Source organism: Gigantopelta aegis, chromosome 8 (genome assembly GCF_016097555.1).
Source record: "Gigantopelta aegis isolate Gae_Host chromosome 8, Gae_host_genome, whole genome shotgun sequence".
In the NCBI taxonomy this organism is placed as follows: domain Eukaryota; kingdom Metazoa; phylum Mollusca; class Gastropoda; order Neomphalida; family Peltospiridae; genus Gigantopelta; species Gigantopelta aegis.
This window is the reverse complement of record NC_054706.1, coordinates 32,367,224-32,511,402: the sequence shown is the minus strand read 5'-3', so window position 1 is coordinate 32,511,402 and position 144,179 is coordinate 32,367,224. Positions and strand designations below refer to the sequence as shown.

Here is a 144,179-nt window from a genome sequence, read left to right as displayed (position 1 = left end):
ACCACAACTGGTCAAAATCTGTGGTATGTGCTTTCCCGTATGTGGGGAAGTGCATATAAAAGATCCCTTGCTGCATTAGGAAAAATGTAGCGGGTTTCCTCTGATGACTACGAGACAGAATTACGGAATGCTTGACATCCAATAGCTCTAGTGGTTTCGTTAAACAAAACAAATGTTACTTTATTTTTGTTTATTTTTGGTTTGTTTGTTTTTGTTTTTGCTTTTTTCTGTTTTACTGTTGTTGTTTTTAGAAAACTATTCGATTTTTGTTTTGTCGCTGGGGGGTGGGGGGGGGGGGGGGGGGGGGGGGGGGGTGTCAATGCACTGCGACCCAGTGCACGTCACCCAGTGGTTTGCCATTAACCTACATCCCATTACGCGTATAACAATTTTGACAATCACGGTGATGTCTTAATAGAATTAGTCAATGCAGTTCAATTTCGTTGAAAGAAAACTCGGCTACCATATCCGAGTTCAGTGAAGATCAAACAAGCATGTCTGATATAGTGGCCGAAAGGTTATAGATTACGTATACATTAATGGAAATACATTATTTCTAAAGTTAAAGTCAGATTCGGTGTCGTGGATTTATTGGCAATGACTTAGAATGCCGCTGATGCGTCCCACCGACAACTTGATATCACACACATGCACACGCACGCACATGCACACACACACACACACACAGAGAGAGAGAGAGAGAGAGAGAGAGAGAGAGAGAGAGAGAGAGAGAGAGAGAGAGAGAGAGAGAGAGAGAGAGAGAGAGAGAGATACACACACACGCAGACACACACACACACAGACAGACACACACACACATACACGCACACAGACAGACAGACACACACACGCAGACACACAGACAGACACACACACACACACCTCCCCCAATGAATTAATAACATGATGCTTAGCTATGCACCACAAACCCTACTCCCACCCCGATTGCGGGCCACTGTGCTGGGTCGCAAACACACACAGGCATACACACACAGAGACACACATACACACACACACAGACACACACACACACACACACACACACACACACACCTCCCCCAATGAATTAATAACATGATGCTTAGCTATGCACCACAAACCCTACTCCCCACCCCGATTGCAGGCCACTGTGCTGGGTCGCAAAAACACACAGGCACACACACAGAGAGACACACATACACACACACAGACACACAGACACACACACACACACACAGACAGACACACACACGCATACACACAAACACACATACACAGAGACACACATACACGCACATACGCACACAGACACACACACACATACAGACAAACACACACACACACGCAAACACACAAACACACACACACAGCGCCACACACATACACATACATACAAACACACACACACACACACACACACATACACACACACCTCCCCCAATGAATTAATAACATGATGCTTAGCTATATGCACCACAAACCCTACTCCCCAACCCGATTGCGGGCCACTGTGCTGGGTCACACACACACACAGACACACACACAGACATACACACACAGACAGACACACACGCATACACACAAACACACATACACAGAGACACACATACACGCACATACGCACAGACACACACACATACAAACACACACACACAGACACAGACACACACGCAAACATACAAACACACATAGCGCCACACACATACACATACATACAAACACACACACACACACACACACACACACACACACACACACACACACACACACACACACACACACACAGACACACACACACACACCTCCCCCAATGAATTAATAACATGATGCTTAGCTATATGCACCACAAACCCTACTCCCCACCCCGATTGCGGGCCACTGTGCTGGGTCGTACGCAGTCTAAAATAATTAATTAGGGGCGCATTTAAAACAACATCAACAACACCAAGTACACAAAACCTATTATATCAGGCGATTTCAACTAAACTAGAACGAAACAACTTATTTCCAGGGTGGTGGAAACAATCGCCCCTTGCACCCCCTACTAGACTCGGCCCTAACTAAATCGTTAAAAATAGCCAGGCCCTACTCCACTGCAAAGCGCGAAAGCAGAAACTGTCGATAAAAACAGTATACAAAAAGAAACTCATCATTATCGTTGCCGTCATCCTTATCATCCTTATCATCATCATCATCATTATCACCATCATCATGCTCATCATCACAGTCGTCTCCGTATATTACTTGATGTCTGTTCTGTTAATGTATTACCAAACTATAGCAACGATACGACTAGAGTACGCTTTATAATAATAATATCCTTAATTTTAACAGAGGCGAATCAGGTCACAAAGTTTATAATACCTTGTTGCGGGTATCCAGCCATGACGGGGTAGACAGCACGCTACTATATTACAAAGAATGATGTATACACATTGAAATTAGTTAAGCACCATCCAACTTTCGCAAGTATTATTGTAAAAATTCGAGGATACAAAACACTGAACTTAATGTTCTGTGTTTGTTTGTTTGTTTGTTTGTTTGTTTGTTTGTTTTGTTTAACAACATCACTAGAGTACATTGATTTATTAATAATTAGCCATTGGATGTCAAACATTTGGTAATTTTGACATATAGTCTAAGAGAGGAAACCTGCTACATTTTTCCATTAGTAGATTTTTTTATATGCACCATCCCACAGAAAGGATAGCACGTGCCACAGCCACTGATAAATGTTCCGTGTATACAGAGGATTGACAGTAAATGGCACTATCGTTACATCAATATTTAATGTATTCAAAAAACAAAAACAAAGAGAGAAAAAAAAATAATATGCATGAAAATGTATGGCTATTAGTTATGGAGCTATGGAGCTAGAATTGTGCCATGCCGGTAAATATCCAGTAAATACAGAATATGTAAAAACTCGGGTTTTAACTCCGTCAGCGCTGATAACTACTTATAGGTGCCTTTTTGCCCGCAATACAATTCAGATGGCACTTAACTAATTTCCAGGTGTATATTTTAAAAGAAGTACAGCGCTTGTGTTATAAAATAGCTCTATGGATGTAGCTATGTAAATATGTATATATATATATATATATGTGGTTTATGAATGCTGGTTTAAGAACTTGAAAGTAAAGAAAAGACTATATATGTCAGTAACCACGCATATAGAGCAGGTGAGGATATTTTATAAAACGAATCATTCTGTTTCAGTTGGGTGACTTCTCTTGTTCGCGTAAACAGTTTAGTTTAGTTAATCTTATTCAGGGAAAAGTTCAAGGATGAAGTCCGACATTGTCTGGTAGAAAGGGATGCAAATTAAGGTAATACGGTGTACATGTGTGTGTGTGTGTGTGTGTGTGTGTGTGTGTGTGTGTGTGTGTGTGTGTGTATGTGTATGTGTGTGTGTGTGTGTGTGTGTGTGTGTGTGTGTGTGTGTGTGTATCTATTGATGTATGAATATATGTACGTTTTATGTATGTCGGGTTTTATATTAACGCACTGGCGCAGGAGATAGTTAAGTCCTTTCTAGCCTCACAAACTGTCTTATGCCGTTGTTGGGACTCCAACCTATCACAGTGTGACACCGAACCTCCCGTACTTTGCAGGCTTACCACGATACACTGCCGGCTACCCCCCCCCCCCCCCCCCCCCCCGTATATTACGTGTATGTGGATTACAACTAATACTGTGAGTAGTACAGGCTGATTGAAAGCTTTTCCGACCAGCTCGATGAATTTGAATGTATCCATCGTCTTTGTCCGTATGCTAAGATTAGCTCGAGTGTGGCGGGTGGGGTGAGGTGGGTGGGAAGTGGGGGAGTTGACCCCTGACCTTCTGTCTCGAAAAGTTATGTTTAACAAAACAAACAAAAACAAAGTTTTGTTTTGTTTAACGACACCACTAGAGCACATTGATTTATTAAGCATCGGCTTATTGGATGTCAAACATTTGGTAATTTTGACATATAGTCTTAGAGAGGAAACCCGCTAAAAAGTTTCCATTAGTAGCAAGGGATCTTTTACATGCAACATCCCACAAACAGGATAGCACATACCACGGCGTTTGATATACCAGTCGTGGTGCACTGGGTGGAACGAGAAATAGCCCAATGGGCCCACCGACGGGGATCGATCCCAAACCGACCGCGTACCAGGCGGACACTTTACCACTGGGCTACAACCCGCCACTCTAACAAAACACCCCATTTTAACAGTCTTTTTCCATGACAATCAGGACCGCGTTGTACAAGGTGATCTGCACTCTCGTTCATTTATACGTATTCTGGTGCTTAAATCTAATTAAGGTTCAAGCACGCTGTCCTGGGAACACATCTCAGCTATCTGGACCGGTGGCGGATCCAGCGTGAAATCGGGCAGGGGTCACAACGAGGCTGTGAAGCTGTCGACGGATACGGGGTTGTGAAGAGGGAGGGGGAGTAATTTTGAATTTGTAACTGGCAAGGACGGATGAACGATTTTTCAAGGTAGTGGGTGCAACGGTTAAAAGGGGCATCTACAGTAGTCAAACGTAAACTATCATGTATTATATGTATAGTAATCTCATTATTTTTCAATTTACCATAGTTTGACACCCAACAGCCGATATATTTTTCGTGCTGGGGTGTCGTTAAACATTAATTAATTAATTAATTCATTCATTCATTCATCCATTCATAACACGACTCATTGACGGTGTGGGTTTCTCTTCCCAATGTGGATGCTCCCAACCCCCAATATATACGCCCCCCCCCCCCCCCCCCCTCCAATCTCCTACGTTTGACACCCAATAGCCGATGTATTTTTTGTGTTGGGGTGCCCTTAAACATTCATTAATTCATTCCAACCTCCTTCATTATCGGTCCTGATAAAGAAACAAGTAAACAAATAATCAATCAATCACTTACCTCTATTGATGTATCCATTCAAACATGTGCAGGAAATACTGAAACAGAACAGCGCAGTAGTTAGATGTCATCATTTAGGTAGTATTAGATCCATGCGCAGATATTTTATATTTAAAATAAATATGATTATAAATGTCGAACAGCGATCTTTTGGCACTTTTCTGAAGTTAGGTCTCACTACACAGATGTCATCTGCCATTGAAACCCATGTTAAACTGCCCAACTTCAAGCGAAGATTGCCCATAGAACGGGTTCTCGTTGACACAAACAACATACACCATTGCGAACATACATTATATAAGCATTTATTTTCACTCCAAAATTGAGAACATTTCCGTCTCAGTTTGTTTGCTATATGACTGCATCTGGCTGTAGTACCGGTCCGAACAGGTGGTTCATTAACCGATTCACTCCGGCTGTCACTCGCGCTATATACCCATGTCCCAAAAGGTCGATGCACAATATTACAAAATAACATGGGCAAAATACAGCCAGAAGGCTTACCATTAAACATACATATTGTTTTAATTCTTCACCATTTCCTAGAAGTGAATATGTGAACCATAACATGTGTCACAATTAGGAACTGTAGTGGACCGTCATCAATGAACTCTCACCCGGAAGTGATCTGTGTAGTGAGACCTTAAAACTATATTCAGATGAATGTGCGTAGTATCGCGTTGACATCAATAAGCATATTAAAACGCCAAAGCATTGTTGACGTCACGTCAAAGGAATTCAATGTTGACGTGTTTATGGTAACGTCTTCGGCAATTTTCGGGAACATTGTCGAAATGCCGTTGAAATGCACACCTCCAGTACCCTCTCACAGGATTCGCGCCTGACAGGGGTTAAAAATAGCGCAGAAGTATTAGTAGAGTGGCACAATAGCAAAAAGTGGCTTAAAAATTAAGTTTAATGCCCCCAGAAGTCATATGGCTATATTATAGCTCATTTGAAATCTTAAATATGTCAAGTTTATCATTGTACGGAAGCCAGGTCGATTTATCTGTCGGAGAGGCATGAAGATATGTACATATGTGTCCATTTCAGATCTGCAACTCTTACTTCCTAAACCTGTACGTTAATTGGGAATTTGCATACTTTTAAAGGTACGTCAAGTCAATTTGTTTTCGATCTGCTGCTACCCAAAAACAACAGTCCACGGGACAGAAACCAAATTTCAGTTATAAGAGAGATTAAAATCTTTTAAATAAAAACATTTTGTGACGCTTAAAATCCAAACTTTCCATTTTGATTTGTTGGATTTTTGATGTGGTGACCAAATGTGGTCACGTGTTTGGAAAAATGACGTCACGTGACCCCAGCACATTTTAATTTTAAAAATCCGTATTTCCAAATAAATAGCTATATCTCTTAATTTTTTCCTTTTTATGATCAGCAAATTTTTTAAAGTGATGGTAAATAACCTTTTAATTCCATTAATCATGAAAATTATATAGGTTCCAACATAAAAGTTTTTTTTCATCTAATTAGCATATTCATGAGAAACTGATTTTTTTTACATAAATATTTTCCAAACTTTTCTAATTTTAATTTCTGAAATTTTTTCCCAAACACCATATCGCTAAATCGTAGTTCATTTGATAGCTTACTACATCTAGTTTATTATACGTCCTAGTGTGGGGGCCAAAACTCATAATTTTGGGTTTCGAATTTACGTCAATTCTAAAACTGTTCGGAGGAATACACCCCCAGAAATGTTTTTAAAATTATAAAGGCAATTTCATGCATTCTACAAGTAAAAATCACCAGTACAGAAAAGTGTTCAGGCGTACTCCTTCGGCTCAATTGACCCCCTGACCTCCTCTCTCGTATGCTTATGTTAAACAAATCAATTGCAACAGTCTTTTTTCCATGACAATTAGGCTAAGGCCGCTTTGTACAAGATGATCTGCACCCTCGTTCATTTATACTTATTTTCGTGCGTATATTCCAATAAAGGTTCAAGCACGCTGTCCTGGGAACGCACCTCAGTAAGTGGTTAGTAAGGTGAAAGTTGGCCAAATGGCCTTATACCTACCCTTTGAGTTGTTAAATTAGTTCTTAGTGGGAGCCGATACCGGGATGCGAACCCATTACCTAACAGCCAGCCTTAAGTGCTCTGCGGGCGGGACGTAGCCCAATCACTGAGTGGTAAAGCGCTCGTTTGATGCGCAATCGGTTTGTGATCGACCCCCGTCGGTGGGCCCATTGGGGTATTTCTCGTTCCAGTCAGTGCACCACGACTGGTGGTATATGAAAGGCCGTGGTATGTGCTATCCTGTCTATAGGATGATGCATATAAAGATCCCTTGGAGAAATGCAGCGGGTTTCCTCTCTACAAACGTCACTGCAGCTTGCTTGTATTGTTTGGCTTTACGAACTAATACACGTTTGTTATATCAAAGGCTGTGGTATGTGCTGTCCTGGATGTGGGTAATTTCATATAAAAGATCCCTTGTTGTTAATGGAAAAATGTAGCGGGTTTCACCCGCAAATCTAAAAACCCCATATGGTAATGTCCATTGTAAACTAAATCGTTTTCTACAGAATTAACTGTATATTTGGCATTTCTTGAAAACAATACCTGGCTACAATCTAACTGTAGACCCTTGAATTGTCACTTTCGCCCGTGCCAATTGCTAATGATGTCATTAGCTTTCCGGGTGTTATTGTCTATTTGATCCCGGAAAAAGAATGTAATTAACCAATCACAATACAGAACACATTCCAAATCAGTTTACAATGATTAATAAATCAATGTGCTTTAGCGGTGTCGTTAAACAAACATTAAGTACTCTGCAATAAGCGAACAATCCCTAAAAAGGCTTCGCTGTCAACGATTTTAATGCTTAGACCGTAGAAATGCGCTACTAAGCGCTGGTAGCGGATTTGTGTTAAAGCAACGCGGCCCAGCATTAGGCTGTGGTTGGATAGTTCGGCCTTTTTCGCCAACTTTTAACGGAATTATCCGAACAAAACGTAAATAAATAGCAGAATTTTATTATTTGTTTATACACTGATATAAATAAATACATGTAGTACATATTTAGTTTTCATGTGTTGTTATTATTATTTAAATTAGCGAAAACCATAGGTTTCCTCAATTATCAAAGTTATGTTGTTAAAAATAATAAATTTATAAAATATTACCAAGGGAGATAATCCACGTATTTTGAAATCATGCTCAAGTTAAATAATCTAAAATGTCAGTTTCTTATCGCCGGGAGTTGTGGCGTGCTCCTGTAATCCAGCTACTTGGAGGCAGGGAATGATGGACGTCTTGAGGGCGGGGTTTCTGCTCTCTGGTGCGCTATGTCGATCGGGTGTCCGCACTAAGCCCGGCATCAATATGGTCGTATCCGCGGAGGCGGGCGCTACCAGGTTGACTAAGGAGGGACGAATCGGCCCAGGGCGGAAACGCAGCAGGCAGAAGTTTCCGTGTCGTGCAGTAGTGGGTTCGCACCTGTGAGTAGGTGGCAGTTGGCAGCTCGTCCGATAAAGAGGGACTCATTCCTTTTTCTTTCTCTATCTTTTCAAATAAAGCATTTTTCTTTCTTTCCAAATAACGCATGCGGTATTTCATCTATTAATGGAAACCAATATTAGGAATCTTTTAAAATGATCTTTATTGACATTCTACAGTATTTTATAGACTGGGCAACAGGCCCTATATTAACAACGTTTCTTACATTTTTAAAGTGATATTTTACAAAACGTGGCTGATAATTATTACAATAATAATACACGTACCCCCCCCCCCCCCCCCACACACACATAAGCACCCACGCACACAGCTTTGGATAGAGGGCAACAAACATTCAAAGGAAACTGTTGAATGAATTCTTAGAATGTCATTTATCCGAAACTTTTAAATTTTGTACCATGTTACCGCTAAACATATCAATACGTTTGTTGATATGAATTTGGATTTCCATTAAAAATATTAATATATATGTGTTACAGCGCACGTCTGTCATGGGCGAACGTTCTGACTATACTGTCAGCTCTTTCGTCCAAGACAGGAAAGTTGGTTTATTAACCGCGTCTTGGCGGTCATGATCCCTCCACCATCTCATTCCTCCTCCACCTCCACTTTATCTTTTAGTTCGTCTTAAAACAGACAATCCCAACAGGTCTTAGTGCCCCCCCCCCCCCTCCCCCTCCAGCCGTATCAAAATGAAAAGGTTCCTAGAACTAGGTATTACAAGCTATGACAGACCGAACGTTTGTACTCCTTTGATCTCAGTGCATTTGGCCCATTTATCCTTAAAGCTATTGATATCAGCTAAGTACAAGTATTCTGGCTGGCCCATCAACCACTCTTCTGTTGTTGTTGTTGTAGTTGTAGTTGTTGTTAACAGACCTACACTATATAATCCCAACAATATCGTCAGATACATGCTATGGTATTTGGGAGTATCATGTAAGATAGAGGGTGTACACCGATGTTTGTCTAAATGCGTTTCAAACAGGATACAAAAAGAAAGAAATGTTTTATTTAACGACGCACTCAACACATTTTATTTACGGTTATATGGCGTCAGACAAATGGTTAAGGACCACACAGATATTGTGAGAGGAAACCCGATGTCGCCACTTCATGGCTACTCTTTTCGATTAGCAGCAAGGGATCTTTTATATGCACCATCCCACAGACAGGGTAGTACATACCACGGCCTTTGATATACCAGTCGTGATGCGATGGCTGGAGCAAGAAATAACGCAATGGGCCCACTGACGGGAATCAATCCCAAGCCATCCGCGCATCGAGCGAGCGCTGTACTACTGGGCTATGCCTCGCCCCAAACAGGATACGTTAAGACTCAAAAATGTACGTTCAAATTCATAAAAGCTGTCACATAAATTGTCTATTACTAATATGCGTTTGAATTATAACACATATGACTAAAAGAAAAAAAAAATCCAACTGTGACAAATTTTAATATTTGATTTTTTTTTCTTTTTCAAATCCACAAGTGACTGTGTAGTGGTTTCCTTAACATTTTAAATTAACATCAAATGTACCGACAGAAGCTGATGTGAATGCTCGGATTTTCTCATTTACGGAATTCACCGAAATGCACACGTGTTAGCAAGAGGAATGTTTTATACAATGACATAAATAAATAGTACATACTCGTATTTAATTCTTATATATTGTTAATGTTATTAAAATCAAACACGACCATAGATTTAATTAATTATCAAAATTAGATTATTATTATTATAAGAATAAATTTATAAAATATTACCAAGGGAGATAATCCACGTATTTTGAAATCATGCTCAAGTTAAATAATCTAAAATGTCAGTTTCTTATCGCCGGGAGTTGTGGCGTGCTCCTGTAATCCAGCTACTTGGAGGCAGGGAATGATGGACGTCTTGAGGGCGGGGTTTCTGCTCTCTGGTGCGCTATGTCGATCGGGTGTCCGCACTAAGCCCGGCATCAATATGGTCGTATCCGCGGAGGCGGGCGCTACCAGGTTGACTAAGGAGGGACGAATCGGCCCAGGGCGGAAACGCAGCAGGCAGAAGTTTCCGTGTCGTGCAGTAGTGGGTTCGCACCTGTGAGTAGGTGGCAGTTGGCAGCTCGTCCGATAAAGAGGGACTCATTCCTTTTTCTTTCTCTATCTTTTCAAATAAAGCATTTTTCTTTCTTTCCAAATAACGCATGCGGTATTTCATCTATTAATGGAAACCAATATTAGGAATCTTTTAAAATGATCTTTATTGACATTCTACAGTATTTTATAGACTGGGCAACAGGCCCTATATTAACAACGTTTCTTACATTTTTAAAGTGATATTTTACAAAACGTGGCTGATAATTATTACAATAATAATACACGTACACCCCCACCCCCCACCCCCCACACACACACACATAAGCACCCACGCACACAGCTTTGGATAGAGGGCAACAAACATTCAAAGGAAACTGTTGAATGAATTCTTAGAATGTCATTTATCCGAAACTTTTAAATTTTGTACCATGTTACCGCTAAACATATCAATACGTTTGTTGATATGAATTTGGATTTCCATTAAAAATATTAATATATATGTGTTACAGCGCACGTCTGTCATGGGCGAACGTTCTGACTATACTGTCAGCTCTTTCGTCCAAGACAGGAAAGTTGGTTTATTAACCGCGTCTTGGCGGTCATGATCCCTCCACCATCTCATTCCTCCTCCACCTCCACTTTATCTTTTAGTTCGTCTTAAAACAGACAATCCCAACAGGTCTTAGTGCCCCCCCCCCCCCTCCCCCTCCAGCCGTATCAAAATGAAAAGGTTCCTAGAACTAGGTATTACAAGCTATGACAGACCGAACGTTTGTACTCCTTTGATCTCAGTGCATTTGGCCCATTTATCCTTAAAGCTATTGATATCAGCTAAGTACAAGTATTCTGGCTGGCCCATCAACCACTCTTCTGTTGTTGTTGTTGTAGTTGTAGTTGTTGTTAACAGACCTACACTATATAATCCCAACAATATCGTCAGATACATGCTATGGTATTTGGGAGTATCATGTAAGATAGAGGGTGTACACCGATGTTTGTCTAAATGCGTTTCAAACAGGATACAAAAAGAAAGAAATGTTTTATTTAACGACGCACTCAACACATTTTATTTACGGTTATATGGCGTCAGACAAATGGTTAAGGACCACACAGATATTGTGAGAGGAAACCCGATGTCGCCACTTCATGGCTACTCTTTTCGATTAGCAGCAAGGGATCTTTTATATGCACCATCCCACAGACAGGGTAGTACATACCACGGCCTTTGATATACCAGTCGTGATGCGATGGCTGGAGCAAGAAATAACGCAATGGGCCCACTGACGGGAATCAATCCCAAGCCATCCGCGCATCGAGCGAGCGCTGTACTACTGGGCTATGCCTCGCCCCAAACAGGATACGTTAAGACTCAAAAATGTACGTTCAAATTCATAAAAGCTGTCACATAAATTGTCTATTACTAATATGCGTTTGAATTATAACACATATGACTAAAAGAAAAAAAAAATCCAACTGTGACAAATTTTAATATTTGATTTTTTTTTCTTTTTCAAATCCACAAGTGACTGTGTACTGGTTTCCTTAACATTTTAAATTAACATCAAATGTACCGACAGAAGCTGATGTGAATGCTCGGATTTTCTCATTTACGGAATTCACCGAAATGCACACGTGTTAGCAAGAGGAATGTTTTATACAATGACATAAATAAATAGTACATACTCGTATTTAATTCTTATATATTGTTAATGTTATTAAAATCAAACACGACCATAGATTTAATTAATTATCAAAATTAGATTATTATTATTATAAGAATAAATTTATAAAATATTACCAAGGGAGATAATCCACGTATTTTGAAATCATGCTCAAGTTAAATAATCTAAAATGTCAGTTTCTTATCGCCGGGAGTTGTGGCGTGCTCCTGTAATCCAGCTACTTGGAGGCAGGGAATGATGGACGTCTTGAGGGCGGGGTTTCTGCTCTCTGGTGCGCTATGTCGATCGGGTGTCCGCACTAAGCCCGGCATCAATATGGTCGTATCCGCGGAGGCGGGCGCTACCAGGTTGACTAAGGAGGGACGAATCGGCCCAGGGCGGAAACGCAGCAGGCAGAAGTTTCCGTGTCGTGCAGTAGTGGGTTCGCACCTGTGAGTAGGTGGCAGTTGGCAGCTCGTCCGATAAAGAGGGACTCATTCCTTTTTCTTTCTCTATCTTTTCAAATAAAGCATTTTTCTTTCTTTCCAAATAACGCATGCGGTATTTCATCTATTAATGGAAACCAATATTAGGAATCTTTTAAAATGATCTTTATTGACATTCTACAGTATTTTATAGACTGGGCAACAGGCCCTATATTAACAACTTTCCTTACATTTTTCAACTGATATTTTACAAAACCTGGCAGATAAATATTACAATAACAATACGCGTACCCCACACATATAAGCACGCACGCACGCACGCACGCACGCACGCACGCAAACATGGCTCGAGGGAGAGGGCGACAAACATTGAACGGGAACTGATGAATGAATTGTTAGAATGTCAATTATCTGAAACTATTAAATTTGTACCACGTTACTGTTAAACATATCAACATTTTCGTGAATTTGGATTTCCATTAAAAATATTAACATATATGTGTTGCAGTGCACGCCTGTCATGGGCGAACGTTCTGACTATACTATTAGCTATTTCGACCAGGTCACGAAAGTTGTTTTATTAACCAATTTAGACAATTGATAAAATGGACAATCGATGTATTGAACTGAAAACAATAACACTAACATATTCGATTAGTTTTGAATTTTTCGTCGGTCTTAAACATTGGCGTAGAAAGAACGGTTCTTGGCAGTCATGACCCCTCTGTCATCACATTCCTGAACCCCAACCCCACCCCCCCCCCCCACCCCACACACACACACTTTATTTTTTGGTTCGTCTTGAAAAGTCAAATCCCAACAGGACTTAGATGTCCCCCTTTCCATCTCATCAAAATCAAAAGGTTCTTAGAACTAGGTATTAAAAGCGATGACAGACCAAACGTTTGTACTCCTTTGACCACCGTGCATTTGGCCCATTTATCCTAAAAGCTATTGATATCAGCTTAGTAGAAGTATTCTGGTTGGTCCATGAACCACTGTTGTTGTTGTGTTGTTGTTGTTAACAAACCTACGCTATATAATCCCGACAGTATGGTCAAATACAAACCATGGTATTTGGGTTTACCATGTAAGGTAGAGCTGATACTCCGTGATGTTTGTCTCAATGCGCCTCAGGATACATCGAGACACAACTATGTAGGATCATGTGGCGTGCTCCTGTAATCCAGCTACTTGGAGGCAGGGAATGATGGACGTCTTGAGGGTGGGGTTTCTGCTCTCTGGTGCTCTATGTCGATCGGCTGTCCGCACTAAACTCGGCATCAATATGGTCGTATCCGCGGAGGCGGGCGCTACCAGGTTGACTAAGGAGGGACGAATCGGCCCAGGGCGGAAACGCAGCAGGCAGAAGTTCCCGTGTCGTGCAGTAGTGGGTTCGCACCTGTGAGTAGGTGGCAGTTAGCAGCCCGTCCGATATAGAGGGACTCATTCCTTTTTAGAATTTTTATTTTTTTATTATGAAGTAAAGCATTTTTTTTTTTTTTATCCAAATAAAAACATACTGTCATAGCATTTCATTGATTGATTGATTGATTGATTTATATTATTTATATTATTTAAAGAACTAATATATATTTTTGTAAATTAAACTAAAACAATAGGTGTCGGAAAGTAGTGATCTTCCAATGATCGATTATAACTGTAAATTGATAGGTATGACTCTACCAATCCATAACCGATTGTGTGTAGAAATTGTTCCTTCGGTTGTAGATGATTCAACTGATGTAAATATGAGTTTTTGTGGGTTTATTTTCATGTGTAAATTATATTAAATATTTATTAAAGGTCATTGTTTTTTAGATATACACGACAACAACTCGTTGTTGTTTTCATATAATTTTAAGATATTAAATATTTATTAAAGGGACATTCCCGAGTTTGCTGCAGTATATACTAGTATATAATAAACGAAACTCTAGTGTTTTCTCTGGTGGATTGACAATGTTTTAGACAATATGGTTCTTTCCCATTTGTTATCAAACTCCATCCTTGTCCATCCGTGTCACATTTAAAGGCATGACCAGTTTAAGGACTATCACGTGGTGAAAATCTGTACTTAAAAGACATGAAATCTATCCACAGGTGGATTCAAGAGCTAAAGCAATTATTTAAAAAAAAACCCATAGTATCTGTGATCGTTATAGACCTTAGATTACTCGCGCCTGAGGCTGTCTGCAACTAAAGACACAGTTGTACTGGGGTTAGATTCATGGGCCTGAGGAGTGTTCCATCGACGTATTCATTCCCGAGTTTGCTGCATTGTAAGATGTTTCCGACTATAAAAAAAACAAAGAAGTACTGTCGGAAATAGAACAAAAATGATTTTCGTCGATTATTTCTTACATATTAAACTGACAAGTAAATATTTTGTAAATATTTATTTAATGATAGTCTACCTAATTTAGCATTTACTTGTTTTGGCGCTCATTGATGTTCAAGGTGGTGTTTACTCTTGAAATTAAAAGAAAAATGTCAGTACATAGGTGGTTTGTGCACTTTATTGGAACAGACTATAACAAATTGTGGTCAACATGTGTCAATTTCATTGCTGTTACAATATATGAGGGACTGTTTCTGATGATGGTTTACCCCTATCCCTCACCAAAACAAAATATTTGTAGTCATTTATAAGTAACGTTTTAGCAAAACTGTCAAGAACCATTATGAGTGATCCATTATACCGGTATTAAAGGTGCTATCTCAATGTTGCACAATGACAGCTATTGCAAATCTTTCTCTTTTTTTTCTTCTTTTTTTTAATAAATTTGTTTTTATTTAACATTTAAAGAAGACACTTTTAACAATATGCCCATAAATGATTATAGGAAATAATTTTATCTACTGGTAGAAAATACATTTTTATTGGAGATCTTTATCACAGCTCGCATATAACTACGATATAGCACCTTTAAATTGTTGCAAGATTGTGTAAATTTCTAATGTACTTATATTGAATTTATATTCAATTAATATGCTTGTCATAATTAATAATTTATGCTGCAATTCAAAATAATCAGTTAACTTGCAGCTTTAAATTACAAGTTTGTTTAAGGGTAAATGAAATTGACACATATCGATCAAAATGTGTTATAATATGTTCCAATAAAGGTCACAAATCACCTGTTTACTGACATCTTTAGTTTAATTTCAAGAGTAAACACTACCTTGTACATCAAAGAGAGCCCAAACAAGTAAATGCTAAATTAGGTAGAGTATCATTGAATGGGTATTTACAAAATATTTACTTGTCAGTTTAATATGAAAGAAATAATCGACGAAAATCATTTTTATTCTATTTCCGACAGTACTTTTGATAAAATATTTCTACGATTAAACTTACATATTAAATATATTTTCTTGTTTAGAATACAAGTGTCTGTATATTCAATGTGTTTCTGGTCGTCTTAATATTTGTAAGAAGCCCAAACTGGATTTTGTTTTCAAATAATTTCGTACGTACAAAAAAAAAAAAAAACCTTTTTAGGAAATAAAATGAAATTTAACCTAGTACAAATATTAGAATGATCAGAAACACGTTTAATATACAGCCACTAATATTTATGCAGAAAAATATATTTGATATGTAATTACAATCGTTAAAAAGTCTCTGTTAGTCGATAACATCTTAAAAATTGCAGCAAACTCAGGAATGTCCTTTTAAAGGTAAAATTAGCCTTTTTTTTTTTTTTTTTTACTTATACACGACAACAACTCGTTATTGTTTTCATATACATGTAATTCTAACCGATTGTAAACTCGAAAATTAATCGGTTAGTATAAACCAGTTACAACTGATGATCGATGATGGAATTCCAACAGATTGCCAACACTATCGGATGGTACCTCTATATTTATATTATTCTGTATCAACACGCCTTTGAAAGTTTTGTCTTTATCTGATTTTAATAAGATATGTTTTTTACTGTCTGAACCAAAACTTGCTTTTATAACTGCCAAAACCTGCTTTTTAACTCTACAGAGACGTAGATACTTTAATTTTTTTATTTTTTATTAATTTGTATGTTTCGTTTATTGTCAAAAGCTTATTTTAATATTACGATGACGTATCCATATGTACATGTATTAGTATTAAAACCTTTGGTTTTTATATTTAGTATAAATGTGAATATTTGTTTTATTGTATATATAAAGTCTCTCATAATTCCCTATGGAATGGCTTATGTACTTTTATATGTTTATTTTAAATATAATTATATTGTACATGAGGTGAGACGTAAATAAAGATATCTGTCTATATAATATACTGTATTAATTTGATCTTCACATGGGGACAATATACATACCAACGGAGTTGGGAGGCAGTTGGCCCCACCCTCGCGCTTCCGACGCCTATGATTACCGTATATATTGTTTGATAATGCGTTGTGCATCTACTAACACACACCTAACATTTTACAACTTACATTTTACAAAACATAACAGAAAGTACAATAATTTCTTTCATTACAAGAAGTTTGCTCACTGAGCGCTGACCTAATTAAATTGAATGGTTACGTAACGTTTTGACATTGGCTTTTTCACTGTCAACACCATTTTTATTTGAATAAAATGGCGGTTGCGAGCCAGTTCGCGCAGTATATGGAACTTAAAAAAAATTTCTACCCAAAAATATTTTTGTTAAATGTTTCCGATTGATTTTTCCACCGTCATTTTCCATGTTTTTAAATCGTTTTGATTCCATTCCCAATGGAAAAGCTTGAGGATTCCCTGCTAAAATCGGAGACTCGAAGGGATTCCCGGTGTCAGGCATTTTGACAGGAGGCGGTTTCATCCCAGTTCGCTAGCCTATTAATGTCTGAGATACTTGCCGAGCTATCAGCGTAAATATTTTTTTGATTGGTGCAGATCATGATCCGTCATTTTTTAACTGAAAAAAGTTAAGTTTGCCGCCCATCTTACTCTCAGCGCATGCGCACTCCATATGCGTGTTCTTATCTTTATGGGCTCTTATGACTTTGGGATTGATTGTAGATTATGTTAAAAGTGTAATATTTGTATTTTTTGTCTTATAAACGACACGAAGGTGTTTTTGCGTGTCTCTTGCCCGGTAAAAATCTGACATGCGTGGACTGTACCATTGCTGCTGCTGCAATGGGTGGATGAGTGGTGTGTTCTGTGCATTTCGTGGGCCTATACCATAAACAGTTTTTGTTTTCCCTTTATAATTTTAGTTTGGATCGACGTAAGCGAATAAGACAAAAAGCTTTGAAAATAACAAAAAAAAAAAAAAACTTCTGTGAATTTAAATAAAATTGTTTTTAAAACATTTTAAAAATAGGAGTGAAATTTTTTTTTCGACAATTTTCGATTTTTTAGCAATTTTCCACGCCCATTTTCACAACCATAGCAACCACAAACTTCAATTAAAATTACTATGTTGTAAACATATCTTACAGGTATCTCATTCAAAATAACAATTTAAAAAGTGGTTGTGTTTTGAAGAGTTTTAATACGTTATATGAATTCTTTATTTAGGCCTATGTACAGATTAAAATGCCCTCCGAGTGTCAGTGTGCAGCAGTATTGCACTGCACAGCACAGGTAAATATTGTATGATTACACCCCTTCTCTGTAATGGTCTAGTCCGGCTCTGTCGCAGACAGCAGGATAACTAGTCTATATTTAGACAGATAGCGCGTCATAAATCTAAAAATAGACCGTCACGCCAGCAAACGTCTTGTAATGATTTAGATGCAACAGTCATCAAGTTTATTAAATAGCTCAGTTAGTTAATAAACAGAGAATACTACATGAGTGGGCGTTAGATACCGTTTATCTTACAACGAATTGTTTAAAAACGTATTATGATCACGTTGAAGATTTTAATTTAATTTTATTTTATTTATTGTTTTTGTTGGGGTTTTGTTGGAATTCAGTGTTTAGAAATATTATTTTGAATTCAAAGAGTCCTATACGTGTATATATGACACAACCTCTTTATTTTGAATTGTGTATGATGCTTTCCAGGGGCCCTATTTTCGAAACCATCTTAGCGCTACGAAATCGTAAAACCGTCTTAGGTTGTGACGTCACTACAGCGCACGCCATAGTGACGTCATAGCTTACGATAATTTCACGATTTCATAGGCTAAGATAGCTTCGAAAATATGGGCCCTGTTTTCAGTTTAAAGATAACTATCATATTTGACGCCCACTTTCACCTTTCCATTCTCTGATCTGGTATCTCCTATCTTTCAACTAATTTTTGCATGGCGCTAGGGACCGGGGATGGGGTGGGTGAGTGTGGGGTTCGTTGGATTCAGAGACCTATACTCCCACCTGAGGCCCAAAACATTTTACTTTGTTTTACGAAACATATAAATTTAACAAATGTGTTAATATGCATCACAATTTGTTTAATTCTTAATTTCTGTTTCTTTTTCTTTTTTTCAGTACAATGCAATCAAAGCAGAAAACTTTTATAACGGTGACATTTGTATCCTTAATAAGTATCTTCGTTGGCTTTTACGCACTCAGTGCTAGTAGCACACACAAAAATGGAATTAACAGGCCTACACTACGTTCTAATTCTGGAATACACGACCCAAACAAGGATGACACAACAGATGTTATTTTTAACCGGAAGGAACAAACGCGCATCAAAAACACGAACCGGAAATTACAAAGATATAAAAATCGGACAAGAGAAAGAAACAGTGACGAACAGCTGGCAAATAATGACAAAGTTGAGAAGAATTTTAACAAATCTGTGGATAGTTCAACTCATGGAAAAAAATATTTGATTTATTCATGCCTTTTCGACAAACCGTGTAGCGGTTGGGCTGACCGCCAGAGGGCGATTATTTCAGGGTTTCTATTGGCGCAAATTACAAACAGAACGTTTGGAATAATTCTGACCAGCCCATGTGATTTGAAAAAGTTTTTTGTTCCAAACGAATACAACTGGGTTGTAGACGAGAACGAATTGGTTGGTTTATCAACAGCGACACCATCCGGCAGCTCTCTAGGTAACATAGGCGTCTTGGATTTTGATAAAGCGTATACTGAAGATTTGGTTTATTTCCAAACAAAACGCGATATGTTATTGGCAATTAAAAAAAACCCGCTTCACGCTAAATCGATTCCTCAATGGGCAAAGTATAGCAAACCGGTCGCCTTTAAAAATGGTTGGAATATACTGATGAAACGGACTCCACAGTTTGATAAGAAGTTTCAAAAGCTCATGTCCGGTGTCCCCAGACATAGTCAGTTCGTCTGTGCTCACGTGCGACTGGCCAAGAACCCGACCATTCCTATGGAAACTAGAGTCATCAATACATATCCTAGCGTGAAATATCTCTGGGCTTTCTTGGACACAAGATATCCGAACGCCAGTCGAATTTTTGTGGCTACAGATTCATTTGACGTGAGGGAGTGGGCCAGACAACATTTCAAGGACAAGGAAATGGACACGGGACTGACTATTCTGCATATCGAGAAGCAGAAGCGAAAGAAAAATTCCTGCGATGGATTTGAAAGCGTTCTGCTGGATCAACAGGTGATGATCCACTGTGACGTCTTGGTGTGCTCGTACAGTAACATATGCAAACACGCGGCGTACATAAGCGGCATTCATGATCAATTGTTCATGTTTAGATATGGAAAGATAGGTCCAGCCAAGACATGGCCCGAGATATATAACCAACCTCGCATCTAAGCAAGGACTTCCGGATCATAGTTCAAAGCGCACTGGAATGTCTAAATCGCAGAAAAACGTATAACAGAATCAATAAGAATTGCATGTTCGACTTTCTGACTTTCGACACACACACACACACACACACACACACACACACACACACACACACACACACACACACACACACACACACACACACACACATACACACACACACACAAACAAAACAACAACAAAAACAACAACAACAAAACACACACACACACACACCTAACAAACAAACAAACCCACCTCAAAACCTCCCCAAAACAAATCCCCCAACAACAACAAACAATCAAAACACCCCACAAAAAACATATGGGTTGCAAGTAAAAACGCTCTTTACAGAGAACCATGCCTAGCAGGGGAAGGGACGGATACGGGGAGAAGATGCATCCCTAGAAATTTTTTTTAATGTTCTGTCTATGAGAAAGTGCATATAAAACCCATTGTATGCTTTGTATGTTTGTTTGTTTTGTTTAACGACACCACTTGAGCCCATTGATTAATTAATCATCGGCTATTGAATGTCAAACATTTGGTAATTCTGACTCGTAGTCAATAGAGGAAACCCGCTACATTTTCTTATATATCTATCTATATATATACTGTGTGTATACATATACATATACATATACATATATATATATATATATATATATATATATATATATATATATATATATATATATATATATATATATATATATAAACTGACCTTCTATATATAATTTTCTTTTCAGCCTAATTTTGTTGTCGGCGACAACGGCATTCTCCTTTCACTTCGTGTGCAAAGTTTTGCAATTGCAATAAGACATCTAATAATGGCTGTAATTCTTAATGCGCTAGGGTGACATTCCGTAACCTTTCATGTTATCAGTTTTACACATTTTCCTACATCAACGAATAATAATTCAAACATCAAAGAAGAAAACAAGTATAGTTTACATTAACATGTTTACTTCTGTAGGAAACATTGTCAATTTATGCGTGCATTTCTACAATAAATAACAGTGGAATGCATTAAATGTACAAACAGTAGCAAGACATTTCTCCAAGATCTGGGTGAGTGATGAAAACTATTCTTTTACCGAGTAGCTGTGAAACACAACACGTAACAGTACAGGTTAACAAATATATTTGAAATTTTATGAACTGACGTTTGTTCACCCCCGTCCCCAATCTTTGCATGTATGCATTTATATATGTACGTACGTACGTATGTATGTATGTATGTATGTATGTATGTATGTATCTATGTATGTGTACGTGTGTGTATTCTCTCTCTCTCTCTCTCTCTCTCTCTCTCTCTCTCTCTCTCTCTCTCTCTCTCTCTCTCTCTCTCTCTCTCTCTCTCTTTTACTCCAATTTTTTTTTTTTTTTCATATTTAATATTTATATTTTACTCTAATTAAAAGTAAAATCGTAAAATACCAAACACACATAATATAAAAATAACATTAAATGTGGTTTACAAACTACTCCTTGGTTTCGCTGTGGGTTTTTTCTGATGGATTACCCTCAAGGATGGATCAAAGGACATGTTCCCCCTTAAGAAAAACTTCCCTTTTTGGAACATTTTATGTACAATTTTAATTGAAGTGCCATTTTCAGGGATTTGGTCCATGTGCTCATTTGACCTTGGTCCCCTCCTTAAAATATCCTCTGGATTCGCCTCTACTACTTCAGTAAAAAACCCTTTAATTTGATATTTAATAACTGCTGAATACTAAGAACTCAACTGTACTATGATTACTTGGGCATTCAGTTTATGAATCCCCGTCGATGGGCCCATTGGGCTATTTCTCGTCCCAGCCAAAGCACCATGACTGGTATAGCAAAAGCCGTGGTATGTGCTATCCTGTCTGTGGATTGGTGCATATAAAAGATCCCTTGCTACTAATGGAAACAAATGTAGCGGATTTCCTCTCTAAGAATATATGTTAAAATTACCAAATGTTTGACATCCAATAGCCGATGATGAATAAATCAATGTGCTCTAGTGGTGTCGTTAAACAAAACAAACTTTAACGTTAAAGAGCCGGATGTTGAACAAAACTGTACGTTTACTACATGGTTAGTTGGCCAATCATGTTACAAATGCCGGTAGCCGTGAGGTTATTTTCGCGGATAGCGAGATGTCATGCATGCGATTTGGTAGTGTTTACCGGCCTCGGTGGCGTCGTGGTTAGGCCATCGGTCTACAGGCTGGTAGGTACTGGGTTCGGATCCCAGTCGAGGCATGGGATTTTAAATCCAGATACCGACTCCAAACCCTGAGTGAGTGCTCTGCAAGGCTCAATGGGTAGGTGTAAACCACTTGCATCGACCAGTGATCCATAACTGGTTCAACAAAGGCCATGGTTTGTGCTATCCTGCCTGTGGGAAGCGCAAATAAAAGATCCCTTGCTGCTAATCGGAAAGAGTAGCCCATGTAGTGGCGACAGCGGGTTTCCTCTCAAACTCTGTGTGGTCCTTAACCATATGTCTGACGCCATATAACCGTAACTGAAATGTGTTGAGTGCGTCGTTAAAATAAAACATTTCTTTCTTTCTTTCTGGTACAGTGTTAGGACGGAAGGAAATGTTTTATTTAACGACGCACTCAACACATTTTATTCACGGTTATATGGCGTCGGACATATGGTTAAGGACCACACAGATATTGAGAGAGGAAACCCGCTGTCGCCACTTCATGGGCTACTCTTTTTCGATTAGCAGCAAGGGATCTTTTATATGCACCATCCCACAGACAGGAGAGCACATACCACGGCCTTTGATGTACCAGTGGTGGTGCACTGGCTGGAGCGAAAAATAGCCCAATGGGTCCACCGACGGGGATCGATCCCAGACCGACCGCGCATCAAGAGGTTGTGGTGTTCAGGAGGACTTGCGCCCGCCATCAACTGAATCCTATTTTAAAGTCGCAGACCCTAGTTTTATCCTGTGAAATTAAGACGGTATGTTTGGTTAATCTACAAACGTGTTTCACATCTAAATAAAGTTACAGCAAAGTGAAATAAGAGTCTGTTACCTTGAAACGGGGTCGTAAATAAAAATAAACTAGAGCTTATCTCAATAACCGTTACGTCTCAGAGGTACGTGCTTTTTTTCTCTTTTTTTTTTTTGAGAATGATCATAAAAACATTTCGTGGCATTGTAAACACTAGGATGACCAGAAATACTTCGGGTGTACAGATATGGATAATCTAAATAATAAAATATAAGTAATCTCTTGATTTTAATTATCCAACCCTCCCCCTCCCCCCCCCCCCCCCCCCCCCCAAAAAAAAAAATGAATTAAAAACAAATCGGTTCAAGTAGTGAAAAACACGCCGTAGAGTTAAAAACAAGAGTATATCACTTTAATCCATTTAACTTTATGCGCGTAAACGAGTCTTAACGAGCCACCTCGAAAACACGGCCTTCTGTTCTAACCATGCTTACTTGCTTGTATTACGAAATGCAACCAAAGGACTTCACAAACTACACAACAGAAAAAACTACGAACATAGCTGACAATGTTGAAATAGTTCGTTGATTATGATGATTTATTACCCACCGTCGTCGTCGTCGTTGTTGCTGTTTATACTTATTTTCGTATTTATAAACATCCAATTAAAGTTTAAGCACGCTGTCCTGGTTACACATCTCAACTATCTTGGCTGTCTGTCCAGAACAATGAATTAGTGGTTAGTGAGAGAGAAGTCGGCGTAGTGGCCGTATACCTACCCACTGAGTCGTTAAACTCACTCTGGGTGGACGCCGGTATCTGGATGCGAACCCAGTACCTACCAGCGTTAAGTCCTACTATTTAAACACTACGCCATCGAGGCCGGTTATCATCGTCAGTTACGAACGTCGATTCAGTAACAAACAGCAAAACATATAATCCCAAATTCACAAATACCAAACTGTAAACATACTGAATGGTAAACAAGAGAAACTAATTTACTAATAGTAACATGGCTGTAGCATATTATAAATATGCTATGCTATATATAAATACTATAATGAATACCAGTTACATATATAAAACTCACAAGGCATAACATTAGCGGACTATTTCTTCATCAAGAAATCAGAAAGCTCGCCACTCCAAAAGCATGGATCTTATTTGACTAGCATCATAAGACTCTGACAAAAGGTAACGTCTACTTTACAACAGCGCCGACATCCACAGCACTGGTGTTGCCGAAACAATATACAGTGAAACCCCCTTAAACCGGACACCCACGAGACCAAGTAAAATGTCCGTTTAAGGGATATCCAGTTTAGACAGGTTCTCTTTTGTATTGATATTTAAAAAGGGACAGTGAAAAATATCCGGTTTTGAAATAATTCCGGTTTATAGAGGGTCCGGTTTTGAGAAGTTTCACTGTACTCGATGGTTTGTCCATGCTAATGTACTTTGTACACACGTCATCACAAGCAGAATGTTCATAAACGTTTTGTCATACTATGAAATAACTTTGTTTTCGTGGAGGTCTAATTTTCACGTAATTCGTGAACTAGTGCAATCAACGAATTTAAGGATACAACGAAAATATAATACATGAATACATGTAATACGAATTTATAATACTACCTTTTTGATTCACGAATCTACGTACCCAACGAAATATGTGTTTTAGCTAAACCCCGAAAATTTAAGCGCACGAAAATAAAGGATTTCACAGTATACAATTACTGGATGGAACTTTTCAATGGGAAATGGCTGCTGCCATCTTCCGTAATTATAAAGCGTTGGACATTTAAACTGTTAACCTGATACAGATTACATTGTAACAGTTTGAACTGACATTATTCGTTCGTTTTGTTTAGTTTTAGGAGTATATTCCTCCATATTCAAGATGGCTTGAAATGAGGCCTGGTTGTGTATTCCTTCTTACCGAACTCCAGCTACCATCAGGGCCGTTTACTATGTACGCGGTTTTTGACGCGACGAGGGCGTGGAAGGTGAAAAAAGGACGAATAAAATAAAATTGATTTTATAGCTACCAATAGCAGGGTTTTCATATGCGTGATTCGTTGTTTTGTTTTGGAATTGGAATTGGATTTTGTTTGTAATCTTCTGTTTTGATTTTGGGTTGGGGTTGATTTTGTTTTGCTGTGGGGTGTTTTGGTTTTGATTTTGGGCTTGGATGTGGATTTGGGTTGGGGTTGATTTGGATATTGTATTGTTTTCTTCTGTTTTGTTTGTTTTGGGTTTGGTTTTTGTTTTGTTTTGAGTTTGGGTTTGGTTTTGGGTTTAGTTTGGATTTGGTTTGATTTGGTTTGGTTTGGTTGTTTTTGCTTTTGTTCTTGGTTTGTTTTGGTTTTTGTAACCGCGCATGCACTGCTTCAAAAACCGCGAATATGAAAAACGGCGCTAGGTCGCTTGTAAAGTGTATAAAAACAAAACGCTGGCCAAATACTAACAAGCAGTTTGTTTCTGCTTCATGGCTACATACCTGTAATTCAATTATATTCCGAAATTACGATAACAATTCAGCTATGGCTATAGCAACTATGTACCACAAAGTTAAAAATAGTACTTTTCGGACTAAATATATTCTATTTTCAGGTAATACCTTTCTGGGCCATTTAGCAGGTCAGCTGCCAGTGCTACTGCGCCTTTAATAACAAGACAATATTTCTGAGATGTTAGAGCCTTCTTAATTAAGTGTGCGAGCCATAACATTTCCACGATTTTCCGTCACTTTCAAAATAACATGTTCAGGAGAGCGCTTGCGAATGATTCAGTATGTTGTATACTAAATTCAATCACGATATCTGCGAACGCTCTGTCTCCTGAACATACTCTATAACGGTAAAGAAAATTTGAGCAAATTCCTCAGCTGTCGCACAATAATGATGTTAATATTGATGATGATGATGATGATGATGATGATAAAATTAGTTTTTCGACAGCGTTTCGTCTCGGGTGCAAATCGCAAACACAGGAGCAACAAATTATGTTTCACATTCGTCCATTTTCCACGAACGTCTTCCATCTCTCTACCATCATATAATTATTAGGTAACCCTTACTCATATGGAAATGAAAATATTAACGTTAGGTTTGCTTCCACAGTTGTAAGTCAAGTCCATATTAACAAACTTCATTGTGGAGAGTGGTTACGACTTTGTCAAAGCATCCCTGTAACTGAAAACAGTTTTGCGGTTCAAATTGTTGTATACTAAATCGATCACGAGGTACCTCAATCGCTCTCTTCACTAAACACAGCGCAAGTTTTCTTACTCTGTGACAATAACTTGAGCAAAGACAGTTGTTGCACGGAATCCATCACAATGATGATGACGATGATCACACGTCACACGTATAGAAGCAATGGATGTTATACATTCGTTAATTATTCCCACGAGTGTATTTTTACAACTGCTTCATCATCAAGCTATCATCATTTATAAGTCATCCTAATTCATATGCAAATGGGAGTATTGACGTTAGGTTGGCTTTCATCGTTTTAGTCAGGTCCATATTAACAAACTTCATGGAAGTAGTCACAACTTTGTCAAAACATCCCTTGAACTCTGCCGTGTACAGATATACGCCTTTGAATGTGATATCTGTTTTGTACACAGATTCAGTGATGTTTGCTCCACTTCGGTTCTTATAAAACGTCTAGAGTCTGCACAAATGCTGAATCTCGGAATTTAGACTCCACAAGTCCTTCTGGCATGGGTGTTCGTCAAAATAAAATGGTTAACGGATCGTCCTTTCCTGGCAAGCTTCATACGGATCAGATCTTCCTAACAAACAAAAAAAACCCGCATCTCACACTCTTCAACTCCATGCTCTGAAAGAATGTGAAGAAAGATGCCATTAACAGGTTGTTTTCTTTGCTTTGTTTCTGCTCATTTTTGTTTTTTATTCGGCGACAGTGGACACCTGACAGGCTTTGAGCTTGTTAAATCAATGAGCTGCAGTAGTGTCATTGAAGAAACCAAACTTGAGTTTTGGTATAACGAACCGACGTCACCGATGTCTTCTTATTTCCCTCACTGTTTAAAATGTCAAACCTTAGTGACGTTGGTGCTGCTTTGAAAGGAATCAACCCTGGACACTCGGTTTTTCTTTTCAAACTTGGCAAACAAATTGAAGAAACCTGGAAAAAATCATACAAAGAAACATTAATAATTTATTATGTATGTTTCGAATATTATTGTAAAACAATATATATAAATAAGTCTCTGTTTAAATGTAAAACGTAAAATTCTTAACCTTTCGTCAAACAAATGTTGACATCGCGAGGACAAAACTAAACATAAAAACTGGAGTGCAGCATTTAAAACCTGGGTCCAGTTGTTTAAAGAATAGTTAAATTAACCTTGGGTTAGTCTAATATTTTCCTTTAAATTATATGATTGCACAAATACAAAATAAACTTTACATTTGATTATGCATGGATATCTTTAGTTGTTTTAAATCAAGTTAAAAGAATTATGTCTTCAGTTATTATTTGTGTTGAATGAAGGAAATATTTTATTTAACGACACATTCAACACATTTCAATAACGGTTATATAGCGTCGGACATATGGTTAAGGACCACACAGATATATAGAGAGGAAACCCGCTGTCGCCACCTCATGGGCTACTCTTTTCGATTAGCAGTACATCCCACAGACAGGATAACACATACCACGGCCTTTGATATACCAGTCGTGGTGCACTGGCTGGAGCGAGAAATAGCCCAATGGGCCCACTGACGGGGATCGATCCCAAACCGACCGCACATCAATCGAACGCGTTATCACTGGGCTATGTCTCGCCCTTATATGTATTGATTCAGTTCTTGGTTATTTTTGTTGACCACTGGTTAAGCTAACTAACGTTTGAACAACCGACCTCTAGAGTATAAATACAGTTCAGAAGTTTGTTTTGTTTAACGACACCACTGGAGCACATTGATTGATTAATCATCGGCTATTGGATGTCTTGAACATTTGGTAATTCTGACAAGTAGTCATCAGAGGAAACCCGCTACATTTTTCCTAATGCAGCAAGGGATCTTTTATATGCACCATCCCACAGACAGGATAGCACACACCACGGCCTTTGATACACCAGTTGTGGCGCACTGGCTGGAAAGAGAAATAGCATAATGGGCACATATCACGGCCTTTGATATACCAGTTGTGGCGCACTGGCTGGAACGAGAAATAGCCCAGTGGGCCCACCGACGGGGATCGATCCCAAACCGACCGCGCATCAGTTGGTGGGTGAATGTGTATAGAAAGACTCGAGCGGTTGGTGGGTGAACGTGTATAGAAAGACTCGAGCGGTTGGTGGGTGAACGTGTATAGAAAGACTCGAGCGGTTGGTGGGTGAACGTGTATAGAAAGGCTCGAGCGGTTGGTGGGTGAACGTGTATAGAAAGACTCGAGCGGTTGGTGGGTGAACGTGTATAGAAAGGCTCGAGTGGTTGGTGGGTGAACGTGTATAGAAAGGCTCGAGCGGTTGGTGGGTGAACGTGTATAGAAAGGCTCGAGCGGTTGGTGGGTGAACGTGTATAGAAAGGCTCGAGTGGTTGGTGGGTGAACGTGTATAGAAAGGCTCGAGCGGTTGGTGGGTGAACGTGTATAGAAAGGCTCGAGTGGTTGGTGGGTGAACGTGTATAGAAAGGCTCGAGTGGTTGGTGGGTGAACGTGTATAGAAAGGCTCGAGTGGTTGGTGGGTGAACGTGTATAGAAAGGCTCGAGCGGTTGGTGGGTGAACGTGTATAGAAAGGCTCGAGTGGTTGGTGGGTGAACGTGTATAGAAAGGCTCGAGCGATTGGTGGGTGAACGTGTATAGAAAGGCTCGAGCGATTGGTGGGTGAATGTGTATAGAAAGACTCGAGCGATTGGTGGGTGAATGTGTATAGAAAGGCTCGAGCGATTGGTAGGTGAACGTGTATAGAAAGGCTCGAGCGGTTGGTGGGTGAATGTGTATAGAAAGGCTCGAGCGGTTGGTGGGTGAACGTGTATAGAAAGGCTCGAGCGGTTGGTGGGTGAATGTGTATAGAAAGGCTCGAGTGGTTGGTGGGTAGACTATAATAGGGCTAAAATTTAATGGTGGCCTCGAGGCAAGTTGCCGCTGTGCCCTAGTCATACGCCCCAATGCCCTGAAAATTAAATAGTATCGCAGCCAAACTGACTATGCCCTATATTGCATTCTACTAGCTGGTCATCATGTTCGAACATGACTCCTGAAAGTTGTTTTATTACCCCAAAAAATGAAAACCCTGACACATCTTTATTTTGAATGGGTGCTGTTGTGTTATACTAACACGTGTTGACGTTTTCCTTGTCGCCCTGCCTTCTGGCCGTAACGCCCTAACAAAATCTCCATCGATTTAAGGCATATGGCCTTGCCTTCCAATTTGACAAATTCGAGGCATCCTATAAGACAACGTAATGTACCATGCCATAAAACACAGCACAGCACAGCACTGCACTACCCTGCACTACCCTACACTGCAAGCACCGCACCGCACCGCACAGCACAGCACAACACAGCACTGCACTACCCTGCACAGCACAGCACTGCACTGCACTGCACTGCACTGCACTGCACTGCACTGCACTGCACTGCACAGCACAGCACAGCACAGCACAGCACAGCACAGCACTGCACTGCACTGCACTGCACAGCACAGCACAGCACAGCACAGCACAGCACAGCACAGCACCGCACCGCACCGCACCGCACCGCACCGCACCGCACCGCACAGCATATTCCAGCACTGGACATCACATCACTGCACTGCACTGCGCATCAAATCACATCACAGCACAGCACTGCGCAGCGCAGCGCAGCACAGCACTGCACAGAACAGCACTGCACAGCACAGCTGCTTCACAACAACCCAACACAACATAACATAACATAAAATATTTTGTGACAAGTTTCACAGTATGTGGGATTTTCAAGCACACATTAACACAATCCCCAACTGTAACGAGTGCAAAAGTACCCAGGGCGCAAGTACAAAACGAATTAAGCTGGAGAGAATTATCGCTTTCTTCAAACAGGTTCTGGCTCCTGGCTTTTAAATTATTAGCTTGCCATATTCCCAAGACATTTGAAGATGTTAATATTGATTTGCATTGATGGTCAAACATCACATCAGTAAATGCCTACACTCTACAATTCCATTGACGAACCTGCTGCATATAATGTAATATAAATAACTGTGCTGTCTTTAATACTGGTAAACTGGACGTTATTTCCGTCAAATTTGGAAATTGTTACAAGCTTTATTTCTAAATACTGACGTCTGACTATAGGCAAGCGAAAATTAAAAATATATTCTGAAAGAAAATCTGTTAAAAGTGTCTAACGCAAATATGGTGAAATCGTTAAAAAAAAAACCCCACAACGCCAGCAATCTAAGTGCATGGGAAAAAAACATACAACATTTTGTTTTGTCTCAAAATAAAATACAGATCGACAGAAAACAAAAAATAAACAGAATATGCTAACAACTTCCTAATAGAAAAAAACCCGTGAAAAACATGGACGTCATTTGCTTCAGAAAAGTGGGAGGGACCGTTTATGACAAAACAGATGTCTGTGGTGCATTCTGGACACATGTATGGAATACAGTACATTACTGCGTGATAATGTGTTATTTATACTAAAATACATTGGAAATTACAGGGCCCAGTTTCACAAAACATCGTAAACCTAGTTTTGCACGTAAACGTAAATCAACGACTAAACTACAATTTGTAATACTATCATAGTTCAACAAATATAGTTTCATATTTCATCAGGTCAGGTCAGGTCAGAGGGTTTAACGTGCACATTCAGAGCAAGCTGTTGTAGCGCACGCCTGTCCTGGGCACAGGTGCCGGTCTTGGCCGGCTCCTCCGTCCAGGACAGAAAAGGTGGGGGTGGTGGAAGGAAGGACCACCTGCACTAGAAGGTGCAAGGGAGCACCAGCAGTCCGGCCGGGCCCGGTAGCAGGTGGGGTGGGTGTATGGGTGCTATGGGTTTTTGAATTTGGAAGGAGCGGTCGGAATTTAGCCAAAGAGAATGGGTACGCGTTTTGAATGAAGGAAATTTGGCGAATTTTTGAACGGTCGATCGAAAGATACAGTCAAAACCTACGTATAGGTTTTGATATTATTGCGTCGAGATACTTAGACCTATTGATGCTGGAATGTCTCCCTAGGTTGGCCGTAGGGCCCTTAGAAAGGCATGACAACCCAGGGGAGACATATTTCATTTTCTTTTGTCCTTAAAATACTCCAGCTTCCGTAATGATGTAATTGTCTGCGTGAAATAGACGCCAAACACGTGTAAACGCACGACCGGTATAACTGCTAGTAGCAGACGCAAACTTACGATGTTTAGCGAAATGGCCCCCTGAAAATTAATTATGACGCAAACGATCTTTCATTTGTAACGAATAACAGTGTTAAAAACCTACGGCTGACGAAAGCCATATAAATAAACAACATAATTATAACAATATTACGATTTAAAATGAAAAAGGACAGCTACAATTATTTATTAATACCCAACCACAACGACACTGGATATACAGACAATGGTATTATCGTAGTGGAAGATTTATAAACTATATTCAAATGCACTATATATATATATATATATATATATATATATATATATATATATATATATATATATATATATATATATATATATATATATATATATAGCGTGAATATACGATTCTATTAATTGAGCCGGATCCTACAAAAATAGACCCAAGGACAAACCCATGTGGGCGTGCGCTACAACAGCTTGCTCTGAATGTGCACGTAAAGCCCTATAACCTGACCTCAAACCCATATAGAAAGAAGGAAAGAAAGAAATGTTTTATTTAACGACGTACTCAACACATTTTATTTACGGCTATATGGCGTCAGACCACACAGATTTTGAGAGGAAACCCGCTGTCGCCACTACATGGGCTACTCTTTCCGATTAGCAGCAAGGGATCTTTTATTTGCACTTCCCAAAGGCAGGATAGCACAAACCCTGGCCTTTGTTGAACCAGTTACGGATCACTTGTCGGTGCAAGTGGTTTACACCTACCCATTGAGCCTTGCGGAGCACTCACTCAGGGTTTGGAGTCGGTATCTGGATTAAAAATCCCATGCCTCGACTGGGATCCGAACCCAGTACCTACCAGCCTGTAAACCGATGGCCTAACCACGACGCCACCGAGGCCGGTCTCAAACCCATATAGAGACCCAGAGATAGACCAAGAAGGTGAGACACAAGGGGAGAGACCCGTGGGGTTCTCAGTCACAGTGTCAACTCTCGTTCACCTAAGAGCTTAGACATATATGTGTTATCTGTATCACCATGTTGTTAACTTATTAATCATGTTTTATGTTGGAAAGTAAAATACAAGAACCTACATCGCCAACCTGAGACTTCTGTTACTTCATTTACATTCAAAGAACAAAAACTACACTGTGTTAATTGGTAGAGATGCACGGCAAGATTCGACACTATCACAATGAAGCGAATCCGAAAAAGAAACATTCGGCCAAGCAGAGAGAATACAACAAAATCTATCTTATTCCGCAGCCAAGCGAGTACACCAAGGTAGATGGCAGAGTTGAGATTGTTGATGGCCACGACATATTTCCATTCTATATTACCCAGGGCTTCTAGATTATGGTAGCCCCACTCCTATGGCTAGTGATATTCAATATTGGGCTAGTAAATAACTACTAACGCCATGCCCGATGGCTAGTGAAAAAAAAGTTGTCAAATGCTGTATTAAAGTTTATTTAGTAAATATGAATATCCTTTCCCCAAATCTACGTGTTTTTAAGCTCTATCTTCCTCTTTAGGTGACATATCTGATTATTACTATGAGTAAAATTGTATTTACTTAAAAGTAGGGCTAGTGAATTTTTAAGCATGGCTAGTAATTTTTTTAAATCACTGATCCCATGGCTAGTGATTTTTATAAAAATTCTAGAAGTCCTGTATTACCTAATGTATGCGTACAACAGCAGGATCTACATCGACCGTCAGTTAAGCGTGTACAATGAACATCTACCTGACTACAGCGAAGCGACCACAACACAATCTACATGATTCTACAGCCACGTACAGCCAAGTATAACTGGACCAAGTATAATTGATACGAGCACAATCTTACAAAACAAAAACCTTTTCTAATCACGATTTGACTCTTTTTTTTTACTTCATTTAGATTCAAAGAAAAAGCTACTCTGTGTTAGTATTCTAAACAAGCAAATGTATTTAATGTTTTATTCGTTGTATTCGCCCAAACCACTATGTTGGTCCGAAATATCTCACAAAGGCTGCAAATTAAAATCAGTCTCTTTATGAAAGAAAGAAAGAAATGTTTTATTTAACAACGCACTCAACACATTTTATTTACGGTTATATGGCGTCAGACATATGGTTAAGAAGCACACAGATTTTGAGAGGAAACCCGCTGTCGCCACTACATGGGCTACTCTTTCCGATTAGCAGCAAGGGATCTTTTATTTGCACGTCCCACAGGCAGGATAGCACAAACCATGGCCTTTGTTGAACAGTTATGGATCACTGGTCGGTGCAAGTGGTTTACACCTACTCATTCTACCCATTGAACCTACCCATTGAGGGTTTGGAGTCGGTATCTGGATTAAAAATTCCATGCCTCGACTGGGATCCGAACCCAGTACCTACCAACCTGTAGACCGATGACCTAACCACGACGCCACCGAGGCCGGTCAGTCTCTTTATGAATGCAGGGACAAGTATCAAACAGACTGAAGATGCCAATATCATTGTTTAAAGGTAATAAACTGTTTCCAAGATGAAAAGTTCATCAGAGCCATATAAGTATTTCGATGATATAATAATATATTAAATAATTGAAAACCATTAAAATCTACCGAAAATGCAATTTACAATCACGACACTTAACGAATATTGTACAAATAATATTAATATTTCCCCCAAAGTCTTTCTTTAACTATTTCATATTATTGGTATCTTACAAGACATTGTAAATTCTATTTATTAAAAAAACAAAATTAAATTGGAAAATTATTATAAGTTACTGTAAAAAAAATACTATTAATATTTTGTTAAATTTAGAAAATATTACACACTACAAAATATTACACACTACATTTTAAAATATAGACGTCTAGCTACTGGCACGGTAATATTAAGAATATAACGTGAACAATCTGTTAAAAACGTTTGACGCAAATATGATGGAATCGTAAAGGAATAGCTATCTATGTCAATGACAAGACATAAAATATTGATTGGCTGGGGCAAAAAAAAGGAAGATTATCACAAAAAGTCAACAACCCAGACTTACACCACGTTCTGATAAACAGTTAAATCATATTACTTATCAAACAGGATATGTTCGCAACTCCATAATAGAAAGAAAAAAAATAGCCTGGCTGATAATGTGATTTTTAGACGAATACGAGACACGACAAAAGTTGTAACATATAGTATAAAAACTGATGAAAGAACACTTAACGGTCGATAAATAACTGCACTTAAAGTAATCCACCGACAAAGCAGAAACATATACAGACGAACCAACAAAATAATATCCATTTGTTACTGGCTGAACTAGGCACATTTCTTATTAAAGAAACGCAATCAAGATGAAAGTCCCGAGTTAGAAAAGTATTTCGCTGACAATGATATAGTTATCTATTAATCTAGAAATCATCGACATTCTTAAGCGGGGATCGAACTTAACGACGGCACTGACGTCAACTGCCGTAGCTGTGATGTGAATCGCCGCAGGTTAGGAGCTTTATAGATGACAGGAGCGGGACATAGCCCAGTGATAAAGCGGTCGGTCTGGGATCGATCCCCGTCGGTAGGCCCATTGGGCTATTTCTCGCTCCATCCAGTGCACCACGACTGGTATGTCAAAGGCCGTGGTATGTGCTATCCTGTGCATATAAAAGATCCCTTGCTACTAATGGAAAAAATGTAGCGAGTTTCTTCTCTAAAACTATATGTCGAAATTACCAAATATTTGACATACAATATCCGATGATTAATAATTCAATGTGATCTAGTGGTGTCGTTAAACAAAACAAACTTGCTCATAGATGGCAGTTTTATTTTGTTCTTTTTTGTTGTTGTTGTTTGTTTGGGTTTGTTTTTGTGGATTTTTATATATATATATATATATATATATATATATATATATATATATATATATATATATATATATATATATATATATATATATATATATATATATATATATATATATATATATGTCGACCTTCGATAACTCAAACTTCGATCTTTCGTAAACGTCGATCTCTCGAAGTGAAACGGCGGACCCGGCCGAACTGCTATACAAACTAGTAATAACAGACTTCGAACACTCAAACTTCGAACATTCGAAAAACTCTATCTCTCAAAGTAATTTTGTGGTCCCACCATAAAAAAAATAAGGGATATTGCACTTCCAAAACTCGAAGTTTGTGGAGTGACTGAGCCTTTTAACTGTACCGGTAATACTTTAAAGAAAAATGAATTGTCACCCAAGCCAAGCGTGAGTGCCCCGAATGGTCTCGGCTATCGATGATACACGCGGTAATTACAGAATAATAGATCGCCGACTATGCGGAACGAAATGATTCTACATGCCTGCATTGGGTTGTCGGTGTTTGTACACGGTAGCGGGCCTCATTACACAAAGTACGGATAGTCTTGTAATCTTCAAAGAACTGTTGTAATAACAATTAACGCTGTTTGTTTGCAGAACCGTGAACATTCGGAAAAAATGCTGCTCAATCTGTGCAAGATTACAGACACAGTAATTGTCACGGGGATTCTATAATACCCGTAACTGAATGAAACACGATTGTCCAAATATCTCTCCTAACTGTATATCTATTAGATCTCTCTGTAACGGGCAGTTTAAAACCCTAGTGTGGCTCGTCTAGATATGATCAGAGATACGATCTTATATAAAGTATATGTAATATAGCACGTTTAGTTCACTAGAAAATACAACAAAACACAATACACTTTGGAATCTGTATTAACCTACGCTGACAAATGTACTGCCGCAGTAGTTAATTAATAACAACAATAATAACAACCCAGAACTGATCACTTAATTAGTTAATCTCTAGGTGTCTAGTTTACACAATATGCTAATCACTTCACCGTGGCACAACACCCACACGTGTGATAATTGAGAAACGCTAACACACACACGTGCGATAATGGAGAAACGCTTCCAGGGGAACTTAATTAATAAAGGAATTACAACACTATTCCTAACTGGTTAATTTTTAATTAACCCTAACTACTCATTCAATAACCTTGTAATACAGAATTAATACTGGTACCTATCACAATAAAGACAATAACCTACAGTTTACCTAGGTCTTCTAGGATGACTGGCTAAGCTTTATATTACCAAATACTCGTATAATGTTAGAACAAAAAGATTACGATTTACTTCGTCAGATGACCGAAGACTGTCTAAAGAATATTGGTATAATACAGTATTAAAATATTTAAAGTCACATCAATCACATCAAGGTTATACAACAGAGCAGAAATAATATATTTACCAAAGTCCGGACAGACAACGTTCCCCCGGGATACCTTACTATGGTTCTCTTCGATATCTCTAAACCCTAGCTATTTATTCAAAACTCTCAGAGACAGCGAATATCGCCTGGGGGTACAACGCGGTACCTCACCTATCATCTGATATTCCACCTCTCCCAGAGTCGGTATATTTTTCTCTGATCATCACACTTACTGACGCCTTGATCGCCAAAATCACGGTCGTCGAAACCGCACTCGCAGAGGTATTACGTAACTACTCGCCACATGGCCTCCACAGCTGGACTAAGTGCATATTGGAATGCCCGATCGCGCGAAGGTATTATGTAACAAATTGCCCATCTGGCTAAGTGCATTTGGAACTGCACACGGCCTTCTAAAACAATTAATATCGCCACAGGCGAAAAGAGATTAAGAGCATGTACCGTCACAGTAATGAAAGATGTACCGAAGCAACAACAAACCTAACTGATAAAATCTTCCACACGCGTTTAATAAACGGAGATACCTTCATCAAAGGGGACGAGAATAACCTTATAGAATTAGGCCAAATAATTGAACTAAAAACAAACCCAAATCAGGACAAACATGAGAACCTCCAAGTACTGCCAGTCGCCTTAGGCAACAAAAATAAAGAGGTAGAACCAAGGTCAGTAAGTCTCAAGCTTCACTATCAAACAGAAACTGTCAAGGTCAGGAAGGTCAGGAAGTCTCAAGCTTCACTATCAAACAGAAACTGTCAAGGTCAGGAAGGTCAGGAAGTCTCAAGCTTCACTATCAAACAGAAACTGTCAAGGTCAGGAAGGTCAGGAAGTCTCAAGCTTCACTATCAAACAGAAACTGTCAAGGTCAGGAAGGTCAGGAAGTCTCAAGCTTCACTATCAAACAGAAACTGAAGCAAACAAAATTCACGAGTTACTCAAAACCGACCTCAACAGAGGAACGCCGAACAAAAACTGCCAAAAACCCACTAAACTTCATACAGCAGGAGAACCCAAACACCATCAGTGAAACCACAGCGGACATGATGGATGTTACCGTACAGGCCAACACTAATCAAACCAACAAACACGGGATTGAAGCTACCGCGTCCGCCGTGACAGCTGTCAAAAAAACGAACCAGCAAGCCACGGCGAACCGACTCTCGACCCGTCCAAAAAACTACTTACCCACAAGGGCAACAATGCTAAAAAGAATAACTAAACAAAAAATTAAAACTCCGACCAAACACGGAAAAAATGCCAGCAACTTCCTGAAAGTAAATGAACCCAAAACGTCTATACCAGTAACAAAGTCTAAAACCAATAAACCAACTGGAGCTACCACCAAAAAAGCAGATAATAACCCTCCCACCCATGCCAACAAAGCCATACCCTCGCTACTATCAATCTCCTTCTCTAAGGCCACACCCCCACCGTCGCTCACCCCTTCCCCTGCCACCATTACCATCCAAAACCCCACCCCCCTCCGATACCACCACCTACCCTTCTCTCACTGCCACCCCTATCACCACCCCAAATATCCACCCCTAATCCCCTCCCTTCCATCACCACCAATGACTCTACTCCCCTCCCCACCCCAGCCCCAAACCCAACCTCCACCCCCTCCCACCCACCCACTACTGCCCCCACCCAAACCCTAGCAAGTCCCACCAGTTCCTCACCCCACCCTGCACCCCCCTCCCCACCCCATACCAACAAAGAAAACCCCACCCCTCAGGAAAACCCAACCAGCCCAACCGCCCCATCAACCCCCCCCCCCCCCACCCCGGGATACCCATAACCACCAAAACCCCAACCCAGCTACTAAATGGCTAATTAAACTATACCCCCTTCCAGCCCATGAAACCTCTCTAAACCTCTCTACCAATAAACAACCCGCCACAATATTACGACGTCACAACAACCCGCAATACGTGCTTATCACAGCGAATTACCGACGTCCAAAGCACAAAATAATCCAACATGACCAACGGATACGAGCTAACAGCGAAAACAAACAAAGCAAATATATTGTCATCCAAGCAAGCCGCCATACCGACTTCTACCATACGAAATAAAACCTTCTAAATGTCACCAATGGGGCCATGGCGCCAATAAATGTAAACACCATAAGGAGCAGCCCATCTGCTACAGGTGCGGCCAAAAGCACCCCAGGAGCTCCCGCGATTCGCCATGCACCCGACCCATCCAATGTCCGAACTGTCTAAGCAGGCACATGGCCCACGATGACACATGCCACCACTATCAACGTGCGCTTAGACAGCTAAATAATAGGAGAGAGCAACCAAAACAACTAATGACAAGCTACCCAACACCAAAACCAGTTACAACCAATATAACCTATGCGGCCAAAGTAAAAACAAATGAACAAACCCAGATAACCGAGCTAAAAACACTAATTGAAACACTGGTAGTTAAAATGAATAACATTAAAAATAAACTTAACAACTAAAAAAAAAAAAAAAAAAAAAAAAAAAAAAAAAAAGTCAACTAGTAAACTAAAAATAGAAAATAATAATAAATATATATTAAATAAACTAATCAATTACGGGACTACAATATGGGAGACAAGTCTCCACACACCCATATTAATAAAAAATAAATCCATAAGTAAAGGCCTTAGCGTTCTCCAATGGAACGCTAAAGGCCTCCACTCAATGGGACATGGTGCCGAACTCATTCAATTCATTAGCACCAATAACACCAAGCCAGATATTATATGCATACAAGAAACTTGGCTAGGAACTGGCTCCAAAAAAAAGTAATAATAAAATAACAACCAAAAAATTTAAAATGCCAGACTATACAACTTACTATAAAAATAGAGAAAATAGCACTAGAGGTGGATTAGCCACACTCATTAAAAGTACCATCCCACATAGCGAAATTAAATACGAAGCCTTAAATACCAATCTGGAAGTCCTAGGACTTACGGTATTAAATAAAAAGATGCCTATAGACGTCATCAATGTATATAGCCCACCGGGAGCAGCCCATAAACAGCTAACTATAAACGACTACAATAAATTTATTAAACCAAATAATAACCTAATCCTAGTAGGAGACTTCAACAGCCATAGCCCACTGTGGGGAGGTCAGCACTCCGACACACAAGGAGACATACTAGAAGACTTCATTAACATTAACAACCTAGTATGTCTCAACGATGGCAGCCCCACCTACTATCACGAACAACTAGCAACCTCATCTGCCATCGATCTTACCATAACCTCTAATAATATAGGGGCAAACGCCCAATGGGAGGTACTTGATACACTAAATAGTGACCACCTACCCATACTAACCAATTACAAAAGTAATATAGAATATATCGAACAAGAAAAATTCTTACCAAAATTCAAATTTAGTAAAGCCAATTGGGCAGGCTTTACAAGCGAATGCAGCCAAATTAAACTAGAAACTAATATAGATATCGATGAAGCGACCACTAAAATTACCAACGAAATAATTAAAATAGCGGAAAATAATATACCCAAAACCAAACAACCAACAAAAAATTCACCTGTCAGTTGGTGGACGGACGAAATTAAAACAAAATGCGGCTTCAGAAACAGGATGCGAAAACTCTTTTAAAAAAAACTGGTAAACCAGAATACCACACTAAATATAAAATAGCAAAAAACGAAATAGGCAAACTAATCATTGAAGCTAAACAGACCAGCTGGCAGACATTCTGTGGGGAAATTAATAACAGAACATCTATTAGGGAAATGTGGAAAAAAGTTCAAACTATACAAGGACAACGCACGATCGCTACAGTCCTCAAAAAAAAAAAATAGCTACCACAAATAAACAAAAAGCAGATCTCCTAAGTCAAACATTTAGTAAAAACAGCAGCAACGAAAACTTCCCAAAAGAATTCTTTGATAAGCTTAAGAAAGATAACAACTTACCAACAAATGATACTATGATGGATAAACAACCTAACACGGATAATCTAGAATTTAATAAACCACTAACATTAATAGAACTAAAAGCGGCCATTAAAGCAAAAAAATGCACCGCCACAGGGCCAGATTTAATCAGCTATACTCTACTAAAACATATGGGGGGCGCAAACGGAAGCAATGCTTATGGTTTACAAAGCATGTATACTCTCCAGGATAGACTATGGAGCCCAAGCCTACAGCTGCGCCGACCCAAAATTACTGCAAAAATTAGATGTTATCCAAAACCAAGCACTAAGAACAATAGCTAAAGTTCCACGTAATACTAGCGGCCAAAGCTTAGAAGTAGAATTTAACATCATGCCACTTAAATACCGCCGCAATATCCAACATCTTAATTACCACCTCAAAATCCACTCGCTTAAGTTAGACCACCCAGTTCAGGAACTTACTCCTATAATAACTAAACCAGGACTAGAATTTAATAAAAACAAAAAACTCAATGACTCATTTGCCACTAGGGCTAGTAAACTAGAAATAGAGGTAGGAATTGATAACATACCAGTGGCTCTATATCATATTAATCAGCCTATGGAGTGCCACACTCCATATCTAATTAAAAAAGCCACTGACGAAACACCATTTCCACCTTTTAAAAAAGTCCTGTTTGAAGCCGCAGCCAACGAAAATTACCCGGAGCACATCCATATATACACGGATGGCTAAAACCCCCCAGATAATGGTAGGGTTGGCTTCGCAATAGTAGAAGAAAAGATATCTAAACACTCCAAACTTGTTAAATATGCCAGCAGAACTGACAGCCATCTACGAGGCACTAATCTGGATCAGAAATAAACAATATCCTAAAAGTGTTATCTTCTCAGATAGCCTTAGCTCAATCCAATCTCTTCAAACTAATAAATCTACTAGGCCAGACATCTTAGCAGCTATCCACAATAAACTCCACGAATTAAACCAACTTAACCTAACAGTAGTATTCGAATGGGTCCCAGCTCATGTAGGAATAATTTGTAACGAAGTAGCCGACTATGGAGCAAAAACAGCACTCTCAATCACCGGTACGATTACCGCACTACCACTAGGAATAACAGAGCTAATGTCAAAAGCAAAAAAACACTACATAAATCAATGGCAAGCAAACTGGGACCTTACAAATAATACATGGCACTACAACATCAAGCCACTAGTCAACTCAATAAGACCTAAATACAAAAACACCTTTGTGGATAAACTAATCACTAAAGTACGCCTAGGTAAATCTTCACAACTCAACAGCTGCTCATTTACCAAACTAAACCCAGAATGTGATTGTGGCACCCGGGAAGATATGAAACACTATCTCCTGGATTGCACGCTACATACCACACAAAGAAAACTAATGATAGAGTCAATAACCGAAGCCAACCATAATAAACAAATAACGCCTAACTTATTACTAAACCCGGATAAACATCTAAAACATAAAACCTTCAAAGCAGTTTATCTATTCGTCCAGTCCACCAAACCAAAACTATAAAATAAACCAATAATAGGCACTCATAACCATTCACTAGTACGCCCCTAAGGAGGAACCGCTACCAATTCGAACTCTACTCGATGCTTTCCAACCTAGGGGCCAAAGGTGAATAGGGGAAATAAGAACCAATACAGTGTTAATAGATTATTCATAAGGATTGTTCAAAACCACTCACTTGTAAGCCCTTACACAAGAGCTGCAACCAATTTGGAACTCGGACCCGATGCAATGCCAATATATCAAACAGAATAGGATCACTAATTATCAACCTCTCTTTTTACAGCTCGCCTAATGGTCCAAGCCAGCCAACCACGACCCAGAATAACCACATGTATATATCGCACATTTCATGTAATCGCACCATGCACTTTATTAATGATGAATAAAACTAGCAGACACGGTAAGTCACTTAGGGCACAGAAGGACAACTGGAAAACAGAAAACAGAAGATTGACCAAGTAAGACCAATATAGTATAAGGGCGCAAGCCCAGCAAACCCCTTAGTATACAGTTACCAACATATAGATATAATTATTTCATTAATCTTTTGCGGGGGCGGGAAACAAAATTAATAGTACGCTGGAGTGGCTGACAGTTATGTTATGTGACTATTCATTACTAATAAGCTAACTATCTTTCTCTCCTTTCTCTCTCTCTTTCATTGACTGGTAAAATAAATATGTTAAGCACTAGGCTTTTTTAACCAATACATACACTACAAGGGCTCGCCCTTCAAATGATATATTTAGAATAGACTAATTCCCCCCCCCCCCGCCATTGTGTTAACAAAACTACGCAAGGGCGGGGGGGGGGTGTGGTCATGACGACCGTTGGAAACATTAGAATAGGGACGTAAGACAATAGGTACAACCTAAACACCAAACTAGGATTACACACAGACAACATGCTCACCGCAACAGCACACAGGATGCATTGACTAATGATAACAATGCATCCGCCCCACATTTTAATGGCCCAGCACGTGCTCTAATAAGGAACCGGACAAAAGAATACCGGTTCCGAGTACACAATTGCAATGCACCCGGGGGAGGCCGAACAAAAGAATATCGGCCGCCCCTACCCAATCCCCAAATACTTGCTGCTGGGAAATGTACTTGGTGGCACTGAGGAGGAAACTGAAGACCAAACCAACATCAGCGCTTCAACCCCCCGGAACAAATCGCCTTGCCTGCCAGTGTCTACACACTTGCACGAGTCTCCTCGGGGTTGTTATGCCACGACCAGAAGAGGTCAGGTCCTTATCAGGACCCTACGGACAACCTAGGGAGACAACCAGCATCATAAAGGTCGATAAGTAACGAGCTACTCTCGACTCACTAACGAGCTACACTCGATTCAAAACCTATACTAGCTCAATCATTTACCTTTCGAGCGACCGTTCAAAATTGCGCCAAAATTACTCAACAAAAACTGCGCACCATTTTCTCTTTGGCTTTAAAATGGCTCCACTCAAAATTCCATAGCACCACCACCACCCCCACCCGCCTGCTACCGATTCAATCGGACTGCTGGTGCTCCCTTGCACCTGCCAGTGCAGGCGGTCCCTCCCCCCCCCACCTTTCCTGTCTTGGACAAAGGGGCCGGCCAAGGCCGGCTCTTGTGCCCACGACAGGCATGCGCTACAACAGCTTGTTCTGAATGTGCACGTAAAACGCTATGACCTGACCTGACCTGTGAATGTTTTATATGTAAAAAAAAGTACATAACCTAGTGCTATTTGGCATACAGCGTTTTGATTTGTTATGTTATGTCTCGCTATGTTAGTGAGGGTTTTTAAAATGATTTTTGTGATTTACAATAATTTTGCTATTTATATTGTGTATTTTTTATTTGGTAAACAAACGTACTTAGTGCTAATCGACATTCAGTATTTTAATTTATTACAACGTTACGTTCCGCCTTGTTTTGAAAACTTTAATTTATCGCTTACTTCCGGTTATATGTAATGCATATAAAAGTACATAGAGATGTACGTCAAATTGATCGGATTTATCTCGTTTCTGTTAATATTTACTTAGTTTTATCATATACACAGAAGAAATGTGCTAACATCCGATATCAACGAAATGATAATACTGCAATGCAGTTTCACTTTGAGGTCTGCTGTACGAATTTCGAACACTCGAACTCCCTGAAACTCGAACTATTTCGTCGTCCCCTTCAACTTCGAGTTAACGAAGTTTGACTGTATATATATATATTTTGTTTTGTTTTTTTTTTTTGGGGGGGGGGGGGGGGGGGAGGGATTGCTGCTAGATAAAAATTATTGCTGTCGGCTTAAGGGATACATTATGGTTTTTAATTTTGTGTTATTTGTTGCAAAAGTAAGCAGTTTAAAACTGTTGTAGACATGCTCAAAATTGCCGTAGGTAAGCATTTTGTCTACGGTAAAAACCTTTCAAAATTGACGTAGCTGACAAATTGTTATGTTCGAACTCTGCTTAATGTAAAGTTTGCTTTGTTTAACTACACCACTAGAGCACACTGATTGCTTAATCATCGGCTATTGGATGTCAACATTTGGTAATTTTTGTATATAGTCTAAGAGAGGAAACATTTTTCCATTGGTAGCAAGATATCTTTTATATGTACTATCCCACAGACAGGATAGTACGTACCACGACCTTTGACATACCAGTTGTTACAAATAATTTTAACATTTCCTTCCATTTCTTTCGCTAATTATGTCATATTTTTAACATGTTACTGGACCTACTAAACTCTATTAAAAAAACAAGGCTGACGCCATCGAGCCAGTGTTCTGTAGGCCAATTACTGTTAAACTGTCTAGGGAAAATATTCATGGCACTCGTGAATGATAGAAGAACATATTTATTTTGACAGAAACCCAGTCTGGAATTCGTCATGGTAGACAATAAACCCATCATCAATTCACTGAGTGAATATTTAAGGGCAAAGGGGAAAAAATAGTATGACTTCTCGATGACATTCGATATTTTTAGAGATATTGGACAATGTAAAAAATTAATTAAAACAAACATAGCCTGAAAGAATCATATGTAATATAGACAACAGTAAAATGTTTCGTACTTATTATAACTATCATATTTGACTACTGATATTGTTAAATTGTAAAACAGGTGTTAGCCAGGGTGGTAATTTGGCCCCCGTATTATTTTCTTTGTGCATGCATTTAAACTTTTAAAAGAAGACGGCGAGACGTAGCCCAGTGGTAAAGCGATGACATGGTGCGCGGTGGGTCTATTGATCCCTGTCGGTGGCTATTTGTCGTTCCATTCAATGCACCACGACTGATATATCAAAGGTCGTGGGACTGTGCATATAAAAGATATCTTGCTACTAATGGACAAATGTAACGGGTTTGTTTCTAAGACTATATGTCAAAATTATCAAATGTCTGACATCAAATAGCTGATGATTAATAAATCAATGTTCTCTAGTGGTGTCTTTAAACAAAACATCAACACAAATTTAAAACAAGATATATACATCTAGACGGAATCGTGTCATGCCGGACCAAAGTGCAAAATTTGGTACAGGTTTTAGTTAGGCCACATAAACACATTCGTCAGTGATCCCGAAAGTGCCCGAACTTAGACACCCGGATTAGGATTTTTCAAAATGGCCGCCACGCTAACTGGCTCAAAGAGGTGGAACAAGCGTCTATACTACACTTTCAGGACAAAACCAAACAAACATTTTTGACACAGGTTTCATGAAGGATGATCATTTATATGGCTGTAGTTCAAAATAAAATAATGGACTAGTGTCATATGTGAACTGCTATGTTTATTATTAGGTTACTGCTCAATTCTTTACACTCTACTATACTTTTAAAGGGACATTCCCGAGTTTGCTGCATTCTAAGATGTTTCCGACTAATAAAATATTTCTACGATTAAACTTACATTTTAAATATATTTTCTTGTTTAGAATATCAGTGTCTGTATAATCAATGTGTTTCTGGTCGTCTTAATATTTTTAAGAAGCCCGAACTGGATTTTGTCTTTTTTTTAGGAAATAAAATAAAAATTAACCTAGTACAAATATTAAAACGATCAGAAACACGTTTAATATACTGCCACTAATATTCTAAATAAGAAAATATATTTAATATGTAAGTTTAATCGTAGAAATATTTTATTAGTCAATACCATCTTTAAAAATTGCAGCAAACTCAGGAATGTCCCTTTAATCGATTTTGAAATATTTATTTAATCAATCTTATCCAATTCAAATATGTTCCATACTCTCACATGCAACAATCACGCAACTAAATTGGCTTGCAATAAACGAGCCGAACAACATGAAAACAAATACTCTTAATATAATTAGTTAATTCTTTGATGTTACCGTTGATATTAAGACGTAGACAAACAAATCAGAGAATTATTCATTAAATAAAATGGTTCCGTAAAAAAACAAATTGAACAGTTTTATAAAAGCAAACTCAACATATAAAAAACATGTTGTGTCCAAATATTATTTAATCTTTAATCATGGGCGGATCCAGGAAATATTTTTAGGCGGGGACCAAAAAAGAAGGGCACATTGACTCGTCAAAAGGGCACCTTACTACAAGTTTTGATATTTACAATTAATATGAATTCCTATAGTTCTACGTCATAATATACTAGCAATAATGAAGTAAATTGGCGTCACTCGCGTTAGAACCTCAATGGGGCCCCATTGAGACTCAATAACACAGACACATATCTGCAAGCTTGCGCATGTACACGAAAATCTTGATTTCATTTATCTACAATATAATTATTGTTTACTTAAAAAAAAAAAAATTCTACAAACAAAAAGGGCACTTGGACATTTTGAGGGCACTTGAACAGTTTTTGGGGGGGACGCGTCCCCCTGGTCCCCCCCCCCTTGGATCCGCCCATGTTTAATAACGCTGCGGCAACGTCAACCAACAGACTAATAAGCTCTGTTTAAACAAATGCTTACCTTTTTTGAAATTATCATTGAAACCCGCATATATAATTGGGTTAATAGCACTGTTGGCATGTGAAAGGTACCTCGAAAAATATTCCCACTTTCGGAACCAATCTTCCAACTGAAACAGCAAACGAAGAGCAAAATTAAGGACGGTATGGAAGTTTCCTATACTTTAAAAATAATTCCTTTAATCACATTAAAACAGCCTTTAGACTCTGTCTTGTACATGTGTATTGAACTTAATGATCTAGTAGGTTTTGTCATTCGACTTTTCTGGACATTGACCCAGTCTAGTTGGTGTAGTGGTTAAGTCATATTATTGCTATTATTGTTGTTGTTGTTGTTGTTGTTGTTGTTGTTGTTATTATTATTATTATTATGCTCTCACCTTGGAATTGGAGCTTTCCCTGTATTCAGCATACAGCAAAATGACGACAGCGGGACACCAACATAGCACGAAGGAAAGTAGGATCAAAACCAGCATCACGATTGTCTGCAATAAAATAAATAGCACTGTTTGGGCGAATGAAATAATGTTTATACATGGAAATTGAGAATAGTCTTCAATGTTAAAATAGGGGGCGGGACGTAGCCCAGTGGTAAAGCGCTCGCTTGATGCGCGGTCGGTTTGGGATCGATCCATGTCGGCTATTTTTCACTCCAGCCAGTGCGCAACGACTGGTATATCAAAAAGGAATGGAAAAAATGCAGCGGGTTTCCTTTCTTAGACTCTATGTCAAAATTACCAAATGTTTGATTTCCAATAGCCGATGATTAATAAATCAATGTGATCTAGTTAAACAAAACAAACTTCTTCTTTTTTTCCAATATTAAAATGTTCTAGAATCTGAAAAATGCTAGCTTTCCACTACCCCCCCCCCCTCCCCCAAAAAAACCAAACAAAACAAACACAACAACAACAACAACAACAACAACAACAAAAAAAAAAAAACATAAATAAATCAATGAACATAAATTAACAACAAAAATTAAAATAACAACCAGAAAAAAATTAAAATAAATAAAAACACATAAAAACACATAAAACCAAATTAAAATTTAAAAAAATAATAATAATAAAAAAATTAATAATAATTAAAACGGTCCCAAGACTCCCCCTACCAAAACATGGGGAAAAGAAAAGTTTTGACATAAGGTTAAAAAAAGGAAAGAAAGAATATTTTGACATAAATTAAGTGGATTTTATTGGTAAGATTTTGCACATCAATGTACAAGAATATATGAAACCTCAGGACCCCATCTTGACCCGGGCTTATAAAGAATTTTACAAAGTTTTGGGAACGTTAACGTCAAGATAAACAGAATATTCTTGTTCAAACTTGACTGAAGTTTTGATTTAAAACATTTTATAAGCTTGGACCAAAGCCCTACCAAAACAAGTTTCCGAACAGAATGGCGTTTTTATTTTATTTTATTTAAAACCCCCCAAAAAAACCCAACTTTATAAATATTATGACGTCATACATTCATGACATTTACATAGTAAAATAGTAAACACTTGTGGGTGAGATACATAGAATATCAGGTTACTACGTTTTGATATTTGTTTTTAATCATGCAAGCCCTTTCAAGTTATATTTTTGTAATTTATTTCAGTGAAAAGCGGTATAGAAAATATTAGTTTTATCGCGTAGAAACTACTTCCGGAAGTCGAACAATTGCAGCATATTGGGAATGGCATAGCCAGCCTAAAAGTTATGTGTTTCCAAATTTTAAATAAAATACTTTGATTATATTTTAAAGTCTCTTGTGTCACATTACAATATTTGTACCTTTTTCTGTGATAATAAACTCATGTTTCTGTGTGACCTAAAGAAGATCTACATCACTGGCTGCTAGTGACTGTGACGTCAGACGCTGTTCCTGTGTAAACATTCTTTGCAAGAAGCTACTTACGTTTTTGTTTCAGAATGTTTATTTCAAAACGCTGGCTAGTTCCGAATTGGAGCGAATATTTGAGAATTGAAAATTAAGAGGTAATTTGATGTTACAGGAAGTGTAAATGTTATATTTATTTATGCAGTTCAACAATTATTGCTGTAAGTGGATGTTTGAAAAATGAGAAAACGAGCTACCTGAAAATTGAGCAAACATCCGTCCTGCTCACAATTAATTTCGTAGTGACATGATAACACTTCGAATTATCAGGTAGGGGTTATCAGGTCAATAGGAAGCATGGTTGCATGATAAATGATAATTATATGATACGATATGATATGATAAGATACGATATGATCGATATGATATGATATGATATGATCATGATTATGATTATGATAATGATATATGATATGCTATATAAGATATGACATGATATATGATACATTGCGATACGATATAGGCCTATGTTTTCTTTTTGATTTGTATGTCATTTGTAGGACTTATTTACTCCTGTAACCCAGTGGTAAAACGCTTGCTTGATGCGCGGTCTGTTTGAGATCGATCCCCATCGGTGGAACAATTGGGTATTTCCGTTGTATGTGCTATCTTGTCTGTGGGATGGTGCATATAAAAGATCCCTTGCTACTAATAGAAAAATTTAGCAGGTTTCCTCTCTAAGACTATATGTCAAAATTACCAAATTTTTGACATCCAATAGCCGATGATAAACAAATCAATGTGTTCTAGTGGTGTCGTTAAACAAAATAAACTTTTACCCCTGCAAACATCTGCAGAGAAAATATGACTTTTCACTTTAATTAAATCATCTGACGATTTGACGAACGAAAAAAAAAACCATGCTGCTATCAATGTAAAATATCGCGTGTCATATTCGGTTTAAAACGCAATGCATCGCAAAGAACATTGGCCGCATGCCGTGCCAAATTAGTGATACATAATCACCAAGCTTTTGTTTATTGATATTTTAAATGTAAGTCTGACATGCAGGTTATTAACTCTCCCCACGAGGAATCCCGGAAGTGAGATTTAAAATTAATTAAGACCCGCACGTCTTAATCTTGCCTCACACAGTGAGGCGGCATGTAATACGTGTATAGGTGCCTTGCACCAAATCAATTCCCAAGTGTGACAAAGTTAACTCCCCCACCAAAAACAAACTCCAACAACATGGATATAAAAAATACATTAAACCACTGATGCAGTACATGGAAAGAGTGTAAATTTACATTTAATATTCGTTCAAGAAAATTGGTTATCACTTAAGGCATAGGCATGAGGGCGAGCTATCCCGGTTTTTCGCAAAACTGATTTTACTGCTTAACGTTTGATAAGTGTGAGATGCTAATTCTAGACCATAGTACCAGTCTAGTTTTTCACGTGAGATCGGCTATTGAACAGGCTACTGGTATTTAACAAATGTCTTAATAAGTTATTGTAATCGACTAACACCCATAGATTATTACAGATAATTAACACTTTAACGTGCTCGTATACCACAGGGGTTTCGAAGGCGAGTCCGGTTTCTGATATGATCAGGGACCTGACTCGGGACAAGAGGTACTGCACGATAAACATTCCTGTTTGAATTGTAAGAGAAAGAAAATACAATTTATTATCAATGTTTAAAATAATTACCTCCTCCCCCCTTTACAAAAGACCAGCGCTCAGTTTCACAACATATCGTAATCCTAGTTTTGCACGTAATCGTAAATCTACGACTAAAGCACAATTCTTATTACTATTAACAATACACCAAATATAGTTAGAAGTCCACGCATTTAATTTTATCTTTTCCTTAAAAGGGGTGAGACATAGCCCAGTGGTAAAGTGCTCGCTTGATGCGCGGTCGGTCTGGGATCGATCCCCGTCGGTGGGCCAATTGGGCTGTTTCTCGTTCTAGCCGCCAGTGCACCACGGCTGGTATATCAAAGGCTGTGGTATGTGCTATCCTGTCTGTGAGATGATGAATATAAAAGATCCCTTGCTACTAATGGAAAATATATCGAGTTTGTCTAAGACTATTATGTCAAATTTACCTAATGTTTGAAATCCAATATCCGATACGTATTAAATCAATGTGCTCTAGTAGTGTTGTTAAACAGCAAATACACGTTTTTGTCCTTAAAATGCTCCATCTTCCGTTATAATGAAAATTTCAGCGAAAAATAGATGTATAATTGCTAATCGCAGACGTAAACTTACGATGTTTTGTGAAATACTGACGCCTGCTCATGCAGCGTTGAACGACATTATCAATGGACCATACTCCCAAGTTCACCTCATCAATAAAATGAATCCTAGGCCGCGTTCAGCTTATCGATCAGAAAAAACAACAACGTTCGCTATACTGGATTATACGCATCGCGTTAAACCGAATGGCCACGTTATGAACTAGTTAAATAGTTTAGCGAACGCTAGCGTCGTGATTGCTCGCTGACGCTGAACGTAGGGAAAGTTTTCCACACACTAAAACTAACTGTAGTTTCGTGGCGAACGATTTCAATTCAATTCTTTTATTGCTTTAAGCTACAAGCTTATCAGCACAACATATTTACACAGCATATATAAACACACAGGAGAATTAAATTATTATATACAATGAATCACATACTTTTAATCTAACATATTAAGTATCAATACATTAAAATATATAAACCAAAAGATATTAAATAAGTACAAGCATGAAAGTAATATATTCAAAGTTTTGTGATGTCGTCAAATCTGGCCGTGTAGTTCTGTGATGTGTTCATGAGAACGAGCGCTTGCGATCAATTTGACTGTTTTCCGTCATTTCATGTCCTATTACATTTATTTAACATGCAACCATGCTTCCTATTGACCTCATAACCCTTATCTAATAATTCGAAGTGTTATCATGTCACTAGGAAATGAATTGTGCACATGACGGATGTTTGCTCAATTTTAAGTTTCTCATTTTTCAAACATCCATTTAAAGCAATAATTGTTGAACTGCATAAATAAATATAACATTTACACTTCTTGTATCGTCAAATTACTCTTATTTTTCAATTCTCCAGTATTCGCTTCCATTCGGAACTAGCCAGCGTTTTGAATTAAACATTTTGAAACAGAAAAGCAAGTAGCTTCCAGCAAAGAATGTTTACATTGGAACAGCGTCTGACGTCACAGTCACTAGCAGCCAGTGATGTAGATCTTCTTCTGGTCACACATAAACATTGATGCTTTCGGGCACCTGTTATTGTCCGACTTCCGGTAATAGTTTTTACACGATAAAACTAATACCGCTTTTGACTAAAACATATTACAAAAATATACTTAAATATATATATATATATATATATAATCAGATTACTACATTTTGATATCGTGGTTATTTGGCTCGGTTCGATAACGATATAACAGATTCGCTGAAGCTCGCCTGTTACACCGTTATCTAAACCTCGCTAAATAACCACGATATCAAAACATAGAAACCTGATATTCTATATTTAACGTTAGGCGCAGAAGTGAGTTTAGCGAGTGCTCGGCCTTTTGAACACGCCACTATTGTTGTAGGTGATGGCATTTCCTGTCTATGTAAAACACACTCAATTAGTCGTTCGCGTCAAAAGAGATCTGATGAATTGGCATGTAGTTCTATAATGAATAACATTGGTATGGGTTTAAAAACTGAATAATATGTTTTTATATGAGTTTTAACATCATTAATTCTAGAGCTACATGCAAGGCCTTGACGTCCCCTTGGACGCAGATGGACTATACGTTACAGAGAGAACAAAATTTTGCTCACGAGCAGAACGTTCACCCGAGGTGCAATAGATCACAGGAACAAATTAACACACGTTGCTTAGTTACCACCGAAAACAAAAACGAAAAAACAAAACAACGTTCCCACCTAGTGTTCCACATTACATAGGTGTCAGGAGCAGAGATGCTAGCAATTTGATTAAAATTAGCTCTACTGGTCTACCAATAGATCTAACAGCATTGCGTAGACTCCCATGTCCAGGTGACATTTCATCTACAAATAACAATTTAAATATCGACCAATCACACTTCGCCTTTTATAGCGTTATTCGGGAGCATACAAATTCTAAAAATATCGGGCGAGACTATTTATGCAATAGGCGAACCTGTTGGTCCATTTCAACATTTTAAAAAAGTGGGGAAAGTGGAGAAAAGTGCGGTAATAAACTCTGGATTGTATACAAGTATAAACAGATTTTATGACTATAGCATCACCATTTTTTCGTCTTGAAACGAATTTTTTTATAAAATTTTATATTGAAATTAGTTTCCGGCATACTTCGTAATTTACCCGAATCATTTTGTATACCCTCGGCATAATCCCGAATGTTTTCAAATTCTTTTCAAATCACATTTTTTTTACTAATTGCTATTTTCAAAATTCTGCCCATTCCCCCCCCCCCCCCCCCCCCCCCCCCCCCCCCCCCTCCATCCCGAGTCAGGCCACCGATCTTATCGGGGGTCGAACTCGGGATGGGAGTGTTCGAAACCCTAGTGGTATATGGGCACGTTAAACTAGTTATCATCATCATCATCAAATCACTGGCATGATTTTGCAAGTAAGGTTTTGATTGGTCGAATGAAAGATCAACTGGACATGAGCTCCAACGGGGTGCTGTTAGATATACAGGCAATAGTAATTAACCAGTGGAGCTAATTTTAATTAGATTATGATGCTAGTGGTATCGTTCCCCCCAACTCTAACATAATACAGTTGGTACAGCTGTCGCCTGAGATGTTTGGGTCGTAGGATCGAACCACCTCTGTGGACCCATTCTCTGACTGGTTTTTCCCCCCGTCTCAATCAGTGCACCACAACTGGTATATCAAAGGTCGTGGTATGTGCTATTCTATCTGTGGGAAAGTGCATATAAAATATCACTTGCTGCTAATGGTTCTCCTCTTACGAATTACCAAATGTTTGACATGCAATAGCCAATGATTAATAAATCAATGTGTTCTTGTGGTGTCGTTAAACAAAACGAACTTTGACTTTTTTAACTTTCGACGCCCATGTACAATTATTAACAAAGGGATTCCATCAAAGTTACATACTGGCAGCTTCATGCCAAACATATTTTTTAGCTAAATTGTTTTTAAGATGTAAAGATCTTATACAGCTTGAACTGCTTGCCCATACAAAATACAACTCAATAATTTTATTTATTAGCGGAAACGAATAAATTGTATTGGGAAATTTATATATAGGATGACCCACAAACGTAAAAGTTTTATAGCGGGAACTGAATGTCCAGACAACTAATTAATGTTATTTATTAGCATAAAAGAATTTGCTATAAAGCTCTTTCGTTACAGTTTTCTCCCTACGTTTCGGCGGTATCCAAAAACAGAAAAGAATTAAAGAGACACCCAAGTGTATAAGCATTACGGCGTAATTTTCACTATTAGAGCCGGTTTAAAACAAAAACAATTAAAATCAAACTTGACTTAGATTTTACAGGTTAGATTATCCATTTCTGTACATCAACAATATGTCTGGTCATTCTGGTGTTTCTAATGCCACGAAATGCATTTTTTTCATATTTTGAAAAATGCGCGTACCTCTGAGAAGTAACGGTCATAGAAACGAGTTCTGCAGATTTTATGGATACCAGAGACATATTCCGGAGGACGTTCTAGACTGGTGTTTGCGTTCTATATAACACGAGATGAGTATAATATGATTCACGAATACACCACAGGCGTAATCTTTTGAAGGCGAAGACTTGGGTATTGTTTTGATGGATATATAACATATTCTTTTCTGTGTACTTTTATTTTTCTATTTTTAGCAAGGATTCTTAGAAAACGACTGTTTATACTGAAAAACAAAGCTTTAATTACGCAAAGTTTATAATGTGTCATGAATGTGCTAAGTGACTGATTAAAAAGGTACTGGTGTGAAACACACTATGCTGACCATCTTATTTTAAAGTGTATAGCACCAAATCAAATCTCATAGACAATAGCAAATTGGCTAACGCTGCTACATACAACGTTTCCATCAATCTTGAAATAATGTTTTTAAAATGTGAGGTTGTGATCCCAGTTTTGGGAAGTTTTGACTACCCACTTTGCACAGAGACACTGTGGCACTCTTTACATGGTTCAGGTGTAATAGTATACTGTTACCAATGCAGATTAATAACGAATTTCTTGGCCACATGAAACAACATGTCATGCCACATATCTCACCGATAACGTGGCCATATTTAATACGCTCTTTAAAGTTAGTCACAATTCGATCTTTGATTGTGTGAAATGCTATTTAGCATTTTATTACCTACAATAGAAATAAGGAGGCAAGACGTCTAGAGGCATATTAAAAATTTGCTGATTTTTTTTTCTCACAGGCCTTAATAGTGTACATTTGGTTTACAGGAGCGTCGGAAGCAATTAAAAGTTGGTACAGCCAAGAAAGCAATGTATATGATGAACTCTGTACTATGTTAGCGCCATAGGAAGAGAAAAAACCCGTTCCTGGGCCCCGTTTTACGAAGCGATCTTAACGCTAAGATCACCTTGAACGCATAGGTACCTTATGCACTTAAGGTGATGTTAGACCGATGCCTCAACCATTACGTATACATCATTAAAGTCAGTACTGTAAGGCATATTGCACGTGAAATAATAGAATGAAATGGCAGTCACAGCATGTAGGATGCGGAGTACACGACGTATCTCCGCTAACACAGTGCATATTAAAGAGACAGATCCGAGTTTTTAAACACTAAGGTATATTTTTTACCTAGACCCTAGTTTCAACCCGTAAAAATGGACACTACGTTTGGTTAATTTACAAACCTGTAACAAATTTGGATACGACGGAGTGAAACAAGAGTCTATCACGTTGAAATACCCTTAAAAATAAATTAAAAATAGAATCTATTTAACCGTTACTTCCCAAACACAATGTCATGTGCATTTTTAAAAATATCAAAAATGCCTTTTGTGGTGTTGGAAACACTGACCAGAAACACTTCGGTTGTACGGAAATGGATAATCTAAGCAATACAATATAAGTAATGTTTGATTTCAGTTATCAAAAATGCCTTAATAGTAAAAAATATGCCTTAGTGTTTTAAAACTTGGGTATGTCCCTTTAAAACTATTTACAATGCATTGGTATCTTAGAATTTTTTATTCGCATTAATTTTGGCACACTTTTGAAGTGTTAGATAGCTGTTAAGATTATTCTCATAATATTTAATTGAGTTACCAGTTAAATACAGAAGCATACAATATTAAAACGTTAGCGCCCCCCTCACTTATTTAACTAGCATATTTTCAACGTTGCATTTAAAATTGTTCCACTAATTACCTTGTTCTACATACAGAGTTGAATACAACTGAAATTAAAACTTTTGCCATTTGTGATGGGTCTTTCACTAACTTGCCTGGACACACACACACACACACTCTCTCTCTCTCTCTCTCTCTCTCTCTCTCTCTCTCTCTCTCTCTCTCTCTCTCTCTCTCTCTCTCTGCCCCCCCCCCCCCCCTCTCTCTTTCTCATAGCTCCTTATCCTTATAGTCGTCATTTAAAATGTGCTTGGATGTTAAAATGTTAAAGGAGCGAGTTACTCCATTTTACCGCTTAACCTTCCAAAATTCATATATAGGTATATTAATAATTAAAAAAAGGAAAGTAATTAAACAAAATCAAGTATAATAATAATAATATAATAATAATAATACACATCATACTAAAATGTTTCTGATACTAATACATTCATTCAGTAATAAATAAAATAATGCTTGAAATAACAATAACAACAACTTTTAGCACTAACGTAAATAACGTCTCGTGTCTAGCCGAATCTTCCGTTTTGCAAAATAACAGGCTTTCTATTGAATTCCGTTTGTATAGGCAAACTCGCCTAATATGATAACCGAAGCCGGAATAATACGTCGTAAAATCGTTTCCGTAATATTGATGTTGTATGATTTTGTCCGGGAATGATTTATGGAGTAATCATCCTTAAACTCGGAACATGACCGATACATTGACGGTCTTCCCTTTTGTCCTACAAGTTTGATGTGAGTACATCCACTCCGTCCCTCCTCTCGGTATCCAGTCAGACACCGATTATAAAGACATATCAGTCAAAGGTTTATGGTCTTGTGGCACAGAAATGATTTGTCATTGTATCCCATGGTAAATTATCCAACTTGAGTCTTAAGTGGCTGACAGAACGGGTCGTCATTGATATTAATGTTGTACACTATATAGTCATCTGAGTGATTCACCACACCATGGTGGTGGTATAGTGTTTGACAGAAGTAGAGAGATTGCCGCCACATATATGTTTTCAAAACGAAAGGAAAAACAAAGTATTTAATATTCAGAGGCCATATATCACAAAAACCCACAACTCTCTCCCCCTCCCCCCCCCCCCCCCCCGCAAAAAAACCCACAACAATCCAAAACCAAAGTCACCAAACAAAAACAACCAATAGCAATTAACAATCTAACAACGATTTTATTATGTTGATAGTTTTGCATTTTCCATTCAGTTTCGTTAAATTAAGCATAAATTTGGCATTAATTTGTACTATATGTCAGGTTTTAGAAAAATGTTCCACATTCTTGAAATTCCAAGCACCGAATATTCCAGTACCTTTTAGGAGCTGATGCTTTCTAGAATGTTTTGGTTATTTCTAGAATCTTCCAATGGCTGCTATGTTTTTTGTTCTTTCTAGAATGTCCCAGTACTTTCTAAAATATTCCAGTACTGTCTAGAATGTTCCAGTGCTATCTAGAATGTTCTAGTGCTGCCCTCAGATGGTGTATATATATATATATATGCCTATACGTGCATAGGTCAACTTAATATTTTTCAGATGCGCAATGTCTTCATCGCGAAGCTGCTTACATTCTGGCGATTCATGTTGTTACGTTTGTGGATTCTACATTGGCTCAAGGTAGGTAAAGCATGGAATCAAAGTATCTACGAAATTTGCACAAGCTTAATGAATTATACTTTGGCATGAAGATTGGGGATCAAGACAAATCATGGGCTCCACAAGTATTTTGTGGTACTTGGTGTGCGATCGAATTAGGATGGATGGATGCGAGGTGACCGCCCCTCAATGCCATTTGCCACACCCCGAATATGGAGAGAACCACAGAACCATGTGAATGACTACTACTTCTTTATGGTGGATATTTTAAGATTCATGAAAACGAAAAATCGACATGATATCACATATCCAGATATTCCATCATCTATTGCCCCAGTTCCACACTCTGAAGAACTGTCTGTCCCGAGACCACCTGCTGAAGATTTGGAGAGTGAAGGTGAACATTTTGAATCTGAATCTGAAGAATCTTACGTTGGTCATACTAACGAAGAAAAGAAGCCACGACACTTTCCAAACCAGCAGGAACTGGATGATTTGATTCGAGATCTCCAGCTGACGAAGTCTAATGCAGACCTTAAAACATCAAGTCTGATCAAGTGGAACCTTTTGGACAACAATTGTCGAACTACAGCTGCTAGGAAAAGACATGAAAGGTTCTTAAAATATTTTTCGGTGAAAGATGATTTATGTTTCTGTAATGACATTGAGAACTTGTTTCAAGAACTGGGTATTGGCCATGAACTAATTGATTGGCGTCTCTTCATAGACAGTTCCTCCTGAAATCACAAATGTGTTCTGCACAATGGAAATCAGTATCCGTCAATACCGATTGGGCACTCTGTGAATATAAAGGAAAACTACGAAAATGTAAAATGTCTTCTGGAAAATATAGACTACAACAGGTACAAATGGCAGGTCTGTAGCAATTTCAAAATGATTAGCTTCTTAAAAGGACTCCAAGGAGGCTATACAAACCATTCTTGCTTTCTTTGCCTGTGGGACAGTTGTGCTACATCTCAACACTACCGCAAAATACACTGGCCTCAAAGAGAACATCTTTATTCCAGGCACACGGAATGTGAAGTACCAGTCCTTGGTAGAATCAGAGAACGTCCTTATGCCTCCACTGCATATCACATTTGGGCATGTCAAACAGTTTGTGAAAGCACTGAACAAAGAGGACGAAGCTTTCAAATACATTTCCAACATGTTTCCACATCTAACGAAAGCAAAATCGAAGGAGGTATGTTCAGATGTTCGCAAAATGTTTCAGTCACAAGAATCTGAAGAAAAAATGACATCACGGGAACGAAACGTTTGGAGGTCGTTTAGAGAAGTGGTTGAAAATTTCCGTAGGAATAACAAAAGTGGGAATTACAAACAGTTAATAGAAAAGTTGATGAAGACTTATAAAAAGCTTTGATGCCGGATTTCCCCCATTCTTACCTAAATTTCTTCAGTGAAAATATGGGTGACATCAGTGAAGAACACGGCGAAATATTTCACCAAGATATATTAACTACGGAAAGAAGATATCAAGGGAAATGGGACTGCAACATGATGGGTGACTATCTGTGGGGCTCATCATGTCATCGACGAAAAGTACGAAGAACTGTTAATTTGTGATTTGTAATCTTTGTTGTTGATTTATATCTGTATAGTAGAACATGCAGAATATCAGTGTAATATTTGTGTTAATAAATGCCATTATAAAATCCATCAATATAGTGTTCTGTATATGTCTTTGGAGCGAAAAATCTCATAAATTCGAAAAACATTTCCTAAAAAGAGTGAAAGTAAGATTCTGTGATTAAAACTAACACTCTAGAGGAAGTAGTGACATTTTTATAATCAGTACACGTTAACTAAACATAATCAACACAAAAATCACTCCCCCCTGAATTCCGCGGCAAACATTTTAAAATTCCGCGGTAAAATTTGACATATTCTGCGGTAAAATTTTATGAATTCTGCAGCAAATTCTGCAACATATAAAACTGAAAAATAACACTTAAAATTAAAACTAGATGTTCAAAATGTTACAGATTTATTTAAAAATCACGAAAAAGCAGACGATTTATGTTTTAAGCAGACGGGTGCTTCCGGAAGATTGAATCATTAAAACTTGAAATGGAAACGATATGGAAAAAAACCCTCCTGTTTATACGCTTACGGATTCTTTGTTAAATGTGATTTGTGATTAATAAATACTTAAATATTGTTGCTTAACATCACGATTCCAACAATCGATACTTATATGTTAATATAATTATTTTATATTAAATAGAATGGAATTGCTGATTCCTATTTCGTATTTGTGGAATTTGTCAAAATTTAATTACAACACGCCTTCGTCGGTTTCCGTAACCTACGCACCGAGCAACGATCGGAACATCTCGCCACAATCCATTGCGCTCTATCTTGCGAGAATTTTCGATTCAATGACAGAAACTAAAGGCTGGTTCCAAACGCAGGTTACGCAGACTAGTAACTGTGAGGCGGTTACTAGTCCAGCCTGTAATAACGTAAAAGAAAAGAAACAAATGATTTATGTTTCTATTTATTACTGCATGGAAAGTAAACACTATTAAAATTCCATGTTTAATGTTACAATTCAGAAACATCGAACATTTTGCGGTGTTTAAGACAAATTCCACGGCCTAAAATTATGAATTCTGCACGTTTTCTACACGAAAAGTGATTTTCCGAGGATGAACAACTATTCTGCACGATGGTGCACATTCGCGGAATTCAGGAGAGACTGAAAAATTGGCATAACTAAGGTCTTTGAAAATTTCTGTTTCAACAGCACATCGAGCCCTTTGTTATACTATTCGTCCATTATAGACGAACTAGCTTGGCATCCATAAAAAACAAAGAAAGCATCTCCATATTTGTGTGAAAACTACTTTGAATAGTGTTAAAACATATTTCCATATCTAACCACGATGCAATGGAATAATGTGGAAATGGTATTTTTCAAGACTTGTTGAGTGCTGTTTGATAAACCTTGTAATGTGGTTAGAATTGTCTGTGGGATGGAATATATATATATATATATATATATATATATATATATATATATATATATATATATATATATATACTGAACAAAATAAGAAACTTCCGCTAACTTTGCTTGAACATAACTTGATGAAAACAAACCGGGGGAATAATTGTTATATATGCGTTTAAAGAGTGTTCCATGATGCATCGTTTCGTGCAAAAATCATGGCCATAGGTTAACAGAAACTGGGGAAAATTTTGACCAAGAGTGGTAGTGGTTAAAAAAAAACCCACCCACTTAATAACGGGTATGACCACCTCTCGAATTGACCACTGCAGTGCATCGCAGGCGCATATAATTGACTAAAGTGTTGATTTCTGCCTGTGGAATATTGTTCCATTCCTCAATGAGCGCTTGACGAAGTTCGTTGACATTAGCGGGTGGGTTGGGACGACGCCTCAATCGTCTGTCCAGACTATCCCAGACATGCTCGATGGGGTTGAGATCAGGACTTTTAGCGGGCCAGTCATCAATGAAATCAATGTTATTTGTCCTAAGAAAATTTACAGTGTCTCTAGCTGTATGAGAGGTGGCATTATCAGGCTGAAAAATCGAGATGTTGGCGTTGTTATGGAACAGAGGAATGACGTAATGAGCGAGAATGTCATCGCGGTAACATTGAGCATTTAAATTGCCATCAATGACGACTAGTGGTGAACGATAACCATGGGCATTGGCTGCCCAGACCATGACACAACCCCCACCCCCGAAACGATCTCGTTCAAGAACACAACAGTCAGCATAGCGTTCATTTCTTCTACGGTAAACGCGCACCCTGCCATCACCACGTTGTAAAGAAAATCTGGATTCATCCGAAAAAAGAACGGTATTCAAGCGTCGCCGTATCCAACGAGTGTGTACACGTGCCCAATTAAGACCATTTAGAAGATGACGTTGCGTTAAAACGCATCCGACGTAAGGACGTCGTGCATGTAAACCGTTCTCCCGCAGACGATTACGAACAGTTTGCCCACTGATTCGGTTATTATGAAGCCCAGGTGTGTTAGCAGCAGTAGCAGAGGCAGTTTGGAATCGATTGCGCAAATGCGTGTTCATGATATAGCGGTCTTGACCACGCGTTGTAACACGTGGACGTCCACGACGTGGCAAGTCGTTGGTGCTTCCTGTCGTTCAAAATCTTATGCGAAGATTTCGTATCGCTCGACTAGAACTCCCAACATGCCTTGCAACGTCTTCTGTCGACATGCCAGCATCAAGCATGCCAATCGCCCGTTCGCGTAAATTATTGGGTATTCTTGGCATACTAAAAATGCTACAATGTAAAAAGTGTTAATTTTTTTACAAATTTGGAAGCGTTTTCGTTCACTTGACAACAATGTCAGTGACACAAGTAAAACAAATTGACCGAATACTACACGGGACATGTCGAACCATGCATGCACGTGCAAATTGAATTTCACGTTGTCGACGATTAACAGTGCAAAAATAATCGATAAAATCCATGAATCCTGATAATACAGCTCAAGGCTAATACTACCTATATAATTGCATTACACAATGAATTCTTTAACACAACAAATACTATATGTACAAATCGGAAGTGTCTTTTTTTGTTCAGTATATATATATGTGTGTGTGTGTGTGTGTGTGTGTGTATATACAATCACCCAGTTGCTGCTAATGGAATAGAGTAGTCATGGATTAGATGCAGCGTGTTTCCTTTTTCAATATCTCTGTGGTCCTTAACCATAAATCTGATGCCACATAACGGTTTAATTTAAAATGTATTGAGTGTATCATTAAATAAAACATAAAAACCCCCACAAATTGTCTCGTTTGCTGGTCTTCAGCATAATACTACCCATAGCAATTTAGGAAACATATAACCTCGAAAAAACTCCAACCCAGATATATTTTAATACTAATCGGGTTTGTATATTATGATTTTAAATGTGTGTGACTCTTGCTTTAGTTGACTGCAATAAAAAAAACAGCTGCATATTATTTGTGTTTAATTACATATGCAATGAGATTAACATATTGACCCATAATTAATCAAAACGCACCATATTTTCATAAATAACGTAACATCTAGAAAACAAAGATATTCGCTATTTTTTAAATTATGTTTTTGTAATAGATATATAAAGCTGGTTATACTGCATATATACCAGGGATGTATGAATTTAACTACTGGTTCATGTTTGGGATAACAAGCTGACTCACAACATAAACATGTGGATCCTGTATTACAATGAACCAAAAAACCCTAAACTATTGCTAAAAGGTTTTAATGTGGGTCAGTATACAAATAAAACCATAAAGCTAAATTATTAACAAAAATATCAAATATGAATAACAGTAAAAGATGTAACATTTATTCTGGTAATGTAACACATTAATACACAGTGTTAATATAAAGACATCTCGAAATCTCTTTGGTACGTCACTGATTTTTATGACTGATATTATTGCATTGGAATGTTATTCTGCATCTTATACTTTATTTAATAAACTTTAATTTGCCAGGCAACAACTATTAGGTTATTGTCAAAGGTTCTCTAAAATTTGTATTATAACTTAATGTGACCCTGACATAAGGAATCTCCTAAACCTAAGTTCAAATTAATTAAACTATTAATTGTATGTATTATTCTTATCAAATTCTGAATGAAAAAGACTAATTTCATTAGTTTTTTTAAACAACAACAAAAACAAAAACAAGTAGAATAAAAACCCTAAATTTCTTCTATATGTACTAGATTAGCTAAACTGTCTTGAAAGATGTATTATAAGCACACTTGACACATTTAAATAACTTGAGGGTGCTTAATTAAAACGAAATGTTGCGAAATTTCCATTACTTATCCTTTAAATATCAAGATATTTCCATTACTATATATAGATTTTATTCACAACATTATGACAGATTGGTTCCAATTTTGTGTCAAATATAACATAGACAACATAGCTCTAACAGTTACTTTTATTTAATATTCCATGGAATCAAGATAAATGCATCCCCAATCCACAAAACATAGGATTAGGCACAATTGTTTTTTCAAAGAGCCATTTAATAATGCATTTTTTAATATTGAGTTTTTAATGTATTGGTCATTTCTGCATTTATGCTAATTTTATGCATATTTGACTACTTAAAACACAACAGACCAATCATATATCAATCTAGTCATACAGAAAACAGGAATATCCACTAATATCATTAGAAGCTAATATATTGCATTTCCTTTTTCAGTAAGTTCATGGTGGCCATCTTTAATTTCGATGTACTAGATCATAGAACCAGGTTAAAAGGTATCTCCATCCAACGAAACAGAGATTGATGCATTTATTATTATCATTGTCATCTAGACTGCCAGAATATGAAATAATAATGGTTTGTAGAATTTCGTTACGTTCTGTTGGTTATATTAGCAGCCATGTTGGATTTATTGTATATATAATTAACTAAAACTCATCAAAGGTAAGACATAAAACATAGGAATAATTATTAATATTATGAATGCATCTCAGAAGCCTAGGCATTAAATTTCATGTTTTAGTATATAATGTGACGACCATATTGAATTTGCAAGAATGCGTAATAGAAATATCAGCTGTTATTTATTTTTTTAATTTGCATATTCAAATTATGTAAGATCAACTAAGTTGGCACTTTAGGCACAAATGCCCTGGGAAGTTTTTTTTTTTTTTTTTAATATGTACTATCTAATATTGATGAAGTCAGCGCTCACACTACCCTGAGAGAGAGAGAGAGAGAGAGAGAGAGAGAGAGAGAGAGAGAGAGAGAGAGAGAGAGAGAGAGAGAGAGAGAGAGAGAGAGAGAGAGAGAGAGAGAGAGAGACAGAGAGACAGAGAGACAGACAGATAGAGAGAGACAGAGAGAGACATACAGAGAGAGAGACAGAGAAAGAAAGAAAGAAAGAAATGTTTTATTTAACGACGCACTCAACACATTTTATTTACGGTTATATGGCGTCAGACATATGGTTAAGGACCACACAGATTTTGAGAGGAAACCCGCTGTCGCCACAACATGAGCTACTCTTTCCGATTAGCAGCAAGGGGTCTTGTATTTGCGCTTCCCACAGGCAGGATAGCACAAACCATGGCCTTTGTTGAACCAGTTATGGATCACTGGTCAGTGCAAGTGGTTTACACCTACCCATTGAGCCTTGCGGAACACTCACTCAGGGTTTGGAGTTGGTATCTGGATTAAAATTCCCATGCATCAGCTGGGATCCGAACCCAGTACCTACCTGCCTGTAGACCGATGGCCTAACCACTACGCCACCGAGGCCGGTAGATAGAGACAGAGAACACACAAATTCTCTTTTTCTCACACACACGCGTGCGCGCGCGCACACACACACACACTTTTTTCATGATAAAACTAATTCGATAAATATACTTTCAAAATGGGCCTAAAAAGTTCACAAGATAATTTTAATGTACTCGTCGTGTTCTCATTGATCGAATCGAATATTTTATAAGATCTCTGTAATTATCTTGATTAGCACCTTTTACCACAGGAAAGGTTATACAGTGAAACCGCTCTAAACCAGCCACCCTCGTGACCAAGCAAAATGTCCGGTTTTTAGCGGTGTCCAGTCTAGAGAGGTTACGTTCTGTACTGGTTAAAAAAAAACCCATCAATGTAAAATGTCCGGTTTTGGGGGAATTCCGGTTTACAGAGAGTCCGGTTTTGAGAGGTTACACTGTATATTCATCTGTTCGGTATCTGAGACCATTGGAAGAAGAAATTTTGCACGTATTCACGATGAGTCACGAAAATGGGATGTATCCAATAACACATGTGCTCGATATCGCACTTTGTTAATGGCGAAGATATACGAGCGTCGTCTAACCGCGGTATAATTGAATGGGGATAATGTGACTCTCCTACTGTTCGCACGACCATCGCACCGACGAACGATGATAAGTTGTGTATTTAATGTGGGGCGATCAAGGGCCAATTTATTGTGAAGAACCACAATATTGCATTGGGAAGTTATGAATATATTACGGTTCGGGCAGCCATTACGGGAATGGGATTATGTTGCAGTTATTGGTGGCATGTTGCAATCAAATATTCTTTGATTAAGTCTCGACTCTCCGGTGATGGCAAACCAATAGAAGAGGATCGGTAATGATCGATAACGTTTTCTGTATCATGCCATATTTAAATTAAGATGGTCATGAGAATGAATAAATGAATGAATGAATGAATGAACGATGAATGCATGTATGTTTAACGACACCCTGGCACAAAAATATTGGGATATTGGGTGTCAAACAAATGTAAGTATATGAATATAATTATAAGGGTACAGATGATATTATGATAAATAAATATCCCCCTCAAAAAGTAAAAAAAAAAAAAAAGTTTTTAAATTAGAAAGCAAAAAAGCAAAACAAAAAGAAAGAAAGAAGAAAAGCACAATAGCAATACTGTTTTTATATATATATATATATATATAACGATAACTTCAAACTGTCCAGGGCCTCGTTCCATGAAGCGATCTTAGCGTTGAGATCACCTTAAGTACATATTATATTTATTCACCTAAGGTGATCTTAGCGCTAAGATTGCGTCGTGGAACAGTGCCCAGACCTGTTTTCGAAAAGATCATACGACGGTGGTGTGGGTGGGAGGGGGACTGCTAGCTATAGCTCTAACAAGAAGAAAGTTTGTTTTGTTTAATGACACCACTAGAGCACATTGCTCAATTAATCATCGCATTCTGGATGTCAATTGTAACAGTGTTCAAAGGAAACCCACTATAATTTGTTTTCCGTTAACAGCAAGGGATCTTTCGTGCGCACTTTCTCACAGACAGCATAGCATATATACCACGACCATTGATATAACAGTCGTGGAGTACTGCTTGGGGCTGGGTAAACTAAACAGGTCTGCCGAGAGGATTTGATCCTAAGACCCATGCATCTCGTCTCCTGATAACAAAAAGCCAAACAGACAAACCGATATATTATCTTTTACTGTCTTGGATAACTCATTACGTTTTCATTCTATACTCTCTTCTTTTCTTCCTTCCTACCATTATATATATATATATATTTATTACCCCAACAGGCACTCATAACGGGGAAAATAAAAATCATAATTTCTCACTGAGAAATTATCATGCATTGGTCTAACGAACAATAGTATTGGATGATTTGACGCTTACAAACCAATAACCTTGTCGGTACTAAATATGACGTCATCACGATTTGGCAAACACAATGACGTCATGTAGTTTAAAGAATTTGCGTTTACGGCTGTCTGTTTTTGGTGTTAAATTGATAACAAAATATAATTTTAATGCAGTTCATTATAGATTTTGTACCAGAGTAAAGAGGACATTTCTTTTTGAAAATGATCTATGGACGTGATTAAATTACAAAGTTATAGCAATACTCAGAACAGTGCGTAAAGCGGTTTATATCCTTTTAATACATGTACGTGTATGTGTTGAAAATAAAGGCTTTTAGAGAAAAAATAGCTCAGGTAATAAATAGAATAACAAAATCGTAACAAGATATTATCAAATGTATGTCCCTTGTGAAATAATTTTCATTTGTCACTCGCTAAAGCTCGTGACAACTGAAAATTATTTCACTCGGGACATAAATTTGATAATAACTGGTAACTCGTTTATTATCCTCTATTTATATATATATATATATATAGAGAGAGAGAGAGAGAGAGAGAGAGAGAGAGAGAGAGAGAGAGAGAGAGAGAGAGAGAGAGAGAGAGAGAGAGAGAGAGAGAGAGAGAGAGAGAGGGGGGGGGGGGGGGGGGGATTACCAGAGTGTTTTTCGGTATCGTCAATATCATATATTAGGAATAAAACTTTTATTATGCGAGCCTCTGGCGAGCATAATACATTATTTTTATTCCTAATATATGATATTGACGTTATCGAAATATACGAGGGTAATAATCTCTTTATCATATAATCTCAAGCTTAATATAACGTGTTTTTGTAAACTATACACGCAACTTTAATTCCAGTCAGCCATTACGCGATATTCAAATGACGTAAGAATATGTGGCGCGGTGTATTTTTGAATGGAAATGCCGTCAAACTGGAATGACGTCATTTAGGATGTCCTTACATCAAAATAAACTAGGGCCTAACGTTTTTTGTTTTCTGAACGCTGGACAGCTTTCAGTGTAAAATTGCTATTGATTTATTTTTATTTGATGACTATGAATGCATGTGTCAATTATGGTGTGTCACCCATGTGCGTTTGCTTAAATGTCAATAAAGCTAGTGTCGTGACCTCCATTAATTTACATCTAATTTGCAAAGTTATCAAATGGCGAACAATCAGAGACTTTCCGACGGGTGGCGCTCGTGCACTATACACCATTCCTTTTTCTAAATTTGTATTGTCGTAAAGCACCGATCGGTATATCCACTCTATTATTCCCGACCTAATTGTGAGCATGTATGTGACTAAAGCGTAGAACGGCTAAAAATTAAAGTAAATAATAAAAATCTACGAAATTCCGCAGTTGGTAGTAAAAAAAAAAAATTTAATTGGAAGAATAGAAAAAGAACAAAATAATGTCCAGCTAAATCGTGGGTTTTCCCCAACCACGTAGGCTACTCCCTACCGTTCTTACAACTTTCTATCATATATCCACCATGCCAAAACCATTAAATGTGTACATATTTGACTGATAATATTTGAGTGTTTGCAATAACAAAAACGGTAACAGCATTTAATAGTTTTAATTTGTAAAACGCCACGTTCCATTCTTCGCTGTTTACTTCCGGGTTCTATTCATTGTTATTTGTTTACCATAGTTTGACACCCAGTAGCCGATGTATTTTTCGTGCTGGGGTGTCGTTAAACATTCATTCATTCATTTACTATTCAATGTTTGTTATCGCGATTTAATATGAAGATATACGTGTTTAAAACCACAAATTATTCGTTTGCAGAATAGAGTAAATTCAACCAAATTTGTCAACAATTATTTTTAATAAATTATTTCAATGAAAAAAAACAAAAAAAAACCCCAAACCCAACCCAAACAAAATAAATAAATAAATAAATAAATATATATATATAAATAAATAAATAAATAAATATATATATATATATATATATATATATATATATATATATATATATATTCAATGTAAAATAATAATTAAAAAAAATGTTTATATGTATACATCTAATAAATTTTTAAAAAACCCAATAACATACATATATAATTACAGAAATAAATATTAAATTTTCAAATGATGAAAAATAAATAGGAAATTTAAAATATTAAATATATAGTTTTTTTGTTCTTATTTATTTAAAAAAAAATTTCACATGTAAGTAGAAATATAACAATGCTTTTTCATACACATTTACATGAAATTAGAAATGATAGTGGTATTGTTTTTCAATATTTATAATTTGTTAATGTAAATAATTAATTTGTGTGTACAAAATGACATAATTTGATAGGAATTCTGATTTCACTGAGCCTGTTTTAATATAAATCTATTTGACCTACTGGTATCTAAATGTTATACTTTTCAGTACTTTTATTAAAAAAAGTCCAATGTAAATAATCTTTATCATGGTTCATACACTTATTTACCAAGAAAATTCATGACTTTCCATGATTTCCACTGATAATGAAATTAACAGCAATTGAAAACTGCTTATAACATTATACTATTTTTTCTCTCCAAAGGCTGCAAGAGTAATAAATTATAAATTAAAGAAACAAAATACTGCTATTTTACAAATGTGGATTTCTAAAACCAGATGCAGCAAGAAATAATTATGACTATATATAAAAGTACACTTATGGTTTACTAATAGTTTAAAGTGAATATAGGTACAACACCAATTAACACTAATTACATTAATTTCAAGAGATGCATTACATGCAGTATTCACACATGGCTTGCTTCATGTTCAATGTATGATGAGTTACTTGCTTAGCATGTACATGTATTTGATAAACTGTACATAAACAATACCTATCTGGTATTTATATTTTCAGTCCAACAGTGTGGGGTTTTTCAATGCCATGCTAGAATTTATCACAATGTAGTCAACATACTCCCCCAAAAAGTAAAAGTATTATAAACTGTTATAGGCTTAAACAGTCACTGGAGAATAAAATGTTGGGATTTTGCTACATTTGTCCAAAATAGTCCAGTTAGGCAATAATTAAAAAAAGACAAAGAATAAAAAGAGACCTCACCCCCTCTCAAAAAAAAAAAGAAAGAAAGAAAAAAGAAATTTATTTTTTGAACAAATATTAAAATTTCCAGTTTCAGGATATTTATGTAAATAAATTCTAGATTATAATTTGGAAAGTATTTTGTTATGGTTAGTTTGTTTTTGGGTCAGTAGCAAAAACAAAACAGTTTGTTCTGTTATGCCTCAAGTATTTAATCAAATTTCACATTGCAAAACAAGCTCCGCAGTCTCTCTCAATAATGAAAAGAAATTAATATTTTTTTACATCTCAGCACATTTTAAATTTGGTGTTAAACATCTGTTTCAGAAAAACAGCCTGCATAATTTTGACCTATGGTTTTGACACTTGGCATAGATACTGACTCACTGAGAAGGTAAACCCATGGCCACCACACAGGCTACTCCTACCAATTACTTTAATTTCAGCATTTTCACTTTCATTAATTATTTGTTTACACCACCATCACAGCATCCTTTGGTAGTGTTTGTGTCAGTAATTTCAGATATGCTTAGTATAAAAAGAAAATGCATCCTACATACATATTACAGCTTACAAAAGAGATACCCAACTAATAGGCCCCCTATAGATAAACAAAGGAATAATCAAATGTAGAGTTTAACAAATGAAGAAAAGAAAATTTTATTCTGCCTTGTACCAAAAGAAATTCTGGGAACATGACTAAAAAATATTTGATAGGGCCAGTCTAAACTTTTTAAACCCCCCCCCCCCCCCCCCCCACCTACATCTGTACTCTTTTTAACTGGGGAAAAATAATCAGGGTAAGCCTTTTTTTTTTAGGTAGGGTCGGTTTCAAGAAACAATTGTTTTTACACCTCACACCTCCACATCTCACTATTCTGTTTATATTGTATGTATGCTATTTGCATGTCTCAAACTATTATTTTTTTCTTCTTCAAATTGTGTGGAAGAGGTGAGGGCCGATAGGGCCATGGATTCCTCTTTTTTCCTCTTACTGTTCTCAAAAGTCTGGAGATGTCATAGGCCCTATGTTAACATCTGATATTGAAACTTATTCTGGGTGAGCATGCCTCCGAACCCCCACCAACAGGTTCGGGCCCTCAAATACATGTATACACTCACTCACTCTCACTCACTCACTCACTCACTCACTCACTCACTCACTCTCTCTCTCTCTCTCTCTCTCTCTCTCTCTCTCTCTCTCTCTCTCTCTCTCTCTCTCTCTCTCTCTCTCTCTCTCTCTCTCTCTCTCTCTCTCTCTCTCTCTCTCTCTCTCTCTCTAACACACACCACAACCTTTTAATAAACAGCACACTATAAGTACCCCCACCCCATCCCCACTTTCAAATACACTCCGCTGGCCCTGTACATAAATAATAATAAAAAAGTGTTGTTTCTAAAACATTTTTTCTTTTAGTCTGTGAAATTATAGATTAAAAATAAATTAATTAATTAATTAAATAATCGACAACAAACATGATCTATGCCATGGGGGGGGTAGGACGAACTCACCTAAACCCTCCCCCTCACCAAAAAGTAGTGAACAAAACACACATATAAACAAATGTCCACATAGCATACATAAAAGGAAAGAAAATATAATATTTCAACTAGATTTTATTCAAATAATATATAAATAATTAATTTTGTTTTAAATCCACACACCGAGAATGGATAGGTTTTTGGCGATGACATACAAACGCCTCGTTTTTCAGCGATTCACTGTTTGTTTTGTTTTTTGTTGTTGTTCTTTTTGTCATATACTAGATCCGTTATGCAGTCCAGACAAAATATGACAATTTTTCCTGTTCGTACAGAGGTGGACAAGTAATTTTATACGACCAGTGGCTTCAAATCACACTACTGAACAGCTGTTTAAAGCGAGACTCTAGGGTGTATAGTGACGACGCGACCTCTAAGGGGGAGATAATTTCTGGGTGTTTCGCCATTGTTAAAGTATGTGATCTGAAAAATATCACAAACTTTGATTGCACTAAAAATGTAAGATATTATATGATAAATATATATATATATATATATATATGTTTCTGCGTGTGTGGTACTGCATGTCCAACACATAAAATTACAGTTGCAACATACTATCAATAGGTTAGCGTCATTGACCACTCTTACAGATTAGCAACAAGAGGTCGTCTATATACATGTTCCCCCTGCGCGTGCTGTAACCTCACCGTGGTGCAGGGGTGTAACATTCTCTTTGAGAATGGCCAATACAGCACAAATTGAAGTTTAGAGTAAAATTCGGTGTCCGTAAAATTCTGTGATATTTGTATTTGTATTTTTGCACAGTTCTTTACACTGTTTTTGTTTAAACTTTGAATTTTTATATTGATGTTGATCATCACTTTATTTATTTGCATTACCATAGTTTGACACCCAATAGCCGATGTATTTTTCGTGCTGGGGTGTCGTTAAACATTCATTCATTCATTCATTCATTCATTCATATACATTTTCCCACAGACAGAACAGCGTATACCACGCTTTTTGATAGACATGTACCAGCCACGAAGTACTGGTCGATGGTGCACCTTACAACTTACCCATTGAGCCAAACACTGCACTAACATATATTTAATATGCAATTACAGTCGTTAAAAAAATCTCTGTTGGTCACACCATCTTAACGACTGCCGAAAACCCAGGATAGTTCTTTAAGACGGTAAGAAACGCATCGAGTATACAAGAATTGATATTCTAAAAAAATATTTGAAAAGATGTTCTTTAAATTATTAGGCTCGAGCGGTAGCAGGAAACATCTAATTCACGACAAACAAGCCTCGGTGGTGCAGTGGTTAAGCCATCGGACTTAAGGCTGGTAGGTACTGGGTTCGTATCTCGGTACCGGGTCCCACCCAGTCAACGGCTGAATGGGTAGGCATAAAGCCACTACATCGACTTCTCTCTCACTAACCACTAACAACTAACCCTCTGTCCTGGACAGACAGCCCAGATAGCTGAGGTGTGTGTCCAGGACAGCGTGCTTGAACCGTATTTGAATATAAGCACGAAAGTAAGTTGAAATGAATTAATGAATTCATCAAAGTCTGTTTAAATATATATTATCGGCAATAAGTTGTAAGTAATTCTTAATTAGGCGGTGAAAAGACTGTAAAAAAAAGAGAGAGCCGAAAAAAACTCCAACACAAAACGTGTGATACTAAACAGCAATATTCAGTGCTCCCATACCAAGACCGCGCGATCTCGAATGGTGGAGATGGTCGATTCTGATAATTGAAAGGAAGCGACTTGACAATGGAATGACGTAACGTCATTGTCTGTTGGTAACAATAATGACAGTGCCGTTATATGATGAGTGAATCAAAATTACTGTACTTCCCAAAGGTCAGGTAAATAATTTAAAAAAATATATAACTAGCTTTATTTGCACTTTATGTTTCAAAGAATAAAGGATCTATTTTTACATCACTAATGTCCATTAAAGACAACTAATGTATATGTGTTTATAACCTTTTAGATAAATTTCATGTGTTTTCATTGGTCCGATAGCGAATGCATATCACAAGTACACCGTGTCATTTGCGGGAAAATACAGGATTTGAAGGGAAATACAGAACTTGCCGGGGTGTACGAAATGTCACGTGATTTGCTCGACTGGTGGTACGAAAATATAAACTGCGGATGAGACCGACGACATTTTCTCCAACACCCCTCATTGATTAAATTTGTAAAAGTCTTGAATTCATTATGAATGGGAATACCACAACTCGGTAAATTTGATTTTTACTGTTTATTTGAAGTTTTGGAGCACGTTTAGCCAAAAAAATTGCAAAAACGTTTTTTGCGTATTAAAAGCTAATGCTAGAATATAGCATTGCGTAATAACTTACCGTATTAGAACTTGGGCTAATCATTACCAATATATTTTAAGTAATAACTCGACATGCTTTTTTTACAGGTTCTACAAGTTAGTACAACACGACAAATATTTTTGTTCGGCTGCGGGTGCTTTCCCAATACGATTAAAAAAAGTTAGTTTTATTTAACGACGCCACTAGAGCACATTGATTTTTTATCTTATCATCGGCTATTAGACGTCAAACATATGGTCATTCTGACACTGTTTTTAGAGGAAACCCGCTGTCGCCACATAGGCTACTCTTTTTACGACAGGCAGCAAGGGATCTTTTATTTGCGCTTCCCACAGGCAGGATAGCACAAACCATGGACTTTGTTGAAGCAGTTATGGATCACTGGTCGGTTCAAGTGGTTTACACCTACCCATTGAGCCTTGCGGAGCACTCACTCAGGGTTTGGAGTCGGTATCTGGATTAAAAATCCCATGCCTCGACTGGGATCCGAACCCAGTACCTACCAGCCTGTAGACCGATGGCCTGCCACGACGCCACCGAGGCCGGTACCCAATACGATTACAACATAATCATAAACGTTTAAAACACGCAAAATAATAAGGCGCTAAGAATTGTCTCCTTTTGCGAAACACAGGGTAAAACCACCCGGAATCCTTGTTGACACTCTTAATACCCAAACAGCTAACAAAAAAACCCAGTACATACTTTGCATAGTTATTTGTTAACAAAACAAATAAATAATAATAATAATAATAATAATAATAATATAAATAATATTTTTTAGGAATTTGATATTATGTTATATTATTAAACTCAAAATGTGTGTACTTTAGTTTGACTTAGTGTAATTTTAGTTTAATTATAAAACAAAGATCTAAAAGGTAATAAATTCGTTACGCGGTTTTTGACAAAAAAACCACAAAAACAGCGTAACTAATGTAAAAAACCCACAAAAACAGCGTAACTAATAGTATTTTACTGTAAATACGTATTATCCGGGATTATATGCATAATCACTGAATTGTGGTGGTGGTGGTGGTGGTGGGGGGGGGGGGGGGTAGAGTCTAATATGTGTAATGTCTGATTCACGCAGGGATTATTTATAATACCTTAAATTAGTCACTTATTTAATACACTTGAAATTGGTTGATTAATAATTATTGTAGACTACAACACTAGATTTATAATTATAGAAAATTCTCTCTCTCTCTCTCTCTCTCTCTCTCTCTCTCTCTCTCTCTCTCTCTCTCTCTCTCTCTCTCTCTCTCTCTCTAACTTCGTTTTCTCAAACGTTACGCTATTTCGAAGAAGTTGGTTCCGAACGTTTCTCTGTGTAGCCTAAACATGTGAGTGTCTGTGTGTTTATCTCAAACTCTTACATAAAAATACACATGTTATCTCAAATTACTTATATGTTCCCAAATGATATGTTTACTATATATTTAGTATATGTTTCTTCAAGTTGAAATATATTTCCCAATATTTTTAATTTTTTTGAAAATTCAATAAACCTATTTTGAGAAACAAGAGACAAAGCCATATTTTAGTTTTATTAGTCTCGTCCTTTATATTATTATCATTAGATAGCGATTACCTCACGATATGTGCAATGCATTAACTCGTTTCTTTTAAATTAAAACGTTAAAATGTTCTATTTTTACATCATACAGTAATTATAGTTGTTATAAATAGTACTACCAAGTATTAATAACTTAACCTGCTTGAAAGTGTTCGGCTTTATATAATTATGTGTGTAGTAAAATTTCGAACAGACAGAAAGTGAATCTGATTAACTGAAGGCGATAACCAATCAGATTTACTTTCTGTTGCTCCGAAAATGTACGAGTAGTCGTCTAGTTATGGCGGTGACACTTAATTCGCGTTAATAACAAAATGGATCGACAGTCAAGCGTTTCAAAAAAAGAAAAAAAAAAGAAGAAGAAAAGTCATGGAAAATGTCACTGGTGGCTAGCGGAATACTAATTACACACTCGGTGGACGCAAAACGGCGAGTTCGCATATCAAGTAAGGCGTAAATACCATGTGGCCAACTTCATCGCAAAAACTCCCTGTTCTATACAGAATTACACTTAGAGAATTTGACGTCAAATGTGCTATACAGAATTACACTAAGTGAATCTGACGTCAAGTCTTCTTAGTCCAGGAGCCAAGTTTCAAAAGAGGCACAACACCCACTACATTGTCTGGGTAGGGGTGTACTAGTCCCTAATATCTTGATCTCCAGTCCTGAAGATGACCCTCGTCGTTTACGTTCTGCTGCCTTGATTGAATCAGGCTGGTCATAGCGATCAAAGACCACGTCTACCCTGTTACATCCATTTTTCCCAAGTGGTGCTGAAATGAGATCAAAGTACTTTTCTGCTAGTTGTCCAAATGTCTTGGTACCACCAGATTTCACCATTTGGATCAAGGCCATTGCATCTAAGACATTGGCAGTAGATGGTGGGTTTTCGGAAAATGGAAGTTTCGGAAATACATCAGCCTTGGTTTCCAACTCAGTTAGCAAGTCGCTTTTCACATTCTTACGCAAACTTCCATCAGAATGCCCCAGTGCATAAGGCACAGATGACAGCTCATGTGAAAGAACTTCCTTCAAGTTAACATCTCGGGCTTTAGCGACAATGAGTAGTCTGCCAAAAATATTTCGATCAGCACTGATAGTAGCTGCTTTGTCTTTGGCTGATTTCACAGTAATCTTCTTTGACATTGATGCAAATGTTTGATCTTCAAATGTGCCAACTTTTCCCAGAAACCTAGCTCATTTTTGTCGAGGCGTTTAATTACAAAGTCATTCAGTTGTTCTTGCCCGATGTCTTTAGCTGCCACTAGGCGTGCTGCATCATATTGTGGAAGAATCACCCCAGTTATGATGTTAAGGAGAGGTTGACACTCGTCTTCTTCGAGAGAAATGATGTCAAATGGATTTGTTGCAAAACCAGATTTGAATGTAGACATCAGCCTTTGGACATCGCCTTCATCTCTCTTTAGCCTGGTTGCACCAGACTCCTTGTGTGTTCCAATTCGTTCACTGACTTCTATACCACACATCTCTTTTGTGTCAGGAACCATCTGTCTAGGGCCTCTTGTTTCTGGGTGATACCCACAATGCATTTTTGAATTTGTGCAGTTAAAGTTTCTTTGTCCAATAGATTGTCTTCCTGTCTTTGAGACAACCATTTGCACTGTTCTTCCCACTGCAACCTCACCAGGGCTCCATGACTAGCTTATGACCTCTGACTCCACGGTTATAGGATTTTCCTTTTAGTAGGTTTGTTGCAATGTTGATTCCATAGGTACCAGATTCAATAAGGAGATCTTCTAGTCCAGACTCTTCAAACAGTTTGCCAATAACAGCCAGGTAGTTAAGTGCGATATGGAACCCACCCATTCTAATCGCTGTATCATCAAATTCTTTGGGGTTGCGCCACTGTATTTCCTTAGCCTTCATGTAGATAGCCAAGTCAAACGTAATGACACTGTTTTGTTGTCCAAGGCTTGACATCATCATCTGGACCTGCTTCATCACTGTATACACAGTACTATACTCAGTTGATGAACCTTTGATCATTGGGCAGTAACCCACTTCAGTGATGGAGGGTAATACACAGGCCACCATGGTGTTGAACCCACTCCAAGCTGGAACTGTCTGTTGATCAGCTTCCATGGGGCAGAGTTCTACTTCGAACAGCTTTGTGGGCAGCATTCGCAAGAGTGCCCATGCTAGATCCATTTTGCTGGCACTGTCATCGAGGGAACTGCAACTTGCATACCATTTTTGTTTGACTGTGTTAAGGAATTGTGTTATTGGTGGTTTCTTTCCATAGGTACTGCATTCAAGTATGGTTTGGGATGCTGCTGGAGTGTCTAATGTACGCCGTTTTCTTGAATGATCTGCATATGTCTTTCTCTGTGGTTGAGGCCAAAACTGTCCTTGTTGGAATAACACAAGAGTTGTTGCATGGGTTGTGTGCTTGCCATCTAATGTTTCTTCATTGATATCATTGTTGTCTGCTGCTGCTTGTATGAACACACCTGGCCATATGTTTGATGGGGTGACAACACCCAGCAGATCAGACTTGGCAACAACTTCCATAGCCAGGATGGTATAAACTGTTTCAACTTCTTCATAGGATGAACAATGACCCATACGGTTGAGTATGTTTATAAGTTGTTTTGATCCAGTCAAGTGACGCACTGATATGACGAGACCAATATGATTGTGTGTTTTCACTCGCCCACGTGAAGCACAGTGCAATATGTCTTGGCCAAGCATGATGACATGCCTTTGATCTGCGGCATTTTCATTATTGTGAGTGTATGGAGATGGATCCAACTCGTTACAGACAATCCAACGCAGGAAGTTGTAAAGGCTTTCTGGTAGTATGTCCTTGGATCTTCTCAGATTTAGGTTGTGGAGACTCAGTTGTTGAAGATCTATACCTGAACAATTTTTCAAATCTGACCTAATAATCTGAGCAGCATAGTACAGTGTGTGCATTGCTTCAGTATCTATATCCTTTCGGGTACTGGATGCTATGTCTGAAGTTTTAGTTTCTGTCTCCCTCAAATAGGCGGCATTTATAACGTTGTGGAGTGAGAGACACATTTGTCCATCAGAATAGACTTGTACTTAGCAAGAAGGCCTGTGAGCTCATAAGCTTTTCCTTGATGGATTCCCACTTCAACTGAGGACATAAGCACCATAAAGGCATCTGAATAGGCATCTTATCATATTTGCTTCCTTGAACGTAGTGTACCTGAGATTCGCTTTGCTTGTGTACTGAGTTCTGCAAGGGTTATGGCATTTGGCCTCAGCAGCTATAAGGTCAATGTCATGTATCTTGGTTAGCATTTCTTCATCTCCTTTTGCATATGCTGATTTCTGTATGGCTGTACAAGCATCGAAAGTTGAAATTTTGTATAGGGCCTTGCTTTTGTTGTGATATTTCTGTTGGCAGAAGAGACACAATGACCAGTCTACAACAGTTGCTGAACGTCTCAGTCTATTAGAAGTTTCATCAACATATTTGGAGCAGCTGTCTTCAGGTGACCTCCTGTGGACATATTTGAGATTGTGTGAGCTTGTGTATGACTGATAGCATGCACGGTGCCACATAACATTCATTGTGTGTAACTGTTCAATAACACCCACAATACTTTGGTAGGTTTCATCATGTCTGTATTTTGCTGCCGATGTGAACTTTGCAATTCCATCTTCACCTGCTTTCCTCAGATCTGAAGCTGTACTTGTTTGGCAAATAAGGCATTTTCCCCAGTCAGTTTTTTTCATGCGTTTTGGTGGTAGCAGTGCGAAAGATTCATCTGCGCTGCTGTCGCTCGCCATGTTTGAGTTGTTATTCATTGTGCTTCATACTCAAGACACCTGCAAAATACAATATGTAGAATATTACAAAAAAGTTTAATTCACATTTGAAAAATAACAATTTATTGTCAAGTAGCAAGAAAACTAAAATTTATTGTTCGAGAAATAATTTTAATAACCATTCGCTAGTCGAGTTACTACTATATGTAATATTATAATTTAAATATAATTCATTTAATAGACATATCTTTCAACTGGATAAATGTGTCTTTGTTTAAATTTGAATATGTGATTGTATTTACCACAATACATCTGGAGTCTATAGTAACAAGTATGTTCTGTTGAGAAAGTAGTATATTGAAAAAAAGGTTTTAGTGCAAGGAACTTTAAATAAATTATTGTTTTCCAGAATATTTTATGGTTCTATAAACATTTAATACTAGTTTTTTAAATATGTGAATGAAGAAATATTTATTTCATTATGTGAAAAAGGTTTACGTACCTGTATGAAGTAGAAATGTGCTGTAATTCTTGTACAAATGTTTTTGTTTACACACACTGGTAAAGAACTTCCTGTACTACTTGCACAACAACCCGCATTTATTTCACATAACACACTTCTGTGGCAGTCATTATCTGAAGGCTTAATAATTAATTTAGACTTAAAAATAAATTTTATTACATGAATTCATCAGCAAATGGGATACACTTTTAATCATTTGAATTTAGTATTCAAACAATTTGAAATATTCCAATAATAATATATTATATATTATATAGTCTTCATTACTTCGATACACATATAAAAATACTTAATTAAACAGTATGTTATTGTAGAGAAGTAATAATGGGAAGCACTTATTTATTCAACCATATCATATGTAAACATCTTTTAAAATGTGATTTTACCACATTTCTGCACGAATATACATGCAAATTGTTTTTGATATTCAAGGGATAAGTATGGATTATAGGTTAAAAACATATGAAAAACATGTTTCAAAAATCATTTCCAATTTTCATATTGTATAAAAATAAACCAAACAATAAATTAATTGTGAATTATTACCATTTTGTAAGAAAACATGTAAAATAAAACATCACGTGCTACCACATTGAAAAATCGCGGCCATCTTGACATTTTTAAAAATTATCTTTGAACTTACTTAACAGCAATACACAGGTTTATCTTATATGAACATGATATTTAGAACAAATCTAAAAGGTTTGGTTGTATAAGCCGAGAAAAACAAACCAAAATGTCCAGAATTGCACCTAAGCCAAAGCACCCCCGTTGGAAAATAGACCGCCACATATTGTTTCTGCCACAATTCAACTGTACATCAGGGCTGAAAATGTTCCAGAGACATCCCCCTAGTAGTTTGGGGTGACAAACCAACTGTGTAGTGGGTGTTGCATGAAAAAACACATTCAACCTGATCCTAATTCCTGGACTATTGCCAGTCATACTGAAAAACGGCGGCCATCTTGAAAAAAATCACGTCCCCATTGAACTTACTAAACAGCAATCCAACAGCTTATCTCATATGAATATGATATTAGCAACAGATCTTAAAACTGTTTGTTGTAGGAGCTAAGAAAATCAAATCAAATTAACAAGAATTGCACCTAATCTGCGACACCCCCCCCCCCCCCCCCCCCCCCATTAGAAAAAAGGCTGGCATCTAGTGTTGCTGCCACAAATCAACTGTACATCAGGGCTAAAAATGTCTCAGAGACATCCCCCAAGCAGCCAGAAATGACAAACCAACTGTGTAGTGGGTGTTGTGCTCAACCATTTTTAGCTGGTCCTGGCTCCTGGACTATCTATAGAGATGTACTCTTATAGAATCTGACGTCAAATGTCCTATACAGAATTACACTAAGAGAATCTGACGTCAAATGTTCTATACAGAATTACACTAAGAAAATCTGACGTCAAATGTTCTATACAGAATTACACTTAGAGAATATGACGTCAAATCTTCTATACAGAATTACACTTAGAGAATCTGACGTCAAATGTTCTATGCAGAATTACACTTAGAGAATCTGACGTCAAATGTCCTATGCAGATGTACACTGAGAATCTGACGTCAAATGTTCTATACAGAATTACACTTAGAGAATCTGACGTCAAATGTTCTATGCAGATGTACACTTAGAGAATCTGACGTCAAATGTTCTATACAGAATTACACTTAGAGAATCTGACGTCAAATGTTCTATACAGAATTACACTTAGAGAATATGACGGCAAATGTTCTATACAGAATTACACTAAGAAAATCTAACGTCAAATGTTCTATACAGAATTACACTTAGAGAATCTGACGTCAAATGTTCTATACAGAACTACACTAAGAGAATCTGACGTCAAATGTTCTATGCAGAATTACACTTAGAGAATCTGACGTCAAATGTTCTATGCAGAATTACACTAAGAAAATCTAACGTCAAATGTTCTATACAGAATTACACTTAGAGAATCTGACGTCAAATGTTCTATGCAGAATTACACTTAGAGAATCTGACGTCAAATGTTCTATACAGAATTACACTAAGAGAATCTGACGTCAAATCTGCTATACAGATGCACACTTAGAGAATCTGACGTCAAATGTCCTATACAGAATTACACTAAGAGAATCTGACGTCAAATGTCCTATACAGAATTACACTAAGAGTCTGACGTCAAATGTTCTATACAGAATTACACTTAGAGAATCTGACGTCAAATGTTCTATACAAATTACACTTAGAAAATCTGACGTCAAATGTTCTATACAGATGTACACTAAGAAAATCTGACGTCAAATGTTCTATACCGATGTACACTTAGAGAATATGACGTCAAATGTTCTATCCCGATGTACACTTAGAGAATCTGACGTCAAATGTTCTATACAGAATTACACTTAGAGGATCTGACGTCAAATGTTCTGTACAGAATTATAATTAGGGAATCTGACGTCAAATGTTCTATACTGAATTACACTTAGGGAATCTGACGTCAAATGTTCTATACAGAATTACACTTAGAGAATCTAACGTCAAATGTTCTATGCAGAATTACACTTAGAGAATCTGACGTCAAATGTTCTATGCAGATGTACACTTAGAGAATCTGACGTCAAATGTTCTATACAGAATTACACTTAGAGAATCTGACGTCAAATGTTCTATGAAGATGTACACTTAGAGAATATGACGTCAAGTGTTCTATACAGAATTACACTTAGAGAATCTGACGTCAAATGTTCTATGCAGATGTACACTTAGAGAATATGACGTCAAATGTTCTATACAGAATTACACTTAGAGAATCTGACGTCAAATGTTCTATACAGAATTACACTAAGAGAATCTGACGTCAAATCTGCTATACAGATGCACACTTAGATAATCTGACGTCAAATGTTCTATACAGAATTACACTAAGAGAATCTGACGTCAAATGTCCTATACAGAATTACACTAAGAGTCTGACGTCAAATGTTCTATACAGAATTACACTGAGAGAATCTGACGTCAAATGTTCTATACAAAATTACACTAAGAAAATCTGACGTCAAATGTTCTATACAGATGTACACTTAGAGAATCTGACGTCAAATGTTCTATCCCGATGTACACTTAGAGAATCTGACGTCAAATGTTCTATACAGAATTACACTTAGAGAATCTGACGTCAAATGTTCTATACAGAATTACACTTAGAGGATCTGACGTCAAATGTTCTGTACAGAATTATAATTAGGGAATCTGACGTCAAATGTTCTATACTGAATTACACTTAGGGAATCTGACGTCAAATGTTCTATACAGATTTACACTTAGAGAATCTAACGTCAAATGTTCAATACAGATGTACACTTAGAGAATCTGACGTCAAATGTTTTATACAGAATTACACTTAGAGAATCTGACGTCAAATGCTTTATACAGAATTACAGTTAGAGAATCTGACGTCAAATGTTCTATACAGATGTACACTTAGAGAATCTGATGTCAAATTCAGACTGGCAGCAGATCCAATATATCACACTACATTACAGGTTCCAATGTACCAAATCCATTCATATTGTCGATAATGTTAACATTTATTAATAAAACTGATGAAAGCATATTATCAACACACCCAGGCACTATACCAATAAACAGTGTGACACCTCATTTTTAATTTACCTTGAAGAAAATAGGGTCGGGCGTACCATTTAATATATTTTATGAATTTTTTTATTAGTAATTCAGATCCATGTTTTGGATTTACCTTGCACTAGTTTTAACTTCTAATGTATACTGTATAACAATTGTATTACAAATAAAAGTGTATTTTATTTATTAACTATTGATAATAGCCTCTATTAGAAATTCGCGAGAAAAAATAGGCAGAATTACGTCCCCTAACCACTAACCACTTCCGGCGTGTTCCGGTTACAGTTAGAATGGTCGATGACCACACTTGTTTGTGAATCTTCAGCTGAGATGTATGCGTGCCAGTCCCGCTTAGCGCTATGCAAATCAAGTGCCGATAAGTATGTTTCTAATAGAGGCTATAGTATTTGCACAAATAATCCATGTCACATATTACTACCAATCAGGGGCAAAATTCACAAAGATCTCTTAGGCTCTGTTAAACAACAAAGCATCCTCTTTGCAAGTATTTTTGCATTGCACTGCAAGATCGCAAAGTTACGAGAGTTTAGTGAATTAGGTCCCAGCGCTGCAGCTGTTTTTACTCAGTAAATACTTCATTTTAACTTATTTTTGTGCTTATATCCAATTAAGGTTCAAGTACGCTGTCCTGGGCACACAGCTCAGCTATCTGGACTATCTGTCCAGGACAGTGGGTTAGTTGTTAGTTGGTTAGTGAGAGAAAGAGAGAAGAGGGTGTAGTGGCTTTACACCTACCCACTGAGCCTTTAAGAACTTGCTCTGGCGAACCCTGTACCTATCAGCCTGTAGTCCGGTGGCTTAACAACTGCGCCACCGAGGCCGGTAGTGCACCTCGAACTTTGACACGGAACTTTCTTTGGGAGCAATGATTGCTATAACCACTGGCCTGAAGAGAAGCAGCTAATGACGAAGCGGTTAGAATGTTAATGAGTTTTAGCCCATTGATTGCGACGAAAAATTACCCAATTTAGAATGTGCAGCATTGTTCAGGTACGAGAACGATGTAATTAGCTTTGCTAACAATCTAGTTTCCAAATTTGACAACCCATTAGTTGCACTTGAAATTATAAGCATCTATTCATTCTTACATCATTAATGACCACACAACGCGGAAATTCTCTCATGGCATGATGAAAGCTGGGCTTAATTGAGGCATGTTTAGGAGAGCTAACGATCAAGGTCGCTCGCTAAACTGTTTTTTTTTGCACCTAACGTTAAATTAATGTGATATGATAGAAGACGATGGTACCAGTCAAATTGTTCGCGATCGCTCGTCCATGCTGAACACGCTGGCTTGGTGTAACAATACATCTAACTATCGACATGTTACGATAGTCAGTGCCTCGATAGCAATACATTTACTGAATTGTCCAAAAAAAAAAAAGGAAATATTTTTCAACTTCAAGAAACATATACTAAATATATAGTAAATATGTCATTTGGAACCATGTATGTAATTTCAGATAACGTGTATTTTTCATGTCAGAGTTCGAGATAAACATACAAACGCTCACATGTTTAAGCTACACAGAGAAACGTTCGGAACCGACTTCTTTGAGATGGCGTAACGTTTGAGAAAACGAAGTTAGAGAGAGAGAGAGAGAGAGAGAGAGAGAGAGAGAGAGAGAGAGAGAGAGAGAGAGAGAGAGAGAGAGAGAGAGAGAGAGAGAGAGAGAGAGAGAGAGAGAGACAGACAGACAGACAGACAGACAGACAGACATAGAGAGATAGACAGAGACAGACAGACAGACACCCGGAGAGATACAGACACACACACACACACACACGAGCAGAGAGAGAGAGAGAGAGAGAGAGAGAGAGAGAGAGAGAGAGAGAGAGAGAGAGAGAGAGAGAGAGAGAGAGAGAGAGAGAGAGCGCCAGCCAGCCCGCCTACTGTTACCGAAAAGCAATAAGGGGTACTTATATACATTTTCCACCATAGACATTACGATACATACTACAGACTGTGATGTGCGTGCCTACGACCCGTAACACATCAGACTAACACTGATCTACACCCCGCCTACCCCATAATTAAACAATGCATTAACAACAACAACACTATGAAAATGTCCTTACGCTAAAATGAGTGAGATAATAGAGAGGACTGCTAGTACGAAGACAACAGAGAGGATAGAAGAAGCCTGCCCAGATGAAGCACAACGCTTGAGAGTGACTCATAGAACCAGTCATGGTATACCGGCCTCGGTGGCGTCGTGGTTAGGCCATCGGTCTACAGGCTGGTAGGTACTGGGTTCGGATCCCAGTCGAGGCACGGGATTTTTAATCCAGATACGGACTCCAAACCCTGAGTGAGTGCTCCGCAAGGCTCAATGGGTAGGTGTAAACCACTTGCACTGACCAGTGATCCATAACTGGTTCAACAAAGGCCATGGTTTGTGCTATCCTGCCTGTGGGAAGCGCAAATAAAAGATCCCTTGCTGCTAATCGGAAAGAGTAGCCCATGTAGTGGCGACAGCGGGTTTTCTCTCAAAATCTGTGTGGTCCTTAATCATATGTCTGACGCCATATAACCGTAAATAAAATGTGTTGAGTGAGTCGTTAAATAAAACATTTTCTTTCTTTCTTTCAGTCATGGAATTGTCAAAAATTCCTTGTGACTTTTGCCTTGTACAGAGATACAACGCTGAAAATACTAATAGTTTTGTTGTTCAAATTCCGAGGCACCCCCTGCCCCACAACCTCCTTGAATTGGAAACCAGATCCCAGCTCTTTAACATACAGTCTAGTCTTATAACGGACACCTTGTTGAAAACAGGTATTCCAGGTGTGGGTTTTTTTTTCTTTTGTGAATATATATGTGACGGTACATGCTCTTAATTTTTGTTTTCGGCTGTGGCGATATTAATTGTTTTAGAAGGCCGTGTGCAGTTCCAAATTGCACTTATCCAGGTGGGCAACTTGTTACGTAATACTTCTGCGCGACGGTCCTCGAGCTTTTCTAATACACACCCAGAGCAGGTGTGGAGGCCATGTGGCTAGTAGTTACGTAATAAAAATTAACCAGTTAGGAATAGTGTTGTAATTCCTTTATTAATTAAGTTCCCCTAGAAGCGTTTCTCAATTATCACACGTGTGGGTGTTGTGTCACGGTGAAGTGATTAGCATATTGTGTAAACTAGACACCTAGAGATTAACTAATTAAGTGATCAGTTCTGGGTTGTTATTATTGTTGTTATTAATTAACTACTGCGGCAGTACATTTGTCAGCGTAGGTTAATACAGATTCCAAAGTGTATTGTGTTTTTGTTGTGTTTTCTAGTGAACTAAACGTGCTATAATACTATATACTTTATATAAGATCTTATCTCTGATCATACCTAGACGAGCCAAAGCGGTTTTGAACTGCCCGTTACAGAGAGATCTAATAGATATACAGTTAGGAGAGATATTTGGACAATCGTGTTTTATTCAGTTACGGGTATTATAGAATCCCCGTGACAGGAGTAGAAAATTGGGGCGCTCGTCCCGGATCTGAAACGGGACATGCATATTTAAAAAAGTATTGTTTGTAAATGGGGGCTTTATAAATTAATTTTACAAATTAACTAGAAGTAGCAACGTAGTTCACTAGAAAATGAATTAATAATAAGTGCGTCATATCTAAACATGGATAAGAATTTGCTGGATAGGCCTACGCTCAGTGTAGTGGAGATTAAGCGAGCACGTAAGGCCGAGTTAGTTGAAATCGCGGGTGAGCGAGAAATTGATTTAACATCAGCTAAAACCTTAGGAGATATAAGAACAATTATTATCCAGGAAGTTTTTGGTGATAGTCCTGTTATGGAAGACAGTGAGATTGTTCCAGAGATAGAGATAAATGAGTTAAGTGTGGAACAACAATTAGCTTTTAAAAAGCTTGAGTACGAAAGAGAAGAACGTGCATTAGTTAGAGAGAGAGAGAGAGAGAGAGAGAGAGAGAGAGAGAGAGAGAGAGAGAGAGAGAGAGAGAGAGAGATAGAGATAAGAGAGAGAGAGAGAGAGAGAGAGAGAGAGAGAGAGAGAGAGAGAGAGAGAGAGAGAGAGAGAGAGAGAGAGAGAGAGAGAGAGAGAGAGAGAGGGAGGGAGAGGGAGAGGGATAGAGAAGATAGAGATAGAGATAGAGAATTCCAGTTAGCAAAATTAAGGGTGGAACATGAGTTAAAGTTGAATACTGAAGAAGTTAGACGAGAGGCAGGAACTGGTTTTAACATGTCGGAGGCTTATAGATCAGTGCCTGTATTTGATGACCAGGAGGTAGATATGTTCTTTCAACGTTTTGAACGGGCCGCTAAGCAGCTAAATTGGCCGCAGTCTAAGTGGACATTGTTAGCCGTGTCTAAGTTTAAGGGGAAGGCCAGTGTAGCTTATAATTCAATGAGTGATGAGCGAGCAAGTCAGTACGACCTAGTTAAAGCGGCAGTGTTGAGGGCGTATGAATTACGACCTGAGGATTATCGGTTACGGTATAGCGAGTTGAGAAAAACGCAGGGTCAGTCTTATAGTGAGTTTGTGGCTAAGAAGGCAGGGATGTTTGATAAATGGGTGATTTCTCATCAGGTAGAGTCATATACTGAGTTACGGGAGTTGTTGATCTTACAGGACATTAAAAATGGATTACCAGTTAGCTTACGTATTCACTTAGAGGATCGTGAAGTCAAAAAGATAGAGGAGGCAGGCATAGCGGCAGATGATTACGTGTTAATACACAAAGCTCAGGCAGTACAGGGTAGCTCTTTACAACAGGGTGATAAGAAGAAATTTCAGCCAGGTTTTTCCCGGGAAAGTAACTATCGGGGAGAGTCATCTAGTTGGTCAGCTAGTCAGGCAAGGAATGCACCTGGTGGGCAAAGTAAGGATAAACCTGCGTTATCAGCCAATGCACGAACTTTTCGTCCACATTGCAGTTACTGTAAAAAGGATAACCATCTTGTCGGGGACTGTTTTAAAAGGAAACGCGATAATGCGCACGTGGTCGGTTTAGTGAGGTCAGCTCCGTTAGCGAGAGAGTTAATGGTTAGTCCCATGGCAGAGAAAGTAAACCCGTATGTGTCCACTGGTATGGTTTGTGATGTGAAACAAGAATTGAGTCCTAAGACTATATCAATCTATAGAGATACCGGGTGTAGTCAGAGTTTGATCACGCAAGAGTGTTTAGCTGGTATTGAAAATTCAGATTCAGGACGTAGTTTGGCTTTAACCTCGGTTACTGGAGAAAAAATGGTTGTTCGGTTACATAACGTTTTCTTGTGTTCGAAGTTTGTGACGGGACCAGTCGTTATGGGTGTTGTAAAGGACTTGCCTGTTGAAAACATAGGAGTTTTGTTGGGTAATGATTTGACTAGTCAGTGTTGTCAGCCGAAATGTGACCAATTGTTAATCAAAGACAGCCCTTTACTAGTAGGAGAGAGTGAGGTTGATGAGATTAGATATCCTGCGTGTGTAATGACTAGGGTTATGGCCAGAAAGGTAACACAAGACGCAGAGGATATTTGTGATTTGTCTGATACGTGTGTGAGCCATGAAATTGGAGTGGATGAGGTTATCAGTAAAATGGTAGATAAGTCAATTGAGGAATTAAATGTGGTGGAACCTGTTGATCTCCCGCAGAGGGTAAATGAACCAGTTGTGTTTGATAGAGGGGACTCACCGTGTGCAGTCCCAAATTGCACTTAAGCCCAGATGGGCAGCTTGTTACGTGATACCTTTGCGCGACGGTCATCGAGCTTTTCTAATACACACCCAGCGCAGGTATGGAGGCCATGTGGCTAGTAGTTACGTAATATCTCCGGTAGTGCTGCTTATGGCCAGGGGATTGCTCGCGGATGGCGACAGCCAGTCTGACGATTAGAGAAAAATATGTCGGCGTGGTGGTTGTGGAAAATCCACATGATACGTGAGGTACCGCTTTGTACCCCCAGGCTATTTTCGCTGTCTCTGAGAGTTTTGAATAAATAGCTAGGATTTTAGATATATCGAGCAGAACCAAAAAGGAAGGCTTCCCGGGAACGTTAGTCCGTTTGGACTTTGGTAAATATATTATTTCTGCTCTGTTGTATAACCTTGATGTGATTGATGTGACTTTAAATATTTTAATACTGTATTATACCAATATTCTTTAGACAGTGTCTTCGGTCATCTGACGAAGTAAATCGTAGACTTTTTGTTCTAACATTATACGAGTATTTGGTAATATAAAGCTTAGCCAGTCATCCTAGAAGACCTAGGTAAACGGTAGGTTATTGTCTTTATTGTGATAGGTACCAGTATTAATTCTGTGTTACAAGGTTACTGAATGAGTAGTTAAGGGTTAATTAAAAATGAACCAGTTAGGAATAGTGTTGTAATTCCTTTATTAATTAAGTTCCCCTGGACACGTTTCTCCATTATCGCACGTGTGTGTGTTAGCGTTTCTCAATTATCACACGTGTGGGTGTTGTGTCACGGTGAAGTGATTAGCATATTGTGTAAACTAGACACCTAGAGATTAATTAATTAAGTGATCAGTTCTGGGTTGTTATTATTGTTGTTATTAATTAACTACTGCGGCAGTACATTTGTCAGCGTAGGTTAATACAGATTCCAAAGTGTATTGTGTTTTTGTTGTGTTTTCTAGTGAACTAAACGTGCTATAATACTATATACTTTATATAAGATCTTATCTCTGATCATACCTAGACGAGCCAAAGCGGTTTTGAACTGCCCGTTACAGAGAGATCTAATAGATATACAGTTAGGAGAGAAAGAAAGAAAGAAGTGTTTTATTTAACGACGCACTCAACACATTTTATTTACGGTTATATGGCGTCAGACACATGGTTAAGGACCACACAGATTTTGAGAGGAAACCCGCTGTCGCCACTACATGGGCTACTCTTCCGATTGGCAGCAAGGGATCTTTTATTTGCGCTTCCCACAGGCAGGATAGCACAAACCATGGCCTTTGTTGAACCAGTTATGGATCACTGGTCGGTGCAAGTGGTTTTCACCTACCCATTGAGCCTTGCGGAGCACTCACTCAGGGTTTGGAGTCGGTATCTGGATTAAAAATCCCATGCCTCGACTGGGATCCGAACCCAGTACCTACCAGCCTGTAGACCGATGGCCTGCCACGACGCCACCGAGGCCGGTCCAGTTAGGAGAGATATTTGGACAATCGTGTTTTATTCAGTTACGGGTATTATAGAATCCCCGTGACAATATAATATACATGCATTTCGCCTGTCTACAAAAGCATTTGATTCAAAATGCACATTATGTTGACTCCTGGGTCGGTCCTTATTGACAGGGGTCAATGTTAATAAAATTGTACCGGAAGTTACAAATGCCATATAGGCGTATGGAATAAAACATAGGATTTAGTTAAGGCGACGTCACACGATACGAGTGCCTCGTACGACAATAGCCGATTGTGAAAAGACAAACTTTACGATTCCATCCGAATCATATGCAGTCGGCTATTCTCTCATCTTTTAACTACCATACCTCGCACGCGTCACATTATTATTTACTAATAAAAAAAGTAGGGGAACCTGAAATATTAAAACATACGTTTTGACCACAGACATCCTAGTAAAGAACGTTCAGGTCTGTTTATCAACACACCGAAACACATTCCATAGTTTGCACATGCATCACGCAGTTGCCCCGTACACGTGCGTGGGGTGTCATTGTCGATTTTGACAATTTTCAGGAAGGTCCATTAATCACTGTGCAACATTATTTCTGTCAATCTTTTTCATTCTGTTGATCATACAGTTGTTATTGTTTTGTTTTTAGTCATTTTTATTGTTTGAATTTGCAATTTACTGACAAAAAAAAACGTCACTTCTGACCCCAATCGTCCTGCAAGATTATGGTGGTCATAAAACCTACTGTAATACTGAACTACCGGTTGTAATGTTTGCCCAATTAATGCACTATTATCATATAACCATTCTCCACAGCTAATATACCTTAAAATTGTGACAATTGTAAATTCTTATTAGAGTTCCCCTACTTTTTTTGAAGAGTATATTATACAATAAGTCCACAACAATTCATATTCATGTGTGTGCGCGCGCGCACGTGCGTGTGCGTGTATGTGTGTGAAAGAAAGAAAGTAAGAAAGAGAGAGAGAGAGAGAGAGAGAGAGAGAGAGAGAGAGAGAGAGAGAGAGAGAGAGAGAGAGAGAGAGAGAGAGAGAGAGAGAGAGAGATGGAGAAAACGAGTGAGGAAGTGAGAGAGAGAGAGAGAGAGAGAGAGAGAGAGAGAGAGAGAGAGAGAGAGAGAGAGAGAGAGAGAGAGAGAGAGAGAGAGAGAGAGAGAGAGAGAGAGAGAGAGAGAGAGAGAGATATCTAACGCTCGAAGACTGCCCCCGTACCATAGGCATATTGCAACAATATCTAAATACTGGAAACTATTGGTTATTCCATGGTTGGTATCATACTCTTGGTGTGCTTACTTTTTTCCTTAACTTTGTTTGCATTCTAATGTCTTTGCTGATTCGCTCCCCTGGGACTTGCGAGGACCACAGCGTCCATATTATCACAGCATAGGCCGCCGTCATCAGCAAAGTTGGCAGGAAAAACAAAACGACGGACACAAACGTGTAGTAAATCTTCCGCGCCGGTATAGTGGGCATCGTGCCGTTGGTTAACGGGTCCTCCACCAACACGACTGGCCAGTTGTCGTCGCACCACTGCTCTAGGTGATCCTTCCAGCGAACCTCGAACAGATTTCGGTATACGAGCATCGGGGCCGCTACGGCTACCGAACAGAACCACAAACCAACGATTGTGTACCGTGCGCGTCTCTCGATAAAATGGGCTTTCATGGAGAATACAATTCCAAAGAATCTGTCGCATGCGATGAAAGTGAGCGTCAGGATGCTCGCTACCAGAGATAAAACTGAAAAATAAATAAGATTTAAAATTTCATTTCATTTCATTTCAACTTATTTTCGTGCTTATATCCAATTAAGGTTCAAGCACGCTGTCCTGGGCACACACCTCAGCTATCTGGGATGTTTCTCCTGGACAGTGGGTTAGTTGTTAGTTGGTTAGTGGTTAGTGAGAGAGAGAGAGAGAGAGAGAGAGAGAGAGAGAGAGAGAGAGAGAGAGAGAGAGAGAGAGAGAGAGAGAGAGAGAGAGAGAGAGAGAGGGGGAGAGGGTGTAGTGGTCTTACACCTTACCCATTGAGCCCTTAAGAACTCGCTCTGGGTTGGAGCCGGTACTGCGCTGCGAACCCTGTACCTACCAGCCTGTAGTCCGTTGGCTTAACCACTGCACCACCAAGGCCGGTTTAAAATTTCAACAATAGAACTTTGATTCTCGTATGTAAACCAATTAAAGATATAAGACCTAAGTTCAGCTAGCCGGTTATCGCTTAACGTTTGAGAACAATTTTGACTGGTTCTAGAAGTGGTCATTTAGCTTAACGTGTGGCACATAAACCAGACTAGCAAACGTTAGCGACAATCGGTTTGCTGAACTTACTCCAAATAATAACAGCTGGATTTAAAACAAACTATATAAATTACGTTGTGTTTTGTTTTATTCTGAAAACTGGTTACGCAAAGAAAAAGGGTTACGCTAAAAGAATTCAGTTGAGGAAAGGTAGTTCCATTATTGGGTTACGCAAATTGGAATTTTTTATATTGATGTTGATCATCAATTCATTCATATGTTTACCATTGTTTGACACCCAATAACCGGTGAGTTTCTATGCTTGCGTGTCGTTAAAGATTAAAGGGGCATTCCTGAGTTTGCTGCATTGTAAGATGTTTCCGACTAATAAAATATTTCTACGATTAAACTTACATATTAAATATATTTTCTTGTTTAGAATATCAGTGTCTGTATATTCTATGTGTTTCTGGTCGTCTTAATATTTGTAAGAAGCCCAAACTGGATTTTGTCTTCAAATAATTTCGTACGTATGAAAAAAAAGGAAATACAATGAAATTTAACCTAGTACAAATATTAGAACGACCAGAAAAACGTTTAATATACAGCCACTAATATTTTATGCTGAAAAATATGTTTAATATGTAATCACAATCGTTAAAAAGTCTGTTAGTCGATAATATCTTAAACAATTGCAGCATATTCAGGGATATCCCTTTGATTAATTCATTCATTCATTTGTGACTCTCATTAAAATTGCTTTCAGAATTTTTCTTGAGACTGTTATTTTCCTTCCAGACATTAGTAAAATGTCAGACGCTGGGGTGATTCTCTTCACGGTTGTATAATCTGGAGGTATAACAATTAAAGATACACATCAAAGCAAAATGGGAACCGAGGAAGCTTCTGTTTAATAACGAGAGCCTTCCGTGCAATCTCGCCTTAGACCAATTTCTGTCGTGTAGTCGACTTCCAAAGAACACACATTAACGAAATGTCTTGACAATTGTTCTGTATCCACACCTAGATGACAAACACTAAGCTGAAGACATTGGGGAAATCTCTGATTGGGCATGACGTAGTTGACTAGTCTCAAAGCGTACACCTGAGATCAGTGGATCAGTTTCCAGACTAGAATCGAATGTCCCACGACACCAGATAAATATCTAACGTTCGTCGATCTCAATGTACTTGCACTGCCTTTGGTGGTGTAATGGTTACCGGACACGACGCGGAGTGTGTTTGAAGGTTAGGGGTACTGTAAGTTCGATTGTCTTGGGGATGAAAATGCATGTGTTTGAGGGGTTCGGGAGGTATGCTTCCCTGAGGAAATTTCGAACTTTAGGTGTTGAAGGGACATACCCTAGTTTTTAAACACTAAGGCATATTGTTTACTATTAGAGCCGTTTTTAACAACTGAGATCATACTTTAATTAGATTTTATTGTTTAGATTATCCATTTCCACACATTCGAAGTGTTTTTGGCCATTCTGGTGTTTTTAATATTACAAAATGCATTTCTCATATTTTTAAAAACGCACGTGCGTCTGAGAAGTAACAGCTATGGAGTCGAATTTTAGTCTGTTTTTAGAGGGTATTTCACCATTTCAAAGTCACAGACTCATGTTTCACTCAATTGTAACTTTATACAGGTTTGTAGACTAACTAAACTTAGTGTAAATTTTCACAGAGTTGAAACTAGGGTCTGTCCCGTTAAGTAACATTTTAAGCCTTCTGAACAAAATAAAACGGAAACGTGTTTGGGGCGTAAGGCCCACGCGCCTCTCCCCCTCCCCCTCGTTCTGCCGTCCATGGAAGGGACGCCATATGACGTTAGGCTGGTAGGTACTGGGTTCGCAACCCGATACTAGCTCCCACTCAGAGCGAGTTTACCGATTCAGTGGACAGGTGCAAGGCCTATCACAAACCACTAACCCACAGTCCAGATAGCTGAGGTGTATGCCCAGGAGTGTGCTTGAACATTAATTGGATAGAAGCATGAAATTGGGTATGAATGAATGAATGTAATTCCAGGTATCGCTTGACAATATACCAGAGGTGACTAACGAAGCTCGTTCGTCCGAAGTGGACAAACCTAGCTTACCAAAAGCTGATAGGGAATGATACATGTGTGTCACAAGCACAAATAACTGTTTTCCAGCGCTCCGTTCCACGTAGCTATCTCAGCACTAAGATCAACTATTTTTGAAAGGAAGACAAAGTTGTGCAGAGTGAAAATTGTAGGCTGTATAAAATATCATTAAAACTACTTCGCAAGTAAACAAACAAACAAATCATATATGTACAGTGAAATCTCTCAAAACCGGACCCTCTGTAAACCGGAATTACCTCAATACACTGGACATTTTTCGCGGCCCCTTATTAAATATCTATACAGAAGAGAACCTCTCTAAACCGGATACCTCTTACAACCGGACTTTAACTTGGTTCAGAGGGTGTCCGGTTTAAAGGAATTTCACTGTATATATAAGAATTGTTTCTTATTTGTTAGGAATTTATCGATGTATAAAAGTCACAAATGGTATAAAATCGCGTAGCGTAGCGAAGCGATTTTATACTACATTTGTGACTTTTATACATCGATAAATTCCTAAAAAATGAGAAACAATTCTTATAATTACAAACAGTACAAGAAGTGTACCTTAAAACACTCAAAAATAATTTCTTTCGTTCTTACCGTCAACCATGTTCTGTAAATAAGCGTAGGAATACATACATACTATTGGATGTTTTGGGGGTTTTTTTTAACAGAATAAAAAAAATATATATATATATATTGCAATTTTTTTTTTTTTATAACATGAATATCTCATCCAGGTTCCCTTATTTTTTTAATCGAGAAAACAGGTCACTTGCTTGTTCTATTTTTAAAACGATCACCGAACTGGGTCATTGGGCTTCTCGCCCATCCAGCTAAAAATAGTTCCAATCGATCTTGGTCTTCCGTGATGACGTATTTTTATGAGGTTTATGGAATTATAACGCTTGATTTTTTAGTGACGTCAGCCAATCAGAATACAGTAAATCGTATAAATTCGGAAAGTTTGTAATTATATATATATATATATATATATATATATATATATATATATATATATATATATATATATATATATACTAACCTTGAGCAAAGGTATTAAACCGACAGAAAAATGCGCCGAGTATCCAGCCCTCGGTAAGGTCCGTGAGAAGATGCACCCAGGAACACGACACCACGACCAGCAAATCCGCTATTGCCAGGTTGACGATGTAGTAGTTGGTCGTAGTGCGCATGCGCTTGTTTTTCGCCACAACTAATATAACAAAGAAGTTACCAACGAGTGCCAAAACTATGATGGGTATGTACGTGATGACCTTTATGACAACTTCCCACAATGCAACGTGCTTGTATGACCCCGGATACAATATATGGCTGAAGTCGTAAGTGATCAGCGTCGGATGGGTCCACTCGTACTCAACAAAGGAGGTTCCATTGACAGTCGAATTCTGGAAGACCGCCATCGTTGTCTCAGATATATTGTCGCTCGAACTTCCGTACTTTATCGACGCCTGCATTCTCTCGCTCTCATACGAAGATGAGTTATAGAAAATTAGGTTCGTAAGCGGGAGAGTAACACTCTGTTGATATGTCGTCACATCCGGTTCCCCGGTTCCGTTTGGGAAGCCAATCAGGTCTGGTGTTGAAGACATGGCTGCCAATGAAGCGACAGATGAAGAATCGTCACGTGATCAATTATTCATCCGACGGACAGACGTCATAAGCTGAAAATATATTTTTAAAAAAGAAAAAAAAGAACCACATTAAAATGTTAATATTTAAGGCGGCTACTCACTTCCTTTATTCTCTCCAACGATTAACTACCATTAAAGGCAGAGTCACACGACAGGTTGACCCACTACATGGCTCAACGGAATATCACTGTGCGGGACCGACAAAGGATATTGGTACTGTCGTAACAACAAATCAAGTAGAGAAAATAATTATTAAAGTGTTGTCTTTTATTAATGACTTACTGTTGGGGGATCACTTACCATTAATCAGGTTCGTACAAGTTCTTATAATTTTAACATTACAGAACGCACTACAGAAGTGCATACCAACGCACTACTTTCATTCAAACTTTAAATTGCGACTATACGGCGAATTGCTATACCAGTTATTTTTACAATTTCGAACGACGTTTAAATTTATACTCAGAATTAACTATTAGCGTATTTGTTTGCTAAAAGTCATAAATATGTTTATAATTCTAAACGAGCTTGCCTGTCATACCATATTTATGAAATAAGTGAACAGTTTTGTATCTGACTATTATACCAACACTGTTCACGAGTTTCATTAAAATGGTATGACAGGCAAACTAGTTTAGTATTTTATTTATTACAAACCAACTGCAAACAAGCCGCAGTGCAGAAGTAAGCAGATGTAGAGACCTACTAAATGATATTTTTCTACGAATTGGGTCAGCAAGTGATCTACGTCACGCTCACATCACGCCAATATTACACTAGTTAGATAATGAGTGATTGTTATTACATGAGCAATATCTTACACTGGTGTGTAATAATGATATATAATTATTTTATTATTAGTGACAACTTTAAGTTATATGTTAAAACAATTTTAATGTCATAGTTCAATCGTGGTGCCAAGGTATGCAGCAAGATTATAGCTACGACAGTACAGTACCAATATTCGGTGTCAGTCCTACACAGAGGACATTACCTCAACATTTATCCGTTTTATCAAATGTCCCAAAAGTACTTTATACATCAAAGTACATAGACCTGTTATAACGCTTGCTATCGATATTTTATTACTGCTACGTAGTCATAAATGGTAGGGATTAAAAAATAATTTAAAAAATAAAATCGTTAATTTATATCTAACGCTAGGTGCTTAAAAGGTATGTAAAATGTCACGAGGTGGCTGGCGTTATCTGAAGAGGAACGTACACACAGTGTATATTTGAAGCCGCTGGTATGTTCCAGCCTACCGTTAGTGGGTCAACGGATCTAACTCAGTTGTAGAGAGCACGTTTGAGGTGCTTAGGTCGCAGGATCGAAACCCCTCGGTGAACCTATTCTTTTATTGAGGTTTTTTCCCCATTCCAAATACGACGGGTATATCAAAGTCTATGGTATAGCCTGTCCTGTCTGGAAAAATGCACATAAAGGAAGTTTGTTTTGTTTAGCGACACCACTACAGCACATTGATTTATTAATCATCGGCTAATGGATGGAGCGTGCGCTACAACAGCTTGCTCTGAATGTGCACGTAAAGCCCATATAGTCTTAGAGAGGAAACCCTCTACATTTTCCATTAGTAGCAAGGGATCCCACAGACATGATAATACATACCACGGTCTTTGATATACTAGTGGTGCACTGGCTGGAAAGAGAAATAGCCCAATGGGCCCACCGACGGGGATCGATCCTAAAGAGATTCCGCATCAGCCGAGCGCTTTACCACTGGGCTACGTTCCGCCCCGCATATAAAAGACACCACGATAAAAGATCCCATGCTGCTAATAGAAAAAAAGTAGCAAGTTTCCTCTAAGACTATATGTCAAAACGTTCTCTCAAATGTTTGACTTTCAGTAGCCGATGATTAATAAATCAATGTGCTCTAGCGATGTCGTTAAACGAAGGACATTTTAAAGGTATATTCCCGAGTTTCCTGCATTGTAAGATGTTTCCGACTTATAACCTATTTCTACGATTAAACTTACATATTAAATATATTTTCTTGTTTAAAATATTAGTGTCTGTATATTCAATGTGTTTCTGGTCGTCTTAATATTTGTAAGAAGGCCAAACTGGAGTTTGTCTTCAAATAATTTCGTACGTACGAAAAAAAAAATATATAGGAAATAAAATGAAATTTAACCTAGTACAAATATTAGAACGATCAGAAACACGTTTAATATACAGCCACTAATATTTAATGAAGAAAAATACATTTGACATGTAATTACAATCGTTAAAAGGTCTCTGTTAGTCGATAACATCTTTAAAATTGCAGCAATTATCATGCGATCCTGCCTGTACTTTTAATTTATTTCTCTGGAATTCCCTTTCGACAATTTAGTTCATGATCCCTTTTCCCCGTTTGTCTCCCTCCCCTATCAAATATTCCCCGGATCCGCCCCTGCTGAAATGCCAGAAAAGCGTGCGCCAACTAAATATACAGTTAAATTGAAATGAAATGTTCAGGAAACACATAATGTTTTATGTCACAAATTTACTGATTAATTCCTTAGGCGATTTTCACGACTATTGACACTTTTGTTGTTTTCATTACACCTTGATTATAAAAAAACCACTAACAGTAATCTGCTATTTATCATCTAATTTACAAATAATGACAAGTTACAGCCAACTACATGACAAATGGCGTATAGGTGTATCAGCTCTAAGGCGCGTGTGCAACAAATTATGCAGGCGAGCGATGCTTTTAAAGGGGTTCGGGTTATGCACCCCCAGAAAGAAAAAAAATTAAAGAAGAAAATTCGCTTTCAACGAAGAGGTTGGACCTTCGAAGCACACCACCCTATCCCACCCCTTGCACACGTGCCTGGCTCTCCATTCCTCTCCTTGTAGGCTATAATAGGACAAAAAGGCAAATGGTTTTGGAAATGCAACGAACAATTACATAAAATTTTATACATACATCGCAGGAGATATTCCTAGATTTAATTGTTGATTTAAAAATAAACAAAGAAAAAAGAAAAAAAAAGACACGCCTCACACACCCCACCCCTAAAAATGAGGTGAGCAAAACTATTAGGCGTAAGTTATAAATAAATTGATTTCAATTTCAATTTCACCGGTAAAATTAGGGTTGACCAGGTTAACTCTTAAAGCATTGTCATTTAGCGTGTTACCAATCGCCGATTAACTGGTCGGGCGGTTAGCGGTGGGCGATAACTTAAGTGTTATGATGGTACTAATGTCCTGTATTGACCGACGCGACCTCCCAGTGAGCATTTCGTCATGTGTTTGTGTGCTCGGAGCCTGCAGCAGACAACACAACCTAATTTCCTCCATCTGCACCGGAGGCATCAATGTACGTCTTCTTCACTAGCAGATGGAATAGTAGTTAAGGCAACGAGTTTAAAGGGACCGTCCTGACTTGGTAGATATTTCAGTATGTTTCTGAGTAATAAGAGCTTAAAAAACATACACCCCCACGAAACAAAAAAACCAACAACAACAACACTCCCCAAAAAACAAAACAAAACAACAAAACAAAACAAAACAAAACAAACTACACACACACACACACAAAAATAAAAGCATAGACACAAAAAGTGCACGAACGAACGCGCACGCACACACATTAGTTTGTTTGTTTTGTTTAACGACACCACTAGAGAACATTGATTAATTAATCATCAGCTATTGGATGTCAAAATACACACACTCACAAACACATACACTCACAAATACACACACACACTCACAAACACACACACAAACACACACACACTCACACTCACACACACAGACACAAACACACACACACACACACACACACACACACACACACACACACACACACACGCCAACCTTGAATGACTATAATAAACACGAGAATTAATATACTACATCATCATTATATGATAATCATCACAAAGAGAAATGTGCTGAGTTCGGTGAATGTGTGGTTCATCCTGCACCGACTTTTGATGATTGATCTCGCATTCGGTTCATTGATCCGACTCCGTATCACGGGGGACATGATAAACACAATCATGTCAAATTAATCTAACGTCAGAATCTGTGATTCGAGAAGACATCGATTATCGCTATTCTAAGAAACGGCGAGATCCCAGAAACGACTGACGAAATCTTTGTTACACACGCAATCATACTGAATCCACAGCGGTATGGGTGAGTGTGTTTCGAAGATGGTATTTGTCATTATCAGTATTACCTTGTCTTTTTTTTCACTTCTTCTGGTGTCGTTTTTCAAACTGATGATACGAAGCACTTAAGAGCCCCTGACCCCCCCCCCCCCCCTCCCCCAACCTCGTTCCTCAAAAAGCCCCATGCCTCCTTCTCCAGCCTCGCTCACCAAAAAGCCCGCTGCTTCCCGCCCCCCCCCCCCCCCCCCCCCCTCCCCTCCAACCTGGGTGCCCAGTCAATCGAAAAGAAAGGAATGTTTAACTGGTAATCCTAGTCTCATGACATAGGGCCTAATTTACTAAACTCTCGCAACTTTGCGATCTCGCAGTGCAATGCTAAATGACTTGCAAAGAGGATGCTTTGTTGTCTAGTAGAGCCTAAGAAACCTTTGTGAATTAGACCCCTGGTAAATTGTAGGTTATTTGAATATTGTATGTAGGGAAGATTGGGAATACTAATTAATTATTCTAAGGTTGATTACTGTTTTAACTGTGAGGTGTAACTAACTATATCCTCATTGCCAAGTGATTAAGTACTGTAACACTTACCTGATATTTTATAATACATATTATGAAACTAAACCTGAGTTGTTGTCTTTCTAGTGAATTTAACGTTGCATAATGGTAAATATATATTGGACCTTGTTCCTTGACAGAGCATAGCAGTTGCCAGTAACGGCGTAGGAAGCGTCGTGACACTACCAAGGCCGACACGAATTCATTCATTCATTTCAACTTATTTTCGTGCTTATATCCAATTAAGGTTCAAACACGCTGTCCTTGACACACACCTCAGCTATCTGGGCTGTCTGTCCAGGACAGTGGGTTAATAGTTAGTTGGTTAGTGGTTAGTGAGAGAGAAGAGGGTGTAGTGGCCTTTCACCTACCCATTGAGCCCTTAAGAACTCGCTCTGGGTTGGAGCCGGTTCCGGGCTGCGAACCCTGTACCTAACAGCCTGTAGTCCGATGACTTAACCACTGTGCAACCGAGGCCGGTCGCTGGTCCGAATGAAATGTGAGGTAACCACTCAGTGTTGATTGCAAAACGCTTCAGTAATTGTCTCAGCATATTTATAGACTGGATCAAAGTTCAGTAATTTGGTTTGATGGTATCAGGGTGCCAGGGTTGCGTTCAGCCAGGCAGAGTGGGGAGGGGGGGGGGACTTCATCAGGGGCGGATGCATTTCTGAAAGGGGGGGGTCCAAATGTGATGACTGATCTCTCCTTTTGCACAGAACAGTTAATATAATCACGTTTCCCCTTAAAGGTTATGGTCGGTTTTCAAAAAGGGGGTCCTGACCCCCTTGACACCCCCCCCCCCCCCCTGAATCCGCTACTGTTCATGAGACTGGTTCATGAATGCGCTTCACGTTAAACCAAAAGGCTTCACAGGAAACCGATCAAATAGTTCGGAAACGTTATTGTCGAAAAACTGTCATTGAACGCAGACCAGATCATATTCAGGACGGCGGGCGATGGCAGTCGGTTGCTGACCTGGTTTTGGTGCCTAACGTTAGATGATGATAGAAGAAGATGGTATCAATTTGATTGGATTCAATGAATCATATTTTATTGCATATATATAGTGCATAACGTTGTTTATAATGTGGCCAATTTTACAATTTGGGGATAACTATGTTTAATTTGACCATTTGCGGACGTTCATGAATCTTTGTTATAAGATAGTCGCAAATTGAGTTTTACCGGCCACACACAGGTGACATCACACAACGTTCATAAACAGCATTTTTTACGTCATAATATTTAAAGAAGCACGCATTTCGTTTGAGAATATTCTACGTTGGTCTTTTAAAAGTAAGTCACAAAGTGCATCCAAATAAACAGCGAGAGGTAGCCTATGAATATGCAAATAGGCTCTTGGGGAATCCCCCAAATTTCCAACAGGTACATGGTCGTTATGTACTGCCGCAAATGGACTTGCTTAGCCATTCAAATTTCGCGTTATACGAAGAGTGAATTAAAACATGTCGTAATAAGCCTAGTTTTGTACGTAAACGTAAATCTACGACTAAACCACAAATCGTATTACTATTATTGCAGAACAAGTATACATTGTAGTTGGAAGTACACATATTTCATTTTCTTCTGTACTTAAAATGATCCCCATCTTTCGTAAGTATGTAATTTTCTGCGTGAAATAGATGAGAAACACGTGTAAACGAATGCCCGTTATAACTGCTAGTTGTAGACGTAAACTAAACGATGTTTTGTGAAATAGGCCCCTGTATTTTAACGGCGAGGCGTGTATATGATGATTAAAATGATCCTTGTAACACCTTAACCATATTATGTTACTATTGTCATCAATGTGAAGCGAGGGCAGGACGTAGCCCAGTGGTAAAGTGCTCATTTGATGCACGATCGGTCTGAGATCGATCCCCGTCGGTGGTCCCATTGGGTATATCAAAGGCCGTGGTATGTGCTATCCTGTCTATGGGATGGTGCATATAAAAGATCCAATGCTACTAATGAAAACATGTAGCTGGTTTCACGTCTTAGACTATGTCAAAATTACCAAATGTTTGACATCCAATAGCCGTTGATTAATAAATCAATCAATGTGCTCTAGTGGTATCCTTAAACAAAATAAACTTCACTATGTGAAGCAATTTGGTGGTATATACTCAGTACAGTCGATTATTCCTAAAATGTATCCTAACATCGACCGACCTATTTCCGTCTCTTTGTTTAGCATCTGACCTAACGGAGTCTGGAGATGACGGGGAAAAAATCACAAAAAAACTTCCAGACTGGTTTTCTTTCGGCAGTCTGAGTTTGATCGAGCGAGACAATACGATAGTAAGCCAGTCGAACGGATATTATCATTAGGTTGCGCAATGGCGGACCAATCTCAGTTGCATCATGGGAAATTAGAGCACGAACGTATCAAGACGGAATCAACCTCAGCTCACTGCATTTCTAGAAAGGAAGTCATGTCATTTTGGTTTGGTTTTCAAAACGGTTAATGTTCACAGTAGCAGGAAATGAGACGCGAATTCTTAAGGCCGAATCAATGAAAATCGCCAGGTCGGAGGGAAATATAGAATGTCGGGAAATGAAAGGCAATTATTTCGTCATCCTCGGTTGAAACGGAAACAGATATTTTTTTCTGTCGGTTTGAAGGATATTGAACGAGTCACCAAGCCGTGACACAAATGAACATTTGATTTCATAATTATAGGAAAAGGGTGCACTTTCCCCCTTTTTCACAAGACATAACTTGATAATATGGTAATGTGAGTGAATGCTAGTATTATAAATTATTTATTACCTCTTCAGACTCTTACGAGTAATTGGGCATACCGGTAGACGTAAAAATATATTGTTATGTCCGCTTTTAAAAAATAGTTTTTAAAGTTGTTTTGAATTTAAAGGCAATTCGATAAGTTGTGTGTGCGCCTAACGTTAAATGAATGTGATATGATAGAACTCGATGATACCAGTCAAACTGTTCGCAGCCTCACGCCCACCTTAACACGCCAATACTCTACGTAACTGTAGACGTCGGGCCAGGACATTAACAGTGCTGGGGGGGGGGGGGGGGGGGGGGGGCGTTTCATATTATTTTCATTTTTAATCCCCGAAAGTCCGAATTTCTCTAAGCCTTTTATGGAACCTTAGTAACCTAAATAATTTTTGTCATGAAACAATCATGCTACCTACTCATCTCCGTTTCTCCAAAGCTATACCATTGTTGTTGTTGTTTTTTTCTACCTAATGTTTATGTGGAAATCATGGCATCTTAAACATTTCAGTTTACTTCCAACCACCAGTAAAATACTATCCCGAATGCCTATATTTTCTTGAACACCAATGTGAGAGATAATCCTTTGTAGATAACTTTCGACTCCAACGTACGTTGGGGATCACGTTTGTGATTGCCTACACCACGGAGATGAGCACGACCAAAATCGATTGCTCTGTGAAGTACAAAATAAATTTAAATTGCTTGCTCTGTGACATATAAGTTAATTGCAAGCACAAACGCCGTAAATACGTCCTTTGTAAAATTTCTTTTCAAGCTGTTTTACTCGTGTCTGTTAATTAAAAAGTTTGTTTTGTTTAACGACACCATTAGAGCACTAATCGTCGGCTATTGGATATCAAACATTTGATAATTCGGGCACGTAGTCACAAGAAGAAACCCGCTACATTTTTTCCTAATTCAGCAAGAGATCTTTTATATGCACTTTCTCAGACAGGAAAGCACATACCACGGCCTTTGACCGAGAAAAAACCTAATCAGTTGAATGGAACCTCCGAGGTGGTCGATCCTGTGACGCAAGCACCTCAAGTGAGCATTCAACCGACTGATCTAAATCCCTTTTATGTTACAACTCATTGTTTAAAAACGTATTCTACTAGTTTTATCTCTTATAGATACTTTGTGATGTGACTCGTTGGTTCCTAAATGCCACTCATGTAGTATTCTCTATAACCACCACCGCTGGGCCCAGAGGCGGATCCAAGGCAAGGGGGTACCAGGGGACACGGTACTAGGGAACAGGGTACATGGGACACGGTACTAGGGGACACGGTACAAGGGGACACGTTACCAGGGAACACGGGTCCCTGAAAATCAAGTGCCGCCTTTCTTCCCTCTTATTTTTTGTTCTATTGGGTACCGGCCTCGGTGGCGTCGTGGTAGGCCATCGGTCTACAGGCTGGTAAGTACTGGGTTCGGATCCCAGTCGAGGCATGGGATTTTTAATCCAGATACCTGACGTCATATAACCGTAAATAAAATGTGTTGAGTGCATCGTTAAATAAAACATTTCTTTCTTTGTTCTATTGGGATGCCCTTTTGGTAAGTTTGTCCATGTACCCTCCCCCCCCCCCCCCCCCATACACACCCTCCCTCGCAGAATATTTACTGGATCTGTCCTTGGGACCGAGACCGTTAAACGATGCATGTGACGATGAAGGATTTGACCGAATACGTTGCTTGTCAGCACGAAACAATCCTTTGTGAAGCGTCAAACAAGTTTATCACTGATTGCTTTACTTCCAGCAATAACAAGATGGCCTCCATCAGATCTGGCGATCATCTGAACACCTTTTAAAGCGCTGAACACAGAAAAATATAAATTCACTTAAGGGAATATGAGAATGGAAGCACGCGTGAGAACAATAACGATAAACGGACATGCGGTGAAGTGCATGTCTGTTTCGATTAGGAAGAGGAAGAAGGTGGAATGATCAAGTCGTTACAATGTATTTAATTTAGACAAGTAGTGGAAACATGCTAATGAAAATTCATCGACGTCTTTTCTAACCGAATCTTGTCACACGCTGATGGGTTGGTGATTAACCCCAGAGTATGATTTATTCAGTTCTAATCATGTCTGCTGACCACTAACAAGCAACAATTAACCCCCGGTCTCAACAAATAGCCATGGTAGTTGAGGAAGGTGTGCCGGAACAGCATGCTTAAAACGTAATTGGATATAAGCATGAAAATAAACCATTAAAAAAAATCTACTTTTGTTTCAACACTCTTAAAGGTACATTCACAAAGTTGCATGTGCCATATTTCGCTATTGTTACATGTAATGGGCGGGACGTAGCCCAGTGGTAAAGCGCTCGCTTAATGCGTGGTCAGTTTGGGATCGATCCCCGTCGGTCGGCCCATTGGGCTATTTCTCGTTCCAGCCAGTGCGACACGACTGATATATCAAAGGCCGTGGTATGAGCTATCCTGTCTGTGGGATGGTGAATATAAAAGATATTTGCTACTAATAGAAATATGTAGCGGGTTTCCTCTCTATAACTGTGTCAGAATTACCATATATTTGACATCTAATAACCAATGATTAATAAATCAATGTTCTCTAGTGTTGTTGTTAAACGAAACAAATCTAATAAAATTCATAATTTTTATGAGCTTATAGCTGAAGGTATAATGCTTACATTTCAAAGCAAAATTTAAGAAATAATTTTAGCAGCAATTTTGTGAATGCACCTTTAAAATGGTGTTTAAATCCAAATAAACAACCGCGTCATCTAGAATAGGTTTCATTTTCAAATTGTTACCTTTTGGTATAGTTCAGACTTTACTTTAGCTATGTAGACGTGCTTTCATTAATTCACTTCAATTTATTTTCGTGCTTATTAAGGTTGAAGCACGCTGTCTTGGACAAACACGTTAGCTATCTGGTTTGCCATGCCAACACAGCGGCAGTGTTACATGTTAGTTGTTAATCATTAAAGGGACATTCCCGAGTTTGCTGCATTGTAAGATGTTTCCGACTAATAAAATATTTCTACGATTAAACTTACATATTAGATATATTTTCTTGTTTAGAATATCAGTGTCTGTATATTCAGTGTGTTTCTGGTCGTCTTAATATTTGTAAGAAGCCAAAACTGGATTTGTCTTCAAATAATTTCGTACCTACGAAAAAATTATATTTTTGGAAATAAAATGAAATTTAACCTAGTACAAATATTAGAACGATCAGAAACACGTTTAATATACAGCCACTAATATTTTATGCAGAAAAATATATTTGATATGTAATTACAATCGTTAAAAAGTCTTTATTAGTCGATAACATCTTAAAACGTGCAGCAAACTCAGGAATGTCCCTTTAAGGCGACGAAACACAGTACGAGTGCTTCGTACGAGAATAGCTGACTGCAAAGCAATAGATGAAGGAAGGGACAAAATGTTTTATTTAACGACGCACTCAACACATTTTATTTACGGTTATATGGCGTCGGACATATGGTTAAGTAGCACACATATACTGAGGGAGGAAACCCGCTGTCGCCACTTTATGGGCTACTCTTTTCGATTAGGGGCAAGGGATCTTTTATATGCAAAATCCCATAGACAGGATAGCACATACCACGGCCTTTGATGTACCAGTCGTGGAGAAATAGAGCAATGGGCCAAAATGGATCAATCCAAAACCGACCGCGGTTAAAGCGAGCACTTTACCACTGGGCTATGTCTCGTCCCCTAGCAACCGATGAAATCGTAATACATGTATTTAATGTTCTTGTCACAATCGGTTATTATCGTATGAGGCATTCGTATCGTGTGGCGTCGCCTTTAGTGAGAGACAAGATCAGTGCATGTAATGACCATTACGCCTATCACTGGGCCGTTAGAACTTGCTCTGGGTGGCAACTAGTGTCGGGGTGCGAACGTAGTATCTACCAGCCGTGAAACCACTTAAACTTTGAGTACTACGTATACACCAGCGAAGCCACGTGTTATTTGTCAGGTCGTTATGATGATGATGAAGAAGAAGATGATGATGATAATGATGATGGTGATAATGGTGATGATGAAGAGGAAAGTTTATTAATATATATATATATATATATATATATACATGTATAACTTTATAATTATTCAATTTACATTTAGTAAAAAACTTAATTTAAAAAAAATATATTTCTTTTTTCAAAAGCTTTAACACAATACGAAGCTAACCGTCTAACAATTCTTTACTTTACTTATTTAACAATTCTCGAACTTTCAACATGCTAGTTTAAAAAAAAAAAAATTGGAATATTATGTCCAATAATAAATTATGTACATTGTACAAAAAAGTGTAAAATGGAATTCATCTTCAATTAAATTACAAGTACTCATTTACGGCTCTCCAGTGCAATTTGTGACCGGCCTCGGTGGCGTCGTGGTTAGGCCATCGGTCTACAGGCTGGTAGGTACTGGTTTCGGATCCCAGTCGAGGCATGGGATTTTTAATCCAGATACCGACTCCAAACCCTGAGTGATTGCTCCGCAAGGCTCAATGGGTAGGTGTAAACCACTTGCACCGACCAGTGATCCATAACTGGTTCAACAAAGGCCATGGTTTGTGCTATCCTGCCTGTGGGAAGCGCAAATAAAAGATCCCTTGCTGCTAATCGGAAGAGTAGCCCATGTAATGGCGACAGCGGGTTTCCTCTCAAAATCTGTGTGGTATTTAACCATATGTCTGACGCCATATAACCATAAATAAAACGTGTTGAGTGCGTCGTTAAATAAAACATTTCTTTCTTTCCAGTGCAATTTGGTTAGGTTTCTCCCATTGTCCCGTTTTCAATTACGTGCACGTACACTTTCTGTACTGATTCTGACCTCGTTAATGAAACTCATTTTTCAATGCATAAGGATCACTAATTGGATGAATTTCTACGGCCTCTCCCGCCAAAGGCGTGAGACTTTTAACCTACAGACCACGAACACACATACACATCACCAATAAATCCAGAGATTTTATTATGTCAAATAAATCTGACCGCGCTGACCATACAACATCGACGCTTGCTCGTACCCGACATTAAAATCAGCTATTATTAGTTTGGTTTCGAGACTAACCGGAAGCACGTACAGAATAGCGTAACCCGAGGATGACCGGTGGATGCTTCGCCGAGCGATATTTTCAAAGATATTGATGACCATGTCAGATTCTGCTTTCACTTATTTAGCAATGACTCTTTTTTTTGGCGTTCTCGGGGGACAGCTTAATACATTATACAGTATATCGCACATGTATGCATTCAAGGGAGGCGAAACGCTGCATGTTGACGTGGTAAAACGAAACCCGTCCTCTGACTAATGAATCATAAATAACTTTTCTCTAGTGCTCTTTAGGAGAGAATACACATAGCCGTACGAGGCTGGCGGGCAACTGCCCCCCCCCCCCCCCCTCTTCCCCCCAGTCCAGGAGAAAATCTTCAATTTCGGTCAAAAACAATAGAGAAATTCGGGAAAAATTTGTTGGCCTGAACACTTTTCACCAATATTTTCATTATTCTACCCAAAATATTAGTTGTAACCCATGTGCGAATGTGTGGCGATTCATTTGCAACCCTATATAGCTGTTTGGCAACAATGCTAATATAAGTAAACGTTGTAATCCAGATTCAGGCATTTTGTTTTAATCTGGGCAAAAATCAGCCTGCCCCTCTACAAAAATGGGGATCCGTACGCCTATGAGAATATACAAATTATATACCAAAACGATTATCAACGGTCTTGATTAACCCGCACCCTAAATTATTTCACTAAATTACAAACAAAAAAAGAAGAAAGAAAGAAACACACACAAGCCACCTCCTCCAATAAAAACAGCAAATAAAAGAAGCAAAAGACAACAACAACAACAACAAAACGTACTAACTCCCTCTATGTGTCTATATTTAATTAGGTCTCACAACAGAAATAGTTTTTTTTGAAATCATATTAAATGATGTCCAAGAGACTGTTATCGTTATTAAAGCCAAACAAAATAATAGTTGTTGTTCCGATTATTCGACAGTTCCCCAAAACACTGTGCTTCTAAATTGATATCTTAGTCTAGTAGATTAGGGTAGAAATTGTTCAAAATGTGAAGAAAAAAGTTTGTTTTGTTTAACGACACCACTAAAACACATTGATTTATTGGAACGAGAAATAGTCCAAAGGGGCAACCGATGGGGATCGATCCAAAACAGACCGCACAAAATGTGAAAAACAGTGTGAAATTTGGAATGCTGGTACAACTTGTAATACTCTTTCATATAAAAGCAGGATACACGCGATATGACCACAATTGCGGCCGCCATGTTGGTTTTCGAAATGGCCGCCATCGACATACAGATTTGCCAATATCTTGGCTCCCAGGAGATTACTGGAATTACAGATAAGCCTGCCTCTTTGATTAAGTGAATTACAGCTGAATTGGATTGGATAACATATTAACGTGCTTTTATCCAAGCACATCTCTCCCGGACACATTCTCTGACTTAGCCAGTGACTGGGTCCGGCACATTTACAGCTGAAAACCACATTGTGACCACCACTACCATAAAAAACAAAACAAAAACAAAACACAAACAACAACAAACAACAACAACAACAAAATACAAACAACAACAGCAACAGACAAACAAAACAAAAACCCACACCGATAAATCAATCTACACAACATCGTAACTAGGAAAAAGCTCGGTTCAAACCTGCTAAACAGACTAGTCCAGTATTAGACATCATCTCAAAGAACAGTTCAAAATGATGAAACGCCACAATGAATTATTCGGTAGGATGTGCATTTCTTTTCAACAGCTCATGAAAAAAAAATTCAGTCCAACTAGTGCACCACGACTGGTATATCAAAGGCTCTGGTATGTGCTATCCTGTCTGTGGGATGGTGCATATAAAAGATTCTTTGCTACTAATGGAAAAAATGTAGCGGATTTTCTAAACATGTAGCGGATTTTCTTTCTATGACTGTGTCAGAATGACCATATGTTTGACATCCAATAGCCGATGATTAATAAATCAAAGTGCTCCAGTGGTGTCGTTAAATAAAACGAACATATTTTCAGACATTGAAACCAGGGATCATCGCCTGCACTATCAGGCATAGGAGAACTAAGACAATGCACATAGTCGGATCTGCAAGGAACTGGAACTGGAAGGAAAGAAATATTTTATTTAACGACGCACTCAACACATTTTATTTACGGTTATATGGCGTCGGACATATGGTTAAGGACCACACATATATTGAGAGAGGAAACCCGCTGTCGCCACTTCATGGGCTACTCTTTTCGATTAGTAGCAAGGGATCGTTTATATGCACCATCCCACGACAGGATAGCACATACCACGGCCTTTGAAATGCCAGTCGTGGTGCACTGGATGGAACGAGAAATAGTCCAATGGGCCCACCGACGGGGATCGATCCCATACCGACCACGCATCAAGCGAGCGCAGTACCACTGAGCTACGTCTCGCTCCCCGCTATCCATTGAAGGCAAGAAGATGCATAGCACACAAGACACCAATGTTGTATGTTCGTATGAGTTTACTATGCGACCTGACCTAGCACCATGTGATCATGAAGAAGCCGACACAAGCTTAAAGGCATATTGTCACAGACCACTGACCTATTTAATAGTCTAACAAAGTATTACCTGAACAACAATAATTTGATTTGTCCCTAAATGTACTTTATTCAACCATCTTCATAACCAACATACACCATTTATTGATGATATTTTTAAAAAATAATTGTTTATGGCAATGGTCCATAATTCAAAACCTAAAATTGCCGAGAGGGATGGCATGGATTTCACTCCATCATGGTTCAGTTAAGGTGATGCGATAGCTAGATTTTGTTTCCAACAATTGATGTAATTTTTATTTATTATCCATTTTTAGAGAAATAAGGTCCTTAAATCCTTTAAGACTACTGCTACATGCTCCCCATTGTGCACAGAATGACCATAAGATAAGAAAGTACTGGTCAAATCAGCTGACACTAATGTTGTGGTCCTTGCAGTTGCCAATTAATGTTAATACTTTATCTTTTGATGAATCATGTATTGTCTATAGCATGAACAGAAACTGTATGATGATATCAGCTCCTGACATTGCAGCCAGACTAGGAGAATAAAAAGGTAAAGGCACATCGATTGTTTCATACAGTCAGTTGGTGTGACATTTCATTGTCGTTCTGTGGTATTGGGGGAGGTGGGGGGGGGGGGGAGAAACAGCACGTAACTCTAAGACAGCTTTTCGTGATATTACAGAAAACGTTTTGTGTCTGTCCCATATGTCCTCTTGTATTAGAGATGAGAGCATGTATCAGCTTCAAGGGTGTGTCAACGTCTTTATGACAGTCCAAACGAAAACTCCCAGATTGACCAGTACAGGCAGAGCAAGAACTCTTAGCTACAGTGAGACAGCTAGATCGTATACCCTTACTTTGATGTATGGATCTCATTAGATGTGGCTCAAGACGGCATGCAAACCTCCTTGCAAATGTTTAACAGCATTTTTTCCATTTACCGAGATATGTAATTGTGCAGGAATGCGTATAAATAATAATAATAATAATGCATTATTGTTATCATGTTTATTAAATTCATTGGGTCTGAAAGCATGGAATAAACAATTTAAATCAAGTATTTATGTATCGTGGCAGCCAAAATATTTGGTTTTTCGACGGAGGCCATTTTTAAAATCAAGATGGCGGCCACAATTGTGACCAGATCGCGTGTGTCTTGCTTTTATATGAAAAAAGGAATTTTGTTTGTTTTGTTTAACGAAACCACTAGAGCACATTTATTTAATAATCATCGGCTATTGGATGTCAAACATTTGGTAATTTTGACATAGTTTTAGAAAGGAAACCCGCTACATTTTTCCATTAGTAGCAAGGGATCTTTTATATTCACCATCCCATAGACAGGATAGCACATACCACGGCCTTTGATGTACCAGTCATGGCGCACTGGCTGCAGCGAGAAATAGCACAATGGGCCCACCGACGGTGATCGATGCCAAACCGACCGCGCATCAATCGAGCGCTTTACCACTCGCCTACGTCTCGACCCGACTACGAAAGGAAGACCGAAAGGATTACAACACTCAAGCGGTATTTGTTTTCTACCATTAAAAACTGGTTTCCACAAAATCAGTAACGAATGAAGATCGACGCAGACCGTAGCAGATTGACGGAGACGGGCGCTGAACTGCAAAGCTGAACAGGATTCAACTAGTGATGTACCAATAATCGATTATAATCGATTATTGATCGGCTTGGCTTTACCTACAATCGATTGTTAAAGAAGATGTTAATTGTAATTGCATGTCCAGTTTAGATGATGCAATTGATGTAAATATGTTATGGTTGGGGTTTGTGTTCATGGGTAAATAAAGAAGAAAACGGAAAACGATATTAATAAATGTTGATCGGTGATGAAGTTCCAACCGATTCTCAAAACTGGTGTCAACTACACCAGTGACTGGCTGTCTCGTCGTTTGACCGACGAAGACCGTCTTCGACTGTTACAAATTCTTTAAAATTCTGTCATTCACGTCGGTCTGCGTCGGTTGGCAATGTGTTTCACATTTTATGGAAACCAGGCGTAACAGCGAGCTGCCCATCAAGCTTAGCTGTAGACCCGCCACGTTGAGGCGCAGGTTCTCACAATGTCCATGTTGAATTCAGGCGCTGTTCCAAGGGGGTGTCATAGGGGTCGTGTGGCCCTTTCTTTAGAAAAACATAAATAGTCACAAACCTGCTATGACCCCTCAGTGTTCCCATTGGGCTATTTCTCGTTCCAGCCAGTGCACCACAACTGGTACATCAAAGGCCGTGGCATGTGCTATCCTGTCTATGGGATGGTGCATATAAAAGATCCCTTGCTGCTACTCGAAAAGAGTAACTCATGAAGTGGCGACAGCGGGTTTCCTCCCTCAATATTTGTGTGGTCCTTAACCATACGTCCGACGCCATATAATCATAAATAAATAAAATGTGTTGAGTGCGTTGTTAAATAAACCATTCCCTTCATTTCCTTCTGAATCTCTCAATGTTTTGTTATTAAATTAGTCTAGGCTCAACAAATTGAGCAAGCACCTAAATTAGGAATCCTATTAAACTTATACTAAATCAACGTTTTTGTATAGCAAATCATAGACACTCGCCGATGTAAACGAAATCCGCTGAACAGCAGCCGTCGGTTAACGGTTTTATAGTGGAGAAGAATACATTTTGAAGGTGATGTATAACGAGTATAGCCAAATGCTGTCAATAGTAAGAACATTAATGTTGATGGTCTATTCTAAATGGTTAAATGATACACATAAACATCGTGGTTGCAGCTTTAATATACATTCACTTAAAAGCGCCAGTCTCAAAGTTGAATAATAACCAAAATATTCATATTTCTTTTGACGTGTAAAGATTACACATTGAATTACATACACACTCCTCCCCCGCCCCCCCCCCCTCGCCCCCTAAAAAAAAAAAGCAACAACAATAAAACAAACAAAAACGTTGGCGTAGCCAGGATTTTAGCCACAATTTTATATTACGGAGGGAGGGGATGAGGGTGGCAACCACATTGTTTATAAGTCATGTTATGTGGCGACAGGAAAATATATAACGTAATGGGGAAAAAAGAGGTGTGATTTGGCGGGGGCAACGCCAGTGACCAAAAATACATGCAAATAATTTCATTTACAGTTGGTGGTGGTGGTTTTTTTTATTTGTGGTTTTTTTTTTTTTTTTTTTTTTTTTGTTGTTGTTGTTTTTTGTTGTTGTTGTTTGTTTGTTTGTTTGGGGGTTTTTGGGGTGTTTTTTTTTTGGGGGGGGGGGGTTGTATTATTGAAGCACCAAATAATGAAAAATTCATTTTGTTTAACGACACCACTGGAGCACATTGATTAATGAATCATCGGCTATTAGATGTCAAACATTTGGTAATTCTGAGAGGAAACCCGCTATATTTTTCCTAAAGCAACAACGGATTTTTTATAGGCATTTTTCTCACAGACAGGAAAGCACATACCATAACCTTTGACCAGTTGTGCTGCACTGGTTGTAACGAGAAAAAACCTAATCAGTTGAATAGATCCACTGAGGTGATTCGATCCTGCGACGCAAGCACCTCAGGCGAGCACTTACCCGACTGAATTAAATCCCGCCCCCACCCAATAATGATGAACGACAGGTCAATATCTGACGCTACATTTTGAATTTGACAGAAAAACAAACAAAAAACAACAGGATCGGATAGGATAACATATTAACGTGCCTATATCCAATTAAGGATCAAGCACGTTTCTCCCAGGCACAATATCTGACTTCGCCAGTGACTGGGTCCGGAAACAAATGGCTGTCAATTTAATGCATGAATACTTTTATGCACTTAATTTTCTTTGTATTATCAATCCTACTGTTGACAGACAATGTGTATTACTGTATTCTGTCCTAGCGATACCTTTATTCCCCGCCAGGCGCCGATCAAAAGGAAGGGTGCTGGGAGTGTGCATTCCAATGGTATTTCGACATTTTCCGTTAAGTTACGGCAATGGCCGGAAACGTTACCATAAAAACTGTCAACAGTTCTTTGACGTCACGTTAACAATGCTTTTAAATATGCTTATTGATGTCAAAGCGATACTACGTACATTCTTCTGACTATTGTTTTAACTTCAAAAATGTACGAACAGAATCGCTGTTTGTCATTTAATAATCATATTTGTGTTAAAAGTGTATAAATGTGAGAGAAAAAAAGCTGTGCATGGATATAATACTACCCAATAACGACAGCTAACTACTGTGCTCTGTTTTTTGTTGTGGGTTTTTTTGCTATGTTTTCTGCATGTTTTGAGTGGATCAATGAACAGAGGTAAGTGTTTCATTATTTGTTTGTTTGTTTGGGATTTTTTTTTTTTTTATCAGGACCGTTGAAGTCGGATTTGGGGTGCGTAGGCATTGACATAGCGATGGTTTTATACCGAGGGGTCACACACATTGTTTGCGTGTGTATTGGGGTGTGTATGTGTGAGGGTTTTTTGTGTGTGTGTGTGTGTGTAGGTGACTGGAGAATGCATTTTCTCTCTCCCCCCCCCCCCCCCCCCGCCCCATGCTTCACCCGGGCTAAGCCAATGCATATTATTAATAAGACAAGAAATGTTCGCGATGTTAATCCAGTTCAGTTCAGTTGAATGCATTAATTTAATCATAAACCACTAACACATAAGCCTTTGAACCTTAAAGGGACATTCCTGCGTTTGCTGCATTGTAAGATGTTTCCGACTAATAAAATATTTCTATGATTAAACTTACATACATTAAATATACTTGTTTAGAATATCAGTATCTGTATATTCAATGTGTTTCTGGTCGTCTTAATATTTGTAAGAAGCCCAAATTGGATTTTGTCTTCAAATAATTTCATATGTACGAAAAAATATTTTTTTAAAAAATAATATGAAATTTAACCTAGTACAAATATTAGAACGATCAGAAACACGTTTAATATACACCCACTAATAATTTATGCAGAAAAATATATTTGATATGTAATTATAATCGTTAAAAAGTCTCTGTTAGTCGATAACATCTTAAAAATTGAAGCAAACTCAAGAATGTCCCTTTAATTAAATATAAGCACGAAAATAAATTGAAATGAAATGAAAATTTAATCATAAGAATTGCCCTCGAGTGTGTTGGAGGTGTGCACCCTCTAAAATTCGAAGTGCCCTGAAAAAGTATAATATTTAGCAGATAAGCATGCATTTATTAGTTTTTAGTGGGGAACATGTTTACAATGGTCAGCTTGATATTTTAGTGGGGGATTACCATATAAATAATATAATACATGTTACTAACATTGTTAGCGTACTTCTGAATACTGTTAGTGGGTGCCCCTTTTAAGCATTGCGCCTCCTCCCTAGGAAAATCCTGCATCCGCCCTTGCCTGTTGTGACAATATAAAACAATGCAAATTTTAATACTAACACCTTGCTCTGAATGTGCACGTTAACCCCTTTGGTATTGGTATTGGTAATACTAACACCCACCCTTCCCCATCCACCAGCTTCACCGCTCGTTGTGACCCCTGCTGGATATTACACTGGATCCGCCACTGTGAATTTGTGTCATAGTAGTTTGTTTTGTTTAACGACACCACTAGAGCACATTGATTAATTAATCATTGGTTATTGGATTTCGGACGTTTGGTAATAATCTTCAGAGAAAACCCGCTACACATTTTCATTAGCAATCTAACGGGATGGTTTGTATACACATACCACGGAGTTTGATATACCAGTCGTGGTGCACTGGTTAGGACAGGGAAAATATATATAAAAACAATGAAATGAGCCTACCACGGGGATTCGATCCTTCGAACGGATCACCTGAGCAGTACGCTTTACCGACTTATATTCCGCCTAGTTCTATCATATTGCATACGTATCATTACCTAAATGAAACGTAAATCAGATACGAATATTGTTTTTTTCGAAGCAGAAGACATATGCATTATGAAAACGTATAACGACAGGTCGATAACAACGCAAACAATGCGTTTTAACATTTTGGGTATCATTTACACAAGTGTTTTGACATATAATAACATACATCACGACAGCACACCTGCGGTACTGATGGCGAAACATGAAACATTGACAATTAGCAATTAGATACCTGATATTGCTGGAAATTAATTCCATTGTTTGATATGGGTGGGGGGAGGGGAGGGCACAGATTACTAAGGGGGGTACAATAACTATGACGATTATGGGTTATGCATTTCTTTTGCCTTCACTGCCCCCCGCCCTTCCCCACCTCTATTGAAACGCTAATTGATATTGTACTTGTCCCTCCAATTACTGATTTTTTTCTGGTGCCTTAAATAAATTAACACACACACACACAGACGGACACACACACAGACGGACACACACACACCTACACACACACGCACATACACACACACACACAGAGACAGACACACACCTACACACACATACAGACACATACACGCACATACACACACTGACACAGAGAGAGTGGGGGGGAGAAGAGAGAGAGAGAGAGAGAGAGAGATAGAGAGAGAGAGAGAGAGAGAGAGAGAGAGAGAGAGAGAGAGAGAGAACACACCTACACACACATACACACACACACACAAACGCGAGCACACACACACGCGCACACGCACAAACACACACACGCACAGACACACACACACACACACATACTGATTAAAATGCTTCTGAATTATGGAGAACATTAGAACAATATTGATTGAAATCATAATAATGCTATTTTAATTACAAATAACTCAAAAGAAGTTTAAATATGACTATCTTTTTTATAAAAACTAAATTTGCTCTTACGATTTATCGTTTAACTTAATGTAAGTCGCATTAAATACACTTTGGCATTTGCTATTCCGTCGACAATGCCATAAACATTTAAGTCTAAAAAAACGAGTCACTGGATCTTTTAAACACTTTAAATGCTGTGATTTTCTGTCTTAAAAGCTTTATTCATTAGCAATACTTTATAACCAGCTTGTTTATAAAAAATATATAACTAATTATTACTATTTTCTTGTTAGAATGGAGTTTATTTTTTTAATTCATTCCTAATAGTCTATTCACCCCCACGCTGGTGGAATGGAATATAGCTCTGTGGTAGAGCTCTCTCTCTCTCTCTCTCTCTCTCTCTCTCTCTCTCTCTCTCTCTCTCTCTCTCTCTCTCTCTCTCTCTCTCTCTCTCTCTCTCTCTATAAATCAATGTGCTCTAGTGGTGTCGTTAAACAAAACACACTTTTTTAGCTTAAACCTCATATATTAACATTGTCACCTGTGTTATTTTATTTGGTATAGTACAACCTTTAACGATTCAATGGGGAGATGTGTAATAACTTAGAAAGCAGACCAGAACATTGGTTTTGTTTAACAACAACACTAGAGTCCATTGATTTATTAATCATCGTCTATTGGATTTCAGTCATTTGGTACTTCTGACATATAATTTTAGAGGGAACCCTTTGATATGCTACTGAGGTGATTCGACGTAAGCATCTCAGGCGAGCACTCTACCGACTGAGCTAGAATCAAGACCCCAGTTTGTTTTATGCAGGTACAGAAATGAATATTTATTTTACATAAATATATTTATGGCAAATCCAAATCCACATTTTAGCACCACGCTTGAGTATCCCGATTCGTGTTTTAGCACCAAACCTTTTGCAAACTCCGATAGAGTTATCTTTTTTTCTTCTCTCGTGACCATTTTGGCGCGCAAGGAAACAATTGTTGGCTCGCTCTCTCACCCTCTAATTTTGTATTCTTTCAGGCATTGCCAGATGAGCTTCAACAATAATTTATGGTGTGTGAATACGTAATTTATATGCACTAATTGTTCATTATGGCAGGTATTTGAACCCCCATCTGTCATGGTTCAGTAAACAATTTTGATTTTTAATGCGCAAAAAAAGGAGTCTTCAAACGATTCCGTCATTTATCATTAAATGGTGTTTTTCAATCCATAAAGTGTGTTTGTGTTTTATTCACTGATAACCATGAAACGAAGCACAGCCTTTTCTGGAGAGTGACATAAAGGAATTTACTACTAATATCTCGGCGTCTTGTCTTATCACGTCTTTGCGACCGTTCGTGTTTAAAATGTCGTTAATCTGCCGGTATAGCGTGCTTGGATGTTGTCTGGGTAAAACCACGTAATAGGTTATGTCATACCATCAGCTAAGAGTATCACTCACTGACATTTAGCTGTGGAGTTTTAGAAGGATTAATCCTTTCAAGAAAAAAAATATATTATCATTTTGTGAGCTTGATGTCAAGGGCATTGTTGCTATGTCTGTGAGCGGGACTTAGATCAGTCGGTTGAATGCTTGCTTGACGTGCTTGCGTCACAGGATCGAACCACCTCTGTGGATCCATTCAGCTGATTGGCGTTTTCCTCGTTCCAACCAGTGCATCACAACTGGACAAAGGCCGTGGTCTGTGGGAAAGTGCATATATAAAAGAGCTCTTGCTGTATTACGAAAAACATAGCGGGTTTCCTGTCAGAATTACCAAATGTTTGGCATCCAATAACCGATGATTAATTAATTAATGTGCTCTAGTGGGATCGTTAAATAAACAAACTTACTTTTTTCCTCTGATGACTACGAGTCATAATTACCAAATGTTTGACATCCAATAGCCGATGATTAATTAATCAATGTGCTCCAGTGTGTTCGTTAAACAAAACAAATTTGTTGCTTTGTCAGCCAAGGTAGCGACTTTAATGCCAAGTGTATGGTTGCTACGTCAGCCATGGTCGTGTCTTTAATGCCGTGGATTATTGTTGTTATTCCATCCAATGTAACCGCTAGATGTTCTTTAATAACATGCAATCAATTTCGAACGCATCCGCGATAATTTTGGTGTTCACTTTACAACTTCAGACATTGGTCAACATTCAAGATAGGCAACACATATGGTTCAAAATATCATGTTATTATCACACTGGACGATATATTAAATAACGACACAAATAACCAACAGAGCCGATTTATCCTAGTAATACATGTAGCACGTGCTACGGCTCCGCGTTTCAAAGGGCCCCGCGGAAATGTGTACATTTATTTTCCACAGGTCATTTTCCCCATCTCACCGAGGGTGTTGCAACATATATATCCTGGGAAGGGGGTCCCCGCTATTATTTGTACTACAGGCCCCGCGACCGCTCTGACAACTAACCAACCAACAAACCAACAAAAAAACCCACCCCTACACAATAGATTAACTTAATTTTGCATTCAGTTAAACTGAAACAAATCTGTTAGATTAGTAAGAGGAGTGGGAGTGGAATAGACGATGTGAAAAACGAACTACAGATCTGGACCCCGTTTTACGAAGCGATCTAAGCTCTAAAATCGCCTTAAAGTTATATTCTCTGGTTACCATAGTATAACATCATGTACAAATGTGAAATACAAGCTCAAATGCACTTTTAAAAAAGTCGTGTGTGTTCGCTATGAACGGATATCGTCAAACGTATACGCTTGATTCGTCGCCTGTGCCGCCATAGCTCGGCAAAGCACAAACGACAGCCTGTTGTCAGTTTCAGTTAACATGTGCGTTTGCCGATTTCAAATTGTAGGATTCGTCTCAAAAAATTAGAAGAGAAATCTTGCGCTGTACGAAGAACGTTCGGTTGAGGATACGGTACTAGAGTCTTTAGTTAAAACCGGTTTGATCTTGACAACGTATTATCGACAGTCGTACCTTCCTATTTCAGAATTGATATTTTATAAAGTGTTAGTAGAACTTTCAAAGTTTAGTTTGTATACTAGTAACACATTAATCATGTATATATTTTAAAAATAAAATATACTAATGTAGACAATGAACGTTTTCACTTCTTAATTTTACGTGTTAAAATCGACAAATTCAAATAAATATTATTTCGTTTGGAAAGAGTAAAGTTGGGGGGGGGTGTTTAACGACATCAAATATAAAGTGTATTGATTTAATAATCATCCGACCCCATACAACCGTAAATAAAATGTGTTGAGTGTGTCGTTAAATAAAACATATCCTATCCTTCCTTCCATCTGCTGTTGGATGTCTAACATTTGGTAATTTTGACATATAATCTTAGAGAGAAATCCGGTGCATGTGCAGGGGGAGGGTATTGGAGGTCGAAACCCTTACTTGCCCAAGCTTAAAAAAAATTGTTTTTTTTTTTTTTTTTTTTTTTGGGGGGGGGGGAGCATGACCCCATATAAACTTCGCTCAGCACAGTCTATAACCCCAACCCCGCTGAAATCCCTGCATACGCGCCTTGGAAACCCGCTACATTTTTATTTTTAGCACGGGGTCATTTATATGTACCATCCCAAAGACAGGATATCACATACCATGGTCTTTTTGTATACCCGCCGATGGGGATCGATCCTAGACTGACCCGCACATTTCCAAAAAACACCTTTTTAGGTCTAAGTAATGAACCCCTAGAGCGTTACGTAATTAGTAACACCCCCTTACATGTAACGCGTATGCCAACAGCTGGCCACTGTCAAAATTTCAAGGCAAATCCCCCACTCACTTCTATACTTGTGATAAGCCAATGAAAACCGAGATCGGTACGAGCCCGTCAAAAGTGTCCCACTTTCAAAATACTGGCTATGTTTTTGACCTGGATAAGCCAGCGTAGTGAAACCAATGCGGAGTGCGGCGTCATATATGCACCACACGTAATTGGATTTTCTGTTCTATATGCTTAAATAATAAAAATATTCCAGGGAATGTAGTTTTAAATGCCTAAGGTAGTGACTGTAATGTTTTCCTAAGATAGTAACTTAAGGTGATTGTAAGCTAAGATCGTTTAGTAAAACGGGCTGTCGATCTTAGGAAAACGTTACGGTCGCTACCTTAGGGTAAGATCGCTTCGTAAAGCGGGGCCCAGGGATCTAATTAACAAAACTTAAGCTCTCTTAAACAACATTAAATAGTCATTAATTACATTGAGAATAATACATGAGTGGCCATTGAATAACACTTATCTCACAACGAATTGTTTTAAAATGTATCTAACGAGCAAAAGTGAGTTTGATACGTTTTTAAACGAGTTGTGAGATAAATGGTATCTAACGAACACGAATGTATAATTCTATTTCTTACATATCCTCAAAACAAACCCCAGGTTTTAAGCAAAAACAAATGTAATTTTTCGACTAAACGTTATTTACAGTCGTTGCACTTGTAACTGACTTGTGCGTCACAGACACATGATTGTCTAAAGGGTAACTATACGTCAGTCTAATCGATTTCCATCGCGCTTGTTTTTCTTATTGAACGAATGGCATTGGTGACCTGTTCATCACCTAGGAGCAGCCAGTCGTCTGTCTGGAAATTGTTAACACACGTGCATGTGTTAACAAGTATGTGTAATCATAATAGCAGACGGTGTTCTCACCAACGGGTGTGTAAGAATCATAAATAACACATGGTGTTCTCACCTACGGGTGTGTAAGAAGTCTTTTTTGCACTGTACAGCGAGATGGCAAAACATTGCGAGAGTTTAGTGAATTAGGTTTCCGTACTTGGTGCTAGGGACAGCGAATTTGAATATAATTTAGACATAACAACAAATAGACTGCATTACGGTATACCACGATCATAAAATGGTCTGGGTTTTCGTTAAACTTTAATTCCATGCGCAGCCTCTCAGACACGAATGAACATAAAACATAGTCACTCTGCAAGATGAGATGTAGAAATTCCATACTGATGCCAATCTCATTAGCATTATAGCTTCTGAGACGAAGCAGCCCAACGTCATATGCTACCATAAAACAAAGGATACGAGGTCAGAACATAGCCAGTTAATACCAAGCAATGTTTAAAAAGAGAGAGAGAGAGAAAGAGAGAGACGAAGACAGAAATAATGAAATTCATTATTGATTACGAAAAATCGTATCTCGGAAACGATATCCGAATGAAGCCAGAGAACACAGATGTTCGATTGCCTGTTCGCGTCTGGATGGGATCGACATGGAATGGGAACCAGCTGGATACTAATCTCGGTGTAGCAGGATTAAACTCGGTGATGAACCTCCGTGGGTGGTGCACGTAGGTGCAGAATCTCTCTCTCTCTCTCTCTCTCTCTCTCTCTCTCTCTCTCTCTCTCTCTCTCTCTCTCTCTCTCTCTCTCTCTACAGACTCATTAGTTCAGAAACAGATTCAGAATATTTTGTTTTCTAGGGCTGGGGTGCGTCTTTTCAAAGGAATGCCTAAAGTAATCCTAAACAAATTAACTATAGTCCATCCCATCCTCCTTCAGAAATGATTTTTTTTTATTGTGTAAATAATTTTTGTTTGGTTTTACGAAAGAAGAAAAGTAAAAGTGTTTTGGAAATTAAAAACAAACAAAAAACACAACCTATTTTTGTTTCCAATTTAGAAAACAGTCGGTTCAGAAATAAAGAACTTGTAGTAAATTCCATGGTATGAAAACAGGCGATCCGTGTGGCAAGGACTATAGATGGCAATCTTTCTAAAAACAAAAAATCTACCCAGTTTTAATACTAAATCGGAAAACTGTTTTTTGATTTTTGCTTCATTGAAATATATTTTATTGCTTTAAAAAAACAAACAATCAAAGAAACTGGATTAGGCACAAGTGTTTCAACTTAATAGGCCTTCTGCATTGAAAACTGGTAGGGAAATGAACGACTGTGATATCAAATATTTCATTAGTTATTATGATAATGATATGTTCAGGAAGGAGAGCGCTTGCAAACAATTTGACTGGTTCCGTTACCTTCTGTCACATTACATTCATTTAACTTGGGAGCAAAAACCAGTTTAACTTATCAAGTTTTATATTGATGTTGATCATCAATTAATTCATATGTTTACCTTTGTTTGACACCCAAACACCAATATATATTTATGTACTGAACTACTATAATTCCAGTCAACCATTACCCGATATTCAAATAACGTATAAATATGCATTCGGTTTATAACCCGATTACATTTTGCAGATGGTCCACTATAGTTCATAATTGTGATATATGTTGTGGTTCATATATTCACTTCTAGTAATTGGCTAAGGATTAAAGCAATTTGTTTGTTTTTTCAAAGGTAAGCCCTCCGACTAGATTTTGCCCATGTTGTTTTACAATATAGTGCATTGACATGGGTATACAGCGGAACAGGCGGCCGGTGTTAATCGGTTTCCTGCACCACCTGTTCGGACCGGTACTACAGCCAGATGAAGGAAGGAACGAAGGAAATCGTTTATTTAACGACGCACTCAACACATTTTATTTACGGTTATTTGGCATCGGACATATGATTAAGGACCACACAGATATTGAGAGAGGAAACCCGCTGTCGCAACTTCATGGGCTAATCTTTTCGATTAGCAACAAGGGATTTTTTATATGCATCATACCACAGACAGGATAGAACATACCCCGGCCTTTGCTGTACCAGTCGTGGTGCACTGGCTGGAACGAGAAATAGCCCAATTGGCCCACCGACGGGGATCGATCCCAGACCGACCGCGCATCGGGCGAGTGCTTTACATGTGCTTTACAGCCAGATGAAGTCATATAGGGAAACAACGTATGTAAATATTCACAATTTTGGAGTAAAAATAAATGTTTATATAATAATATATGTTCCCAATGGTATATGTTGTTAGTGCCAACGAGAACCCATGCTGTTAGCAATCTTCATTTAAAGTTGGGCAAATTAACATAGTTAACATAGATTTTAGTGACAGACGACATTTGTGTAGTACCTAATAATAAAACAGTACATGACGTATTTTCACTCACAACCAACAAAAACAAGAAGCAGAATGATTATCAGTTTTCCTGGGGCATTGTGACGGTGTATCGAATTTAGATTCTAATATAACGTACAACGTAGTCAGTCTAACAAACTGATAAACTAACTGAAATGTTCAGTCCAAAGAAAGAAAGAAATGTTTTATTTAACGACGCACTCAACACATTTTATTTACGGTTATATGGCGTCAGACATATTATGGTTAAGGACCACACAGATTTTGAGAGGAAACAAGCTGTCGGCACTACATGGCCAACTCTTTCCGATTAGCAGCAAGGAATCTTTTATTTGCGCTTCCCACAGGCAGGATAGCAAAAACCATGGCCTTTGTTGAACCAGTTATGGATTACTGGTCGGTGCAAGTGGTTTACATCTACCCATTGAGCCTTGCGGAGCACTCACTCAGGGTTTGGAGTCGGTATCTTATTGTCAATACATGTACCCCAAAACATGAAGCGTGATTCTTAAGCACATTAAGTACTAATATAGGCTTAACACATTAAGTAAGAATTATAAAATGTTGTTACAAAATCGATGTACTATTCATGCAAAGAGGAAGAAAAGACAAAGAGACAGACAGCCAGCCAGACAGAAAATTGGTTTACATCTACCCATTGAGCCTTGCGGAGCACTCACTCAGGGTTTGGAGTCGGTATCTGGATTAAAAACCCCATGCCTCGACTGGGATCCGAACCCAGTACCTACCAGCCTGTAGACCGATGGCCTAACCACGAAGCCACCGATGCCGGTTTGTTCAGTCCAATGACCGTATTTACGACGATAGTTATAACTACGATCGTTTTATGACACGAACACTAAAACCACATAGTTACACGAATGTTAGATAAGTTCCTTTACCGCTTTTAGACTTGTTTTAGTTAATGGTTGTGTTTTACTTCCTCTTAACAGTGAATGTAACAGAAGAATATTAAAGTAATTTCCCATGTACACGTAGCCGACAAAGAAAAGTCATATTTCTTATAATTAGTTTGACGCGTCGAAGGACCACCAGAACACTCGGAGTTTCAGGTTGAATTTACTTAATAAATCCTTTATGGGTTCTTGTGCCTATATATGATTAACTCTTAGCTGTACACAACATTGTGCGAACGTTCACTCCTTTGTACAAGGGTAAAACAGTTTCGTCACCCGTTAAGCTTATTGTCAATACATGTACCCCAAAACATGAAGCGTGATTCTTAAGCACATTAAGTACTAATATAGGCTTAACACATTAAGTAAGAATTATAAAATGTTGTTACAAAATCGATGTACTATTCATGCAAAGAGGAAGAAAAGACAAAGAGACAGACAGCCAGCCAGACAGAAACACCAACTTTATATATTTTACATCTATTACAAATAAAATATTCTTATGAACGTATAGCGTGAGTACAATCGTATGTAGTCACTCCATCACATCTGGAGCCAAATTCACTAAACTCTCGCAACTTTGCGATCTCGAAGCGCAATGCAAAAAGACTTGTAAAAACGATGAGATGTTGCTTAAGAGAGCCTAAGAGAGCTTTGTGAATTAGGCCCCTGACCCACATCCCTAATTTACATCTTAAAAATCCCACCTACAATAATTCCACCCATGACACCCCTCCCACCTACTTCAACAACATGGAAACACAAGGTATTGGGTATAGCGCTATGAAATTGAATATTTACAATGTGTGTGCTGAATGCAACCACAGTCGATAGAGGGTATGGTGGGGGGGGGGGGGGGGGTTGGGGTGGGTGAGGGAGGGGCCTCCCCCAGAAAGAAAATGGGTTAGGTTTAGGGTTAGTTTAAGAAAATCATACAGTAATGATAAGAGTTGTTATTTTTGTCAAAAGGTCAACTTTAAAAAAAATCAAATCTGCCCAAAAAAATGTGGGTATGGCGTCAAACCGTGTATAGAAATTATGCTTGTAACATCTTGCACATTTTAAAAATCCAGCTACACGCCTGACAAGTGACGAGGGTCGGGCCAGCGGCGTGTTAAGCATGGACGAGCGATCGCGAACAATTTAGACTGGTACCGTCATCTTCTATCATATCACATTAATTTAACGTTAGGTGAAAAAACCCAGTTTACCTAGCGACCTTGATAGCTAGCCATCCTGAACGTGTCTCAGTTAATCCCAGCTTTTATTATGCCACAAGAGAATTTCCGCGTTGTATGGTAATTAATGATGTAAGAATGAATAGATGCTTATAATTTCAAGTGCAACTAATGGATTGTCAAATTTAGAAACTAGATTGTAAGCAAAGCTAATTGCATCGTTCTCGTACCTGAACAATGCTGCACATTCTAAATCGGGCAATTGTTCGTCGCAGTCAATGGGCTAAAACTCATTAAAGGGACATACCCTAGTTTTTAAACACTAAGGCATATTTTTTACTATTAGAGCCGTTTATGATCACTGAAATCAAACATTACTGATATTTTCTTGCTTAGATTATCCATTTCCGTACAACCGAAGTGTTTCTGGTCATCCTGGTGTTCCTAATACCACATAATGCATTTTTCATATTTTTAAAAACGAACGTGCGTCTGAGAAGTAATGATTATTGAATCGCGTTTTTTTCTATTTTAAGGGTATTTCAACGTCACAGACTCTATTGTATCCAAATTTGTTACAGTTTTGTAAATTAACCAAACTTAGTGTCCATTGTTATGGGTTAAAACTAGTGATTAGGTACAAAATATGCCTCAGTGTTTAAAAACTAGGGTCTGTTCCTTTAACATTCTAATCACTGCGTCATTAGCTGCTTCACTTCAGGTTTCCTCAATAGGCCAGTGGCTATAGCAATCATTGCACCAAAAAAAGTTCTGTGTCAAAGTTTAAATATTTACTATTTAACCATGGGATCAGTGATTTAAACAATTTACTAGCCACGATTAAAACTTCACTAGCCCTACTTTACTTTAAGTTAATACAATTTTACTAAATAATAGTAATAATCAGATATGACACCTAAAGACTCTTAGAGGGAGATAGGGCTTAAAAACACTAACATTGGGGGGTTGGGGTGGGTGCCAGGATATTCATATTTACAAAATATTCTTAACTGCATCATTTGACAAAAACCCCAAAAAAACTAGCCGTCGGGCATGATAATAGTAGCTATTTACTATCCCAACATTGAATATCACTAACCATGGGTGGGACTACCATAATCAAGAAGCCCTGGCGGAGTAAAAACAGTTGCGGCTCTGGTTGATAGTAATATGTGACATTGATTATTTGTACAAATACTATTATCCATTACCAATAAATAAATAAATAAATACACTTTAATTTAGTTTACAGTTGTTATGTAGTATATACTAGAGATTAAAACTAATGCAAGGTAAATAAAAAAAATGGATCTGATTTTTTTCTGATTTTTTTGTTAGCAAAAATGAGTGTTGCTAATGAAACAAACTCCTGTCATCAAATCTATTAAACGGTACGTGACCCCCCGCCCCAATTATTTTGCAGATACATTAAATGTGATTCATTCATTTATACTTATTTTCGTGCTTCTATCCAATTAAAGTTCAAGCACGGTGTTCTGGGCACACACTTCAGCTATCTGGGCTGTCTGTCCAGGACAGTGAGCTAACAGTTAGTAGTTAATGGTTAGTGAGAGAGAAGTCTTACACCTGCCTAATGAGTCGTTAAAACTCGCTCTGGGTAGGAGCCGGTACTGGGTTGCGAACCCAGTACCTATCAGCCTTATGTCAGATGGCTTCTTAAATGTGATGTGCCACACTTTTTATTGGTGTATTGCATGGGTGTGTTAATACACTGCTTACATCAGTTTTATTAGGGGCGGGACGTAGCCCAGTTGTACAGCGCTCGCTCGCTGTGCGGTCGGTCTGGGATCGATCCCCGTCCGTGGGCCCACTGGGCTATTTCTCGTTCCAGCCAGTGCACCACCACTGGTATATCAAAGATCGTGGTATGTACTACCCTGTCTGTGGGATGGTGCATATAAAAGATCCCTTGCTGCTAATCGAAAAGAGTAGCCCATGAAGTGGCGACAGCGGGTTTCCTCTCTCATTATCTGTGTGGTCCTTAACCATATGTTTGACGCCATATAACCGTAAATACAATGTGTTGAGTGCGTCGTTAAATAAACAATTTCTTTCTTTCAGTTTTATTAGGAAACGTTAACATGATCGGCAATAGGAATTGATTTGGTAAACTGGGACCTGTAATGTAGTGCAATACTCTGTCAAAAAAGAAACGTCATGGAATTCTCTCTTTTTAATACAAAGTGGCATAATTTTGTTATTTATGATCGTATCACAGTCAAATTTGACATGAGCAACGAAAAAAACCCCAGTGTCGCACGAGGGCGCTGAAATCAGTGCCTTGTGTGACCATCAGCAGCAGCAATCACTACGCGACATCTTCTTGGCATAGACTGAATGAGTCTCTGAATCCGGGCACGTGGAATCCTAGCCCATTCTTCCTGCAGTGCATGTGACAGTTGTGGAAGCGTCAGAGGCTCCGGGTCACGCTGGCGTACACGTCTGTCCAGTTCGTCCCATAGATGTTCAATGGGGTTCAGATCTGGCGATCTTGATGGCCATGGCAGCACATTAATGTTCTCATTCTGTAGGAAATCCATTGTTACACGTGCCGTATGCTGCCTGGCATTGTCCTGCTGAAAGAGTTCTCTCTGTCGATCCAAAATGGGAAGCATGTGACGGCGAAGAATTTCATCCCGGTAGCGTACAGCTGTCAGATTGCCTTGTCGAACACAAGTTCACTTCTGCCAGTGTATGAGATGGCTCATGGCACTCCCTCCACCGAATCCGTCCACTTGGGCAACGCAGTTGTTGACAAAACGTTCATTGCGGCGTCTGTAAACATGTTGTCGTCCATCACGTCGCTGTTGAAGGAAACGTGACTCGCCGCTGAACCATACACGCCGCCAGTTTCTCAAGTTCCACCCCTGTATAATCGTGCACCAGCGAACATGTAAATGTCGATGTTGACGTCGAAGGATAGGGCCAACATACGGTCTTCTAGCCCGTAAACTAGCTTCTCGAAGTCGGTTCCGAATGGTTTGTGCAGACACCCTTCTCAAACCAGGTATGCGTCCAGCAGTGTTCGTTGCTGTGACAGTTCGGTGACGCAAGTGTAGAACCCGGATGTAGCGATCTTGTGCTGCAGTTGTTATGCGAGGTCTTCCACTTCTGGGCCGGTTTTCAGCTGAATGAAACTGCTGGTACCTGTCCCAGAGATGTGAAATGGTGCTCTGATGGACGTTCATGTGGCGTGCGACCGCTGACTGCGATTCACTTAACTGGAGGCGGCCTATTGCAATGTTTCGATTCGGCAGGCTTAATATTGGCATCTTGTAACACGTCTACGTCGAAATGGAAATGAGTCATCATTGCGAGCATTGCAGCTTTAGATACCCATCACTACCCCCAATGTTTTCCCCGAGTTTCACGTGCATTCGCCAAAATCTGACCTTTTCACGGCGATTTCCTGCAATTGTCGCACAACGTGCCATAACGTGCATTAAAAAAATTTTAGGGTCCATTTGGGCATGTTGTCCCATTCCAGGGACATTAACAAACATGGTCATTCAGCAACATTGTACAAAAAAAAACTACGATATTTTGTAAAATCAAACACTTTTCTTCTTTCCTTATCACCTATGCGTTTCTTTTTTGACAGAGTATATTATATCTGCTGTCAGTCTGAATTTGACGTCTCATTATCTAAGAGTAATTCTGTATAGAACATTTGACGTCAGATTCTCTAAGTGTAATTCTGTATAGAACATTTGACGTCAGATTCTCTAAGTGTAATTCTGTATAGAACAGGGAATTGTTGTGATCAAGTATTCCGTTTGTTAATCCCACTAGTAAACAAAGGGCATAGTGAATACCACCAATACAAATATGAGGCCACATCATATCTCTGTAGTTCAAAGCACTCTTTGAAATCAGCCAATATCACAACAGTATTATTTTCAAAGCAGCAACCTATTAGTTCCATGAGTAACCTTTTAAACAATTTGTTTTGTATTAAATATCAAATTTATGGTGTTGATATATATTAATAGTAATATTAATTATAATTAATATATCAATTTTAATATTTAACAAACTAGATCTGTACTCTTTTCTCAGTCCTCGGTGCAAATAAACAAATACACACATATACACAAACACACACACGCGCGCGCGCGCGCGTGCATGCATACACGCATGCATACACACACATGCATACACACTCACATGCATACACACACACATGCATACATACACACACACACACACACACATGCATACACACAGGTATACACACACAAATGCATGCACGCACGCATAACAAAAATCATCTTTACTGGGGGAGGAGCAAACCGAGAACTAGAGGAAAAAATGACAAATAGCTGGGGGCGAACTGACAAATAATTGGGGACGAACTGACAAATAGTTGGGGACGATCTGCCACTTGGGGCGAACTGGTCAATCTGGGAGCAAACTGAGATGGGACAACCTGGTTTTGAGGTGAAACGTCTGGTACCCCCTCCCACCGCTAACCACCGATCACATGTTCCTTGACTGGTTTTTTGTTGGGTTTTCTTAAACGCTTGACTGCATGTCGATCCATTTTGTTATTAACGCGAATTAAGTGTCACCGCCATAACTAGACGACTACTCGTACATTTTCGGAGCAACAGAAAGTAAATCTGATTGGTTATCGCCTTCAGTTAATCAGATTCACTTTCTGTCTGTTCGAAAATTTACTACACACATAATTATATAAAGCCGAACACTTTCAAGCAGGTTAAGTTATTAATACTTGGTAGTACTATTTATAACTAATTACTGTATGATGTAAAAATAGAACATTTTAACGTTTCAATTTAAAAGGAACGAGTTAATGCATTGCAAATATCGTGAAATAATCGCTGTCTAATGATAATAATATAAAGGACGAGACCAATAAAACTAAAATATGGCTTTGTCTATTGTTTCTCAAAATAAGTTTATTGAATTTTCAAAAAAAAACCTAATATTGGGAAATATATTTCAACTTGAAGAAACATATACTAAATATATAGTAAATATATCATTTGAGACCATATTTGAGATAACGTGTGTATTTTTTATGTAAGAGTTTGAGATGTTGTTGTTATTAATTATCAAAAAACTTCTATTTATTGGCGTACACAATATTTGTACTGTTGATACACGGTGGCAATAATTATAAACATACAAACGCTCACATGTTAAGGCTACACAGAAAAACGTTCGGAAGTGACTTCTTTGAAATAGTGTAACGTTTGAGAAAACGAAGTTAGAGAGAGAGAGAGAGAGAGAGAGAGAGAGAGAGAGAGAGAGAGAGAGAGAGAGAGAGAGAGAGAGAGAGAGAGAGAGAGAATTTACTGTAATTAGAAATCTAGTTTTGTAGTCTACAATAATTACTGATGAAACAATTCCATGTGTATTAAATAAGTGACTAATTTAAGGTATTATAAGTAATCCCTGCGTTAATCAGACATTACACATATTAGGCCCTACCTAACAAAAAAAGAAGAAAAATTCAGTGATTATACATATAATCCCGGATAATACGTATTTCCTGTAACCCCCCCCCCCCACACACACACACACATACGATATTTGTCTTTATTTGACAGTAGTGATGTAAAAATAGATCTTTTATTCTTTGAAACATAAAGTACAAATAAACCTAGTTATATATATTTTTTATTATTTGCCTGACCTTTGGGAAGTACAGTCATTTTTATTTCGATGCACTCATCATATAACGGCACTGGCATTATTGTTACCAACTGACAATGACGTTACGTCATTCCATTGTCAAGGCGCTTCCTTTCAATTATCAGAATCGACCATCTCCACTATCCGAGATCCCGCGGTCTTGGTATGGATCATATTCCATTTAAAAGCACACAATATAATAGTCTTTTTTCGTTTCTTTCTTTGTTTTCGTTTTTTTTTTTTGTTTTTTGTTGTTGTTTTGTTTGTTTGTTTGTTTTTTGTTTTGTTTGTTGTTGTTTTTTGTTGTTGTTGGGGTGTGTTTTTTTGGTGGGGTGTTTTTTTTTTTTTTTGGGGGGGGGGCTTTTTTTAGGGGGGAGGCTTTTTTACAGTCATTTTACCGCCTAATTCAAAATTACTTACCACTTATATTTATTTAAACAGATTCATTCATTCATTTCAACTTACTTTCGTGCTTATAACCAATTACGGTTCAAGCACGCTGTCTTGGGCAAACACATCAGCTATCTGGGGTGTTTGTCCAGAACAGAGGGTTAGTTGTTAGTTGGTTAGTGGCTAGTGAGAGAGAAGTCGCTGTAGTGGCCTTACCTACCAACTGAGTCGTTAAACTCGCTCTGGGTGGCAGCCAGTATCGGGATACGAACCTAGTACCTACCAGCCTTAAGTCCGATGGTTTTACTGCTGCGTCACCGAGGCCGGTTTTTCGTGAGTTACACGTTTCCGGCAACCGTTTGAGCCTAATAATTTAAAGAACATCTTTTCAAATCATTTTTAGAATACAAGTATACTCGATGTGGTTCTTGCCGTGTTAAAGGCACTATCCTGGATTTTCGACTGTAATTACATATTAAATATATGCTTTTACATTTAAAAAATGCCGTGGTATGTGTTATCCTGTTTGTGGAAAGATGCATATAAAAGACCCCTTGCTACTAACGGAAAAATTTAGCGGGTTTCCTCTCTAAGACTATGTATCAGAATTACCAAATATTTGACATCCAATAGCCAATTATTAATAAATCAATGTGCTCCAGTGGTGTCGTTAAACAAAACAAACTTGTTTTTTATTGTCATAAAAGGTGTATCCTGGGTTTTCGGCGATTGCGAAGATGATGTTGACCAACAAAGACTGTAATTACAAAATAATTACGTATAAATATTGGTTATTTTCCAATATAATATAATTTATATATATATATATACTCTTCAAAAAAAGAAACGCATAACTGGTATATGTTAGGATTGGATTGCAAATTTATAGCATCATATCTTTGCTCAATACCAGAGCAGTAAAATTGAAACTTGTTAAACATGATCAGATCATCACTTGGAATGAAATCGTCTATCAAATCAACAGGATTAGACCACCGTATCAAGGTCACGGTCATGGACACTAATATCGAGTATGAGCCCCATGAGCAGCAATGACGGCATGGCACCTCCTACGCATGGAAGCAAATAATGCTTGAATCACAGGCTGGGGAATTGTAGCCCATGTTTGTTGCAAAGCCTGGAGCAGCTGGGGTAGCGTTTGTGGCCCAGGGTTACGTTGCCGTAAACGTCGATCTAGTTCATCCCACAGGTGCTCGATGGGGTTAAGATCAGGTGCTCTTGAAGGCCATGGCATCACTCCGACATTGTGTTGATTCAGGAAGTCTGTTGTTATACATGCGCTATGTGGTCGTGTATTGTCGTGCTGGAAGATGACATTTTCTGCGTTTATGAAAGGTATGGCGTGACGCTGGAGAATTTCATTGCAGTAACGTTGGGCTGTTAGCTGGCCTGGGACATGTACAAGGTCTGTTCTGCCAGTGTAAGTGATGGCCGCCCATACCATAACACTCCCCCCTCCATATCTGTCCACCTGCCGCACACAATTATTGGCATAACGCTCGTTACGTCGTCGGTAAACTCTAGCTCTGCCGTCGGCGCGTTGAAGCAAAAAACGGGACTAGTCGCTGAAAGCCACTCTTCGCCACTGCTGTCGACGCCATATCAGACAACGTCTGCACCATGTAAGCCGTAGACGCCTATGTTGCGAGGTTAAAATTATCCGTCTAGCTGGTCTTCTAGCTCGGATATTGGCTTCACGTAAACGGTTTCTTACGGTCTGGTCCGAAATTCTTCGCATCCCAGGTATGGCAGAAGTTGATGATGAAGCAGTTAGGAATCTGTCACGTAAATGTCGTAGACGTATGTATCTGGGGCGGTCACGTGACACTCCAGTTTGCTGATAACGGTGCCAAAGCCTAGATATTGTACTCTGAGATGTGTTGAAAAGACGTGCAACTGTTGATTGCGATTCCCCGGCTTCCATCCGGCCAATTGCGTTGTTACGTTGTGGTTCTGTCAGCCTGGGCATAATTTCAACGTTACGTAGCGACACTATCGATAATGCGTGTGTGAATGTAACTCAATTTTCTGTCAAGGGGTAGTGCACGTGCTGTACGTGCATGATTTGTACGTGATAAATGTGAGCTCTGCAACCATTATTATGGATATTGTGAAAAACATATTTGCACGTGCTGACGTCAAATCATGCGTTTTGTCAGCTTCAGAATTGCATGATATCATATCCACTAGCTATAGAATAACATAATACTAAAACATTCACTATTGTGTTATTTCAAAATTAATGTTATGAAAAATATGTTCTATGCGTTTCTTTATATATATATATATATATATATATATATATATATATATATATATATATATATATATATATATTCCTACATACGAAATTATTGGGATACCAAATCAAGTTAGTGCCACTTACACATATTAGGATGATCAGAAGCACATTGAATATACAGGCACTGATATTGTAAACAAGAATATGTATTAGTTGTCATTACAAAATGTTATTAGTTGATAACATCTTACAATGCATTCCATTGCAGCAAACTCCATTTAATGGTGGTAGCAGCCCAAACCGGATTTTACCTCCCAGTACGTGTCTAATTCCGTACGTACGAACGTGCTAGGGGCCTAAATATTAAAGCCGCACACCCTAGTTCCATCCAGCGAAAATAAATTATAATTTGGTTAATCTACAAACCTGTAACACACTTAGATCACGTTTTTATCAAATGGAGTGAAAAAGCAGGTTTTATATCGATAAATACCATGGGAATCCCCATGCCCCAATTGCTTGAAATAATTTTGAAAGTTAGTATTCTGATGTCACCGGTAGATGTCGCTCGAAGCACAACAATGCGTACGTCACGACAAATTTCACAGACTTGGGGTGCGTTCGTTTCACCTCTCCTGGACATGTTCCAACTGTTCTGTCCTGGTTGTATCCCCTCTCCAGATATCGTAAGACTTAGCAAAATTATTGGTTTTAAGGGTTTGTAACGTTTTGTATTGAGACACTTACTTGTCTGAACTTTATTGTTACTGAAAATGTTCACGAACTGTGAAGAAAAATCTCACAAATGAACAACAACAAATCGGATGTTGATTGCGCGAACCGTGCACGAGAAAACAAACCGAACCAAAATGATAACGGTCACGTGATATACCAACGTCTGTGAAAATGAAATGGGAATATCCCCTCTAAAAATAGATTGGACCTCGCTTGCTTAACGGTTTTTTCTCGACAACACGTGTTGTGAAAAAATACCCAAAAAAATGCATTTCGTGGTTTTACAAACATCAGGATTACCAAAAAGCACTTCAGGTGAATGGAAATGTGTATTCTAAATAATAAAATGTAAGTAAAGTGCAATTTTATTTGTGAAAATTGGGGTTTAATAGCGAAAAACAACGCCGTAATGGTTAACAAATAAACGTAACTAGGGTGTGTCCCTTTAAGAAATAAAATCAGAATGAGCTACTACAAATAATATGACGACCAGAAACACATATATAGCAGATTTAAGACGCTGATAGTCTAAAGAAGAATTTTTTTTATATATTTAATTTTAGTCATTAAAAAGGCTCCAAGGGCGTCGTCAGGAGGGGTTCTGGGGGTGTTCGTACGACCCCTCCCTCCTTTTGAGCCAGCATGATTTTTTAAAACTAAAAATGGCGAAAATTTAAAATTATTTTTGATCATACCTCATATTTCTTTAAATTGCCTTCCAAAATACACTAGAATGCAGCATTTGGCTACTAGAAATACAAACATTTTCCAGGGGAGGGCATGCCTCGGACCCCCCTAGCAGCCTCAATTATTTTCGATTCCCAGCTTCTGAAAAGCCCCTGCGCTCTTGAAGTCTGAAACATCTTAACAATGGTATTAAGATCGGAACAGTCCCTTTAATTTAGACAACATAAGACCATTATCGAAGACCTATCTCGTCATAATGCAGTCGAATGGGTATTTGGCACAATAGCGGTTGATTCCACGAATCTGTATCTAGTGTCTCGTCTATAGGAGAGCCATTTACTGAACAATACATTCTTCCTCCACCGCCACAAAAACGGCTGTCACTCCCAGGCCAATTTACTAAATGAAATCTTCCATAGGACAGAACTCATTGGAATAAATATAGCTTTGATGACATGCACTAATGAATCGCTTTCAAAACAGTGATGGCATCAGGTGTTCAATGCGTTGTTTGGTCATCCTGGTCTTCGTAGTAACTTAAAGTACACCTTTACTCAACAGAATAGCTAGCATGTGTACAGAGGCTTTTTTTTAGAATATCCATCCCTAAATTGGATGTTGATACGGAAGTGTCTTTTTATCCATTGCCAACAGAGACATTGTATTGTGTTCGATGCCTAGATATATTGGCATCAGAGGTAATAAAAGGACATATATAAAGGCCTTAATCTAGAATTCAAAAAGTAGCAGAAGTGACTTTTCCCTTCCCATAAAAAAGGGAAAAGTTTGATAAAATTAGGCGAAGTGAACATTTATCGATACATTTCGTAACGTTTCGTCAGTTTCCGCGTTTAATCGGGAAAATTCCGAATTTTACACTCGGTTCTAATCGTAATATTTTGATATAAAATACTACTTCCGGTAATAAATTTAAACAAAACAGTTATATGTTTCCTTAAAAATGTGATATTATTAAGTAGTTGACAATGTGCTGTTATGCTAAAATTAAGTATTAATTACTATTGTCTGGCATTACTGAACTGAATTTGGTCGAGGATTAACAACGCTTGACTATATAATATAGCTGCCAAGTCTGCTTTGGATTTGGTTCGTGTCAGTGTTGGAGTGCCTTACACTGATCTTAAATATAACATTAACCAATATATTTGTTTTTCAGCTTGGCAAGTCTTGTGTTGTGCGGTCACACCTATTTGTCACATGAATGTATTGTGAAGAAGGATCCTCTGCCTCAGTTTGAGCACTGTCAGTTTACATAGATAGTTCAACACATTTTGGTGGTGTGTAATCATCTTGAACCGACATGGAAAGCTACATTTGGAAGACGAAATGTGATGGAATCGTTTTGATTCCACCTTGAACTTATTTTGAAATTTTTACATGTTGCTTTTATTCGAAATTTCAATATAATATTGTATTTAACTCTGATATACATACACTCGAAATGTTAATATTCTTGTGATATTTATAGTTTGCCCAGCTCTTTACACCGTTTTAAAGGGACATTCCTGAGTTTGCTACATTGTAAGATGTTTCTGACTAATAAAATAGTTCTACGATTAAACTTACATATTAAATATATTTTCTTGATTAGAATATCAGTGTCTGTATATTCAATGTGTTTCTAGTCGTCTTAATATTTGTAAGAAGCCCAAACTGGATTTTGTGTTCAAATAATTTCGTACGTATGAAATTGTTTTATTTTAGGAAATAAAATGAAATTTAAGCTAGTTCAAATATTAGAACGATCAAAAACACGTCTAATATACAGCCACTAATATATTATGCAGAAAAATATATTTGATGTGTAATTACAATCGTTAAAAAGTCTCTGTTAGTCGATAACATCTTAAAAATTGCAGCAAACTCCCTTTAATTTAACATTGGAATACATTGGAATTGTATTTATATTGATGTTGATCATTATATTGATGTTGATCATCAATTCATTCATATATTTACCTTTGTTTGACACCCAACAGCGGCGACAGCCGATATATGTTTTCATGGGGTGTTGTTAAACATTTATTTATTTATTTATCTTCCATCCATCCATTCATCCATCCGGGGACGGGACGTAGCCCAGTGGTAAAGCGCTCGCTTGATACGCGGTCGGTTTGGGATCGATCCCCGTTGGCGGGCCCATTGGGCTATTTCTCGTTCCAGCCAGTGCACCACGACTGGTATATCAAAGGCTGTGGTATATGCTGTCCTGTCTGTGGGATGGTGCATATAACAGACCGCTTGCTACTAATGGAAAAATGTAGCGGGTTTCCTCTCTATGAATGTGTCAAAATGATCATATGTTTTACATCCAATAGCCGATGATTAATAAATCAATGTGCTCTAGTGATGTCATTAAACAAAACAAACTTCCATTCATCCATCCATACTATCATTGAATATAAAGCTGGTTGGTACTTAATTCGCATCCCAGTACTGTAACCTCACTTCTTTGAGAATAACCAATACAGCACAGATGCCTTTGTTTTCTTCGAGATACAATTGAAATTTTGAGTAAAAGTCAGTATCTATCTGTGATATTTGTATTTTTGCACAGTTCTTTACATTGTTTTCATTTAAATCTTGAATTTTTATATTGATGTTGATCATCACTTTATTTGTTTGCATTACCATAGTTTGACACCCAATAGCCGATGTATTTTTCGTGCTGGGGTGTCGTTAAACATTCATTCATTCCCAGTACTGTTAGTGTAGTGTTAGGCTCAATGGGTAGCACCATCGACCAGTACTTCGTTGCTGGTATTCTGTCTGTGGAAACATGTATATAAAAGATATCTTGCTGCTAATCTGTAAGAGTGGCCCATTAATAGTATGTGACAACTGTAAATTTATGTATTGGACATGCAGAAATAAAGAAAGTAATGATAGGAGGGAAGAAAAGAGGAGAACATAGAATGAAAACGTAATGAGCTATCCAAGACAGTAAAAGATAATATATCGGTTTGTTTGCTTGGCTTTTTGTTATCAGGGGGCGAGATTCACGGGTCTTAGGATCAAATCCTCTCGGCGGACCTATTTAGTTTACCCAGCCCCAAGCAGTACTTCACGACTGTTATATCAATGGTCGTGGTATATATGCTATGCTGTCTGTGAGAAAATGCACACAAAAGATCCCTTGCTGTTAATGGAAAACAAATTATAGTGGGTTTCCTCTGAAGTCAGAATTATCAAATGTTTGACATCCAGAATCCGATGATTTATTGAGCAATGTGCTCTAGTGGTGTCGTTAAAGAAAACAAACTTTCTTCTTGTCAGAGCTATAGCTAGCAATCCCCCTACCACCCAAACCATCGTCGTGTGATCATTGCGGAAACAGGTCTGGGCAGATTGAAGTTATCGTTATATATTGCTATTGTCCTTTTTTGTTTTCCTTTTTATTATTATTTTTTTTTTTTTTTTTTTAATTTTTTGAGGGGTGGGGGAGTATTTATTTATTATAATCATCTGTACCCTTATAATCATATTCATATACTTACTTACATTTGTTGAACACTCAATATCCCATATATATTTTTGTGCCGGGGTGTCATTAAACATACATGCATTCATCATTCATTCATTCATTCATTCATTCATTCATCATCATTCATTCATTCATTTATTTATTTATTTATTCATTCATTCATTCATTCATTCATTCATTCATTCATTCATTCATTCACTCATCCATCTATCCATCCCTTCATTCATTCACTCATTCATTCTGTACCCTTATGATCATCTTAATTTAAATATGGCATGAAACAGAAAACGTTATCGATCATTACCGACCCTCTTCTAGTGGTTTGCCATCACCGGGGAGTTGAGACTTAATCAAAGAATATTTGATTGTAACATGCCACCAATAACTGCAACAAATCCCATTCCCGTAATGGACGCCCGAACCGTAATATATTCATAACTTCCCAATGCAATATTGTGGTTCTTCACAATAAATTGGCCCTTGATCGCCCCACATTAAATACACAACTTATCATCGTTCGGCGGTGCGATGGTCGGACGAGCAGAGCAGTAGGAGAGTCAGATTACCCCCTGACGTCAAACCCCATTCAATCATACCGCGGTTAGACGACGCTCGTATATCTTCGCCATTAACAAAGTGCGATACCGAACACACGTGTTATTGGATACATCCCATTTTCGTGACTCATCGTGTATACGTGCGACATTTCTTTTTCCAATGGTCTCAAATACCGAATGTCAGATGAATATACAGTGTAACCTCTCAAAACCGGACACGCTGTAAACCGGAATTCCCCAAAAACCGGACATTTTACATTGTCGTTTTTTTAATCAGTACAGAACGTAACCTCTCTAGACCGGACACCGCTAAAAACCGGACATTTTGCTTGATACCGAGGTTGTCTGGTTTAGAGGGGTGTCACTGTTTATCCTTTCCTGTGGTAACAGGTGCTCATCAAGATAATTAGAGAGATCTTAAGCCTATTTTGACAGTGTATTCATCGAATTAGTTTTATTATAAAAAAGGTGTGTGTGTAACTCTCTCTCTCTCTCTCTCTCTCTCTCTCTCTCTCTCTCTCTCTCTCTCTCTCTCTCTCTCTCTCTCTCTCTCTCTCTCTCTCTCTCTGTGTGTGTGCGTGTGTGTGTCTGTCTGTCTGTCTGTCTGTCTCTCTCTCTCTCTCTCTCTCTCATCTCTCTCCTCTCCTCTCTCTCTCTCTCTCTCTCTCTCTCTCTCTCTCTCGCTCTCCTTCTTTCTCTTCCTCTCTCTCTCTCTCTCTCTGACTGCAACTCGTCTCCATAAACGTGCGTTTTTAAAAATACGAAAAATGCACACACCAGAATGACCAGAAACACTTCTGATGTACGGAAATGAATAATCTAGACAATAACATGAAAGCAATGTATAATTCTAATTATCAAAAGCGTCATAGAGTTTAAAAACTAGGGTCTGTTAGTGTATTTATCAGAGGTGTGGAAGAGAACAGGTGAGCATGCTATAATTACAATATGACCGATATAGACAAAAAAATTGTTTTTCTTTANGATTGTTTTCTTTAACGACACCACTAGAGCAAATTGATTTATTAATCATCGGCTATTGGATGTCAAACATATATTTTGGTAATTTAAACATTATATATATATATGAAACCCGCTACATTTTTCCATTGGTAGCAAGGGATCTTTTATATACATCATCCCACAGACAGGATAGCACATACTACGACCGTTGATATACCAGTCGTGGTGCACTGGCTAGAACGACAAATAGCCCTATGGGCGGCCCACCGACTGGGATCGATCCTAAATCGACCGCACATCAAGCGGATATAGACAACAGATTGGCCGTGAGATATTTAATGGGTTCCAGATGAATGCTCCATTGCTAGTTGTGTATTTGTGTATGCGTGAATTAAAAAAACACCCACCTAATGGATATTTAAAATCAGCTTTTCGTTGTAATGCTTGAACGAGCATGGAGTGGATCAAATTATTCATGTGAAAATCAATGCATATTCAAGGAAATCGTTTATCATTACTTCGTGGCTTTTATACACTTATGCCTTCACTATATAATAAATAAACAAATAAAGTAAATGATTTATATCTCTATGTTATTAATGTTATACCGCAGAAGAACATTTGCTTTAAAAGTGCTTTATTCGGTTACAACAATGTCATATATTTCTGATTAAAACTTAATTTAGCTTGTTGAAATAGTAATTATTCATATACGATCGCGTCCATTATTTTCTAAATGCATAAAACTTTACAAATTCGTCCAACTCTGTGGAAGGGAGTAAACTGACAGGACAGTACGTAGTATGACATATACCAGTTGCAGAGTACTGGTGGGAACAGGAAAACTCAAGATGGGTCTTTACACTGAAAAAAAAGATCCCTTAAGATAATAACGGCAAAATATAGCGGTTTTTTCTTTAAGACCATATGTCAGAATTACCTAATGTTTGACATCCAATAGGTTTGATTGGTTGATCAATGTGCTCTAGTCGTGTCGTTAAAGAAAATAAACTTTAATTTTAACTTTACTGACTGACCTAGAAACCACGGGTATTTGATTACACTGTCGTTAAAACAAAACAAACTTTCACTTTAACTTTATCTATTGAGTTACATACCATGGGTATTTGATTCCACTGTGTGGGTATAAAGAATAATACATGAGTGGCCGTTAAATACCATTTATCTCACAACGAGTTGTTTTAAAATGTATCTAACGAGCGAAAGCGGGGCCCAGGGACCGAATTAAAAAAAATGTCTTAAGCTTTCTTAAACAACATAACATCGTCATTAATTGCATAGAGAATAATACATGAGTGGCCGTTAGATACCATTTATCTCACAACGATTTGTTTTAAAATGTATCTAACGAGCGAAAGAGAGTTTGTTTGTTTTTAACAACGAGTTGTGAGATAAATGGTATCTAACGGACACGAATGTATTATTGTATTTCTTACATATCCTCAAAAATCAGGTTTTAAGTACATTTTAACAACTTTTTCGACTAAAGGTTATTTATAGCCGTTGCACTTGTACCTAACTCACGCGTCTCAGACCCATGATTGTCAGGTTAACTATACGTCACAATGTAATCGATTTCCATCGTGTAGTTTTTCATTGTATATATGGCAGTGGTGACCTGGTCATCACCTAGGAGCAGCCAGTCTTATGTCTTAAAATTGTTAAC

General features: G+C 38.2%; 2 protein-coding genes and 1 long non-coding RNA gene across 4 annotated transcripts; 2 read left to right on the top strand and 1 right to left on the bottom strand.

Moving 5' to 3' along the window:
* The first annotated feature begins 3,011 nt into the window (after positions 1-3,011).
* On the top strand, positions 3,012-20,747 carry LOC121379918. Of its 2 annotated transcripts, none has more exons than XM_041508600.1 (2): positions 3,012-3,161; positions 19,004-20,747. In XM_041508600.1, the coding sequence occupies exon 2, from the start codon at positions 19,008-19,010 to the stop codon at positions 20,265-20,267; it is 1,260 nt and encodes a 419-aa protein (XP_041364534.1). In that variant the 5' UTR covers positions 3,012-3,161; positions 19,004-19,007; the 3' UTR covers positions 20,268-20,747. The 2 variants fall into 2 exon arrangements, with proteins under 2 accessions (XP_041364534.1, XP_041364535.1); XM_041508601.1 differs by lacking the exon at positions 3,012-3,161 and adding an exon at positions 3,177-3,308.
* Positions 20,748-42,339: 21,592 nt separating this feature from the next.
* LOC121379620 (QRFP-like peptide receptor) lies at positions 42,340-96,790 on the bottom strand. Its single transcript, XM_041508267.1, has 5 exons — positions 96,223-96,790; positions 92,137-92,582; positions 47,648-47,752; positions 47,269-47,377; positions 42,340-42,398 (listed from the first exon to the last, which is right to left on the bottom strand). The coding sequence occupies exons 1-5, from the start codon at positions 96,788-96,790 to the stop codon at positions 42,340-42,342; spliced, it is 1,287 nt and encodes a 428-aa protein (XP_041364201.1).
* A 19,172-nt stretch (positions 96,791-115,962) lies between these two features.
* Positions 115,963-119,814, top strand: LOC121380109. The gene is made up of 3 exons (XR_005958881.1): positions 115,963-116,178; positions 119,325-119,426; positions 119,643-119,814. It is a non-coding gene; the product is annotated as an uncharacterized LOC121380109 (long non-coding RNA).
* The last annotated feature ends 24,365 nt before the right edge of the window (positions 119,815-144,179 follow it).

What these genes read in the sequence shown, in the direction of transcription:
- LOC121379918 (XM_041508600.1), top strand. Translation starts at nt 19,008, where the DNA reads ATGCAATCAAAGCAGAAAACTTTTATAACGGTGACATTTGTATCCTTA.
- LOC121379620 (XM_041508267.1), bottom strand. Translation starts at nt 96,790, where the DNA reads ATGTCTTCAACACCAGACCTGATTGGCTTCCCAAACGGAACCGGGGAA. An exon ending in GGGAAAGCTCCAATTCCAAG is followed by an intron (nt 47,378 to 47,647) that starts GTGAGAGCATAA and finishes TTGCTGTTTCAG; the next exon opens with TTGGAAGATTGGTTCCGAAA. An exon ending in CAATGATAATTTCAAAAAAG is followed by an intron (nt 42,399 to 47,268) that starts GTAAGCATTTGT and finishes TTTGGCCCCTAG; the next exon opens with GTTGGAAAGCATCGAGTAGA.